Source organism: Paramormyrops kingsleyae, chromosome 20, assembly GCF_048594095.1.
Source record: "Paramormyrops kingsleyae isolate MSU_618 chromosome 20, PKINGS_0.4, whole genome shotgun sequence".
In the NCBI taxonomy this organism is placed as follows: domain Eukaryota; kingdom Metazoa; phylum Chordata; class Actinopteri; order Osteoglossiformes; family Mormyridae; genus Paramormyrops; species Paramormyrops kingsleyae.
This window is the reverse complement of record NC_132816.1, coordinates 23669965-23791372: the sequence shown is the minus strand read 5'-3', so window position 1 is coordinate 23791372 and position 121408 is coordinate 23669965. Positions and strand designations below refer to the sequence as shown.

The 121408-nt window shown below is 42.2% G+C and overlaps 1 protein-coding gene across 27 annotated transcripts; it reads right to left on the bottom strand.

The window, feature by feature from the left end:
• Positions 1–13619: 13619 nt before the first annotated feature.
• On the bottom strand, positions 13620–116958 carry LOC111858153 (neurexin-1a-like). 27 transcript variants are annotated; one of them, XM_023839640.2, is made up of 24 exons: positions 116446–116952; positions 111131–112359; positions 98332–98349; positions 96721–96750; positions 96095–96106; positions 71465–71766; positions 69763–69786; positions 67551–67712; positions 65715–66153; positions 63012–63395; positions 60783–60986; positions 57219–57245; positions 53861–53983; positions 52936–53317; positions 52655–52845; positions 52123–52296; positions 51249–51275; positions 50398–50517; positions 43217–43398; positions 35916–36087; positions 32481–32570; positions 30763–31073; positions 16404–16482; positions 13620–15344 (listed from the first exon to the last, which is right to left on the bottom strand). In XM_023839640.2, exons 2-24 carry the CDS (start codon positions 111837–111839, stop codon positions 15037–15039), a joined length of 4470 nt encoding a protein of 1489 aa, XP_023695408.1. In that variant the 5' UTR covers positions 111840–112359; positions 116446–116952; the 3' UTR covers positions 13620–15036. The 27 variants fall into 27 exon arrangements, with proteins under 27 accessions (XP_023695408.1, XP_072559767.1, XP_023695409.1 ...); XM_072703666.1 differs by lacking the exon at positions 96095–96106 and adding an exon at positions 95885–95929; XM_023839641.2 differs by having other exon boundaries at positions 98332–98346.
• Between the last annotated feature and the right edge of the window lie 4450 nt (positions 116959–121408).

Sequence of the window (121408 nt, the reverse complement as noted above, 5' to 3'; positions counted from 1 at the left end):
AATTGTGCATGCTTTGCTGTTATCCACTCTTCTGTGCTCTTCTCCTGTACATAATTGTGCATGCTTTGCTGTTATCCACTCTTCTGTGCTCTTCTCCTGTACATAATTGTGCATGCTTTGCTGTTATCCACTCTTCTGTGCTCTTCTCCTGTACATAATTGTGCATGCTTTGCTGTTATCCACTCTTCTGTGCTCTTCTCCTGTACATAATTGTGCATGCTTTGCTGTTATCCACTCTTCTGTGCTCTTCTCCTGTACATAATTGTGCATGCTTTGCTGTTATCCACTCTTCTGTGCTCTTCTCCTGTACATAATTATGCATGCTTTGCTGTTATCCACTCTTCTGTGCTCTTCTCCTGTACATAATTGTGCATGCTTTGCTGTTATCCACTCTTCTGTGCTCTTCTCCTGTACATAATTGTGCATGCTTTGCTGTTATCCACTCTTCTGTGCTCATCTCCTGTACATAATTGTGTATGTTTTGCTGTTATCCACTCTTCTGTGCTCTTCTCCTGTACATAATTGTGCATGCTTTGCTGTTATCCAGTCTTCTGTGCTCTTCTGTACATAATTGTGCATGCTTTGCTGTTATCCAGTCTTCTGTGCTCTTCTGTACATAATTGTGCATGCTTTGCTGTTATCCACTCTTCTGTGCTCTTCTTCTGTACATAATTGTGCATGCTTTGCTGTTATCCACTCTTCTGTGCTCTTCTTCTGTACATAATTGTGCATGCTTTGCTGTTAAAGGCATTTGTATAATGTTATAATGATAATTATAACCAATTTTTTGTCTTTTTCTTTATGTCTCGGGCAGATTTCCATCTAACTGACGTTTCTATATTTATTACACGAATATAAAGTAATAATACGGACAGCATTGATATTTACTGAATTTCACCCAGACAGATCTGATCACTATTAGCAGTTTCCACCTTATAGAATAGAATAGAATAGAATAGAATAAGCTTTATTGCCAGGTATGTTGACACATACGAGGAATTTGTTGTAGTGACAGAACTCTACAGTGCAACAGAAAGACAGTGACAAGACAAGACACAGGTAATAAAAAGAGTTATATACAGATATACAAAGATATACAAAGTAGCGTGCAAAATAGCAAGAAGACATTCCAGTATGATTCCATTATGAGTATATATAAAAATTATTTTATTCCTGTTTCTCCATTGCACATTATACACATTATGCACTTTGCATTTGAGGAAACATGATGGTAAGTCCTTCAGACTAGGAACATCAGATTAAATAATTATGAGCTAAATATGAATGCAGTGTAGCTTCCTGTTGACTCAAATGCCTTTCACAGGTCAGGAGCTTTGTGTTGATTTCAATGTTCCTGCAGTGCCTAAGGTCTTCAGTGAGATTATTCATGCTTCTAGCAGAGCTGAGAGTGAATGATTAATGCAGTACAGCACCCAGACTAATTTCAACTGCTGTGATGATTTCAGAGGTGTAATGAAACTGCTTGAGCAAATGTTTGTTTGTGTGTGCGAATCTATTTGCGTTTGTGTGCAGGCCTATATCTGATTGCAGACAAAAAGAAGCTAGGCTGTTCTAACATGGACTTATCTATTAATTTCCCTAGAACTTTAACAATTGAAAAGCTAAGAAACAGTAACTGAGATCTTGTTCAGAATTTGGAAGGCAGTCTGCTTGATTTTTGCAGTGCTTAATCTATTAGAATACCTGAATAAATTAGAGCAGAATTTAAACCTATACTCCCTTGTTCAAAATGCTGCTACACTGCACTGCACCCCATTGCCATTCCATCCATTTTCTGTAACTGCTTGTCCTATTCAGGGTTGTGGAGGTCTGGATCGAGCCTATCCCGGAGGCTATGGATGCAAGGCGGGGAACAACCCAGGACAACCCAACCTATTACAGGGCACACACACCCACCAGTCACACACACACATGGGCAATTTGGGAACTCCAGCTAACCTCAGCATGTCTTTGGATTGTGGGGTGAAACCACAGTACTGGAGAAAAACCCCACGACAACACAGGGAAAACATGCAAACCCTACTATTGCACTCACCAAAGTGTTTGCACTTCCCCAAAAAGCAAGATATTTTGCCTACTCTGCTGCCTGAGACACTTCTATTACCCGCTTGTGACGTCCTTCCTGCCCGCCCCCCTGCCTGTTACGTCCTTCCTGCCCGCCCCCCTGCTTGTGACGTCCTTCCTTCCCGCCCCCCTGCCTGTGACGTCCTTCCTGCCTGCCCCCCTGCCTGTGGTGTCCTTCCTACCTGCCCCCCTGCCTGTGACATCCTTCCCTCTTTGAGTCCGGTTCCTCCCAAGGTTTCTTCTTTCTTGGGAGATTTTCCTTGCCACTGTCATCTCTGGCTTGCTGTCTGGGGGCTTTGGGCAGGGATCATGTAAAGCACTTTAACACAATGTAATGCTTTAAAAATACACTATACAAATAAAACTGAATTGAATTTTAGTGCATAGACTATTGAGACAGACATTTCTGAATTTTATGTTTCCATAGCAACCATCCATGGAACCAGTGTCTCACTACAAGGCTCAATATGTTATGTACAACTGGCATTTTCTGCAAGGCTGAAATTGAATTTCATCATCAAGAATGACAGAATATGACAGAATAAGACTTCTTGCTTGCCAGTGACTCCAGCAGAGACAGCATGCTTTGGAATGAACACGAGAGCCAGGAGCAGAGAGAAAATGAACACAATGCTGGAAGCTGCAAAAATGCTGCTACTCTGGCTAACTGAAGCATTTCCTGGAGTCTTCAGTGTCATGGGCTGTCCTCTGCTGACTTATAGCAATAAAAGCTGATTGATAAAAATATTTGTATGAAAGGTAAATGTATCTATACACAAGAAACCTATACTTGGAGGCATATCTATAACCAGATACTCCGATTTTGAATGAGATCAGGGCATTTTTCCATTTTGTTTATGATTGCTTTTGCCATTTGTTCTTTTACTGTACTAAAACTAATGAATTCTAGAAAAGCATGGTGGCAATAGCTATAAGATGGTTGGGTGAGAGTGCCTTATTACACACAGCACACTGTGTGAAAGCTATGCCACTGCACCTGAGTACTATAGTATATGGCCAATTACAAAATGCAGAGCTAAAGGCCAATAAATTAATCATAATAATGAATTGGGAATGATCCCATGTACCACCTTACACGGACAAGAGTCAGGGCTGGATTCTGTTGCATGTTCAGTCCAACTTTGAATGAAGCTTGGTATAAATGATACTTGGTTGCCATGGAAATGGTTTTCAATGCAACAAAATAGCATCTCTGTGTGGGTGTGTGGATGTTACAGTTTGGTTTAGAGCTATAAACAATATAAGACTGTCAATATAAGACTACATAATGGCTGTAGTAGCTAAATTTCTACACATGCCTTTCCATTTGTTCTAAGCGATAATGAAGTAACATTTATCACATGTAAGTCATTATGTATGTAAGATGTGTTTATAATGAGCTATGGTTTAGAAATTAATCAGAAGTTTGAAATATAAAGTATTAAAATTCTAGAATATGTGACAGCAGAAAGGAATGTGTGGTCATAAAATTTAATTTCTATGTATATTCAGCTGGCTGTTTTTTGTTGATGTACATTGGTTAATCACCACTAGGGCCAGTGTCTCGATGAAGGGTGCATGCACACACTTCACACAGCATTTTAATGACCTGGTGTTGGTTTACCGTGCAATGACAGAGGTTAGCATTGAACTAACAGGGTATGATGCATCATTAAACTAACATCTGAAGTACAACTCAAAAGAATCATACTCTATTAGTACAACAGTACTTTGAACTATGTTGGTTTGAACCACTGTAGTTCAAACTACAATGGTCCCACATATGTTCAGTCTAACTTTCACATAGTGAAGCATGCAAAAACTAACAAACTTCACAATATTATTTCTAAATATGACAGTTGTGATAATATTACATAATTATTATTAAGACAATTCATATTGTAATCATATAACAACAAAAATAATATTTAAAATTCAAAACAATTATTGTGGCCTGGCTTCTGTAAACAGGATAGTCCTAATTGGAGTGGATGCTGAAACATGGCCACTCAGGTACAGTCTTAGACTGGTTCAGATCATACCTAAGTGGCCTTAAATACTGTGTCAGACTTGACACATATGACAGTTGATGTCTCAAAGTATCAAGGTATTTCATGTGGAGTCTCCAAGGCTCAATTTCAGACCCTAAATTATTTAAACCTTGCAATTAACCTATTAACTAACCTACTCTGGTATAGTCTTAGACTGGGTCAGATCATACCTAAGTAGGCACGAACACTGTACATAAGAACATAAGAAATTACAAATGAGAGGAGGCCATTCGGCCCATCAAGCTTGTTTGGGGAAAACTTAACTAATAGCTCAGAGTTGTTAAAATCATTTCTAGGGTTTCCAAAGAATGGTGTGCAAAGGGAAAAACATCCAGTATGCGGCAGTCCTGTGGGCGAAAATGCCTTGTTGATGCTAGAGGTCAGAGGAGAATGGGCCGACTGATTCAAGCTGATAGAAGAGCAACTTTGATTGAAATAACCACTCGTTACAACCGAGGTATGCAGCAAAGCATTTGTGAAGCCACAACACGCACAACCTTGAGGCGGATGGGCTACAACAGCAGAAGACCCCACCGGGTACCACTCATCTCCACTACAAATAGGAAAAAGAGGCTACAATTTGCACGAGCTCACCAAAATTGGACAGTTGAAGACTGGAAAAATGTTGCCTGGTCTGATGAGTCTCGATTTCTGTTGAGACATTCAAATGGTAGAGTCAGAATTTGGCGTAAACAGAATGAGAACATGGATCCATCATGCCTTGTTACCACTGTGCAGGCTGCTGGTGGTGGTGTAATGGTGTGGGGGATGTTTTCTTGGCACACTTCTTTAGGCCCCTTAGTGCCAATTGGGCATCGTTTAAATGCCACGGCCTACCTGAGCATTGTTTCTGACCATGTCCATCCCTTTATGACCACCATGTACCCATCCTCTGATGGCTACTTCCAGCAGGATAATGCACCATGTCACAAAGCTCAAATCATTTCAAATTGGTTTCTTGAACATGACAATGAGTTCACTTTACTACAATGGCCCCAACAGTCACCAGATCTCAACCCAGATAGAAGATCTCAGTTTATCCAGCTTAAATCATTCACTTCACAGCCTTCTCCTGTTGTTACTGGTGTGCCCCAGGGATCTGTCCTGGGGCCCCTTCTCTTCATTATCTACCTTCTTCCTCTTGGTCATATTTTCCGTAAATATAATATTCATTTTCACTGTTATGCCGATGACACCCAGCTTTATTTGTCCACTAAACCAAACTTCACTCTTCCTCCACCTTCCCTTAGCCTCTGTTTAGCTGAACTTAAATCTTGGTTCTCTTCAAACTTTCTCAAACTTAATAGTAATAAAACAGAGTTTCTTCTACTTGGCTCTAAATCAACACTATCCAAAATTGATTATTTTCCTATTACTATAGATAACTCTTTAGTTTCCGCGTCCCCAAATGTGAAAAGTCTTGGTGTCATCCTTGACAGCACTTTATCTTTTAATTCACATCTCAATAATATCACTCGGTCCGCATATTTTCATCTGCGCAACATTAATCGTCTCCGTTCATCACTCACCCCACAAGCCACCGCCATTCTTGTCCATAGCCTTGTCACTTCCCGGATCGATTACTGTAATTCACTTTTATTTGGTCTCCCTAAGAAATCCATCCATAAGCTACAACTTGTCCAGAACTCTGCTGCTCGTATTATCACCAAGACCCCTTCTATCCACCACATCACCCCTGTTTTGCAGCAGCTTCACTGGCTCCCGGTTAAAGATCGCATCAACTTCAAAATCCTTCTGTATACATTTAAGGCCATCCACCGCCTCTCCCCTCCATATTTGTCTGATTTGGTTCAGGTCTCCACTCCATCACGCTGCCTCAGATCCTCTTCCTCTCTTCTTCTCTCTGTCCCTTCTCACCGTCTTGCCACCATGGGGAGCAGAGCTTTCTGCTGCTCTGCTCCCCGCCTCTGGAATTCGCTTCCTCCAGACATTAGAAACATTACTTCTCTTTCTCTTTTTAAATCTAGGCTCAAAACTCACTTGTTTAAATTTGCTTTTCCAACATAACCTTTCTTTTATTCTATCTTTTTAATTTGGATTGTTTTATATAGATTTTGTAAATTGTTTGCTCTTATGTTTGTTTTTTTTATCATTTGTTGTGTACAGTGTCCTTGAGTGTCTTGAAAGGCGCTTTTAAATAAAATGTATTATTATTATTATTATTATTAACCCAATAGAGCATCTTTGGCATGTGGTGGAACGGGAGCTTCGTGCCCTGGATGTGCATCCCACAAATCTCCATCAACTGCAAGATGCTATCCTATCAATATGGGCCAACATTTCTAAGGAATGCTTTCAGCACCTTGTTGAATCAATGCCACGTAGAATTAAGGCAGTTCTGAAGGCGAAAGGGGGTCAAACACCGTATTAGTATGGTGTTCCTAATAATCCTTTAGGTGAGTGTATATGTAGTTGTCCGGCTGTGGTGTCTTTCAGTGTTTGTAATATGTTTCAATGTTTGTTTGTGTGCACTTCACCTTTAATAGCCTAGCTGTCTTGCTTAAAGTCACTAGCGGTGAATGTGCAATTATTAATGAATATGTAAAAAAACACATAATGTTAAAGTTATATGGTGTACATTGTCCCCCATAGTTTAATGCTAAAAGCTCATTTTATAGGACATGTCTGTGTTATTTAGGTTTATCCATGTCGTCACATTGCAACAAATAGCAATGTAATGGAATCACAGAAGTATTGCGAACTTTAATGTCACAACGAAATTATGATCAGGTCAGTTTGGGAAGTACTAATGCACTAATGCAGCACGTTGCCGCCCACACCACACCACACCACCCAGGCAGACACATGGTCCAGTCCCACCCTCAGGAAATGGCCATCCATCTGCCACAGCCAGGTGTTACGTGGGCATCCCCTTGGCCTGGTCCAGCCACTTGGGTCCCCAGCAATGAGGATTCTGCAAGCTAGATCATCATCAGGGAATCGTGCCACATGGCATTACAATGCAGGTAATGTGCCTCATTCAGGACACCTCTAGCAACTGCTTGTTCGACACAAATTCAAACCACATGAATGTTGCTGCCGAGGTCAGTGAATCTCTCTACAAGGTCGACCTCCTCCCCATAGACAGACACACTACTGATTGCTGTGCCTAAGAAGTCATTAAATGCCTGGATCTTGATTTTTATCTGGGACACTCGTAATCCCAAACACTCAGACTCCTTACTCAGTCTCTCAAGAGAGCCTCAATCAGAGCCTCCATTGACTCTGCAAAGAACACAGCATTGTCGGCAAAATCAAGATCAGTAAATCTTTCTTCACCAACAGATGCCCACAACCGCTGGACCCCACGATCCTGCCCAACACCAGGTACATGCAAGCATTGAACAGAGTAGGAGCAAGAACAGATCCCTGGTGGACCCCAGAATCAACTGGAAAGAACGCAGAGGTTCTCCCTTAACTCTGCACAGCACTCACAGTACCAGGGTACAGGCCGGCCATGATGTCCAGCAACTTCAGGGGGATCCTGCGAAGTCTCAGAATGTCCCACAGAGCAACTCAATCAGCTGAGTCAAATGCTTTAAGAAAACCGACAAAGGAACCTCTGCCGATATTTGCACTAGTGCTAGATGAGAACCCTCAGTGCCATGATGCAGTCGATGGTAGCCTTCTTAGGCGTAAAACCAGACTGCTCTGGTCGCTGGCAGGTGAGCAAGTGCTCACGGATCCTGTTAAGGATGACCTTAGCAAGGACCTTACCCAGCACTGAGAGCAGTGTTATCCCCCTGTAGTTGCCGCAATCCAGGCGATCACCCTTCCTTTTCCAGATACAGTAGGGACAACAAGTCCCGTTTTCCAGTCAGTTGGGATGATGCCTGTCTCCCAAATGGAAGTAAAGATTGTTCACAATGCCAGGAAGACAGCCTTACTTAAGTATTGGCAAGAGAATCTGTTGCTCTACCACTGGAAGGTAAAGTGGAAAGGGTGTGTACAGGTCACTTAAGATTCACAGAGGTGATGGTGAAATATTTTGAAAGTGCATCTGAAGAAGGAATAAATACGTGAATATTGGGTGGTAGCCCGAATTATAATAATAAAAAGCTGCTAATGGTGAAACCCAACCAATAATAATCCCTATGCTACATTATAACCTATAACATCCTAAACACAAACAGCATGAGCAGCCTAATTACTAGAATTCATGGACAAAACTATACAATGAGCACTTCTCTCAGGATGCATACCGCTTGTGTTACATTTAAAACTAATCATGAAAATGCAAACTAAACGCTTGCAGCTACTAATTACAAAAGAGGAAAAAATGAAAAGAATTTTGACTGATTAATACAAGCAGAAGGAACATTGGCAAAGAACATATCAATGTTGCAGGACAGTGAATGGTTCGTGCAGCAAATTTAAAAGAAAAAAAAACCAAACACCCAAATAGTCTTTAAAAATTTCAGAAAGTTGTCTGGCTTTCTTTATTTAATTTCTTTCCTCCCTTTTCCCCATTGTGTATTACTCTGTCTAATGATGTTGTAATGTATCATAACACATCCATGCAAGGCGCCTTGTTGTGGAAGGCGCTATATAAAAATAAATTGAAATTGAAAAAAATTCCCTTATGAATTTAAGGTGGGAGTAGCTGACATTACCTAGCTATTTACTAAATTAGCAAACACTCTGCTATGGTAACTAGTATGCCATAGATAAACTATTCATTTATCATACTACCTCTGTCTTTTTCCCATTTTACCTCCTCTTTTCCCACTTTTCTTTTTCCCTGGGTGTCAGGCGGCTTTGGTCTTGACATGACAATATTTTTTAATTTAGCTGCTACTTAGGTTCGTAGTCTCCTGCATATGACGTTTCACGGTCAGTGAATCACAGCATGTCTAACCAAACTAAGCACAATATAACCGCCTACTTAAAAAAGTTTACAAACTCAGAAAACAACAAATGAAGTTAAAAAGAAATACTAATGGATCCGTGGACAAATAAAGAGATCCACATTTTAATTGGAGTCTGGTTGGAAGAACAGTACAAGATCAAGATGGCATGACAATAAATTAAAAAAAAATGATATACTTTGTACTAAGGCAGTATGGTATTGGAAAATGTGATTTTGTTGTAATATTGGGACATTTGTAAAATACAAAAAATTGAGTTCAGCATAAATTTCTCAAAAACCTACCTAGGAGTGATTTAATTAAACAGCAAAGATGAAAATGATTATGATTGTCCCGGTGAAGGCATGCAGCAGAGGTAAACTTTAAAATGATTTTTAAACATATAATAGATAATCTAGAAAAGGAATAATCATTAAATTGCAAAGCTTGCTAAGTTTTTTTTTCATATGAAAGAGTAAAAATGTTTTAGAAAAAATTAAACCCCCTTGCGCTGTAGCATCTGTACAGTATAATAGTATGAAAAAGCCCGATCATGATCTAGCAGACTAGCGATGTAAGAATTGCACGTACATAACATGTGATGTTGATATTAATGTCACAAATCATCCCGCCATATAACATACTACAGCCATTTTTCAAATTCAGTACAAAATACCCCGGTTTATGTTGTGATGTCATTCAGCGCCAGTACCAGTTTTTATGCCAATGCTGTACTTTTGGTACTTTCTTAAGTGCGTGACCAACTTTTCAAAATCATCCATCCATCCATCCATCCATCCATCCATCCATCAATTTCTATCCAACGCAGTATCAAAGCTTCTATGTGGAAGCAGAGTCAGGTACATTGGGGGAGGGGGTCCTGGGGACCCCAGATTGCTGATCCATAGGAAGAGTACTGACAACTACACACTGGCATACAGTAGCATTAAAAAGCAGCCTGCTGCCTGTTTTCTGCAGTCAGTATGGTCTCGATATGCTAGGACTGGCAGACTTGTAAAAAGAGCAGTATAGGCCTATTGGTTGAAGAATATTCATTTGTGAACACATCACACATCGTCAAACCACTGGAAATCCACTGTTATTTGTACTGTATTACCGAATAAAAGAATGCCACTTAGTCGCAAAGATCCTGTAAGTGTAAATGAAAAGTGATGAATGTACATATCCATGTCTATGTGTGTGACTCACTGGATCGTGTCCTTCCTTCTCTGAAACACTGCTCACCTGACAGCCACCCCCGCAAGCACTGAGTCATTACTTCATTATTTAAGTTGCGTGTGTTTCTCTGCATTGGGCTGAAGGTGGCTTGACTGATACACAGCTTGTCATGATCTCATGGTCTGATTTCATCAGCAAGCACAGAAAGAAAAAAGAAATTTCATTGGCTTCAACAAAATGGCTTATTTAAGGTTTATGTACTTTAATCCATCCATCTATCTGTGCTGTGACTGATGTCCTGTAATGTCTGTGCAGACGGTCTGTGCTGTTACTGATGTCCTTCTGTAATTTGTGTAGAGGCGGTCTGTGCTGTTACTGATGTCCTGTAATGTCTGTGCAGACGGTCTGTGCTGTTACTGATGTCCTTCTGTAATTTGTGTAGAGGCGGTCTGTGCTGTTACTGATGTCCTGTAATGTGTGTGGAGACGGTCTGTGCTGTTACTGATGTCCTTCTGTAATTTGTGTAGAGGCGGTCTGTGCTGTTACTGATGTCCTGTAATGTGTGTGGAGACGGTCTGTGCTGTTACTGATGTCCTTCTGTAATGTGTGTAGAAGCGGTCTGTGCTGTTACTGATGTCCTGTAATGTCTGTGCAGACGGTCTGTGCTGTTACTGATGTCCTTCTGTAATTTGTGTAGAGGCGGTCTGTGCTGTTACTGATGTCCTGTAATGTGTGTGGAGACGGTCTGTGCTGTTACTGATGTCCTTCTGTAATGTCTGTGCAAACGGTCTGTGCTGTTACTGATATCTTTCTGTAATGTGTGTGGAGACGGTCTGTGCTGTTACTGATGTCCTTCTGTAATGTGTGTGGAAATGGTCTGTGCTGTTACCGACACATCAGTTTAAAGCTAGTAAGGTGTGAGCATTGTCTATGCCTAGGACTCTCTCTCTTTCTCTCTCAAACACAAACACACACATTTGTATTTATGTCTTTGTGGGGACTGTCTATTCATTTCTATAGGAAAACCCCTACTGCCAACAATGACAACCTTCACCCCTACTCAACCCTAACCTTAACCGTAAGTAACCAAACTGAATACAAGACTTTTGGCATGTTATTTTTTTGATTGCAGTCACAGACTTTTATAAAATTTAATTTCCCCTTGTGTGGACTAAAAAAAATTCCAAATTACGGTCAAATTAAATGCTTTTTTATACACACATACACACAAAAAGGCAAGGACACATACACAAACAGACACACAGGTGTGGACACACATACATTGATGGATGCACTCACATAGGCATGGATACATATATAGATAGATTGTCAAGTAAACATACCAATCACTCATATATCTTTTTGGCACTAATTCTAATGTTAATACAATGTTTCTTAACCCAGTTTTCAAAAAAAGTGTGATTTTGTTATATCCCTCAGGAAAATTATCCAATCATCCATCCATCCATTTTCTGTATCCGCTTGTCCTATGTATGATCATGCATGTCTGGAACCTTTCCTGGAAGTTATGGGTGCAAGATAGGAATAACCGAGGGTGGGGTACCAACTCACCGCAGGGCATTGCGCTTACGTTGCACTGGCTGTGTTAGCAAAGCTGGAGTCGTCTTCTGCTGTACCATGCTGAAGGTGTGGTCAAAGGTAGAGGGTTCTTCTGCTGTATCATGCTGAAAGTGGGATCAAAGGTAGTGTCTTCTTCTGCTATTCCATGATGTAGGTGGAGTCAAAGGTGAAGGCTTCTTCTGATGTACCATGCTGAAGGTGAGGTCAAATGTGGAGGCTTCTGCTCTACCATGCTGAAGGTGGGGTCAAAGGTAGAGGGTTCTTCTGCTGTATCATACTGAAAGTGGGGTCAAAGGTGGTGTCTTCTGCTATTCCATGATGTAGGTGGAGTCAAAGGTGGAGGCTTCTTCTGATGTACCATGCTGAATGTGGGGTCAAAAGTAGAGGCTTCTTCTGCTGTATTATGCTGAAAGTGGGGTCAAAGATGGAGGCTTCTTCTGTTGTAATATGCTGAAGGTGGGGTCAAAGCTGGAGTCGTCTTCTGCTTTAACATGCTGAAGATGGGGTCAAAGGTGGAGGCTTCTTCTGTTGTAATATGCTGAAGGTGGGGTCAAAGGTAGAAGCTTCTTCTGCTGTATCATGCTATAAGTGGGGTCAAAGGTGGTGTCTTCTGCTTTACCATGCTGAAGATGTGGGTCAAAGGTGGAGGGTTCTGCTGCTACACCATGCTGAAGGTGGGGTCTTCTTCTGCTGTACCATGCTGAAGGTGGTGTCAAAACTGGAGTCATCTTCTGCTGCACCATGCTGAAGGTGGGGACAAAGGTGGGGTCTTTTTCTGCTGCAGCATGTTGGAGGTGGGGTCAAAGCAGGAGGCTCCTTATGCTGTACCATGCTGAAGGTGGGGTCAAAGGTAGAGGTTTCTTCTGCTGTATCATGCTGACAGTGGGGTCAAATGTGGTGTCTCCTGCTATACCATGATGTAGGTGGAGTCAAAGGTGGAGGCTTCTTCTGCTCTACCATGCTGAAGGTGGGGTCAAAGGTACAGGGTTCTTCTGCTGTATCTTGCTGAAAGTGGGGTCAAAGGTGGTGTCTTCTGCTATTCCATGATGTAGGTGGAGTCAAAGGTGGAGGCTTCTTCTGATGTACCATGCTGAAGGTGGGGTCAAAAGTAGAGGCTTCTTCTGCTGTAATATGCTGAAGGTGGGGTCAAAAGTGCAGGCTTATTCTGCTGTACCATGCTGAAAGTGGGGTCAAAGCTGGAGTCGTCTTCTGCTTTAACATGCTGAAGATGGGGTCAAAGGTGGAGGGTTCTGCTGCTGCACCATGTTGGAGGTGGGGTCAAAGCTGGAGTCATCTTCTGCTGTACCATGCTGAAGGTGGGGTCAAAGTTGGAGTCGTCTTCTGCTGCACCATGTTGGAGGTGGGGTCAAAGCAGGAGGCTTCTTATGCTGTACCGTGCTGAAGGTGGGATTAAAAATGTAGGTTTCTGCTGTACCGTGCGGAAGGTGGTGTCAATGGTGGGGTCTTCTTCTGCTGCACCATGCTGAAAGTAGAGTCAAAGATGGAGGCTTCTGCTGCTGCACCATGCTGAAAGTGGGGTCAAAGATGGAGGCTTCTTCTGCTGTACCATATTGAAGATGGGGTCAAAGCTGGAGGCTTCTGCTGCTGCACCATGCTGAAAGTGGGGTCAAAGCTGGAGTCATCTTCTGCTGTACCATGTTGGAGGTGGGGTCAAAGATGGAGGTTTCTGCTGCTGTATCGTGCTGAAGGTAGTCAACGCTTATCATGACCCACTTCCCACTTAAAGGGAATCTGGGCTGTGGTGGCAGCATAAAATGTACAATTTATAATAAAAAAATCCCCCATAATAATATCCAAAAATTTTATTCCAATAATTTCACCCTGTAGACTGACGTTCACTTTAGCAATATTTCATTTATTTAATTAAATTTCTCAAAACTGTTTTAAAGATAATTTTTTGCTTTGAGGTTGTTAAAGAATTGTAACAAAAACCAAAGCAAAATACTCTAGAAAATGTACATTTACAAATAAAATTAAAAAGAAAATGTAAAATTACCATCCTTTTATGGAGAATTTTATTCTCTTCATGTATATGGTTTATATTGAATACATGACAGCTGACATCTCACATATGTGTGAAAAAATATCATTGGGAACCTGATACCTCATGTGACTTCCTATGAGTGAGACCCTATGATATGATATATCACCTGACTTCCTGTCACCAAAACTATTTGGTTTCCTTGGTGTGATGAACATGATATACTTTTGTTGATTCCCAGTTAATTTTATCAACAGCTGAATGAGACAAAATATTTAGACATGGGCAGAAATAATTAACAGCTTGATAAAACACATATTTATAAACGCATAAAATGATACGTAACTGAATATTTGAAAGCAAATGCTATCATCAAAAACCAAACTTTTGTCAATACCATGAGTTAACATTTAATTTTTTATCATTTTGACAATTCTTCTCTTTTAATAAAAATTTGTGAAGAGCAGTTATACCGTAGCATCATCTATACAACAGGCTATAAAACACCACCAGCCACAATCCAGAAAGCACACAGAGATGTGTTTTACTGGATAGAAACATATATAATATAATATACTTTGCGTGCAAGGAGTTTTCCCCTCATCCCTGTCAAAAGAAACATAATCCTTAAACTTCACATTAGGATTCAAATTAAGGCTTCCATACTCTTTTTTTTCTAGACAACATTATTTGCTTTGTTTTTAAAACAAGTCTATTTAGTAACTGTTTTGACAGATTAGCTGGTTGGCATACTCTGGTCCTTTTCAGTTGCCTCTTCTGCTAGAAACAAAACAAAAGGGTTGATTCCACATACTTCTGGTTTGTTCCCCCAAACCAGTAATTGTGCACAGTTGCCCCAGAAACCCACAATAATAACACATTGATTAGTTTTTATATATATATATATATATATATATATGTATATATAAAATATCCCAGTAACACAAACAGAAGAAACATTATTGAAAACACTGGCATTTGGTCCCTTCACCCACCCACCACCCCTCACACACAATCACCCCCCTCCCAGATTGGCTGGTTACCCAGCAACAAGAATGGCAAACGGCTCATTTGCCGTGGTTTCTTTCAAGTTGAAAAGTATAGTTTTTTTTCTTTTTGATGTGCTGTTCTTTTTTGGATAGATGTGCTTCTGTATAACATATTAGTTCTTTTTACAGTAAACCAAGTTGAAAACAAAATAAAGAGTAATCTTGAGTTTTATTACTGTACAGAAGACGGCCTCTCCTTTTGGTGCTGAGACAGAGAAGCCTCAGACATAGTACTCCTTGTCCTTGTTCTTCTTGTTCTTGCTGGAGATCTTGATGCCACCTGGTGGTTTCTCCTTGACCACAGCACCATTGGGCTGCGTTGCAGAGTTGCTGATGTAGTTGCGGCTCTCATCCACATGGTAGGAGCCCTCGTCGCGGTTGCGGTATTTGTACATGGCGTAGAGCAGGATGAGGATGCAGAGCGCCGCGGCGGCCACGATGCCCACCACCATGCCTGTGGTGCTGCTGGACTCCCGGATCACTTCAGAGGGGCCTGGGTATCCCTTTGCTCCCGGAACAGTGGGGTTTGCTGTAAATGAGGACATCACAGATGGATTTAAAAAGATCATATCGCTGTCTGTATGGCAAATGATAACCTTAAAATGCAGAATTCAGTCTAAGGGCTATTTTAGCCTTTAAGTTAACAACTCTAGTCAGTCAAAATAACATGCTGTTATATTCAATATGTCTTGAAACAAACTATTGTATTATAGAATTGCTATATAAAATAAGGTTATATTATTAGCATTATATGCTGCAAAATAATAGATCTGTAATTGAATTATATAGCATTTCATAATTGTATATCCTAACATAGAACATATGTTACTTGCACGAAAGTAACAACAGCACATCTACTGGACACTTTTTGTCATTATTCTTAATTTACCAAACAGAATCCTACAAATGGTTTCAGGTGTGCGATAACACTGCAGACACACAAGGCACAGCTTGGTGGTAGCATAAGAACGTAAGACAGTACATCCCTAACCCTAACCCTGATTTATGTTATCAAGACACTGCATGTAAGACCTGCAGTCCATCACTGCTCTGGCTGATTGACAAGGGCTGCACATCTTCAGCAGACTAGGTAGCTGCTACCTGCCAATGTTTGTGCATTCATGTGATCAAACAGGCTGGAACCAACCGGGCCCTTAATTCCACCCACCTGGAGGGCACTAATTACCCCAGATGGTTCCATTCAGGCTCCATCTGATAAAGTAAAAGATTACCATCTAAACCCTAGCCAAAGACACTGATTCTTGAACAGGGCACCCCACTGCTGACTGCTTTAGCTGATTTCAACCTCTGAACTGGTAGAGATAGAGAGTGACTGGTGGGCTCACTGGCTGAAAGGTTCAAATATTTTAATTCCTTTCACACGATACTGGTCTACTATAGGACCATTAAAGCTCTTGTTTCAAAGTACACGTACTATTATGTGCTAATTTAAAGGGCTCACCTTAAGATAGACATTATGTTTGCAGTTCGAATCCTTTTTAAAAATGCATTTTAAACTAAAGGTGCCCTTTTTATTATGATTGTGACTGATGGATGTACTACATGTATTGTGACTAATCTAACCCACCTGAACTTGGCTCACAAGGGTCAATGTCCTCATCATCACTGGGACATTCAGCTGATGCCACCAGCAGATCATCTGTTGGCTGTAGGGAGATAAGGGCAGGAATGGAGAATAAACACAGCTGTGAGCCGAAGACCCATAACAAGACATGTTACACAGACCCACTACTGCAGTCAAGACATGGCAACATCACAAGAAGAGAAATACAATAGCATTATAACAGAGGAAGACCAGTATCAGAACTGAAATCAAAATCAGGCATTTTTAAATGGCACAGTCATTTTGTACAAACCTGGCAAAGACAAGGTACAGACTGGACTTGAGAAGGACGAAAGAAGTAATCCATTTGAGGTCAACAGTAGACTAGTAAAAATTTCATAAAGCTGCTCACAAACACATATACTACATATTATCATCCTGTAATGCTGGTTTCATACACCTATATTAACATCTTGTAAAGCTGATCACGAACACCTATATTTTCATCTTGTAAAGCTGATCATAAACACCTTTCATCTTGTAAAGCAGGTTTTAAACACCTATAATAACACATCTCCAGCACATTAAACATTTTGATGACTGGCATATACAAGTATAACTACAGTCTCTTGAATAGGACTCATACCAAAAAGCTCACTCAGATTGCTAGTTTAACATCTAATATATTTTAATTGCATATACAATTGTCAGGATCAGTGCCCATCTAACCCTGTCCTACGTGTCTTGTCCCCATTTGGCCAGCAAGTGTCGCTGGCTATCCTGTTCCCTCCTCTGTTTTGTAGCCCTTCAGTTCCTAGTGTGTTTCCCTACTCCCCGGGCCCCTGTGTAGCTTAATGGGCTGAGTGGTCAGCCATCATTCTGACTCCATTTTGTTGTGAGCTCGAGGCTCATCAGAGGCCAGCCACAACTAGTTTTGTTTCCTGTGTCTAATATTTGTTTTGTTCTATTGGTTTATTATGGGTATGTATTCCACTTACTCTCCCTTGTGTTTGTTTCCTGTTTTCTGGTTGTATTATGTTCAGTTTTCCTTGTTTTAGTTTCCCTTGCTGTTTTTACCTGCTGTATCAAATAATTGACTTCACCTGCTCCTTGTTGTCCTTAGTTCCTTATGGCCCACTCCTGCCCCTTGTTAGTCCTAGTTATCTGTGTATTTAAGTACATGCCTTTCTTTGATTTTCTCAGTCAATCATTGTAGTTGTTACTGTGTATTTGTAGCTGTGGTTGTTTCCCAGTCTTGCTCTCAGTTTTTGCTCAGTTCCCTAGTGCATTACTTTGTGGTTCTTTTAGTTATTTCTTATTTTTCCTGTTTTGTTCTTGATCCCTTGTGGACACTTTATTTTATGGTTTTCCCCTTTTGTGTTCTGTTTTGGTTAATAAACCCTGTTTTTTTGTGAGCCACTGCATGCATCATCCCTCTTTCCCCTCCTTTGCCATGCCCTGCCATAACAACAATATTGCCAAATGTTTACAATATGTTTGCTGTTATTATTGGTGAAGTGCATGAAATTTGACAGGAAACATTTTTGCAATACAACATTCTGCAAGTGTTGTAAACTGGTCATTATGGGCAGCATATGTGCGATATCCTTGGCTGCGCGCTGAAGGTCCGACCATCGGGATTACATGCCACAGGTATAAGTTATGGCTCACATCAAAGTTCATGAAACTCTATTTTGAGTAAAACAGCTAATCTGATCTACCATTTCCGTAGGCATCAGTGTTTCAGAAGTGAATCTGAAGTGAGAAATCACTCTTATAACACACCTTCCACAATCCTCAAACAGATTCAAAGCTGATGTTCTTCCCAAAAGTGTCAGCTCATGTTTCCAGGTGGCTGATACAGTCTTTGTGTTATAAAGGCCATCAGATCTAAAATGCTACCAGAGACCCTGGATGCTGTTCGGCCTGCCCATTTTCTGCAACTCCACCTATTGGCCAGGAAACTGCCCACAAATCATGACACCACACACTGTCCCCAGCACCTCCCACGCATCATTTCACACCTTCCAAGATATGTGATCAAGTAAAAGTAAAGTGGGAGAGAACAGAAGGGAATCATGATGGAAAGTGTAGAACTGTGAAAAGAGAAAGATGGAGAAAGATGAAGAGAATTACACAAATGAAGGCAAGGAGAGACACTGGCCACTTCTGTTTTAGGAGCACTGTACAAAAAAGCACACGAAACGTGAACTTGGGCCAGTTTCTGAGGTTACCTAATGGTAACCAGGATCTTACACTATTCAGGAACATACAAAGTGTCATTCCCGGCATTCTCTCTGTTCAGCCACGTTATCACCCCACCATATCTGTAAAAGCCTTGGAATAAGCTTGTCAAGCTTCTGAGTATTTGATCTAAGCCTCTGCAAGTAGGACACTGCGGGTGAATAATTCAAGCCTTCCGCAAAGCCTCCTCAGAACACTGCCGGCTCAGAACACCTGGGACGGAATGCAGTGGAATGCAGCTGCCAGTGTTCCAGTTCTGAGTTTGATTTCAAATTGCAAATGGCTCCATTAAAAAGCTATGCTGCCTTGATTACTTTTATTGCAATGAACATTCAGGCTGTGGTCATAAGCTAGACATTGGCTTGTCGGGACTACCCAGTTCTAGGTTACTGATTGCAATTCAAACCCATATGGATTATAATGCTCCAATAAGGTGAATACGAGAAAGAAACCCAACCATAAGAAGCATTCTTCAAGAAAGAAAAAACACAATTTATTTTTTTATTATTCCCAGTAGGTTACAGGAAGATAGTGATACAGCCAATGTGCCACTATACACACTCCTCTCTGTCCATATTATGTATGTGTTCATGTGGTTCAGGCTTTTCGGTGTATAAATGTTGAGCTTGCAGCAGATACATTATGTATACTGAGTTCCAAACTGACTCTGATCCAAAAAGGTCTTGCATCAAAAATGCTTTTTCAACTACGTCATGTAGGATAGTCAGTATATAAATTTTTTATTGAAGGAAGCTCAGTGATAGCAGAATGGTTAATGATTTACATGTTTTACTGGGAACGAAGCCAGCTTCCTCCCTTTCATCATCACTTAGTGCTGGTGGGTAGAAGCTGACTGTTTAATTTATGGAGCACAGTGACTAGGGGAGGGTGGATGGAAGGGCCACCTATGGGGAGGTGAGTGGTGGAGGTGTGCATCATGCCTGAAGCTGCCTGAGAACTCCTCTAGTGCTTAGCCACTGTGCATCTCTCATTGGACCTGCTGGGCTCAGACACAGTTGTTAAGATTCTACATGTCCGTAGTGACCCATGATGAGGAAGCCTCCCCTGGTTTACGCTCAGCTGCTGGCTGACATTCGGCGGGGAGCCTGCACAAGATGTAACTAGGCACATAGTCAGCTTATAAAATTACTAGTTTAAACTCCCCTCAAAATCTGCTTCAGCCCCCTGGTGAGCAAAATCTATGAAACAGGACCCATTGATCGGTGAAATCTATCAACTCAATGTAGGGTAGAGTCACCAGACCCCCCAAGGAATTTATTTTTGGTCACAGGCTGAGGTACACATACACAATCATCCATAACATTAAAACCACTGACAGGTGAGGCAAATATCATCGAATATCATTAAGGGTGCCATTATATATTAGGCTAGGGAATGGTCAGTTTTTAAATTTTATGTGTGGTAAGCAGGAAAAATGGGCTAGCGTAAGGATATGAGCAACTGTGACAAGGGCCAAATCGTGATGCCTAGATAAGTGGGTCAGAGCATCTCCATCCAAGGAAGGCCAACTGGCAAACTGGCAACAGGGTAATGGGTACTCAGTGCTCATTGATGTGCATGGGGAGCAAACGGTAGCCTGTCTGGTCAGATCCCACAGGAGAGCTACTGTAGCAGAAATTGCTGAAAAAAAATTATGTTGACTATGATAGAAAGGTATCAGAGCATACAGTGCAGTTCACTGCGTATAGTCACAGACTGGTCAAAGTGCCCATGCTGAGCCCTGCCCACCACCAAAAGCCTATAATGGACATGTGAGCGTCAGAACTGGACCATGGAGCAATGGAAGAAGGTAGCCTCGTCTGATAAGTCACATTTTCTGCCACATGATATGGACGGCATGTGTGTCTTTTACTGGAATAGAGATGGCACCATGATGCACTATGGGAAGATGGCAAGTCGGTAGAGGTAGTGTGATGCTCTGGGCAATGTTCTGTTGGGAAACCTTGGGTACTGGCATTCATGTGGATGTTTTGACTTGTACCTCCTATCTAAACATTGCTGTAGACCAAGTACACCCATTCAAGGCAATGGTATTTCTCAATGGCAGTGGCCTCTTTCAGCAGGATAATGTACCCTGTCACACTGCAAAAATTGTTCAGGAATGAAAAACAGGTCATGGTGTTGACTTGGCCTTAAATTCCCCAGATCTCAATCCGATCGAGCATCTGCAGAATCTGTTGGACAAACAAATCTGATCCTTTGAGGCCCCACCTCACAACTTGCCCCACACACAGGATGTCATGCATGTTCTTGCGCAGCGTTTGTGAAATGACAGGGACTTTATTACAGGAGCAAACACTCGAACAGAAACATGAACCAAAGGACCACGAGGAGTGAAAACGGGAGGCAGAGTGGACAAGGCAGGAGGGATAAGGACTAACTGAGACAGTGGGAAGATTAAGGGCTAAACACCTACACTGAAGACTGACATAGCTCACAAGAGGGTACTGGCATGCAGCTCAAATAATGGCTGACTCAGGATCATGGTGAAGGTAGCTACTTATTTAGCAAGGGAAGACAATGAGGGTAAACTAGAAGTAGGTATGGGTCACTGACAAAACACTGAACACTAGGAACCATACAAAACAAAAAGCAGGTAAGGATAATGGGAGTCAGAGAGAAGGAAACAGGAAGGCCAAATGGGAAAACAATAGGGCTGATGAAGATAGATCATCACACAGGATTTAAATGATCTGCTGCTAATGTATTGGTGCCAGATACCATGGGACACCTTCAGAGGTCTAGTTGAGTCCATGCCTCGATGGGTCAGAGCTGTTTTGGTGGGTGACAATAGTGTTCATGTTATGGCTGATCTGTGTACATACCCCGATGCATCTTTTTGTGTTTTATCTAATCTGTATCTAATGGTCCAGCAACATTTGATCATGGGTTACATTCTTCATAATTAAATTATTTCACACTTGCCTTTTCCTCCTTTTTATCAAGGCTGAAATTTGGCTAAATTGCTGTTAATCATCTCCAGAAAGAGACAAAGTGAGATTTGAATATCTGAACGACTTGGCTGTGAGGCACTTATCTTATATGTTTCATCTTCTTCTTCACTTTGACATGTTGCTTTATTGTTGCCATGGTGATCAGGATACAGGTTATTAGAAATGAAGAGAAATGCAAACTATAACCAAGTTTCAGTCTGCAACAGTGAGCCTAGCATCTGAGCAGGAATATAAAATCAAAGATACAAGTTGTATTTCACCATATAGTCATTGTATTGTGAATATTCATGAAGGATCTTTGGTGCAGTTACATTGTTCCACAGTGATAAGTTGCATATGAAATACAATACAAAAAGAGGCAGAACAGACTGGTCAAAGTGCCCTGCCTAATCCTCTGTGTATGGTGACTAGACGTGCTAGCTACTCACAAATCGAATCATTTACATACCCATCATTAGTCTGCACTTGTACCAAATTACATCCAAATCAGACCATTACTTCTGGGTGCTTAACTTATTTTGTCACTGAGTGTACATTTCACTTCATTGTCGATCTGGTTTGTATTGGTGTGAGAAGAGCACTGATCACAACTGATACCAGCAGGCGAAGAAGTGAAACTAATGCAAGCTCCTGAAGTTCCTCAATGAAAGCATTGCTTCAGTAAAGTATCCAGCTGCATAGATATACATTCCTGTAATTTCTGTACATAGCTGATACATTGCTTATTTTCATAACTAAAGAAAACTTAAATCCATCCATCCATCTTACATAACCACAAATCCAACACAAGGTCACAAAGACCCTGGATCTCCCTGAATAAGGATAAGTTAGAACGAAATACATGTGTGGACACTCTACCCTCAGTTGAGTTCTCATGGGGAAATTCTGGGCCTAAGGCAGCAGGTGACGGTTTGGTAGTCCCATTCCATAGATATAAATGTGATTCAAACATGACAAGTCCTGCACTAGTGAGTTTACCAGTCATACGGTCTATCTGCCTCAGGTGATGGAGAACCTTGGTGAAATTACCTGCAGTCTGGATCACACACACATCCAGGATAGAGTATCACTTTAAGGTAGCAGGATATTCATTAGTGCAATCTGCTGATCATCAGAATGGCCATCACTGCTGCTGTGGAGTAAAAATCACATCACTGGGTCCCTCTGGGAGCCAGTGTCCCCAATGCCAAGCTAACAAAATACAGCCTCCAGCACACCAAGGCTGGGCCACACTTTCAGTCCAGGGGAATCTGATTAAAACTCCACTAAGAGCCAATAAATTCAGCTCAGGAAATGGGATTATCATAATTTTTATTATCAGGAAAGAATTGAAAGGAAAGGGTCTAATATGGGTTTTGCTTTACAGTTGTTTTATATAACCAGGTACCCTCATAAAATAATTAACATTCCTGGTATTTTACATTTTTTTTGGGGTGGGGGGGGGGGGGGGGGTGGGGGCTGTGCCTCTTAACCAGTAGCTCACCTGTATGTTCCCAGGGACAGAATGAGTACTCAGTACATGTAACCCTGTACTTGGAATTAAACACAGCAAACCACAGAAATGCCATAAAAGGTCTTACTTGACCAGCTTGCCTTTACTGTAACCCAACATTCAGCAGCTGCCGCCCATGACGATGTGATGAGAAACAAAGAAGCTGGACTTGTGCAGATGATCTGAGCTGCATCCAGCCCCCACTTTCAGTATAAACCTGGTGCTGGAGGGATGCACTATTCTATTCACACGAACCGAACCCCCCCAAAAGGGAGGCAAACACAGACCCTCCATCTACTCACATGAACCCCCCACTCCCCCCACACATGGAGGCATGAACAGACCCTCTATGTACTCACACAACACCCCCCCCCCCACACACACGGAGGCATGCACAGACCCTCTATCCACTCACACGAACCCCCACTCCCGACGCCCCCCCACACGCAGAGGCATGCACAGACACTCTATCTACTCACACGAACCCCCACTCCCGACGCCCCCCCACACGCAGAGGCATGCACAGACCCTCTATCTACTCACACTAACCCCACCCCCCCCACACATGGAGGCATGCACAGACACTCTATCTACTCACACTAACCCCCCTCACACACGGAAGCATGCACAGACACTCTATCTACTCACACGAACCCCCACTCCCGACGCCCCCCCACACGCAGAGGCATGCACAGACACTCTATCTACTCACACGAACCCCCACTCCCGACGCCCCCCCACATGCAGAGGCATGCACAGACACTCTATCTACTCACACGAACCCCCACTCCCGACGCCCCCCCACATGCAGAGGCATGCACAGACACTCTATCTACTCACACGAACCCCCCTCACACACGGAGGCATGCACAGACACTCTATCTACTCACACAAACCCCCACTCCCGACGCCCCCCCACACGCAGAGGCATGCACAGACACTCTATCTACTCACACAAACCCCCACTCCCGACGCCCCCCCACATGCAGAGGCATGCACAGACACTCTATCTACTCACACTAACCCCCCACACACACGGAGGCATGCACAGGCACTCTATCTACTCACACGAACCCCCACTCCCGACGCCCCCCCACATGCAGAGGCATGCACAGACCCTCTATCTACTCACACTAACCCCCCCCACACATGGAGGCATGCACAGACCCTCTATCTACTCACACAAACCCCACCCCCCCACACACGGATGCATGCACAGACCTCTATCTACTCACATGAACCCCCCACCCCCACACACATGGAGACATGTACAGACCCTCTATCTACTCACACAAACCCCACCCCCCCCCACACACACACGGAGGCATGCACAGACCCTCCATCTATTCACACGAGCTGCTGAAAAAGCCACAGTAAACCCCCAACCCCCACCACCCCAATGTCCTCCCAGCACGAGGACTCTGCGGTCCAAAAGGAGCACGGGAGGCAGGCTACCTGCGAGGAGAGGCAGTGCCACCTGGCATCCATGGCGCTGGGCTACCAGCCGTGTCTTACACACGCTGCTCTCTGATGCACTGCTGCTGGGCCGCTGGCTCCCTGGGCTACGGGCACATTCACTCCATCCTCAGTAGCGGCTAGCGCTGCTGAGGACGCTCCGCTCTGGGCAGGGACATGAGGAGGATAAACGGTCTGCGTATCAGCAGAGCCTATCAGTGCCTTTGTGCGGCGAGGAGAGAGAGAGCCAGAGCCAGAGCTGCACACTGCCAGCAACTCTGCTCAGATCATGTGACCCACGGCATCCAATAGCAAGCCACTAAGCTCACACTGCCAGCCCAGTGATGGGAGGCTCAGTATGTGTCTGACTGTGGAAGAGAGGCAGGCAATGTATGGAATCCAGGCCAACCAACGATCCGTCACCCAAATCACAGGGCCAGCCAGTGATCCGGCACCCAAATCACAGGGCCAGCCAGCGATCCAGCACCCAAATCACAGGAGCAAATCATAGGAGCACTGAAGAGTGTTGGATGTCAACAAAATCATTCTTACCATGTTTTCTATTCAATGATATGAGGCATCAGAGTAAGAAATGCAGTTTCCATGGTCATCCACAAAAACCTACACCGTCACTGTTCTGTTCCACACAAAGCTGGTTATGAACATCAACGCTGACAATCTAAATGAGCTCTATTCTATAACCGGTGCTTTTCTGTGTTTGCGGAATTTACACCTTCATCTGTACACACAGAGAAATTATACCTGAGAATGGGGAAAATTAATAAATAAATATGCACAATGTGCAAACACATTAGGAATACCACCTCTGACCAGTGTGTAACAATGACACCCTTAAGGCTACTTAGCACACGAACAAAGCTGTGTAATCTCAGTAATTAGCATCTGTGTTGCTGTGTCTCCTTGTTTTTGCGCCCCAGTCATAGACCCAGGCCAGGCATTTAGGACCCTCCTCACCTTCCACAACAGAGCTCTACAGAAATACCATCTTTAGTCTATAGAACACGAGTGTCAGGTTGCCATGGCAATGTGCTGTGTTGGAGAACATTTCAAGGTTCAAGGTATTTTACTGTGTGTGCTTCTTGCAAACAGTAGTTCCAGAAAAAAAACAAGACAATAAATATATAACAAAATACACAATAAGTTCACCAGCTAACAATAAATAATAAATCACAAATAACACAAGATAATACCACCATAGGGTATATATGAACAAAAGAATTGTACAGGAAGCAGTTTCTTGGGAATAGAGTGACATTGTGTTCTGTGGTCATGTGGTAATAATAATAAGTGACACTTCATTGATCTGTCTTTATGCCTCCCCTCAACTTGCTCTATTTTGTAGAGTAAGTTGTCTGTGAAGGGCAGGCACCTGTACCGGTGCCCAAGTGGCTGAGGGTTAAGGGCCTAGGATACTTAAGTTGCGGACACCGTCCACAGCATCCCCAGCAAGGAAAATGGGACTTTGAAGAGCCTTGTGCTTCATGATGACCATCTTCTTAGTCTTGCTGATATTTTGGATATCTCCATTAACTAACTACTTTTTTCACAAGTAGTTGTGTCACGTGGCAAAATGTTACACTGTTTTTTTTCTTTGCAATGACTGGTACTTTCCATTTCCAAGTCTATCATTTCTGATTGGTGTTGAATTCACAGAACGTGTGGGTGGCTACAACGCCCTCGATGTCAATTGTGCAAATGCATCACATCACGCACTAGGCAGCTGAATGCCTGAAATTGGACTTGGAGAAGCAGGCAGGTCAGATATGAACCTTAGCAAAGATAGATATAGGAATCCATGGTTACATTTATGACTTTGAAACTCACAACTAAAACTTACACATTTGAGTGTAAGCTAAGAAAATCAAAACATTCACCCCTTCCAAGACGTCCAACAGCTGATATGGTGATGTACACTGTTTTTCTTTTGCTGCTATACTGCAGTTAATATACCTATGTTAATTCCACTTATATTCTATATATATATATATATATATATATAAAACACACTCTGCTAAGCCGATGGTGAGCATAAAATGCAACGAAATTTCGTTCTGTTGTGCACTATCCCGTGTATTTCTGAATGACAATAAAAGTGGCTATTCTATTCTATTCTAGCAATTTAAGGCTGTACATTCAGGTGAGAAGCTAGTACTGTAGGGACTGTAACGGCACACAAAAGTTTTGGTTTAATACAAACCTTGGTTTTGGTTCCATGGTTCAGTTTAGTTTCGGTACAGCAGGGAAAACTGAAATTATTTTGAAATTATTTATTACTAGGCCTAAGTATGAAGGCCTAAGTATGTGTGTGAATAACAAATCCACTTATTTGCACATTGTAAAAATGAATATGTAAAATAAATTTAAAAAATCAGAAATATAACATCATAACAAACATAATCATAAATCCTGTGTTCTCGACTGCTGAGTATGGTCACATATCGGTAGCGATAAACACCTCTCTAATAATTATGCTTTTAGCCTGGTCTGAATTTACTGGCAAAAGTGCCTTAAATGCCACAGGGAGACTAACTTGCAGAGGTTTCCTTGCTTCAGTCGTACACACTCGGATCACTTGTAGTCTCAAATGAGTTAGCACGTTGGATGTGTTTCATGCAACATATCTTGAAGTCTTCAATATTAATCTACTATGTAGAAAACAATAAAAATAAAGAAAAACCATTGAATGAAAAGGTGTGTCCAAGCTTTTGACTGGTAGTACATGAACCATTATGACTGATTAATGATGAACTAACATGGGATCAGTACATAACTAACACTTAATTAGTTTCACTTATGTGAATAAATGTATTCTTTCATTACATTGTGCGTGCCAAACTGAAAATGATGCACCAAATGGTGCCACACAAATATGTAGACTGTTACAACTTTGGTTGATGTTAATGGTAGATATCTGTTGGCCTATTGTTGGACATTAATTAGCTGACCTAAATGCAGAAAATGTTGACTTGATTGATATCCTTTTTTCACTTTCAGACAAGGGAATTTATGCTTCAATACTGTGGGTGTGGTTGCTACAGAGTTGGAAATTTTTTTGATAGGCAATCAATCTGAGATCTTTTTACTTAATCAAATTGCATGGGAGCACTTTTGTTCTTGCACAGATTTGTATCTGTCATTTTTTATTTTGTCGTAACCCTTCTTTTTCACACTGGAGTCAGTGTGCAGATCTATTCTTGGTTTACAAATAAAGAAAATCTTTTTGAAATTATATTGTGATTGTTATGAAATACATTTCAGAAAAAATATAGATTTTCATATTACTTTCAACATTGTGTTCCACTTGGAGTAGCTTCAGTGTACTCAGCCACATTTTCTCCCGGGCTTGTAGTGTACAGACCTTATTAAAAGAGTAGCTTCAATGCAGTCAGCCACATTTTCTCTGGAGCTTGTAGTGAATTTATGTACCTTATTAAAAGAGTAGCTTCAATGTAGTCAGCCACATTTTCTCTGGAGCTTGTAGTGAATTTATGTACCTTATTAAAAGAGTAGCTTCAATGTACTCCGCTATATTTTCTCTGGAGCTTGTAGTGTATTTATGTACCTTATTAAAAGAGTAGCTTCAATGTACTCCGCTATATTTTCTCTGGACCTTGTAGTGTATTTATGTACCTTTTTAAAAGAGCAGCTTAGCTGTAGCTTAACTACTTTTAAGAGTAGCTTGAAAAGCAACCAGTTTCCCCAAAACTGCAGACAGGTTACTTTACGAACCCAAATGGAAAAGTATTTAAATAGCCTAAGACTAGAGATGGGCGGTATGACCAAAAATTTATATCACGGTATTTTTGAAAATTACATCGGTTTCACAGTATATGACGGTTTTTATGACTGGGCCACTTTTTACAGGACACATTTTTGTTTTACGTTTTTGCATTGTTCCCACATTAACTATATAATTTTAATATTAGCTATTGTGCCTATCCGCTACCTTAATGATATGGCTAGCGTGTTTTTGGCTAATTGCTTATAGATAAGCGGCTAATGTTAAGGTGTGCGCCAGCCAAGTTAACATTTTTGATAAGTGTTTAACAGTTAAGTGTGGCTGGAACGCGAGCTTTACTAACCTTGCGAAATTTCTCATAAAGACCGGGATGTCGGTCTTTAAGATGCTTCGCGAAGTTTGATGTGCTACTTGACTTCGTTGCCACAACTTTGTAGCACTGTTTGCATAGAGGCTTATCGACATCCTTAGCCTTTCCATGCTCGTCTGCAAAATACTTCCAAATGGTATTTTTCTGTTTTTTTTCTTTTCTTTTACTAAAGCAGCTTGCGAAGTGCCTTCACCTGCAGCATATGCCATGTTCGGCCAACTCGGTATGTGTGTGTTAACCAGTGCGAGTGCGTTCAGTGACTATTGAGAGGAGGGAAGGGGCTGCGCGAGTGTGTGTGTGTGCATGTGTGCACATGTGCCTGCACTGTAGTGGTGCTGTGTGAAATGTGGCGAATGAGGCAAAAACCTCACTGTTGGTATCAATAATGGTGAAAATGAGTATCTAATCAGATACTAATTTTAATATCTATTAGAATCCGAGAATCGATTTTTTGACAACCCCAGTGTCTCATTATTTTCAACTCCAGCATCAGCTATATCTTCCGTTTGTGATCCTTCGCAGTACATTTTTATCGGTGCAGCAGTGAAAAAGGTCCCCCCCTAAACAGTTTCCAGCTGCGCCACTTTCTGAATGTTGTGTAGGGTATTTAAACCGGTACTGTGGTATAAGAAAAATTCATATCATAACAATAATTTAAAAAACGGTTTTCGGTATGAACCGGTATACCGCCCAACACTACCCAAGACTCTTGCATGTTTTACCCAGACCATATAAGCTCTTTATATGACACTCAAAAGAAAAGTACAATGCCTAGTATGTCCAGAATTCATGAAAAATATATGTGAAATGCTCACGCCGGAGCTCGCACAGAATGTGACATTTGCACAGAGAGTGACAAGTAAAAACTTTTTCTGTCTCGCATCGATGTCTAACAGAACATGATAAACAGTGTTGGGAGTAACGCATTACAAGAGTAATGAGTTACAGTAATGGATTACATTACTACGTTACAGCAAAAAGTAAGACACTACTTATCAATTTTCAGCAATATTTTACTTGGTACATGTTCAGTAATGCGTGCGTTACTATTCCTTTCCATATCATTTATCCAGTAAAAGGTCCCATTCTAAGTATAGTCCAGACCTACTCTGTTTCAAGATGTTAAATGAGTGGTTAATGCTCATAAATCCTCAAATGTCACAGAATCGAAGCACTTCTGGATTAATGAGTAGGCAAGAATTCCTGAGACTCAATTAGCAATGCAATCAATAACTACAAGAATTACTCCACTGCCGTGATTGCTGATGGGGGTGGCCAGTTTTCCACAGAAGAACATTAGTTATTCTTACATAATATCCATCCATCTATCTTTCATATCTGTTTAACCAGTTCCGGATCATGGCGGGTCTCCTGCCCATTTCAGGAAGCACAAGGCATACAGATGGGGACTTTAGAAGGCATGCTGGACTATTGCAGGTCACACATTCTCACAATTCTACACTTTAAATGATTCACCAAAGCACATGGTTTTGGACTGAGGCTGGAAACTGTGATATAGACCTTCATGAACACATGGTATCTAAAAAACTTAAAATGAAATAGAGGATTTATTTAGAAGTTGTCCATATCCACAGATGACAAGCCTGCACTTACACACTGATATGTTATAATGGTAACCACATAAGACAGGATGAAGCAACCTGGAGAGCCAACCTGACCTGCTGGGGGTCTCTGATGGTCATGAGAAGGTCAGAGGCATGCAGACTGTAAGGAAAGCCAATCTGACCTGCTGGGGGTCTCTGACAGTCAAGAGAAGGTCAGAGGCATGCAGACTGTAAGGAAAGCCAACCTGGAGTGCTGGGGGTCTCTGACGGTCATGAGAAGGTCAGAGGCATGCGGACTATAAGGAGAGCCAACCTGACCTGATGGGGGTCTCTGACGGTCAAGAGAAGGTCAGAGGCATGAAGACATAAGGAGAGCCAACCTGAACTGATGGGGGTCTCTGACGGTCAAGAGAAGGTCAGAGGCATGAGGACCATAAGGAGAGCCAACCTGACCTGCTTGGGGGTCTCTGATGGTCATGAGAAGGTCAGAGGCATGCGGACCGTAAGGAAAGCAAATCTGACCTGCTGAGGGTCTCGCGGGGCAGGCTGGTTTCTCCGGTTGGTGGCGGTCGTTGTGCTCATCCCGGTGAGGGAGGGGTGGCTGTCTGAACGGTTTCCTGCGGCACTGGACTGGGGTGTGTTGGAGGCCGGTGAGTCTCCCACAAGCCGTACACTGCCCTGAACCCTGATGTTGGAGTCTCCCTCAGCTGCCATGCTGAACACCTTGAGGCCATTGTAGTACATGCCTGAAAGCTGGCCCTGGAATGGGCGGTCACGGTCCAGGCCTCCCACCTTTATGGTGCTCTGACTGTTGAAGATGGTGAGTTGTCGCCCTGCAATATATCGCCACATAGAGGTAGGAGGTATGAATTTCAGTTTCAAATGATGGATCTAGAAAAAGTAACATAATCATGGCAGTAGAGGAACTTTTGTTCTTGGTATAATGAGAATGATAAAGTAACCATTGCTGTTGACAACAGTCATTTATCACCTTATTAATGATGAGATGCCTGTGAAATGCTGGCTAATAAATATGGTTTTGCTAAAAGGATAAGCTAAACCTTCACATTATGCAAATATGGGCTTCACCTCTGTGATGCCTACAAGAGTATGTGTACATTTAGATATACCAAAAACAAAATAGGGTTACATTAATTAATTCAATTATTGAAACCTTTTTGAACGGTAGTATAAGCATGGTTTTATTTGAACGTAGTTGTATCTTTCTGAAATTATTTCACTGACTTGCAGTAGAATTTGTTTTAGTTTAAAATGAATATTAATAAAGATTTCACACTGCCCATAAAACTAATCAGCTAAGGCTTTTGGTGGTCTGTGTTGATGACTCCTTAACTTCCTCTAGACTGTGTATATATAAAAATATAATCAAAGTAAAATAATGTGTAAATTCCATAAACTACAACAAACTGTGAAATAATAACAGCAAATTGGTGACATCACACATCACTGTGACATCATACAACACAAGTCCTGTGTTTCTATGGTGATGAATGAAATGGAGTCATGGTGACATAGAACAAAATGGCTGAGTGATGATGCTGCTCATGAACAATCACCTTCATCATGAAACACTGGTCATTCCAGTTCAAAGATTACTTTAGCACACACAGAGAGACATGCACTAATAATATTAATGTGTATGTACTCAAATATGTCTTAACTGTCCTCTTAATTGTCAGTAATTTCCATAATGTATTTAAATTGGTGTTAAAGGGACTTTGTTTCTCTAGTCAATACCGTACATATTTTCCATTCTATATGTGAGTGTTACAAATTTTAAAATGCGTGGTTTTCCACAATTCATAATAAAAAAACAGCACATAAATGCATAAAAGCTGTATGTCAAATTGTGTTCAACAGGATTTTAAAAAAAATTAAGGAAAGAATGCACATATGTATGCATAGATACACACATACACACATATATATGTGTGTGCGTGTGTGTACACATATGTATAGTTGTACTTGCTTTACTTAGGTTTGCATTTACTTACAGTCCCTTTAACCTGAACTTTATATGGAATTATATTTAACATACGGTGCATCATTACAATTTAGCACAACGTTACAACAAAGTGCCAGTATTTCAAACTATATTTTGATTTCCATTTTTATTGTTTAATTTTACTCATAATTTATTTTGGAGGTTTATCGGTGATGCAAACTTTGAGTCTTTTATGTTCAAATTAATTTTATTTGAAATTTTAATGTGTTTTTACCTTTGTCGAGTAGCCATTCGTCAACTACTCGACCGAGTCGATATGGGATTCGCTGTCTAGCAATCGCCAGGCGTTCGTTATCAATGTTGCCTTTAAAGTTTAAAGAGACATTTCATTGGTTAAAATATGTAAGATCAAATGTTAAGTCATAATACTTAAACTATACAATTGCCACATATTGTTTTCTGTTTTGAAAATTTAAAAAATTCCATCTACAACATTTCTCTTATCAAACTTTTCACTCAAACACCTATTTTTAATTATTTTATTAACAAAATTAATCCTATATTAATAGAATATTAGTAAGTTAAACCAATATCTATGTTAATAAACCTGAGGTATAAAACAAAACAAAAACCACCTTAAAAGAAGAAGCGCCTTACAGATAAACTTTCAAGGTATCTTTCTTTTTAAGTTTTTTTTTGGAAAAAACTTTATTCTATTTTGTGTAAATCGCACTTGATATTTATTGTATCTCAAAATGCATTCCACCCTTTTTTGTTTATAATGGGGAAAGCACGTTTCCATTCACAGTCATTCTCACAGGCCATTCATCGTTATGAGAAAAAGGGAGATTCAACTTGTTAGCTGGTTGAAAGAGTAACTCACACAGAAAACACTGAGAGCTATCCTAAGAATTAAAGAGGCTACTTTGGCTTTGACAAAAACTGAAACAAAGAAAATTCAATTTAAACATATATTTGTGAAATATGTAATTTTAATCTGAAACTGATTCTTACAAAGCTCCTGAAGGGAGCTGTGCAAAAAAGTAAAATGCTCTTACTATCACGTGCACACACTAAAGTCTTGTGCGTACAAAGTATCATGTGCACAGATGAAAGTAAGAGCATTTTATTTTTTTGTACAGGTCCCTTCAGGGGCTTCGTAAGAATCAGTTTCAGATTAGAATTACAGCACTGACTCTGTTGACCATCTACATGTGAATACAGAGAAACAGAAAGAGGTGAGAAAGGAAAACCCTTGATTCCATAAATTACTTGGGTGATGCCCAATATAAACAATAAAGAAAAACAAACAGGGCTTTAAAGTAATTTGATTCAAAGACTAATATAGACTAATGAGGAAGAAGTTACTTGCCTGGAAGATCTGAGCTTATCTTTGAAGAAAATTACCTTGAATGATAACAGCTGAAGCTACACTTATATTTTATATTTTTACACTTATATATTTTACATACTGTAGATCTATCCTTTTTGACTAAAAATGTTCCCTGCACACACAAGCTATTCTAGTCTCTGTTTCGATGTTATGTTAGCTTATGTAAACAGCATTGTGGGTGTCCTTCCTTTGATTTGGAGTCAGCGGTGTGTGTGTGTGTGCGTGTGTGTGTGGTATGCTTTTCCTCCGTTATTGAAGTACTGATATATGTCATATGAAGCCACACAAAGAATTATGTGGGTATAATTCAGTTGTCTGAATGTCCATGTAGGCTTATTTAGGTGCAGCTGGATAGTCTAAAAGGCCATGGAGGCTGCAGAATTCATTCATGTGAACAGATAATTTGCACTCTAGCTTCATTCTATTGTTTTTCCCCGCAGTCAGTATTTGAGGAGTTCTCTATATATTGGAGATCATGTGTTATAATTGCAATATAATTATTGATGAATGGGCATCCTGTCCTGGGTGTATCCTGCCTCATTCCCGGCATCCTACCCTGGGTACATCCTGCCTCATTCCCGGCATCCTGTCCTGGGTGTACCCTGCCCCATTCCCAGCATCCTGTCCGGGGTACACGCTGCCTCATTCCTGGCATCCTACCCTGGGTACACCCTGCCTCATTCCCAGCATCCTACACTGGGTACACCCTGCCCCATTCCCAGCATCCTGTCCTGGGTACACCCTGCCTCATTCCTGGCATCCTACCCTGGGTACACGCTGCCTCATTCCTGGCATCCTACCCTGGGTACACCCTGCCTCATTCCCAGCATCCTACACTGGGTACACCCTGCCCCATTCCCAGCATCCTGTCCTGGGTACACCCTGCCTCATTCCTGGCATCCTACCCTGGGTACACCCTGCCTCATTTCCGGTATCCTACACTGGGTGTACCCTGCCCCATTCCCGACATCCTGTTTTATGTGTACCCTGCCCCATTCCCAGCATCCTGTCCTGGGTTCACCCTGCCTCATTTCCAGCATCCTACCCTGGGTATACCCTGCTAATTCCCTATATCCTGTCCTGGGTGTACCCTGCCTTATTCCCAGCATCCAGTCCTGCCTGTACCCTGCCTCATTCCCGGCACCCTGTCCTGGGTCAACCCTGCTTCATTCCCGACATCATGTCCTGGGTGTACACTGCCCTATTCTCAGTATTGTGTCCTGAGTGTACCCTGCCTCATTCCCAGCACCCTGCCCTGGGTCTACCGTGCCCTATTCCCAGAACCCTGTTCTGGGACTATTCTGCCCCATTCCCAGTAGCCTGTCCTGGGAGTACCCTGCCTCAATCCCGACACCCTGTCCTGGGTATACCCTGCCCCATTCCCAAGAGAGGCTCCAGGTTGACTGAGAACTTTTACTAGCTAGAGGAAGACAGAAAGATGGAATTCAAAGTTGGGAGTATTTTTCCTTTCAGAATTACTACAGCCAAAGATAAAAATTCTTCTTCAACCTGTTCAATTTGTCCTCCCTCCTGTCCAGGAATCCTCTAGTATAATCTGCTTTGATCTTCTCCTTTAGGAGAGATTTTATTCATAAATCTGTTTTCAAAATAATGTGCCCCATATACAGAGACTCCTGAAAGGCACAAATAAATGCATGTTTATGAAAACATTTTATTTTAATTTTGATCAAATTTGTATTTTTGTTGAGTTAGTTAATTCAGCAACACTTTACTTGAAGCAGTCTACATAAGGGTGACATGTAACCATCATAAGAATGACGTGACACATGTCATGCACATTAAAGACACATTATTGATGTTTATGACTGTTGTCATAATGTGTTATTCAGTTCCAAAAACCGAATGACACATTATGACAACAGTGATGTTTATGACAACAGTTATAAACATCAATAATGTGTCATTAATGTGCATGACATGTGTCATGTCATTCTTATGATGGTTACATGTCACCGTTATGTAGACTGCTTCAAGTAAAGTGTTACTGTACCATTAATTCTATGAATAAATTTTATTATGAGAGTTGATGGCAAGTGTCAGAGAGCAGCACAAAATGTACTTCTGTATTATTTGCACAGATACTCTTAGCTCTGCCACAAAAATTCCCTGTCTCAAAACAGTTATAACTTTCAAGTGAGTCAAAGCTTTTGTCAAAGCCTTTAAGCCCTTTAAATAGACAAGTAAGCTATTGTCCTGTATGAACGCTTTCACACTTTACAAAAGCACTTCTCAGCAGATAGGTAGCATATTTCCTTGACATTCATTCATGTAGTACTTGTTGGGATGGAGCCTCACCTGTAGGGTAATGCTCCATCACAGGCAGCTCATCTAGCTGCAAGGTGGCATTGCCACCACTCCTGGTAAAGCGCACAATGTGGTACTTCCCGTCGTTCACAAACTTGCTTGTCTCTTTGATAGAGATGTCATCAGTGCCAACATTGAAGATGACACCAATGTTTCCCTTTTCCTGCAAGGCAAAAATGTGAAAAACACTTTTAGAACATTACATATTTAGGCTCTATTTTAATGATCTTAAGTGCAGCCAGTGATCTTAATGGTGTAGCCAACCCACTTTTGCTAGTTTAACAGTGGAAAAATAGTCATAGCATCAGGCACATGGCCAAAAGGGGTTGTACTAAGTCTGATAAATAGTCATGGGTGTGTTTGGGGCATAACATGCTATAAACCAGTCAGAGGGTCATCACCCATTCCCTTCAAAAGCCAGGTGTGCTTGCACTTTGGCGGATTGCTATTATAAAAGCTGAAACCACAGAAAACAGCCAAGCGTCCACGGACCCAATATATAATGTGATTTTCATACAGAGTACTTACATATAGTAAAGTATAATTGATAAATTGTGCACAGATAGACATTACCAAATTTAAATACAGTCAAATAATACAAAATAGTACATTATACATCATTATACAGTACTGTAATCTCTTAAATGAAATGGTCTCTCACTTTTAGCCTAATTCTCAAGAAAAGATATAGCAACGGAAAAGACGCAGCAATGAAAAATATGTTTTTTATACCCCTGAATGGATAAAGTAGAACAATGTCTACTATTCTGGATGTATTGAATGGAGATTTAAAATATCTCATCCTATTGTGAGTGTTTATTGGTTTATAGTACTCTCTTGGCACATGGTTTGAAACTTACAAACTATTTCCGGAATTCTTGAACTGTTTTTTTTTTCGGACCGTGGTAAACTGCAGACATGGGGGTCCCACTGTAATAATTAGCAAATTTCATCCATCATTACGGCAATTAGCTAATTCTGATGAATATTGTAGACTATGTAGGAGCATGTTAGTATCTTGATAATGTGCCCTTAAAATAACTGCCGCATTGACTTCAGACCAGATTTTTCTTCGGCAACAGAGCAGTTGGTTTTCTCTGCCTCAAGACAGACCCTTTGTGTTAGCTTGAGTGTTATGACAAACATCCTCCAGTAGAGGGGCACCCACAGAGAGTAGACACACCCACCGAGTACAGAGGCACCCACAGAGAGTAGACACGCCCACCGAGTAGAGATGCACCCACAGAGAATAGACACACCCACCGAGTAGAGATGCACCCACAGAGAGTAGACACACCCACGGAGTAGAGATACACCCACAGAGAATTGACACACCCACCCAGTAGAGAGGCACCCACAGAGAGTACACACCCACAGAGTAGAGATGCACCCACAGAGAGTAGACACGCCCATAGACTATTATTATTTTTTCTCTTTTCTTTTATTGCACTGAACAGGAGCATCACTCCTACTTTCGTTGTGTACTTAGTATACAATGGCAATAAAGCTTCTATTCTATTCTATTCAATACACTATAGACATGCCCACATTGTAGAAACACACACAGCAGAGGTATGCCAACAGAGACACGTCCACAAAGTAGAGATACACCAACAGAATAGAGACTTGCCCACTGAGTAGAGACTCGCCCACTGAGTAGTGGCACGTCTGCAGAGTAGAGACATGCCACTAAGTAGAGACACACCCACTGAGTAGTGACATGCCCACTGAGTAGTGGCACGCCCACTGAGTAGTGGCACACCGGCAGAGTAGAGACATGCCACTAAGTAGAGACACACCCACTGAGTAGTGACATGCCCACTGAGTAGTGGCACGCCCACAGAGTAGAGACATGCCCACTGAGTAAACACGCCTACTGAGTAGTGGTTAGGGTGACCAGATAATCCATGTCAGGGAGGACACTTTGAGCTACTTCGGATTTTACAAAATACTTTCAAATTGAAAGGCTCCTGTGCTCGGCTAAATAGTTCAGCTCTTCTTTGTGCTTTGACTGGTTTATTTCCTTGACTGAAAGACTCATCCAGCTGTTTCACATTAGCATTAGTGAAACATGCATGATTATAGGAGACTGACCAATCAGCACACAGCAAGAACTTAGTGCTCAAGTGAAATCCAGGTCCGTTTAATTGAAATGGTAATTTACAATTCCTGTCCTAGCTCAGAGTGTCCTCCCTGACATGGATTATCTGGTCACCCTAGTAGTGGTACGCCCGCAGAGTAGACACGCCCAGTGAGTAGAGACTCGCCCACTGAATAGAGACACAACCACTGAGTAGTGGCATGCCCACAGAGTAGTGACACGCCCACTGAATAGAGACATGCTCACCGAGTAGTGGCACGCCCGCAGAATACACAAACACCACAGACACACATATTGAGTTATACTCATACTCTAACGTACATACACCGAAAGGCTAAGCTGAGCTGTTTTTGTAGCCAAAAAATAAAGTTCATATAAGAGATCTGGCACCTCTGTGGTTTAAGAGTCGTTATATTATGTTATTATAAAAATGGAAACAGAGAGAATTCTGCCTCGCCAGCTTTTTCTCTTGTCCCCACTTAAGATGGAAAGAGACTCAAATGGCCATGATGCTTCTCCTCTAAACACAGTCTTATTTTAAAAATTGCCTTTAGCCCTGATACTGGTCTCATGGTATCACATTTACAAAAAACATCCCAATAAACTCTAGGTGGAGAAGGAGGGTCACTTTAGCCTACACAGCAATAACCTTTACAACAGTCCACGAACTCCCAGGGGTACGGTCCATATAAGTCAATACCTCAAGCACAGTTTGAGGCTTGTTCACCCTGTTTTTCTCTAATGCACTAATGAAACGATTACGCTTTTGCAAGCTGGTACAAAAACAACATGGTCATGTGGGCAATTGATCACCAAGATGATGTGTTGTCATTGGTCTCCAGCTGGCTTTACATTTACATACTAACATTAGAAAGGGCCAGCCAAGCTGACAATCAGATGCGAAATGACGTCACTGACAAATGGTCTGCTGATGTTTACGTCCTGATACAGCCAATCAGCCAACCATTAATATTCACTCTATATCTTGGGTTTTTGTGTGATTTTCTGTGATCTTTATGACTTTTTCTGGAAGAGGTTTTGGCAGGTGGCCCCCGACAGTCATGATTGCATGATTGCTATATATGGCAATAATTATTTTTATCACCTAAATTTATATATTTCTTTTATTTTGTTTATGATGATAAAATAAATCACATGGTACAAAGTCACCCATTCATGTTATAATATCTGCTTGAAATCCAGTCTGATATTTCAAGAAGTTAACCCCAATGATTCCACTGGGGTTAATTAACTAGGAGAAAATAAAATGTTCACACTCAAGGCACCACACCTAATTATTTTGCAAAAAAAATTCTAAGAAGCATCAAGCCTAGGTTTAGCCTCTAGCAGATAAGTACTATATATAGAAAGATCTGTTGAAATATAATTAGAGACATGGGAAATACACGAGAAATACTTTCGCTGTTTGTTTGATTATACACATGAAATTCATTCAAAGGGTGACACTTTAATACAAGTTTTCATGGCCATGGGAAATAGGAAAGAAAATTAATTCCTTGATTTGCCAAGAGTTTGGATTCTACTAAGATAAACAGTGTTGATGTCCCTTTCCCATTTGCCAGTCTATAACACACAAAATCTCACGATACACAAATGCAGCTGCACCCAGACACACACACAGATTAGGCATCTATATCATTGCGGAGACTCTCCATGCATTTATTTGGGCATAACCCTAATCCCAACAATGACAACCATAACCCCTACCCAGCCCTAACCTTAACCATAGGTAACCAAACATAATACAACACATTTGGCATTTTAGTTTTTTGATTGGAGTCATAGATTTTCATAAAATTAAGTTTCCCCTTGTGGAGACCGAAAAAAGAAATGACCACACAAGGTCAAAATATTAGCTTTTTATCACATTGTGGGGCCATGTGGTCCCCACAAGGTTATACATATATATGGAAAAAAAATAACAGACCACATAAAAATTTTCAATTTCACTCAATTTTCAATTTATGGATGTGCATCTATGAATAATATATATATATATTTGCAAACTGCAGCCAGGTTCTTCTCTGTTTCTTATGGATGAAGGGTTTCTTCCTTGCTTTATGAGTCTTCAGTCCTGCTTCTAGGAGCCTGTTAATGTCCTAACAGTGCACTTCACACCACTTAATGTATCACATTCTTTTTGAAGGTCACTTGAGGTCATCCTCTGATTTATGAGTCACTGCTGGATAAGTTGATAGTCATCTATGGCATTAGAAAGTTGCTTCTGCCCTCTATCTAGCTGGTTTTGGTTATTGCCAGTTTTTCCTGCTTTACCTTGATCTTTTGTACTGCTGTCTTTGAATCTGAGCCTGGAAGCAGCCTGCTGTGCAGTGTAGCCTTCTGTCAGTGGAGCCAGGATTAAACCACACGTAAAATACAATTTTTTGAGAACTGTAAAGCTCTGACAAAAATCCAGGACCACACAGACATTGGACCACACACTGACTGCACCCAAAATAAAAATAAAAAATCAGCATAACACATGCAAAAAAATCAGCCAGTCATAAATGAATTTTATTCAGGGTTTTCTACCCAAACTCATTTGCACACATATAGAAATTAGGGTGAGGAGGTCCAATCCCCTGCTTGCTGGGCTTTCACAGCGGGACCGATCTGGTAGCTCAGTGGGCGGCACTGTCACATCGCGCATCCAGGTTCGGGAGCTCGGATCCCCTTCCTGCTAGGCTTTTACAGCAGGGACTGGTCTGGTGCCTCAGTGGGCAGCAATGCCATCTCGTGCATTCAGGGTCGGGAGCTCGGATCCCCTTCCTACTGGATTTTTACACTGGGCCTGGTCTGGTGGCTCAGTGGGCAGCACTGCCTTCTCGCGCATTCAGGGTCAGGAGCTCAGATCCCCTTCCTACTGGATTTTTACACTGGGCCTGGACTGGTGGCTCAGCAGGTGGCACTGCTATCTCACGCATTCTGGGTTGGGAGCTCGGATCCCCTTCCTGCTAGGTAGAAAGCTCTACAGCCTTCTAGAATCACCGGCCCACGTGTCACCGAGGCCAGCTCAAGATGCGTGTGAGTTACTGAGGTGGCAGCAGGCATTATTGGCTGTCAGCGCAAGAGTGAACATAGTGCAAATAAGTATTATAGCATAAAGAGGAAGGTATAGTGCCAGAATAAGCTGCACAATAAAAAGGGCAATTGAACATTTGACTGCATTAAATTATATCAAATAGTTCCATGAGTCTCCTGCTATGAAAGATTTCAGGCATCTGGGTCATGGGTCATATCTGGCAGTAATAAATCAAAATCAAATGTACGTGTGGCTGAAGTGTAGTGATATTTTCCATTTATGTAATTTAGTTTATCTCCAAAATGATATAAAAGTAAGAGAGCAGGGTCAGTCAGTTCCTGGAGCAATTGGGCTTAAGAGCCCTACTTCACCTTACATCAAGGGGGGTTTACACTATAGCAGTTGTCTTGCATGATCAAATTATGTCTTTGTATTGGACAGTAAGAGTAAAGGCGTACAATTGGGAGAGTCAGTCAGACTAAATATAGCAGGAAAACAGCAGAATCTGTGAATCAGAAGACAGATGACAGTTGACAAGCTGGTGGACTAAAATTAAATATCTGTCTCATGAATAGGGCCAGCTGGCTCCTTCTGACTTCTCATCACTTGCTACTTCATGTGTTCTACTTTTGAGCCACAGCTTGTAAGGTTTTCTACTTTTTTGACTAATCTAGGCTCCAGGCCCACCACTAACCTGTACTTGATAAAATATTATGGAAAATGCATAGCTTGTGATTAAGTATAACGGCATATACAGAGGAAAGAAAACTGTCTAAATCCTAAAAGCAATCTGAGAATATAACCTGCTCCTTTCATTTTACATTTTTTTCTCTCCTTGGAAGCATAAATCTTTAAAAATGTCCAGAAAGCTTTTTGAAATCACAAAAGGACAATGTTGCAACATTCACTTGTAAAATAAGCTGCAATGAGAGCAGGTTCAGTTTATTCAGAATGTTATTGCCACTGTACATCATGTGTGTCTGTGATGTATAAAGGTTCCAAGTCTAATACTTTAGCTCTGTTGATATGAAAAGTTCACTTATAAATGTAATATCCTACACAAACCCTGGGGGTGTATAAGTTTATAGGGGGCAAGGGGGGTCAGACAGTGAGAACTTACAGACATAGACGATGATATACAGTACAGACATAAAAGACAGGCAATGTGCTTCTGTGGTTTGTGCAGTTGTGTATTTTAGGAGTATGGAGGGAGGCAATGTGTGTGCTTCTGGAGAGTTCTAGGCTAGTAACTAAGCAGAATGCTTTTTTTTATGAGTTGTGCTGTAACAGCTTATCAAAATTCTTTGTTCATTAGAAGCTGGCTGATTAGCAGAGTGGGAACTTCAAAATCTTTTTACGACTACTGATACTGTTACTGCTACTACAACTGGTACTACTGGTTTCCAATTAGATTATCAGTGTATGTAAAGAACAAGGCGTCACAGTATAATGTAGTTAAAATATTTGGTATTTATGATAACTGCTTTTAAACTACCATTATGTGTGATTTATGTGAAGTCTGTGCCAGCTAGTCATTTCACTTTGACCTGGATTTCCAGAGATACTCATACTTTTGTGCAGAATGTTTGCCTGTTGGGGTGTAATTTTGTCATTTGATATTTATTATTAGCTGCCGTACTTTTTAAATGAATTTGGCATTATAGTCCTTAGAAGACACCCAAGTAAGAATTCCATTGTACTTTGTATACATGATCATAAAATACCTTGACTGAACATGTGGTTGTTGTCACCATCCCCATCACCATCCCCATCACCAGCATCATCCCCATCACCATCACCAGCACCATACCCATCACCAGCTCCATGTCCATCCCCAGCACCATGTCCATCCCCATCACCAGCTCCATGTCCATCCCCAGCACCATGTCCATCCCCAGCACCATGTCCATCCCCATCATCAGCACCATGTCTATCCCCATCGCCATCCCCATGTCCATCACCATTACTAGCACCATGTCCATCCCCATCACCAGCACCATCCCCATGTCCATCACCAACACCATGTCCGTCCCCATCATCAGCACCATGTCCATCACCATCACCAACACCATGTCCATCACCATCACCAACACCATGTCCATCCCCAGCACCATGTCTATCCCCATCACCATTTGCGCTCAGACTCACGATGTGCAGTTGCAGGAAGTCCCCCAGGCCTGATGAGCTCTCGACACGCATCAGAACTGCTTCCTTCACCTGCGTGCTGAAGCCCATGGCCAGCCGATCAGAGCGGGTGCTGGGTCGCTCGTTGGGTGGCCAGGTGTACACGATCACCCCACCATCACGTCCAAAAATGTATGTTGTTCCCACTGCAGACAAAAAAGATCAAGCAGAGATTTCTTACGATCTACTCAGAAGGATCCTGAGGGCAGTCCACATGGGTCTCTGTGTGAGAACGAATGTGAGTATGTTTGTAAGTGGGTGTGTGTTTGTTATGTCCTCTATGTGTGCATATTTATAGTGCTCTGTATGAACATTTAAGGGAACTTCATTGCGTACTGGTTTGTGGCCTCCTATTGTAAAATACAATGCAATATATTAACAAATACATTTCTATATATGGGAAACTAGTGCTTATATTTTCCAATATACTGCAATATATATTTGGACCATGTATATATTGATATAAATAAAAAATATATATGCAAAGAAAACATATTTCCCTGTTAAAGTTGGCTACATTAACTGATACTGATAAAAATGACCTGAAAAAGGTAACACTTAAAGCATGCATGTATAATGCATTATACAGTACATACCTTCATAATGCATTATAATGCATTCATAAACTATTATAAACACGGCTATAACTATTTTTAAAAAGGCATAACAAATTATAGTCTCATCTATAATGCACTATAAATACCTTCATAATGCATTAAAATGTCCTATACTGATCATTATAATGCATTATGGAAGTATCTATAGCAAGGTGTGAGTCCAGCATCCCCACAGCATCATCCCGGTTTGTCTGATGACTGATGGCTCTCACTCCCATTTGTATGGACATTTCTGACCTCTCTATGAGAGTCCAGCATCCCCACAGCACCATCCCGGTTTGTCTGATGACTGATGGCTCTCACTCCCATTTGTATGGACATTTCTGAGCTCTCTATGAGAGTCCAGCATCCCCACAGTACCATCCCGTAAAAACATTATGTGTTGTCAAATATAATTCATATAAGAAAAATGTTTGATGGCCTTATATGAACCAAGCAGTTTTTTTCATAAGGAAAGGCATGACGGACTGGTGCGCTGCACAACATTGAAGGGAATGGCAGACGGGGTGAAAACTGACAGATAACAACACTATCAACAAAATGCCTTGAACACTGAAGTGACGTGGGACCATCAGGAGTCTGACTAAAGACTGACTTTAATTAAATGCTTCCAGTCCACTTTTTCTGAAGGTGATATAGTCAGGTGGGCAGGGTAGTATAATATAGGGTAGTAGACAGTTCTGAGCACTATTCCTAGCTTTATTGTCATTATCTGGGTTTGATAATGATACAGATTGTAACTGGACATAACAGGTGGAAGTGCTCTTGTACTCCTCAGCCAGAAACTTGAAATATCCCTATACTTTTTTGTCTAGTTTTAAATCATGATGACTCCTCTGTGGTCAGATCTTCTCTATAGCAAGCCGTCTTCTCAGGATGGCATGTGTCTGAATGTGTCCCCATGTAGGTAGATGATGAAGCAAGAATTCCTTGAATGTCAGGTCTGATGACTCCCGATAACTGAATGTCAGCCCTAATGATTAATGTACTGTTCAGAGCCAAGGGTGTGAAATAACTAATGCTTGTAACACGGCGTGTCCCCAGAGCTGGCCATCTACAGAAAGTCCTAATCTCCTGAGACACACTCCCACAGGTAACTGTCTTTAACATAACTGACTGCCTGCACACACAGCACACTTAAGCAGTCTGTCTCCAGGTCCCTCTCATAGTAAACCACAGCCATGTGCATAATATGGGCCGAATCGGCAAGTGAATTAAATGTGAGAATTTCCGCTTTAATGCCTCCTGGTGTTCTGCTCCGCATTTGGTGAACACTGAGTGAACATTAGGTGAACATTTGGTGAAGATTAGGCAGATGCCTCACCTATCTGCATCATTAGACATGAATACCTTTTAAAAGCTGGAACCAGCATGGATCTTAGATTTTCAGTAGATTTTGCATATGACATACGGCTCTGGAAAAAATTAAGAGCGCAATCATTATTTTTTTCTAAATCTGCATTCTTAATTCCTGGTTTAATCCTGGTTCTTCTGGCAGAAGGCTACACAGCGGGTTGCTTCGAAGGCTCAAAATTTCTAAGACAGCAGTACACAAGAACAAGGTGAAACAAGATGCTGTGAATGATCAAAAACCCATCCTCATTAGAGACTTTCTAATGGCAGAGATGACCATCAACTTATCAACAGTTTCTCATGAATCGGACGATGGCATCAAGTGACCTTCAAAAAGAATGGGAAACATTAAGTGCAGGTGTGGAGTGCGCTGCTAGGACAGGGCAGTTTATATTAGGCTCCTAGATGCAGGACTGAAGTCCCATAAAGGAAGGAAGAAGCCCTTCATTAATGAGAAATAGAGAAGAATCAGGGTGCAGTTTGCAAAAAAATATATATTATTCACAGACACACACCCATAAATTGAGAAATGAGTGAAACAAAAAATTATGCTGTGGTCTCCTCATTTTTTCCAGCGCTGTATTGTAGCACTGCAGTAACTAAATGTATTAGCACTGCAAATTTCAGCATGTTGCCATAGGAACACATAGACATGAATGAGAACACCATGGAAATTGCACTTTTGGATAAAGAATGTAACAGCTAAAATCTTTAACTAGTATAACTAACCTGGCAATTCAACAATTACAATTACTTAAGAAAAAAAAAACAGAGTTGTTTTATAATTGGGATACAAATATGTGTTTCACTGTTGTTGCACCTCAAGTGCATTTTCATCAAGTATACCACTCATCAGTGAATAAGAAAGACCAATAAGTATTGGAAATCATGTTTTCAACAACTTAGGAATCATCTGGATACAAATATTATTGCTTTGATTTTTTTGAAAGAGCTGCTGATTTGAGGTTCAAGATAAACACTATATGTGTATATGTGTGTGTGCATGCGTGTTTATGTTTACAAAGGTACATGTGAATGTATGTATCCATGCATGTTAGCATTTCTGTGTGTGCACCGCTAGGTCTGCTTTTGTACATATGGATGCTCAGCTGTTTGAATAGTTGGTTTTGTGTATGTTTATGTGCACAGAAACATTGGCATAGTTCTAAAAAATCAGAATGCACATGGCCAACTAGACAGAGGGATGCAGGATGACAACACAGGCAACACTAACTGTACTCTCCATGTGCCTTTGTTAGCCCAGTGGAACAGCGGGTGAGTAATTCTAAATGACACTGCTGTGAACTTTTCCTGGAAGAAACATAGTCTTCCCGAATAGTATCACGAAGTCCTGTGATATGACTGTGATGAGTAAATTATAATGAAGAAACTGTTTTGGAGAGTAAGCAATAGTCAATGGTGAGAAATGGTGAGAACTGAATTTCTCAATGATTAATTAAAGTATTGGATGTGATAATGGTGGTAAATGTAGTCTGGGCTAAATGTAAGTAAACAAAGAAAAAGTCCATTTAAACTGGGATACCTTAAATCTGACAAAATATTCAGCTAAGTAAAAAATCCAGCTTCATGATACAGCAGTTCTGTTCTCTGCTTAGTTCAAGGTACCCTAGTTTAAATGGACATTATTTTCATTTACTTACATTTATTCCAGACTACCTTAAACCTGACATGTCTCACGACAGGCAGGAACTGTATGGTTTTAGTGTTTTATGTTTTTGACTATTAAACTTTATTCACTCTTACCAAAGGCAGCTTCTTCCCCCATAAGCATTCTGTTCCTCTGCACCTCAATAGAAAGAGCCCTGTCTCTTATCAAAGGCAGCTTCTTCCCTTATAAGCATCCTGCTGCTCTGCACCTCATTAGAAAGAGCCCCACCTCTTATCAAAGGCAGCTTCTTCCCTTATAAGCATTCTGCTGCTCTGCACCTCATTAGAAAGAGCCCCGCCTCTTATCAAAGGCAGCTTCTTCCCCTATAAGCATCCTGCTGCTCTGCACCTCATTAGAAAGAGCCCCGCCTCTTATCAAAGGCAGCTTCTTCCCTTATAAGCATTCTGTTCCTCTGCACCACAATAGAAAGAGCCCCGCCTCTTATCAAAGGCAGCTTCTTCCCTTATAAGCATCCTGCTGCTCTGCACCTCATTAGAAAGAGCCCCGCCTCTTATCAAAGGCAGCTTCTTCCCTTATAAGCATTCTGTTCCTCTGCACCACAATAGAAAGAGACCCGCCTCTTATCAAAGGCAGCTTCTTCCCCTATAAGCATCCTGCTGCTCTGCACCTCATTAGAAAGAGCCCCCGCCTCTTATCAAAGGCAGCTTCTTCCCTTATAAGCATCCTGCTGCTCTGCACCTCATTAGAAAGAGCCCCGCCTCTTATCAAAGGCAGCTTCTTCCCTTATAAGCATTCTGTTCCTCTGCACCACAATAGAAAGAGCCCCGCCTCTTATCAAAGGCAGCTTCTTCCCTTATAAGCATCCTGCTGCTCTGCACCACAATAGAAAGAGCCCCGCCTCTTATCAAAGGCAGCTTCTTCCCTTATAAGCATCCTGCTGCTCTGCACCTCATTAGAAAGAGCCCCCGCCTCTTATCAAAGGCAGCTTCTTCCCTTATAAGCATCCTGCTGCTCTGCACCTCATTAGAAAGAGCCCCGCCTCTTATCAAAGGCAGCTTCTTCCCTTATAAGCATCCTGCTGCTCTGCACCTCATTAGAAAGAGCCCCGCCTCTTTTCAAAGGCGGCTTCTTCCCTTATAAGCATTCTGCTGCTCTGCACCTCATTAGAAATTCCAGCAGTCTTTTCACATACTTGATGAAGTCATCCTGTCCTATCTAGGTAAAATCCTCTTTTAATCCTCAACTTCATCCTGCTTCTTCATCCTGCCTTTCATTCTGCCTCTTCATCCTAATTCTTCATCCTCCCCTTCATTGTACCTCTTTATCCTGCCCTTCCTCATGCCCTTCATCCTGCCTCTTCACTCTGCTCTTCATCCTCTCATTCGTCCTGCCCCTTCCTCCTGCCCTTCATCTTGCTCTTTATCCTGCCTCTTCATCCTGCTTCTTTATCCTCCCTTTCATCCTCCAACTCATCCTGCTTCTACATCCTGCCTCTTCTTCACCCCCTTCATCCTACTTCTTTATCCTGATTCTTCATCCTCCCCAGACTTTCAGTCCTGCTGGCAACACATGGCTCTAACAGTGCATCTGCATTCCCATCTGTGCACTCCAGCTTATAAATGCTGTGCTACATGAAATCAACTCTGCCAACAGGGAATCAGTAAACTCTGCAGCAGTAAATCTGCAGTCCTGCAAACCACCACCATTAGGCACCATTAAAGAATTAAAGTCTACCAAGTGTATTTGTGCAATTGTGTAACAAGGTCTGTGACTAAGTGCGCATATTTTATGTGATTACATGATGAGGAACCATACAATCAATATTTATGTGGTATTGATATTTGTGCTGAGAGGGAATGTGATTTGGCTGTAATGACTGCCAACAGACTGCACTGAGCACCAACAGCCTCCAATGCGCCTAACTTTTTATTGCGTGCTATATGGGCTCCTCCTAGTGGGAACATTTGGTAGGTGCACATTTCGAGAATACTGTCTGTTGATACATTCAGCTCTCACTGTAAATATCTAAATTCACTGTCATACTGTACCATTTATTTTTCTGCCATATGTTTTATCTTACGAAAGTTCACATTAAAATTGGTATACAAAGCCTCTGAGGTTGTATACTCCCCAAACAATGTTTATTCAAATATCTGAGGAAGATTTATTGATTCTATCTAAGCATTTGACCTTTATGAACTGGGTATGCCCTCCCTGGGGTGTTATTTACTCCTCCCAGTGATAGCTGTCAGTTCACTTGTGCAAAAGGAAAACACTGATTCAAACTCATTCAATAAAATACCAAAGAGCTTATAACACAGCAAGTTAATAAAATATTACATGTAATTCTGTGATCTTTTGTTGTACTAATGAAAATCTAAGAAAGGAAACAGAATTATCTCCGGAACATCAATTTTAATTTAGTATTTGTCATAAGGGAATATCTTGCAGCATAGAGGCAGCAAAGTAGAGGCAATGAGCAAGTGCTGAAGAAACAATAACAGCAAAATAAAAGTAATAAATAGTGTTGAATAGAAGGCAGTGGGACAGCTTATGAGGAGTCAATACGACAGCAATGATGGAGAAGAAAGGTTGGACTACAAAGAGGTTGCTGATGGAACAGAAAGGTGGAGACCAAGAGGATGATGATGGAACAGAGCGGTGGAGACAAAGATGACAATAATGGAACAGAAATGTGGAGACAAAGAGGACGATGATGGAACAGAGCAGTGAAGACAAAGAGGACGACGATGGAAGAGAAAGGTGATGGCACAGAGAGGTGGAGACACAGGACAATGATGTAACTGAGAGGTGAAGACAAAGACTACGATAATGGAACAGAAAGGTGGAGACAAAGAGGACGATGATGGAACAGAGCAGTGAAGACAAAGAGGACGACGATGGAAGAGAAAGGTGATGGCACAGAGAGGTGGAGACACAGGACAATGATGTAACTGAGAGGTGAAGACAAAGACTACGATAATGGAACAGAAAGGTGGAGACAAAGAGGACGATGATGGAACAGAGCAGTGAAGACAAAGAGGACGACGATGGAAGAGAAAGGTGATGGCACAGAGAGGTGGAGACACAGGACAATGATGTAACTGAGAGGTGAAGACAAAGACTACGATAATGGAACAGAAAGGTGGAGACAAAGAGGACGATGATGGAGCAGAGTAATGGACACAAAGAGGTCAATGATGGCACAGAGAGGTGGAAACAAAGAGGACAATAATGGAATAGAGAGGAGACAGATTCTGGAGACAGAATGGACGATGAAGGAATAGAAAGGTGGAGACAAAGAGGATGATTCACGAGATGGAAGGAAGCCATAAGGAGGCTATCAACATCAAGGCAGCATGCTGGTGTCCATCAATGAATCACATCAACAGTCCAGGCAGATATATTTTCACAATAGGGCCGCCTAGGTTAAAAGTTGCTTTGATCTAGTAGATTCTGCATGTGATTGAGCCAGAGGTTCAAGACATAAGAAAGAGCAAAAGGCTGAGGAAATGGGATTAGTGAAGGGGAAGTCCAGAGCTCACCATCATTGCAGAAGGGTCCCCCGAAGGAGGTCATGCTGCAGTCGCAGCTGAAGCCCTCCCACTGCTGCAGACACACGCCCTGGTTGGAGCAGGAGTCCTCCTGGCAGGTGGTGCTTGGGCCTGGCAGGGAAACACAGGGCAGGTTCACTGATAGCGTCACTCAGCCTGACGACTGTTCCTCAGCCCCAAAGCTGCATACTCTGTGCAGGGAGCTTCCATTTGCTCACCTGCTCTCTGACATCCAAAAGCACACATTGCAAAACGTCCTTCAAGACATGGCAACAGATGAAAAAATAAATCATGGAGGATAAGGGCCCTTTTATAATCGTGCTAATACATAGTCCTACAGATCAGCAAGAGATTAACTTCAATTAAAAGTTAGCACTGAAGTACTAGTCTAGTAGTAGTTTGTTGTTATCTACAAGTTAATACTAATATTTATGACAAAATGTTACCTTAAATGTATTGATTAGCAATGTACTGCTCTACTGGACAACTTCAGTCTATGAATAAATGAACCTCGACTTTTCAACAATAACAATGGGCATTCATTTCATGCAATGGTCAAATACAAAGGCAAGTATTCATGATAAAGAAAAAAAACATGCGTTTAAAACGAGAGATGAGAAGGGAGCATGAGCAGAACACAACCTGTGATGTTCAAATAATTAAAGCAGTAGGGCACAGTGAAGCAGAATTTCAGACTGGCAACCCCAGAGCCAGACAGACAAAACGCCTCTCAATCATTTGCTTTGCTGCACAGGGCTTATCCAATCATTATGCAAACATTGTGATTGACAGGAAAACAGGGAGGGGCTTCAGACTTTGGTGAAACAATCAGGTCTATCTACCTTGCAAGTCAGCTTTCATCAATGCAACTGTTGTAGGCCAACACCAAAGAAAAGCAAAATATATAAAATGTTAGTAAGAGCACTGAAATGGCAGTGGAGGAAACACACAGACAGACAAGTACCGCCACTGAAAAGGAGATAAAAGGGATCACATAAACAAATGAATGGGGTGACAGACAGCTTCCAGAAAGTCAGAGTCACGTGATGTGCATGTAATAATACACGTATGAGAATATACTTGTAAAATATCAACAAAATGGTCAGACACACAAAGCTGCTATTTTCCCATTTTCATATAGTATGGACAGGCCACAGTCCCACATTAAGAATGACAGATAACTATCCAGATAAAATGAAAGCCAGTGGATTTGCACAAGGGGCCAAAAGACAGCTGTGGCATATAATTACATTTTATGTTTTGCTTCCGTAGCAGATGCATTATTCACCTTTTGATTTTATTGGCTTACTGAACTGATTAGTTCAGTAAAATAGCTGTTCTCCCTGCTGATTCCAGAATGAAAGTGTTCCAGCTCCTTAATTAAATGACATATTTTACTCTCTGCTAAGTACCTGCATCACTGAACCGATTTTAACAATGAAGGATGTTTTTTATAAGCACAAATGAAAATTTATTTTGAAGAGGACGATGAAATAACTGTAAATTTACGCTTCATGAAAACAGCATTGATGTTAGCCTGTATTGCCCCTCTAGCTGTCTTCCACTCCCAGAGCCTCACTTCATCAAGGTACTGCTCACTGCACGCCCTCTCTGTTGCCCAAGCCAATGCTCATCCCACACACCTACAGCACACCTGCAATTACCCAAACTGCATCACACAGTACCAAGCACGCTACAGATGGTGGCCCATCTCACCTTCACATCCACGCTCCACCTGCCCCATACTGGTCAGGGCATCTGACAGCAGGTCTGGGAGACGCCCGTTCAGGTCCAGTGAGGCCAGGCAGCCCTGGAACCCCTCCCGTGCATGAACCAGCTTGGGGAGGTCCCTGTACATGTCCTTAGCCACACCCCCTACATACAGGTCACCTGAGGGGTGGGGTAGAGTTACAGCAATATCAATCATCATGGCCCTTTTGCTGTGTTTAAAGACGGATCACACCAATCCCACGTACCATTCAACCACATAACATTCAGTTGCTGGATATCAATCATAGTTTGTATTATAATTCTCAAATCTGAAGGAAAAGTGAATAAGATGAACCCAAGAAAACAAATATTTCAGGACTGAAAAACCCAGATCTAAAAAATAAGATGGCTGCTCTTTAGATGCATTCATGCAACATGGTTCTTTGAATCAGTATGAAAATCACATGACTGACAGCAGTGGTGTAAGGCTACACCTACAATGGACAGGTTCCTTGGAGGGTGTGAAGGCCTATCCTACCTTTCAGATCCAAATTCTTGGCACCTGCAGTGGTTTGGGTGGTGACCTTGGTGTCAATTTTAACTGTGTGAAGGTTGTTGGTGTCCCGGGAGATCATCACATTGTGCCACTGGTTATCATTTAATGGCTTGTTGGAATTGCCTTTGATCAGATTGGCCCCATTGCCAAGGTCACACACATAATGCAGATACCTGCAGGCAAGAGTGCGGCAGCATGTCACATTGGCAGGCTTTTGTACATTAAAACCTTCTCCCAAACTTCTCTTCTCATGTATGACCTACCCCTTGACCAGTTCCACCACAATGAAGTCATTGCCATCACCACTGTTGTAGAGAATAAGCCCATCAGGTGAGGTGGTCTTAAACTGGAAGAAAAGGTGCATGGTGTAATATGCCTGCAGCGTGCTGAGCGTGACGAAGCTGGACCGTGACCGGAAGGTCACAGGGTCAGCAATGATGTTCTTAAAGCCAATCATGGCGTTCAACTCGCAGTAGTCAATGTCTCCATTCTTGCAGAGATCGATGTAGGTCATCCCGTTGAAGGAAAGGCCCTGCAGGTGGCCAATAAAATTGGAAGGCACGGCGGAGACAAAGCGCCGTTCCGTCACAATGCCTGTCTCTACATTGTGGAACTCCAGCTGGGTGTGGTCACCAGCCATCTGACCTGGGGAACAAAGAGTTTAAGGGGCATCATCAGGATCTCCCAATGCTTCTTTATTATCATAAATAATCAATAAAAATAATTTGCACATGCTCTGTAGCTTACATGACTATATTCAACAAATGAGCACAACTTTTGCTGTTGAGTGAGGATACAAATCAGGGCCTTGTGATTTTTTTGTTACTCATCTAGTGGTTACACAGCTACAGTTCCAACTGCACATCAAATATATAATCAACCAACCGCAAACAGCTACACTGGAAGTTGCTTAGATATGCTAATAAAAGTCAGATCAACTGGCCAAAGAATGAAACTCTGCAATTGCATAAAAGATGTTGCATTTGCAGAAGTGGGTAGAATATGGATAAATTGTTAATATGTATCATTTAATTGTTCCCAGTCACTTAAAAATATTAAATTGAATATGATCATTACTTTATACCTTTTGTAATGAGCACAATTTCTATATTATAAGCACTTAAAAAGTAATGTGACCATTGTTTGTGCATGAAGGCAGCTGTTAACCACCCCCTGACAGGTAACCACCTTCAGAGGATGGAGACTCATCCACAGTTAGTTTGAGGCTCCGCCCCCTCCTCATCACACGAACTGTGTGCCAGTCATCATCATTGAGGTTGGAACCAGCGAAGATGGTCTCCGGGCCTTTGCCTGAAAGTCCAGACTGTGATTAGCATAAATTCTAGTACACAGTGGTAAGGGGCAGAAAAAGTGCTCTGCTGAAGGAACGAATGAAGCCAGAAGAGCAAGAAAAAGAGACACTACATCCTGTCTGTTGTCACTGTGACACTTTTTATATGCATTATCAGACAGTGTACATGTGAAATAAATACCTCTATATGCTACGCTATCATTTTGTATAGAGCAGGTCATCATATTTTACCACAAGATGGAGGCATAGAGCCACAAAGAGACTTCTGTTTTGGAAGTGTACTATAACTAACCTTGTCTTTCACAATGCATATTTGCAGCTCATGGGCAAATAAAAATCCCTAATTTCAAAATCAAAACATGGTTCTCACTCTATGCACTGTTACAAGGAATTTATTTTTGTTTGGTAGTACAAAGCACATCAGGCAGGAAATGAGGAACTGAGGTTTCTGCATGGTAACTATGTTCACTTTGACTTGTGACCCTCACTATCTTTCAGATCAATAAATAAATGTGGTGAGCAATGAGGTAAAGGAAGCCTGCACTGAAGATCCACTGGAGAAGAGCTCCACTGGTCACCTCTGAACATGTTGAGGACATCCATTCTGAATCAGAAACCAGTACATTTGCAGATGGCAACTCAGGGAAGAGAGACATTGCAGAAGTTTCATTCATTATAAACGAGCCCAGCCAAATCTAATTCCACGATTCAAAGCTCTGCTCTTTAAAAATATGTAATATAGACATGGGTTCTTGAAAAAAACTGAATATAGCAATATTCTTATTTTAATTATTTTTATTTTGCACATACTTTTGTCCAAAATTACCTACAAGTGAGGCAAATAGTGTATTAAAAACATGTGGCTGTCAAGCAGTCAACTAGGCATAACTGAGGCTACAGTAGGTAAACTTCTGATGAACGCCCACTTACAAGTATAATCAATATTGGAGCAACACTTGAATTTCTAGTGTGCAAAATATACCACATAGTGCAGAACATAGTGCCTAGTAATGTGGATGTTTTTGCCTGCTTTTTAACCTAAATTTTACCCCAATACACTGGTTGCTGATTTATGTTATCCTCATATACACCAGAAAATGCTGCTGTATTTAAATATTATTTAGAAATGGTTGTGAGTAAAAGATTCCATATGCATGTATTTCAACAGCTGTACTGAAGTTTACTGCAAAATTCATTTTTCTTTTTTAGTAGAACTCGCATCACTTAAAAACACTACAGAGGAACGTCCCATCGATTCTGAAGTCCATCATAAACCATCTGTAGTGCTGGCTGAAATTCACACGAGCTTCTACTGTGCTGGAGACTCTGTGGAGCTGAGGGAGAATCCTCTCTGTAATTACTTCCCAAAGTTCCCTACTCGAGAGAGATCCCCCCTGCAGAACTGCTGAAGTTGCTCCAGCATCATTCTCTTTAGGGTAGGAGGGACGTTGGGATAGCCATTAGAGAGACATGGGTTCCAGGCCCCAGCAGCTGCAGACGTCAGTGTTGTATGTTGCTGATGTGCTTACAACCTGACATTAAAGCTCAGGTACCCGGGCACAGTGGCAGGGTGACCAGGGGACAGCCAGAGACATGATGGATGCACCATACCACCACATGCTTCTTTATGTGATGCTGGAGTTCCCCTCATTTCAGAGTGAGCTTTGTGTGTCCTAGGGGTTCACTGGGTAGGCCTCAGTATATTTTTATGATTCCCCTAGTAAGGTTGTTCCCAATACCGACAGAAACCCCCACAAACACTGTTCAAATGGGGCTATTTTTCAGCCTAAATAACTAGGCATCATCTATGCATGCATGGCAGATTAGAATGATTTGCTTCTCTTCTTGACAGTGTCCCACCCACATATCAGTACTAGATGCTTCCTGTATGGAGTCAGCTTTCATTCAATTTGTTTTTAAGTGTAACTTTTCCAGAAGCACACAGAAAGATTAAGTATTCAGTGCCTTCTGTTGTTGGGCAGTGGGTGCATTATACAATACATAAACACACAGATATTGCTAAAGAAGCAAACAATTAACATACATCACACATCCTGACATGCACAACGTTCCTTCATAACATCCCAAACTAATAGTGATGACCATTTACAAACTTACAAACATGTAACATCTCACTGGCTTTCTCTCTCTTCTTCTCAGTTCTCTGCTCTGGCATCTTCCCATCTTCATATTACCTTATTAATAAGCATTGTTGCCTTATAACAATGGCTATATGGACTAGCATGGCTACATGTGATTTGGAACAATATGTGACATATTAAAACTAGGTCCAGCTGTATTATGAGACTATCAAACTACCATTGCTTTGGCAAAAGACATAATTGTGTCTGTGTGTAAACATACAGTTTAACAGAAATACCATCAGTAAATTGTTAATTAGCTAAAATGATGTTTATAAGATAGCTTGTTGCTTACTAGGGAAAAGGTAGCTAGTTTTTCTGAACTCTGTCATCTATAAAATGGTAAATGGTAAATGGACTGCATTTATATAGCGCTTTTTACTACTCTTACGAGTACCAAAGCGCTTTACAGTTATGCCTCACATTCACCATCCACACTCACATTCACACACCGGTGGCGGAGGCTGCCATGCAAGGCGCCAACCAGCTCACCGGGAGCAATTTGGGGTTCAGTGTCTTGCTCAAGGACACTTCAATGAAGTCAGGAGGACCCGGGGCTCGAACCTGCAACCCTCCGGTTGCCGAACGGTAGCACTACCTCCTGCACCACCATTATTGTAAATGATCATTTATGTTTTACTGTTGAAAACTGACTGAAAACAGGTCTGAAGGTCTCCCACCACCATGGCATTCTCTAGTTAAGAAGCAATATAACTCAAACAGAACCTGTGGGTGAGGCTTCTTCTTATTGTGGATTCTCCCATCCCTCTTTATTAGGAACAAACAGAATGTGATGCTGGTGCTTTAAATGCCCATTAAGCAGTTCCCTCTGAATTACCGCCTGATCTCTTTCCACTACTGTTGTATTTAATTTCAGTTTTCTGGAAATGTGCTCCTTCTTCAGAACAAGTAACTTTGATGCACTTGGGATTTGCTACACCTGAAACAATAAAAGGCCTACACACCATCTGTGCAGCGCGTCAAAAAAGGCACATTATAATACCAGCAGAATGTTTGTAGGAGGGAAGGGATATCAGACGGGAGGGGGACAGAGATCACAGCACAGTACAGAAGAAATGGAGGACTCACTTACTGGAGGTACAGTTTATCCTGACACAGTCTAGATGGGGAAGAATAGACAAAATGTAAAATCATCCTTCAAGGTTGCACTGCAGACATCCATTAAAAGAGTTTCCACCCCCTGGGGACTGACGTGCGAGCAGGAAACCCAAACAACCTTCCTGGCAAGATGGCACCTGTTCATTTCCTGTTCCCATCAATGCTAAAGTGTTCCAAATGAGATGATACTCTGTCTCTGTGTCTGCATGAATAGTCATAAGCAATCAAGCCGTTAAAGAAGAAATGATTCTGAAATACTGGCAACCATGAAGAAAGACTCCATACACATTTAGACTGATTAATGTCAAAACATAATGAGGAAAGTTCTCTTCTGCTAATGAATATTCATTGACACCTGGAACTCTTCGTTTAGCAATGATAGGATAAAGAATATCAGGCCTGCCAATTGAGTAACTTTCAGCATAGGCATTATGACACTCCAATTGACTAACAGTCCTCCAATGAGTGTCAGACAGAATTGTGATCCATCTGAATGATGAGAAAAGCTTCTGAGAATCTGAAAACAATTATGTCTAATGTGAGGAAATATAAAGGCCATGTTGGAAATGAGACTTTTACATGTCTGTTTTTCATTTTCTGTTTTTGTCATCTGCCATTTATAACATTACGCAGGCAGCTTCAAGGCTGTGTGTGAAGCCCAGTATGGCTAGTCCAGAGAGATTAGTGTAGGATGCTCAGTGAGATTACTGCATGATAGTGAGATTAGTGCATGATGGTCAGTGAGATTAGTGCACAACGATCAGTGCACAATAGCCAGTGAGATTAGTACATGATGGTCCGTGAGATTAGCGTAGGATGCTCAGTGAGATTAGTGCACAATGTTCAGTGAGATTAGTGCATGATGGTCAGTGAGATTAGTGTATGATGTCCAGGGAGATTAGTGTAGGATGCTCAGTGAGATTAGTGCATGATATCAAGTGAGATTAGTGTAGGATGCTCAGTGAGATTAGAGCATGATATCCAGTGAGATTAATGTAGGATGCTCAATGAGATTAGTGCACGACGTTCAGTGAGATTAGTGAATGATGGTCAGTGAGATTGGTGCAAGATGCTCAGTGAGAATAGTACATGATGATCCGTCAGTGTAGGATGCTCATGTGAGATTAGTGCATGATGGTCAGTGAGATTAGTGCATGATACTGAGATTAGTGCACAATGGTCAGTGAGATTAGTACACGATAATCAGTGCACGATAGTCAGTGAGATTCGTGCACAATGGTCAGTGAGATTTGTGCAAGATGGTCAGTGAGATGAGTGCACAATAGTAAGTGAGATTAGGGCATGATGCTCAGTGAGATGAGTGTATCATGATTTGTTAGATGAGTGCATATTAGTCAGATTTGTGCATGATGCTCACTGAGATTAGTGTACAATAACCAATGAGATGAGTGCAGAATGGTCACTGAGATTTGAGCATGATGCTCAGTGAGATTTGTGCATGATGACCAGTGAGATGAGTGCACCGTAGACAGTGAAATTAGTGGATGATGCTCGGTGAGATTAGTGTACAATGCTTAGCGAGATTATTGCAAGGACAATCAGTGAGATGAGTTCACTATGGTCAATGAAATTACTGTACAATGCTCAGTGAGATTAGTGCACGATGCTCATTCAGATTAGTGCACAAGGGTCAGTGAAATTAGTACATAATGGTCAGCGAGATTAATGCACGGTGCTCAGTGAGATAAGTGTACGAAGCTCATTGAGATTAGAGCATGATGCTCAGTGGAATTAGACAGTGATGACCAGTGTGTGTAGTGAGCTGGGGCTCTAACAACAGCACAGCCCTGAGTGAACCAATAACTAACCCCACCCCCCACTCGCACGTTGTCAACCACAGGGGAAAAGTGGTCGCAAACAGCCAGAGATCAATGCAAGTGTATCCCCACAAGGAATGCCATCCTCTCAAAGGTGCATGAAGTGTGAGTGTGTGTCTGTAGCATGCATGTTCATGTATGCATGAGTCAGTGTGTGTGCATGTCTGTGTGAGGAATCAGGCACTCCCAGTAAGGGCACTGCATGCTCATCTGGCAGTGAGCGATGGGCCGCAGGCTCTGCCCACTGAAGGCTCGCACACCCAGGTCCTTTTCAGTGTCTAGCATGGTGCCGGCACTATCATTCAGTACCTAGCATGATGCTGGCTCAGTCATTCAGTATCTAACATAGTCTTGGCACAGTCATTCGGTACCTAGCATAGTGTTGGCACTGTCATTCAGTACCTAACATGGTGTCAGCACAGTCATTTAGTACCTAACATGGTGTCTGCACAGTCATTCAGTATCTAGCAAAGTCTTGGCACAGTCATTCAGTACCTAGCATAGTGTTGGCACAGTCATTCAGTACCTAACATGGTGTCAGCACAGTCATTTAGTACCTAACATGGTGTCGGCACAGTCATTAAGTACCTAGCGTGCTGTCGGCACAGTCATTCAGTACCTAGCATGGTGTTAACATCGTCATTCAGTACCTAGCATGGTGTTAACATGGTCATTCAGTACCTAGCATGGTGTTAACATGGTCATTCAGTACCTAACATGGTCCCAGCACAGTCATTCAGGACCTAGCATGGTGCTGGCACAGTCATTCAGGACCTAACATGGTGTCAGCACGATTATTCAATACATAACACGGTGCTGGCACAATCATTCAGTACCTAACACAGCGTTGGCACAGTCACAATGTTTTCTTTTATGTTTCAGACACAGGAAAGATTCTTTAAGGTGGCTGTTTCATATCTATTATATGAGGAATATCTGTATTAATTCAGTGCAGTCTGTGGACCCAGGAAGACGTGAGCCAGTCATTTCCTACCCCTCTGACTGTCAGTTACCCTGAGTCAGCTATTCCCTACCCCTCTGACAATCAGTTATCCTGAGCCAGCCATTCCCTACTCTTCTGATTATCAGTTACCCTGAGTCAGCTATTCCCTACCCCTCTGACTATCAGTTATCCTGAGCCAGCCATTCCCTACTCCTCTGATTATCAGTTACCCTGAGCCAGCTATTCCCTACCCCTCTGACTATCAGATACCCTGAGCCAGCTATTCTCTACCCCTTTGACTATCAGTTACCCTGAGCCAGCCATTCCCTACCCCTCTGACTGTCAGTTACCCTGAGTCAGCTATTCCCTACTCCTCTGATTATCAGTTACTCTGAGCCAGCCATTCCCTACCCCTCTGACTGTCAGTTACCCTGAGTCAGCTATTCCCTTCCCCTCTGACTGTCAGTTACCCTGAGTCAGCTATTCCCTTCCCCTCTGACTATCAGATACCCTGAGCCAGCTATTCCCTACTCCTCTGACTATCAGATACCCTGAGCCAGCTATTCCCTAACCCTCTGACTCTGTTACCCTAAGCCAGCCATTCCCTAACCCTCTGACTGTCTGTTAGCCTCTCCACTATCATAATCTACAAATCCAACAGAATTTTTGCCATTGAATGGCAACATGTGTTCACAGTCATATTGTATGCATATAAGGTGGGCTGTAGTGTGCCAGCATGACCATGGGAGGGCGGTACCTAGGTTGACCGTAAGGCGAATGCGGCCAGCATCAAGCTCCAGGCGCAGGGTGTCGGCTGAGTTTCGGGATGTGGTAGCAACCAGTAGGCCGTAGGCCCTCTGTGAGCGAAATCGGAGCGATACATCCTCTGCTTCTGTGTGCATGGCCACCGGCAGCTGGATCTTCATAAACTTACTACCATCGTAGCTCAGAATGGTGGCATCTGGGGGAGGGGGCACATAGGAGATATTGAAATCTCTAGGGATGCTCTGCTAGGCTACACTTAGATATGCCCCCCAAATGCTCAAGTAATGTGGACACACACATATTGTACTCAAACAGATAAAGCATGACTATAATGTCCCATTTGTTTCCCTGCATCTCCACACACAGACAGCCACTCTACACTACTATCATGTGTTAGATGTACTTCCTGCCTCAGTGCTGCTCTGTCATCAACATCCTAACTGTAGCCCCCTGCAGCAGTGCTGCTCTGTCATCCACATCCTAACTGTAACCCCCTGCGGCAGTGCTGCTCTGTCATCCACATCCTAACTGTAACCCCCTGCGGCAGTGCTGCTCTGTCATCCACATCCTAACTGTAACCCCCTGCGGCAGTGCTGCTCTGTCATCCACATCCTAACTGTAACCCCCTGCGGCAGTGCTGCTCTGTCATCCACATCCTAACTGTAACCCCCTGCGGCAGTGCTGCTCTGTCATCCACATCCTAACTTTAGCCACCGGCTGCAGTGCTGCTCTGTCATCCACATCCTAACTGTAGCCCCCTGCAGCAGTGCTGCTCTGTCATCCACATCCTAACTGTAACCCCCTGCGGCAGTGCTGCTCTGTCATCCACATCCTAACTTTAGCCACCGGCTGCAGTGTTGCTCTGTCATCAACATCCTAACTGTAGCCCCCTGCAGCAGTGCTGCTCTGTCATCCACATCCTAACTGTAACCCCCTGCGGCAGTGTTGCTCTGTCATCCACATCCTAACTGTAGCCCCCTGCAGCAGTGCTGCTCTGTCATCCACATCCTAACTGTAACCCCCTGCGGCAGTGCTGCTCTGTTATCCACATCCTAACTTTAGCCACCGGCTGCAGTGTTGCTCTGTCATCAACATCCTAACTGTAGCCCCCTGCAGCAGTGCTGCTCTGTCATCCACATCCTAACTGTAACCCCCTGCGGCAGTGTTGCTCTGTCATCATTCAGTTCTCCCAGGTAGTTAGTTTAATAACTACTGATTCTGATTGGTCAGAGGCTTCACACCTGATTGACAGGTAAAGGAAGGCTGGAAAACCAGCAGTGCTCGGACCTTGAGGACCATGATTTGAATAACCCTGACCTAATCCGTGTCAGGGGGGATACTGTGAGCTACAACAGGGTTTATAAACTACAATTTCAATTAAAAGGACCTGGAGTTAACTTAGCACTGGGTTCTTGCTGTGTGATGAATAGTCAGTTTCCTATAATCATGCATGTGTCTCTAATGTTAATGTGAAACAGCTGGATGAGTCTTTCAGTCAAGGAAACAAACCAGCAAAAGCACAAGAATTGAACTAATTATCTAAGCTTGAGAGCTTTTCAGTTTTAAAGTAGTTTGTAAAAGCTGATGTAGCTCATAGTGTCTCCCCTGACATGGATTAGGTGGTTACTCTACTGAGGTTCTCTAAAGCTTCCTTATGCAATAGCTGTTAATCAGGCTACTGCATAGCTACCACAACCTATGTTGTACATTAGTAACATTTTCCAAGTTTAGTTTTTGTCAAGCTGACAAACAGCGTGATGCAACTGATGACATAGTGTCTCTTAGACACAATGTCAACAACTTGTGAACACAGAATGACAACATAACTGACAAACTGCAGATTCAGAAAGCAGAAGGAACACTCATCTGAGGCTCAGATCATTCTTAGAGAGATTCAGATGATGACTTCATGACACATAACTGGTCTAAAAGCCTTGTATTTCAGAATAATTAGACCTGTTTGGGTCTCTATTAACTCATGCAATGCTCAACACAAGCACTCTTCCTGTTTTCACAAGTTACTGATCCCTCCCACCTAAGTGAACAGTATGGGGCTAAATTCACAGTGTGCCAGCTATGGTTTTGTTACGGACAACTCTGCTACAAAACAGAGTATGGGCACATGTTCAGTCCTAGAGCTCTACAACCCAGGCACACCCCCAATGAGTTCCAGTAGAAGGTACATATAGTGATGCAGGCCTTTGAATACTGTGTCACCCACCTCTTTCACAGGACCGGCCCAGGTAGCCGGTTCCAGAACAGTCACACACGTAGCGGTTCCAGCCCTCACGGCACACCCCGCTGTTCTGGCAAGGGTTGCTGATGCACTGCTTGGGAGGCTCTTTGGTGCAGGATGGCTTGACCCCGGCTGCCCTCTGGGCCTCAGCCAGCCTTCTCACATCCTTGCTCTGGCCATCCACAAACAGATCGCGCACGCAGCCCACGTAGCCATAGTTGAGCAGGGCTGTCCATACCTCCGTGGGAAAGATCAAGCCTTGGCGGTTCTCTGGCAGCCCACCAAGGTAAAGGTGCTCATCAAGGTCCAGTACCTCACTGTCACCTGGTGCCGTGTAGCTGGTGCGCAGCGTGTTGACAGAAATGGTACCTGAGCAGGAGTATGGGAGGGAGGTGCAAAGGGTGAGAAGCAGCTTTGCTGTAGGGCTCCATGTTCAATACAACACCAGAAAGAGTTCAGATGATGCTTCCTATACAAGTTTGTATATGTCTAGATGTACTTCTGTGTGCTTATTTCATTGTTTTTATGTGCATTTTCCTGCAAATGTGCGACTCTCAATTTCTGTACATATTTGAGATACAAATAAAGATTGACACACAGGCATGTGAAAAAGGAAGTTTCAGTTCTATGGTTTTAAATATCATGACATAAAAAAAAATCATCTGGTTCTTACCAGGTTCAAAGAGTATTTATATCTAACCTCAGGTGTAAAACAACACACAACAGATTCCACCATGTCATTATTTATTTATCAAAATGAAGCCAAAATGGAGAAGCCAAGAGTGAAAAACTAAGTACACCCCATGATTCAATAACGTGTAGAACCACCTTTAGCAGCAATAATTTTCTGTATGACTTTATCAGCATCTCACATTGCTGTGAAGAAATTTTAGCCCACTCTTCTTTACAGCGCTGCTTCAGTTCATTGAGGTTTACGGGTATTCGTTTATGCATAGTATTCTTAAGGTCCCGCCACAGCAGTTCAATCAGGTTGAGGTCTGGCCTTTGACTGGGCCACTGCAATACCTTGATTCTTTTCTTTTTCAGCCTTTCTGTTGTAGATTTGCTGGGGTTGTATTTACCTAACTTTAAGACCGACTAAGGTACAGATTTTTTTATTATGTCCCAATATGTTAAACCTTAGAACTGAAAGAGGATGTTCTTTCTTTTTCACATACATGTATTAAGTGGAATTTGATATGTGCTATATTAGATATCTGATACAGCTAGTTTCAGGAACCTAGATCATAGCATATTCGGAACAACTGGACACTCTCACCTAATCTGGTGTTTTAAATGGCATTTTTATATTTTATTTAAGTCTTATGTCTTCAATTCCATGTCTATATTATACTGTCATGTCTTATGTTTTATATATGTCATATATTTATACTACTACTACTACTACTACTACTACTACTAATAATAATAATAATAATAATAATTATTATTATTATTATTACTATCATACTTTTAACACTGTGACTAAGAGAAACTGAATTCCATCTTCCTGAGCTGAGACAAAAATAGGGACACTTTGACTTGACTTTGGTCAGGAATCCTATGAAAGGAAAGCATGACCTTAAGTCCCACTGATGCTTTAGCCTGAACCTTTTCCCCAAGGAGGAACAACATTTCAAAAGGAGCTTGCAAGCACTGCATCCACTGTAAGAAAGCCAGAACCCCCAGTGGAGCATGAGAATTTTGTCAAACGATATATTATCTTTATATTGTCCTATAACCTTAGACACAAGGACACCCATTCCTTCGCTATGGAGGACAACTCCTCCCAGTAGGAGGACAGCTCCTTCCAGCTTGAGGACACCCATTCCTCCTCATTGGAGGACACTTCCTTCCAGTATGAGGACACCCATTCCTTCACTATGAAGGGCTCCTCCTTCCAGTATGAGGACACCACCTTCCAGTATGAGGAAACCCATTTCTCCTCTGTGAAGGACTCCTCCTTCTGATATGAGTAAAAACATGGACAGAAATATAGCCGGGGGTATTTTTAACAGTAATTCAGGTCACATATGAAGAATAAACCTTTGAGCACCAGCAGAAGCAGTGTGGCCCTACAGCAGCGCAATGCTAGAAGCACTGTACACATAACCCTGCACACAACTCTGACCGCAGTCTACAAGCCATGCAACGTATCTTTGAGGCACCCTGTCGATGGGAAACAGAGTGCACATGTCAGTAGTGAAGCGCTCTGACAAAAACAGAAAACAGAAGCATGGCATTGAAGGAGAGAACATGAGAGCGATAAAGAGAAAAGAGAGCAAACAAGACGTATCTGCTGCAGCAACAAATATCCTAATCATTTAATATGATTTAATCATGCTGTTACCATCTGATCATTTAGTCTACAGTGACGGCTAGCAGGTGCCCTTCCTCTGTGTGTGTCTGTGTGTTCGGATATCATGATGGGGAGGTAAAACATCATTGCTGTGCAGCCCAGCCAAGCTCTTTGTCCCGTGGGAGAGACTTGCTCAGGTTTCCATAGTAACAGAGAAGCAGCTGGAGGGGTAAGTGGAAGGAAGGTGTGTTTGTGTGTGTGTGCATGAGTGAGAGATCTGTCTAGCTGAGCTGCATCCCAACACCTGCATGAACATGCAATATTCTCCACAGAGAAACACTCCTTTTAGTATCACTGTGTCTGCAGCAGAGCTGGAAACCAGATCCCACCTGATCTCCCATCTCGCTGAAAGTCCACATGGTACCATTCGCCATCATTGACCTTCTTATTCACGGCCCGGGTCTTCGTGGTGCCAGAGCCCATGTCCAGCAGCAGGTACAGGTGGCCGTCCAGCATTTCGATAGCAAAGAAGTCCACCTTGAGGGCCTGGGGCCCACGGGCCTCTTTGCGGGGCTTGGGGCGGCCGTGGCTAAAGAGCAACAGCCCATTGGGTTCTGTGGTGCGGAAATCGAAGGATATGGAACCGGTCCGACGGGCTGCCCAAGAGCTCAGAGCCACAAAAGACTCTGGTGTCTCGAAAGTCACGGGGTCCAGAGTGGCTACGCTCTCGCACTTGAAGGCTACTGTCCCGTGCACCTTCATTTTGGCATCCCCCTGCTGCGCTAACCGAGAAAGTTCCAGCCTGACGTCGTTGTTCTTGTAGACCACCTAGTTCAAAACAGAGGGCCAAGTGCATGGGTGAAGCATAAGGTTATTTGGTCTAAATGGTTATTAATGCACAAGAGCAAAAGGTAAATATCACTCTCCTAATCCCAAAGTTAGCTGTTTGCAGAATATACACAGACATTATGGTGGCCATCCAAGCAGCACACATAAATTAAATGTCCAAACAGGTACAATTGGATAGGTAGTGGAGGCCTAATGGTTAGAGAAAGTGTGCTTATGATCGTAAGCTTGCTGATTTGAATCCCTGACCAGCAAGGTACCACTGAGGTACAGTTAATGTCCTCCACTAAGAGGTGGAGAGTTCACTATAACATTGTGTCCTGCTTTTCAGTTGAACTGCAGAGAAACTATTGGTAAAAATGTTAAAACTCCATTTTCCAACAAGCGTGTGAATAAATAATGTGATGGTTTTTCCCATTACAAAGTCAACCACTCAGCTCAAGGTGAACTGAGATTGCTTACTCCCGTGATATTTTGATGGGTTGAAATTTGTGTTGTGATGTTGGGGAATTTCTGCTGGATAGAGATAATGAGAATGGCTTGAGATATAATGTCTGTTGTATCTGTGATAGCACACAGACACATAAATACATAGATTTATTTATATATATTAACAAAAGCTGTTGCTGCTAATAAACCTCTTACAACCATGCTATATGATATTACAGGGTTATTCAGCACCTTTCTACACACTCTTATCAAGGAGCATTATGCAGTATTCTGGAATCTGGCCCTTGACTACCAATGCACTTTGTGCTAATAGGAACAGCACTCTACAAGGAAAATAATCGTTATGAAATCACCCATCTATCCTACGCCACTCATCCTGTTCAGAGTTGCGGGGGCAGCAATCTAAACAAACATGCCCAGACCTAACCCTAACCCTAATCCGGCCAGCTTCTCTAGGGAATTCCCAGGTCAGCTGAGAGATGTAATCTCCAGAGTGTCCTGGGTCTGCTCTGGGGTCTCTTCCCAGTTGGATATACCCAAAACATCTTACCCAGATTCCTATCAAAATGAAACCAACTGCTATCAAAACACTATCCAATGTGCTGCTATCAGGCATAGTCTGCTGTGTGAAAAGTAGTGTCCTGTAGAGGTCTTTATATTTCATGATTTGTAGCTTTGTGCAAGAAATGTTACATAATGTTACTTTATAATGGACAAAAACTTAATGTAAATGCCTGGTATCCACTGGGTTCTTCCCACTGTCAAAAGGCTACTAATAACTGCTTTATCTCTGCAAATGGAACCTCACTTCCACACGCAACCTAATTCCAATCCCAAATCAAGGTTTAGGAGGGGGCAACACGCAGGTTGGCACACAGCCAATGGTTCAAGTCCACTGTTTGCAAATGCATAAAAGGCAGTTGTTTTACCTCTTTCAAGCAACCCATGAAGTTGTTGCTCACAGGAGATCCGGGCAGGTCTGCTGTGCTGGGGCTGCCTCCGACATAGAAAAAGTCATCGGAGCCCAGCATAGTGTAGTCCTCCTGTGTGTATCCTGTGGTGGTCAGAATGCCATCGACTGATATCGTGACCTAGACGACATGAGAGCACAGGGAAAGGACACACTATGCTAAGAAGGCTATCTGCTGCACGAGCCTTTTCAGCCACCCACAAGGCCAGCACATTTTATCCACTTTCTTTTTATGTAACTATATTTCAAACCCATTTTCATGTCTCTTATTGTGTTTTCTCTTTTTTTGTTTCATTTGATCTGGTAATGGAATCCTATCCACCAACCCTAGTTGGAGAGTGAAATGAATTGAGTAGTTGACGTATTGCCCAGATTATACTTAGTTATTAGTTACCCCTGTTGCAACTCAAAAGCAACTGAGCAGACACAAAAATGGAGTTAGTAGAATGTGTTTGGAAGTATGTCGGCAGGGTACATTTAACTTTGTTCAGCATGTATTTTTATATGAAAATGAAAAGGAAATTAACACAATAATACAGTGTGATGATGGAAGCACAAAGCTGTTCAGGCCACGGCCATGGCGTAGGTTAGTTTAGGTTAGCGAATAAAGAGCGCAAGAGCACAAACATGCCTTATATGTCATTTTCTTGTGGCATATGTGCATGCAACAAAGAAAAATATAAAAATGATAAAAACAAGAAAAAAAAACTAATATTTCAGTAAATGCACGTCATAAAAGGGTAAAAATTCAAGGAATTTATATGAGTGTAACTTGGAAAAAAGGAGTCACAGTATGGGCAGAGGACTCCAGAATACATGCCACGTGGTGTGAATGACAGCACAACTGGCTGAGCCAATAAGCATCGAGTCAGCCTGGTCATATGAGTGGCTGAGCCAATAAGCATTGAGTAAGCCTGGTCATAGGGCTGGCCTACCCAATGGGCATCATTCCAGCCTTGTCATAGGACTGGCTGAGCTAATGGGCATTAAGCGAGCCAGTCAGGAGAATCCCTCCTGTACATCACTGCAGGATGCAACAGGCAGAAAAGGTGCTCCCTAAAAGGTGAGTGAAACATAAAAGAACAGGAACAGGTCAAATGAGAGAAGAAATCTGACAGATGAATAGAGAAAAACAGGAGTTGGGAAGTGGACAGTGAGCAGGATAGGGTACCAACCTTTCTGTTAATCACATCCGGGTCATTCCTACTATGCCGTGCATTTGCTCTCCACATCAAATATGTCTTAATATATCAATAAAATGCTGCATTTTTTAAATGTAAAAGATGGAAAGTTTGATGTAGTTAGTATTAGTTCATTTTCTTTAATCACAAAATCACAAATATATAGACTTGAAGGTCATTTCAGCATTTTGGTTTGAGTACCTGCTGCCTGTTTTGCCAGCATCCTAGGCCTGATATGCACTAACTTCCACAAAATAAAACTGCCAATGTATTATTAAATGCTTAAGGTGTTTCTTCATTTTTTACATGCCCTAATTAACATTTTGTCTTATGATCATTTAGTAGGTAAGAGAGGCTATCATTTCGTCCTCTGTATAACTGTAATGTCATTTTAAATTGACATTAAATTACATTAAAGCCTCTTAATGTAATGGCTTCTTAATAACAGTTTACTCCATGAAGTAACATTATTTATGATGGGAAAACAACAGCACAAAGATCAGTAACTGCTAGCAATTCAAACAGCTGGTCTGTGGATTTAATTTGTTTCATTCTACTACATTCTACCCTGTCAGGTGAAATTATAGAAAACAAAACAATACTGAAATTCTAAAAATTGTAGATTTTTTTGATAAACTTCTCTGCTTTATGCTGACTCCCTTAAGCAATGGCTGACTGAAGCTTTCAGAGTACCTGCTGTTAGATTACATCCTGTGTGGCAGGTTCCTCCAAACCAAAATGGTGAAGCACCTTACAATTAAACCTGAAATCTATATATTTGTGATTTCATGAAAAAGAAAATATATTTTCCATCCTTTAAAATTGAAGAAATTAACATTTTACGTATATATTAAAACATATCTGATGAGGACTGGAAAAGGTACTGCATAGTCAGAATGACCTTTCTACTGTAAAAGGAAGATAGAAAAGAAAAGGCAAACCCAAACTAAGATACAGAATGATATCTACCGGGCAAAGTAGTTTGTTTACCATAGCGTGTCCAATGCCTGCGTGCTTTGTGGAAAAGGGGAAGAAGGGGAATTAAAAACTGTGAACAGAATAACGGTTGTTACTGAAAAAAGATTTGATGGTCTCAGGTTAGTACATTCTGGAACATCCAAAGGTAACGGTTAGTAAAATGACACATTCCATGAATGACAGGTTAGTTGTTTTTTTTCTAAAGCAGATTAGTAATGCAGAAAGAGGAAAACACAATTTACAGAAAAATAAAAAGCAGGACTAGTGAGAATGCTCTGTATGACAAAGAGCAACAAGCCCCCTGCCACAAGTCATCCCCTAACCTCACGCAATATTTTTATTTACAGGGAATCTGGCTGGCTCTTCCCACTGACTTCAGCATCCTTTTATGGTCAGGTTCCTCTCTATAGTTCCTCTCCATGTCCTATGCTTTGATGTGCTTTGAGTCTTACCTCTCAGGTAGATCCTTCCAGGTGTCTTGGGGAGCAAAAGTGTGTAAGCCACATCAAGTAACAACTGGTGTGCCTCAAGGCTCTGTTCCTGGCCCCATCCTCTTTCCGCTATATACCTCCTCTCTAGGTTTTATTATTCGGTTGCCAAATCCCAAGTAGATGGCATCAAACTCTACCTGACCTTGAGTCTACGGGATAGCACAGCCTCAGCCTCTGCACTCCTTCAATCGGAACCTCTAGAAAACTGAGCTTCTTGTCTTAACTCCCAAACCTACTATTCAACAAAAGATTACTGTCCAGCTTAGATAGTTTTATCTCAATAAACCTGCAGGTAATGATCAATGACCAGCTATTACTTTCTAACTACACTGCAGTTATTATGGAAACATGTCTCATACTAGATGTTTTTCATACATGGTTTCTCAATGGTGGAACCTGCTATCCAGCTACATGTTGACTGCAGCATCCCTCATAATCTACAATAAACGTCTTAAAACCCATCTCTTCTGGGAACGCCTGAACAAACTTCATCAAACTTCACTGCCACTTATCCTCCCCAACTTTGTCTTTGTTAGCTGTTCCAATTAAATAGCTCCACTCAGCACTTCTAGATGTTTTCTTTACACTAATTGCTGGTCACCCATTCAAAATATCTATTTAATTTGGCTCCTTAAAAGTAGTATATTTCTGATGTATTATCTGCCTCATTTGTGTGTCATATTGAATAAAAGTACTTGCTGTATCAAAACCATAAATGTAGCCTCCATAGTGACCTTTTGCAAACCATTAGGTGGCTATCAGGTAAAACCCAAAGTCCCAGGCCTTTTCAGTACCTTTTTACTTATTCCCATTTAGTATTCATGAAGAACTTAGCTACACTACACAGTCATCTTCTAAACAGAGTCAGAGCAATTAGTCAAATTGATAAACTTGTATGTAATACATGGACAATAAACTAGCCTTGCCATTATATAATGTAATGTGGACAATAAACTAGCCTTGCCATTATTCCATACATATGGCATATTTGTTCTCCTTGTATGTTTTTGTTTTAGTTACCACTCTAGAAGGCACCACTTCTTAAATAATAGAGAGAAGAGGATGTGACATTAAATGTGACTCCTTACTGGAAAACACATTATTTAGTATTTGTTTAATGTAAAGCATTAATCCCCACATGTTTTTTTGTTGTTGTACAGATAGTCGGTGTGGTTAGGTTGTCAAGGTTCGGCCCTCCTGCCATTGCTGTTTTTGGCTGTTACCTGACGTAAATTCCTGGTTACTTTGACATCGTGCCATTCATTGTCATTAAATTTGCCGTTGACTGGCTCCACCAGGGCCTCAAAGGCTCCAGAGCCCAGGTTGATCACAAGGGAAACAGCACCATTCTTCAGTGCCAGGTTGACGTAGTCGGCCGACTTGCCAGTGTGGAGCATGAGACCATTACGCTGCAGCGTACGAAAGGACAGTGTGATCTCATCACTGCTACTCTGGATTGGATTCAATGACAGGTCGTAACGGAAGAACTCCGATCCTTTGAATGTTGCTACATATTCCTCTTTTCCTGCATGGGAAAGACAAGGAGGAGATAGAAAGGGAGAGAGAAGAAAAATGTGTAAATAAGTTAGACAACAATCCCAATTATCCATTCACTGTTTCTGTCTGCTAATGGAGTCTGAATCTCAATGGATAAATGACCCAGTGTCAATGTGTAACATAAGAGGGGACATTTTGGTGTGAGGAATGACACATCACTGTAGAAATCAGAGATGCCATACTGCTCCTTTCGGTTCAGTCATTCAGAGGTTCTGATCTGTCATACGCGAGTCATGCCAGCTTCTCTGACCACTTGTATTTCTGAATAAGCCTAGAACACAATACACCAGCTTCTTGCAAGATATGAACAATTTGCTGCGAGATTGTATAGAATTTTCAGTAACTTTGTTATACATTTTAGGTCATCACTTTTTACGATTCTTTGTAAAATCAACAAATAAATACAAACACACAAAGCACACAAACTGTTTTAATCACTTAATAAAAAATAGAGGCAGTACTCTGATATACATGATTCATCTGTACTAAGCTCAGCCTGTTAAAAACACATGACTTTTTCACACAGGTCAGAAGTACAGCCATAATGTCAAAGGACCAGATGGCGAGTACAGGTGCCAGAGATTGCCGTAAAATGCAGAGATACTGAGCTAATGAAGGAGGCTTGTTGGATCTCTCCCGTAGTCAGTTTATTTGCTCCTGCACCTCCACTCTGATGACTCATTTGCTGAGTCATATTTGCCCCCCACCCAACTCAGAAGGGACATTTTAATATATTTTTGAATACCACACAAAGTAACGAAGCTCCACAGAAGCACGTAACTAATGTTCAATCAAGATTTAACCTATATTTCCATTCTGTTGGAAATCTGTTTGGACTGATACCAAACAGAAATGTTTTATAATTGCATCTAACTGTCCCTCTGCTTTGTGTGAGGTCATCGTGGAGGCCATAATTTCAAGAAATGAATCAGCTAGTTTCCATCAGCTTCATGTTGCCTTCTGGTGACCATATAGATGGCATTCCTCCAGAAAATAGTCTTCTTTCTGTGTGGGTCTTCAGGCTTCCATTGTGATGACATCCACCTTGTTGCTAGTCATCGTATTTCTCCTTTACCTCCAGCTTTTCAAAGTGTTATGATCTTTTCCAAAGTTATGGGTCTTCTTATAAAATTTTTAAAATAAGATAAATCTGATCATTTGCACTTGAAGCCAAAGGTCAGACTTATATTGCACTTGAAGCCAATGGTTAGACTTAAATGGATTTAAAATCCACTTATTTTTTCTCCTTGCAGTCCATGGTGCTCTGAAAAGTTTTCATCAACATCAAAATTCAAAGGCAACAATATTCCTCATGATCTGTTTATTCATATTTACAACAATTCAGATCTTTGTTCTTGGAGATATGAGCAAGTCAACAATGTATTTCTAGACTGCTGGACCCATTGTTGTTGATAATTGCTCCAAGGACGCAAAAGCTGTCTGTAACCTCTAAGTATTCACCGTTACTAGTAAGGTTAGCTGCCATTCCCAAAGTCACAACCTTTGTTTTCCACACGTTGCATTCTTAGTCATTTCTTATGACTGTCCTCAGATCTTCTTTATTATTTTATATAAATGCTGTGTTTGATGGCCAGATTATTGATGCTTCTTCCACTAATGTCTAGTCTTGCTTTAATTGCTTGTAGGATTTCCATTGGGACATCACATATCCTTGTAGATTTGCTTTTTGCAACTGATCACAGATCCAGCATCTCAAAATCTGATGTTTTCCACTGAGGTAATGGTGGGATCCTCGAGACAAGGTCATTTTAGTTACAGTTTTTAAATTTAGTTTTTATATTAATAGTTTTCCCACCAATTTTGTTTCCTTTTTAATTTTAGTTTCAGCTTATTAATTTTTATTTCATGTTATATTCTTACTGAGCTTCATAATTTAGTTGTAATTTTTGTTTTTAAGATGAAATCTCAAATGAAAACACACAACACAACATGTATTATGAATTATGAATGATGGCGCAGCTTTAATAAACATTGCAATTCCTAGGACATAACTGTAAAAATATATGTTTCTAACACTTCTCCCACATTTTCACTACATGTACTTGAATGTATAAGACAAATAATGAATCTTGAATTGTAGCAGGGCCCATATGTTGAAGGAGCAGACTGATAATTCATTTTGAACTTCAAGGCAAGGATTTTACAGAATGGTATGGAGGTCAGTAATTCATACAACCTCATGTCAAATCAATAAATGTGGGAACCAGAGCAGTCTCCCTCTTTTTATGTCTGACTGACTGAATTGGCCAGAGAGCTCCTTTATGCACAATGCAGTTAGCATTTGTTTTATAGGGACTATACCGTTCAATAACGCTGTCATAATCAACATGTTATTATTTCTCTGATTGCATTAACATGTTAATTTTGATAGCCTGACTGGAGAATAACATGAGGGAGTAAAATTTTCATCACAGCACTGACCCTGAACAAACTCAACAGGAAGGCCAGCTCCATCACAGCACTGACCCTGATCAAACTCATCAGGAAGGTCAGCTCCATCACAGCACTGACCCTGAACAAACACATCAGGAAGGTCAGCTCCATCACAGCACGGACCCTGAACAAACTCATCAGGAAGGTTAGCTCTATCATAGCACTGACCCTGAACAAACTCACCAGGAAGGCCAGCTCCATCACAGCACTGACCCTGAACAAACTCATCAGGAAGGTTAGCTCTATCACAGAACTGACCCTGAACAAACTCATCAGGAAGGCCAGCTCCATCACAGCACTGACCCTGAACAAACTCATCAGGAAGGTTAGCTCTATCACAGCACTGACCCTGAACAAACTCATCAGGAAGTCCAGCTCCATCGCAGCACTGACCCTGAACAAACACATCAGGAAGGTCAGCTCCATCACAGCACTGACCCTGAACAAACTCATCAGGAAGGTTAGCTCTATCACAGAACTGACCCTGAACAAACTCATCAGGAAGGCCAGCTCCATCACAGCACTGACCCTGAACAAACTCATCAGGAAGGCCAGCTCCATCGCAGCACTGACCCTGAACAAACACATCAGGAAGGTCAGCTCCATCACAGCACTGACCCTGAACAAACTCTTCAGGAAGGTTAGCTCTATCACAGCACTGACCCTGAACAAACTCATCAGGAAGGCCAGCTCCATCACAGCACTGACCCTGAACAAACTCAACAGGAAGGCCAGCTCCATCACAGCACTGACCCTGATCAAACTCATCAGGAAGGTCAGCTCCATCACAGCACTGACCCTGAACAAACACATAAGGAAGGTCAGCTCCATCACTGAGCTGACCCTGAACAAACACATAAGGAAGGCCAGCTCTATCATAGAACTGACCCTGGACCCACTGGAGGCAGGAGCAAAGAGATGAAAATATTAGCAAAATTGGACAATAATAAGAACAATTCTGCCCATCTGCTCCAGGGGGTGCTAGCCCCCCTTCTTTCCTTTATCTGTGTCTTGGGTATGACGTTAAACTGCATCTGGCCCTGCAAGCAGTCCTCAAACTTGCAGGAAAACTATTTTTGGGGGTTGGTGGCGGAAGTAGCACTCCAGACACCATATAACAACTCACAACTGCTTGATTTAAACAAGCATGATACTCTTCTGCTCTCAGCGGGAGTAGGTCTGCTGCACGCACCATGAAGGGGATGGGAGAAAGCCTTTGGGAGCTCCATCCCTGGATGAGTTGAAACCATCGGAGAGCTAATAGGGTCAGGTCTGTTGGGGATCAGGGCTGGTGTGGTGCTGACGCGTTGCCTGCTGCATGGCGGCACTTGGGTCCCAGTGTGAGGCGGCCCATCCAGGTAGGCGCGTGGAACATCTTGTCTCTCCGGCAAGATGACCATCTTCCACTGCTGTCAGGGGTGCTTCGTAAACTCCACGTTTCGGTGGGAGCACACTCTGAGCTACACAAACCGGGGAGTGGCCAGATCTCTCTAGGTGGTTATACCTACTTTTGGTCTAGTCTGTCTGATGGCTACCATACTCAGGGAGTAGCTGTTGTTGTAGCGAATCGGCTTCTTCCGATGGTGTCTGATGTCACTCCTTTCAACAAGGAATGCGCTGCATCAGCATGCTTCCCAACCTGACCTGACCAGCCCTGTATACAGTGTACTTTTCAAATCTAATTGCACTTTGTTTGCACCACGTATACTGTCTTTGCACCGTGTCTGTTTTGCACTATATAGTACAACCATGCACAAGACAAGTTGGTACAGAAAACGGATGGTATTGCACATGATTGTATAGACAATTAATTGAGATTTCCCAGAAGCTGACCAGGTACTCGCCTACTTGACTTTTGCTTCCAGGTCCATATTGGTCAACTGTACTTTCCACCTTATTTCTGATATTGGCACTTCATTCTCCAGTCAAGTACAGTTTTATTGTCATCTCAGCCATGTACAGTTCACAGTGAAATGAACTAATGTTCCTCTTGAACTCAGGCTGCAACACTCATGACATGAAACAACATTTCCCTACAATAATTTAAGGGGAGGGGAGACAACTACCTATATTTATTAGTGATACTTTTTAATCCCCCTGAGGAAATCCTCTATACCCTATCTAGCTCTCCATGAGACACTGAGACACATATACTGGTTAAAGCAAGCTTGGAGTCACAGTGAAAGACAACCACCTTGCAGCACCTTGGGAGATGAGGGTTAAGGGCCTCACTCAAGGGCCCACAGACATGAAATAGGGCTCAACCTGATGACCTTCTAATCACAGGCACAGCCTGCTGAACCACACACTGCCCTCAAACAAAAACAACCCAAGCAGTCTAACTTAAACCTAATAAACATTCCCCATTAGACACACAGTGAACAGAAACACTACATTAAAACTGGACAATTAATGCATGGAAGTGTCCATGCTTAAAGAGACTGTGCAGCACATGTAAACAGTATTTTCCAGAAGTTCGGCAGATGTGGGTGGCATGGCTGCCCAGAACTGGATGCTGTGGAACCAGAGAGTTCACTGGAGGGGTGGGGCGGAACCTCCACAATGCACAAGGCTTTACAGATGCAGAGTGTGGAGACACAGGGTAGAGAGATGTGTTTGCTTGTCCTCACCATCCACAACTGACAGGAGCATACAGTATGCTGTTGTACTGAACAGTTCTAATTCAGCCTGGTCACCTTGAAATTTCTACTTCATCTGCAGATGTTGGGAAAATAGTTTGTATAACTGTCATAGTGAAGGGATGTCCACAAAACAGAACTGATATTAGTCAGTCATTCGCAGCAGGGCATTCTCAGTTAACTCCCAATTGTCCCAGGCACTGGCTGACCGTGCTTTCTCAACTGGATATTACTTTGGATAAAAATGTCTCCTAAATAAATCAAATGTAAAGACTTTTCAGCTCAGACGTCCAGCTTCTTGATAGCTACAGCACTTTCTGGGACAAATCGTTCTTTTTCTCTTTCTTTCTGGCACAATCTTTCTCTTAATTTTAATTTTACTATAAACAGAGCAAATAGACAGTCTGCATACAACACAAAGTGTAACTGCTCAGTAGAGTATAACTAATAAATGACAATGATTTTGTTGTATATTCTGACAAAAAGAGGAGTCCTAACTTACCGTGTGGAACTTGATTAAACTGGCAAACTTTGTGATAAGTCTGCAGAGACCATCAATCAATCCATCAATCCATCCATCCATGTTCTGTATCCACTTTTTCTATTCAGGGCCGCAGGGGGCCCGGAGCCTATCACAGAGGCTATGGGCACAAGGCAGGGTATAACTTGGCAGAGACCAGTGAGGGGCAGGTGCTCGAATGGGGTGGGGGTGATTGGGCCTGGCTTAGGGTACATTTAGGGTCCAGACCTGTAATACTCTCATTCGTTCGGACAGCTGAGGCAGTCACACAGGTACCGCCAGCCTTCCCCCAGCATGTTCCTAGCAGAGATGGGTGGTTTTGGGGCCAGTGTTCACATGCTAATCTCCTAATTTAACAAAAGCTCATTACTAAATACATTAGATAAGTGCTTTTCTAATGTAACCTTTGTGGAATCTCTGTAACCTCTGCTGAACACTGGCATCATGTGACCAAACACGTTTATATCTCGTCTGGCTTTGAAGTTACCTTTCTTTGTCAGTATGAATGAGACAATTTCCCAGAGCTTGTTATGTTCACCACAGTATAAGCAAATGGCCTAATGAGCAGAAAGAGGAACTTCCCTGCTCTCTTTGCATATCACTTGGAGGAAAGGTGGTATGGGAAGTGAAAAACAAAGTTGGTGTCAATGAAGCCACTTAGGTTCTTATATCTATCCCCATTTAGTCCATTTACTGTCCTTTTCATTTCCAGAACTCGGCAGAAATGGCAGCATTGCCTTTAAACCTCTCAGCCTATTCCACAGCTGCGCAGCTCTGTAAGAGAATGCAGCCCTTTGTAGCCCTTTGCATTCTGGGAACTAACAGGTATCCTGCCCCTGGAGAGTAAAACAAATGAGTGGGTTGTATGGAGCTAAAATATCGCACAGATAATATGGGGTAAGATCATTCACAGCTTTATGGCTTAAAATCATCATGATATCAATGTCAAACTTAACAGGATGCCAAATGCAATGACTATAAAACAGGACTAACACGAAAAATGCGAGCTACAGCAGGAACCCTGCTTTCCAGAGTTCCATCATATGTGTAGTTGTTGTAGAGAAAGAAATTCTGATTCTCTTGTGGGGGTGAAAAATTCAAATACTTCTTCATTGCTTCTATCTAACATAGAAAAACAAGACAAGCGCTGAGAGCTACAAGTAATAAAGTACTCTCTAATTTAGTCAAATTCCCACAGAAAATGTTATAAAGTCAGTGTTTTTGTTGCAACCTGTGGGTGTAGTGATGCATAATTTCTTGTTAACCTTGACACAGAATCAAATGGGAACCTAATATAATTTTTGTTGTTTTCTATTAGTCTGCAGAGGCAAGCAATACTAGCTGTGACTAGAACTTCTTTGCAAATTAAAAGACTTTTGTTCCATGCAAATTTCAAAGACTATAATTGAGTTAAATGCCACTTGTGCTCTAGTTTGTGTGAAGCTTCTTTAAGTTCACAAGTATGACCATAGTTCAGAGTTCTTATTTTTAAGACTTTTCATAAGCAGACCATCCAGCTCAATATTTACAAATGCCTGTTAAGCAGAGGCTGCATGATGCTGTGGTAGGGTTCTTTTAGACAGAAAGTGACCTAATACTGTGTCGGGTCATATTTCAGGGGGAGCAGCCATGATGGCTGGGGTCGGTGTTGGAGTTTGATTAGAGGTGACCAGGCCTTGGTGAGACATCCCTCTACTCTGAGGTGGATTACGCTTCTCTGAGACCATGGCGAGACAATGGGTGAAATCAAACATGACAAACTTCGCATGAGTTCTTAGCAACAGATGATCAACAAATGTCTCTCTGGATATTTTCAGATGTTCATTGTTACCACAGTTGATATGAGATTATCTGCCTCCTTAACTCTGGATAACCTATTCATCTTCATTGATGACTACTCCTACAACCTGTGCATAATGGCTATGCCAACCAGCCAAAGACGAGACTGGTCTACTGAGACTGAGGGCGAAACAAATGCAACTGTGGTGATTGTACTTCAGTCCACAAACAAACTTTCAATACTGGAATTATTTCAGGCAGAACTCAAAGAGATCTGCCTGAAATAATTAAAATGCACTCCAGAATTCTCACAGTCTCAAATCGAAACCCTTCAAAAAGAAAACATTGAACTTAAAGGATCAGTCAAATGTTTATCAGTGCAAGTCTCTCTTCTCACTGACAAAAATAAAGTGATGAAAGAGACTAAACTGAATCTTCAGTGTCGCAGCATGAGAGATAATCTGATTTTTTTCTGGTATACCCGATACCCAATAACCCAGAATCTGCAGTCAAGCACTTCATGCAAGCTGAAAATACAACTGGACACTGTAAACAAAATAACACTTCGTTGAGTGCACAGAATCGGAGCAAGAAACAAACAGTGGAAGTCCGAAAGCAATCAGCAAAATTTGAACATTATAAACAAAAAGAACTCGTTAAAAACAAACAAAAGGAACCTAAAGGAACTACTTATGGGCTCAATGACCAGTTTCCCAAAGAAATACTGGAACAAAGAAAAAAACTTCTCCCGATCCTGAAGAAATTCCGGGAGATGGGTAGACGAGCTGTACTAACCGTGGATAAACTTTACTGGTACCACAATATCACCACCACCACTTTAGTCCTCCATAACATACAACAATCCATATCTCTCCTGCTTTCCTCTCACTTTTTATTCAGATTTTTCTATACACCCTTTTCATGTCATTTCTGTTTATGTACATGTGTGTGTCTGTGTGTTGAAATCGGACCGATGAATATTAAGGAGGAGAATATATATGGTAATATATTGGAAATAAACATGGTGAAGGCGCTCCATAGTGACGTCAATAATTGTTACTGTTATTGTGCTCATTGCTGCTATTATTATTATTACCACTACCACTACTTATTACTGCATCCATGATTTACTACAATCTTCTCACAGAAATAGCAATGATAACTTAATCACTCCAACATATCAATGAATCCACTAAAATTTGTAACCTGGAACATTCGTGGAGTTAGTTCACAGGCAAAACGAACAAAAATTACTGTATAAACCACCTGATCAAGTTACAAGCAAACATATGCTTGTTACAGGAAATACACTTAACAGAATCCAAAATTCAAAAATTGAAAACCCCACAATTTAGCCAAATATATCCATCAACTTATAATTCTGCAAAACGTGGTGTATCAATTTTGATAAACAACAGAATTACATTAACCCATAACAGTACAATAACAGACAGTGAACAGTGATGTCGTTATAAACACCACAATCAAAAACAAAAACTTTACTATTGCAAACATGTATGGACCCAATTCTGATGACCCCGCTTTCTTCCATACAAATTTTGATAATTTGCACATTTCTACAACTGATGGCATAGTGATTGAAAGGGTGTCTTCATATAAATATTTGGGAATATGGATTGATGAAAAGCTTTCATTCAATATACATATTTCTAATTTAGTTAAGAAACTCAAAATGAAGATTGGTTTTTATTTTAGAAATAAATCGTGTTTTACATTTGCCTCAAAGAAAAGACTAGTGGAAGCTACCTTTTTACCTGTGATAGACTATGGTGATATGCTGTACATGCATGCGGCCTCCTCCACTTTAAGGAGCCTAGATTCAATGTATCATGCCTCTCTACGTTTTATTTTAAATGCAAAATCCCTCACTCATCATTGCATTTTATACGACTTAGCTGGCTGGACGTCATTAACCATCCGTAGAAAACGGCATTGGTACATGTTTGTTTATAAAGCTTTGCTGGGTAAACTCCCAGAATATCTCAGTACCCTACTCTGCATCAGCTCCAATAGCTACCACTTGCATGCCTCCAAGTGGTTGCCTTTATATGTCCCCCAGGTCCTGACAGACCTTGGTAAAACAGCATTTTCTCATTACGCACCATGGTCATGGAACAACCTTCAAAACGTTCTTAAACTGCAAACACTAATATCTTTAAAGGATTTTAAGATCATCATAAATAGTACAGTGACTGAGGAATGTCAATGTTTTGCTTGAGAAGCCACTGTGCAAAAACAATTGTTCTTCTGTTTTACTGTTTAATGTTTTATTGTCATGTACTGTATATGTTTATGTTTTGTATGGCTGCTACCTTGGCTAGGTCTCTCTTGTAAAAGAGATTTTATATCTCAATGGGACTTCCTGGTAAAATAAAGGTAAATAAATAAATAAATTCATTCTGCTCCGTCACACACACAGCAATGAAGTCGTTACCATGGCAACATCAGCCAACAGCTCTGTCAATCATAAGCCTGAGGTCTGAAGGGTTTTCTTCATCACAAATAATCTGTTATGCAGTGAATGTCTGCTAATTGTTGGTCTTTAAACTAATCGAAAGCATAAAAACACCAGAAAATGTTCACATGATTTTCTGCATCAACAGAAAAGTGTATTCATCCATAAAGAATAGAAAAATATATGACAAAAAAACGTATTAAAAGAAGCATTTACTGTTATGTATCCTTCTTAAATGTATGCTTGCAGGTTGAGTCACCACTCGGCTGCAGGTGTGCAAATGGCTGAGGTTGCACTGTGCACATATGCGTCCTGCAGTCTCATGTGGGAGATTGCAGAATTAGCACTGGCCAGTTCAAAGCTGCCCCTCTGCAGGCTAACTGTACAAGGCGGGGACCTCCTGGTAGGGCCCCCTGAGTGGTCACCATCCTCAGGGAGCAAACAGAGGTGGGCCAGTGCTGCAGGTACTATATTGATGTGCCCCTGATGTAATCCATCTATCCCTCTTTCAACCACTTATCCTGGTTAGGCTCAAGGTCATCCTGGAGTTTCTCCTAGGTAGCATGGGGCAGAAGACTGGGGTAAATCCTGCATGAGATGCCTGTCCACTGTAGGGACACTGTTGTCCTAAATGCTTGTCTTTGGACGCAAAAATAAACCCATACAACATTAGCAGAACATGCAAACCACACAGACCCAGCCCTGAAGGTACGAGATAACAGTATTACCCACTGAGTCGATGTACCGCCCTATTTTGTATAGAGTAATCCAGAAAAAATCCCACTGTAAATATTTGTCCATTTTAATGGAAATTTGTTTATTGTGGAACATTTCCTGGGGCATTTTTCTCTGGTGATGAGAAAAAAATATGCACTGGAATCCATGGAGAAAACAGCAGGGCGAAGGACCCTGTCACCGTCCTTGAAAATGGGAAATCTAATAAAACTAATTTTTGCATTTGCCTACAGACAGTGAATGGAAGATTAAGGTTTGGGAGGAGCAAAGTGGGTAAAATTTATATAAGAGCTGTCAAAGTTGCATTATTATTTTTTAATCCTGTTAACGCACACTCCCCCAGCCTAACATAGAGCCCCGTAATGGTCAGGACAATGCATTTCTTGAGTTTTCTGCACCACATTGTTCATCTGCTCCCGTCATGTTTATTGAGCTCTTGCGGTTACCGTAGTCATTTCCGTATATTTCTGACCAGAAGTGTGATCTGGACAACTCATGCGCAAGAACACTCATGATTATGATTGGCCACATACAGTATGCATATCTGGATGCAACATGATATGTGTGTGATCAACGTAAAACAAACAACAGTTGTGTGCATTCTTACAAGACCTTTCCTTATGGGAATATCCACAAAAGTACACACTTCCTATTTACACCACACCAAACTCCACATTAAGCCCCGCCCCCAGGTGAACTCCACCTCACGTCAGACCTCCCCTTAGCAGCCTGGAATATAAGAAGGCCTTCACCAATGAATACCACAAGAATACCACACACAACTCCATATTAAGCCCCGCCCCCAGGTAAGAGGGCCTTCACCAATGAATACCACACAGACCTCTATAGTTCCATGTTACATGACAGGAGCAGCATATCTTTGCTTGTTTTCCAAAATTAGCTTTTAACTTCCTGCTTTAATAACCATGGGAGAAGACTGGCAGTAGTCAGATGATCTGTCATGGTACTCTTTCTCCTGCTGTATCTATAGTCTTTGTGACTCAACCAGGATTTATAGACGACTATCCGATTTCTGGCACACCATCACATTCATTTCAGGTAAAGGGTCACAGGTTTTACGTAAGCAGCCAGCAGGGGATGATCAGTACATGTCATCTATCATCACCAAACTACTTCAGTGTGGTGCAGCTTCTCCTGCCTAACTCAAAATGAGCACACTTTCCACAAAGTTACAAGACAGAGATGCATGGACCATCATGGACCAGTGAATGTCTACTCCAGTCACCCGTCTTCTAACAGCTTATTCTTGTCAGGGTCACAGGGGTTATCATCCATCCATCCATAGCCGTGAGTCTCAGGGGTCTGGAGTATATCCTGAAAGCTACGGTCGCAAGACAGGGAACAGCTTGGCATGGGGCACCAACCCATCACAGGGGGTAATGTCTACTGGCACTTTTTTATGGTATAATACCACTGAGGTTTAGGAATATATTGAATTTACTTGTCTTCCAAAAGCCAATGAAACTCTTCTTTTGAACAGGCCAGGTGTAGCTCCCTGGCAGGTGAGGGTCCCAGGTTCTCCTCAAAGCCACTCTGTCACAGGGAATTTCAATCCCGCAAGCAGGCATTGGTGTGCATTATTTATGCACTTGGCAACACTGGCATCCAACTTGGAGCCCTGCTTACATTATTCATGCTGCATTTACCTGAAAGCAAAGCAAAGACCCCTGTCTAGAACAACAAACATGACACACAGGGCTTGAATATTTGGCTGTTCAAAGACACATTGGTCTGTTATTAACAGTCATGTTGGGTACAAAGTCAATCCTGTCCAAATCCTCTTCAAACCCCCTACAATTCTCTCATGACAGCTTAACAGTTACATGTCATTATGTAAAGTGGACACAAAACATAAGATGTAGTTCATATAATTTACAAGATGAGTTGCGGCATCTTGTCCTGGTGTAGGATGTGATGTCATGAGGTCGGCTGGCTTGGAATTCGTGCATTAGTTCACATTAAATCGCAGCCACTTTTTGTGAAACAAAGTCTGTGATACTATACCCCTTTAAACTAAAGCGTTTCAGTCTCATACTAAGTGATCTAGTATCAAAGCTGTGTGGTATCACTTCCGTTATAATGTTTTATTAGCCATAGTGTGTGACCCCACCGTCTAGCAAGCTGGCGATGTCACGACTTTGCTAACTAAGCAGCAGGCTGCTAGATTCCAAAACTGATGGAAATGTTTTTATCAGCCAGACAGTGGCTGCGAAAATTAACATCAACTTAAATCAGTGCCTTGGAGAAAGCTGATTGAAACGTCAGTATGAATGAAACAAACTTTTTTATTTTTTTATCTTGTTGGAGTTTGCCGAAACGAGTCAGAACCTCGCAGACGACGCGTAAGCCAAAAACAGCTTTCTAACTGCATAACATGATGCTATCTGACAGTGCCACCTAAAGAACCACCAGGCAGCCCTTCTGTATATCATATAAAAGAGCGTAATGCATGAGACACCAATAAAGTCAATGCCAATGATACAGAAAATAGTACTTCTGCTCACACATACAAATAAATACCCCTTATACAAAACAAAATCCATACAGGCAAAACTTCCAGGCCCCAGGTGAGTGTAAAAATACAGTAAATATGCTTGAATGCATGCATAATATATACATAATACTGCTGTGAAGGAGACCATTTGTCCACCAATATATAGTATGAGCACAGTTCATACTGCACACACTGTCGTCTTCCTGATTTAGTGCTTTTACGTGGATCAGGGAATAGGGAACAGTATAATAAGAACAAGTTATCACACCTTCCCGTTCCCAGTGAAGAGGCCGCTTACGTGTGCCTTTGAAAGGTCACACAGAATACGCCACATCACCAGGGATTTGCAAACTAACTTTAATAAGATTATTGTAGTGCACTTAAAGCAAATGGATTGTAAAATTCATGAAAGAAGATCTGAGAATTTGAGCCTCAGGTCACTCTGCTACCCGTGCAGGAGGGTAAGGTCGGGGTTAAAATGTTCCGGTGCCATCTGACAAGAGCAGCAGCCACCCACAGCACAGTCTGCTGACAGGCAGCTACAGTTGCCAGGCAACAGTGTTCTGGAAATCCCTAACAGAGCGAGACAGAGGGGTCTGGCGGCTTCGGCTTCCTCAGCTTCCCAAGGAGCCTCAGATAAAACGCTACAGCGTTCTTATACCACAGGTTCTCCATCTTCATACATAAGCTTATTGGCTCTCTGCTCCATCAACTTTTCAGAAGATGGCTTGCAGGCCTGCAACAGATAGCTATTTTGTTAAATATATACAGGTATGTTCAGTTTCTAGACCAGGAAATTCTGTGAATTAACGCAAGTTCAGTGTAATGACACTTAATATTTTAATCATATTTTTCTCCTTCCACTGAAATACATAAAAAAATTAACTCAGATGACCTCAGATATTGCGTTTTAGAAACGCATTAAAAAATACAAAAATAATATCATTACAATTAAATACGTTTCATTTTAAATTAAATCTTTGTCTCCAATAAATAAGAACACAAGATGTTCTGGAAATTCCCTGGGGCTGCCTATTTGTCAGGCAGGTAAGCTCTGATCATTTTTACTATCTTATCACCAATTTCAATGTTTATGTCAATGTTTATTAAAGCATATTCTGTAACCCAAAAGCCTACTGCTATCACATGAATGAAAGGAAGAGGAATACATTTTGCTGTAAGTGAACTAGGGCTGCAACTAATGATTATTTTGATAATCGATTAATCTGTCGATTACTTTTTCGATTAATCGGGGGGGGCACAATTTGATTTCCAGCAATTTTTAATTACCGAGTCTGTCTTTGTACAAAGGTTGTTTCCAGCAACTCACATAAAAAACAAATGTATGCCACATTAAGAGTACATAATAAAAAAAAAATTGTAGCAGCTGAATCAATGTAATGAAATAGGCCTACACAAAATCTTGTTTTATGAAGTGCAACCAGCATGGTGCTTTAGATAATATATTCAGTACTCCAGTTTTTTAATGTAAAAGCACAGACTACGGCTGCTGCTACTAAGAATGTTATTAGATAATTGTCTAATGTTATTTAATGTTGATACACATATGTGACAGGGGGAGAGAGCACGCAAGCGAGTGTGTCTGCATTTATTACGGACAAAGTAAACATTTATTGCGGAGAAAAAGCCTTTTCCGCATTTTACGCTAAAAATGCGCTGGCTTGCACTCTCGTGAAACGCCATAGACTTTAGTGACTGAGCGATCGACGCAAATAAGACGATTGGTGACGAAAAACCCATGAACGGCAGGCGGCAAATCTCGTTTTAAAACGTGTTTTAAAACGGTTGTTTCAGCATAATACAGTGATGAACTGTATATAAAATAAATAACATAAGGCTATTTAATTTGTTTAATAAAAGGACAAGATATAAACCTGTTCTATAGGAAAGGTAGCCTTAAATGACTTCTGTTGTGATCTTGCGCTATATATAAAATAAAATTAAATGAAATTAACTTGGGGCGCCCCCCTAATAGAATGGTAGGGTAAACACGTTGTGGTACATGTAGCCACATTTGTAGCCACATAATAGCTGATTGTGTTGACAACCACGACTTCCCCTGCGTTCATTTAAACACATGTTTGTGTGTGAAGGGACGGGGCGGGTAACGCGGCTGGGTGTTCTGTCGAAAAATACTACCTATCGAGACGTGCTATCGAGCCTTTCTGCGCATGTGCAGTTCCACCGTTTTGGGATTAGGGTTAGGTTTTAGGGGTTAGGGTTAAGGTAATGGTTTTAGGGGGTTAGGGTTAGGGTAAGAGTTAGGGTTAGGGCTATCTATTAGCACTACGGTAGCATTTTTGACAAGGCAGCATATATCGACAGAACACCGGCAGTAACGCCATTGGTTGCACTTGAAGTTATTAGTTATCTAATCCGACAGTAAACGGCTCATTGATAAGAATAATCTCAGAGTTGTGGTCTCGAAATAAAATCCCGAGTCCATGACAAGAACGAGTACAAATACGGCTGATTCAAAGACAAGATCGAGACCTTCAAAAACTGGTCTTACTACAACATTTGATATTACTATAAATTTCTATCATGAAGAAATGAAGCAGTGGTGTAGTGGTAACAAGAAATTTAAGGTGGGTAAACTGTATGTACAGCAGTAAAAACGGTGGGTAACTACTGTATTTATATCCTTAACATTAGTGATCTCAAAAAAGGTGAATAAACGCGGTTTTGTAAATTTAAAAGGTGCGTAAATGGTGTTTATGTGCATTCACCCTCCACTACACCACTGAATGAAGAATTTGCGTTAAGTAATCTGAATAATTGCATAAAATAATCCAAAAACACCACAACGTCACATAATACATCAGTGTCTCTCCGACCTAATTTCAGCTAATTATCGTCAAATTCTGGCAGAATTAAAACAAGACTCTGTTGTGTCCGCTTCCGCCATTTTTTAAACGTTTTTTTCAGTTCTCCCAGAATTCATCACGAAAGCTACTCAAGGCACGCCATTGGTTCTCGTCACCTTTTTCTTTTTTGGCGGTCGGCATCCAGCTTAATGGTACTCTCCTGCCACCGCGGCTTTGGTTAGCTTACTGCTCCCAAATTAGGAGGTAGCCACTGTGTATACTCATGTGAATAATAACGTAGACCCAACTAATCGATTATTAAATTAGTTGGCAACTATTTTAATAATTGATTTTAATTGATTAAATCGATTAGTTGTTGCAGCCCTAAAGTGAACAGTGTGTCATGCCACAGTGTGGAGGCTATTTATCACAGTACATCTGACTGTGCCAGAAAGCCTTTGGGAAATGAAACTGGCTGATTCCTCCTTCTGGAACGTCTAATAACAGAAGCACAATAAATGTTCCTACTGCAAAAGTACCAAAATGCGCACTTATCACACTATTGTAATTTACACACATTACTGCATTGCAGTTTACTGCAGCCATTACTAGGCCAGTGATGCTTCAATCACTCTCTCCATATGTTCATTCATATTCTGAATTAATATATTCAGTTCCATATATTCATTCACATAATGACATGACTTAAAATAACTATAAAGACATCTGCATAACAAAATGTTGAATCTCCTGTGCCTAGTGTTATAAATTGTCAATTTCTACTGATCAACCAGGATATTCCTTTGATGGAGCTTGGATGTGGCATCATAAATGATGCACAGCTCACAGGAGATTTTATTCTTGTATAAATAATTCAGTCACCCCTCATTGGCTCCCAGGAGGTGGCCCCACCCATACTAGGTAGAAAACTCCGCCCCTTCTCCCCAGTGACCTAAGTCATGTCAACAAGGACATTATGAGGTGCAGTACCTTTTTATTCAGTTTTAATCTGCCAGCATGACAATAAAACATCCTTTATCCATTTTTAACTGTTATTAATGTAACTGAAAGCACAGGTGGGATGATGGGTACACCCTATCCCTAATTCACCTTACAGATCTGGATTGTACAAACACATGCTTTCGCATTTAGAACCAACAGAACCCCACATTAAATATAAACACATAAAAACAGACATATTCCCCACACAGGCGGACTCTCCAGTCAGAGCTGCAGGGCAAACAGCCACAAGCCAGCATGGTATAGAAGCCTCCTACTTTATTTTGGTGACTGGATGTTTTAGCTCCATTCTCTCTCTTCCAACATCCCAATCCAAAACACCTCACAACAAAAATACTGAGTTCAGCAGGAACTTGTGGCTTGAGGCTCTGAAGACAAGAGTTTTTCATTTGGCCTGGGAGACAGAGACGCAGCATAGGTGCACAGCATACCTCCTGGGGCCCACTGCTGCCTTTTAGCCGTCTCTCCTCTCTGCACGAGTCCCCAAACATCTTTCACAAAACACAAAGTGTATGTGGATTTACATTTAACACAGGTATAGAACTGCTTGGAGCTGAATGTGGTTATTAAAGATTAAAACTAAAAACATGACTTTAACAAACACTAAAATATGGATATAGAATGCCATGTAACTCAATACTGAGAGGGAAATGCATATTTATATAACCTAAGCACAGCACAAATACAAAACTAAAGTTATACAAACATAACTGAAAGTAGCTGACTGAAAGCTCTGTGGTTATCACTGTAGCTTCATAGCCTGGGCTCTGCCCAGGCTTTCTGTGTTACTCTGCCTGCCTGCCTGGGTTATGCATGGGCTCTCTGTGCTGTCGGCATGGTCTCCCAGTGTTACTCTGCCTGCCTGGGCTCTCTGTGTTACTGTGGTCTCCTTCCTCCACTTGGCGTTGGTGTATCTAAGTTTATATTTAATTTATTTAGCAGGTGCTTCTATCCAAAGTGACAAGGGCAGCAGGGCCAGCCAGTTCCTGAAGCAACTGGGAGCTAAGGGCCTTGCTGAATGGCTCAATAGTGACATGAATCTGCTGATGCTGGTAATCGACTTGTTGCCGTCTGATTACAGGCCACTAACCAACACACCTCACCCCTCCCCACAGAGTGTGAGTATATATGTGTGTGTGTGTGCCCTCTGATGGACTAGCCCCCTCTCCAAGGTATCTCCTGGAATAGGCTCCAGACTGACATTATACTGAATAAATGATTATGGATGGATGGGGTGATGGATAATCCAAACTCTGGTCATATGCCAGCTAGAGCAGACAAAGATGCAATCATGGTCCAGGAGATTTCTGCCCAAACAAATGAGGCTGAATATTTCATAAATTGTATCAGCTTTGCAAAAGGTTTATGATTCAAATGCAATTTGCTTGCACTACCTCAGTCAATCACAGTCCTGCAGCTAAAAAAATGCCCGAATGAAATGCTCAGGGTCAGCCGCCCACAGTCCTAGAGGATGACCTCATAAAATGTTCTGTGTCAGCTACCCACAGTCCTAGAGGATTGCCTTGTAAAATGGTCTGTATCAGCCACCCACAGTTATGAAGGCTCACCTCATAAAATTCTCAAGGTCAGCCACCCACAGTCCTGGGGGCTCACCTCAAAAAATGCTCGAGGTCAGGCGCCCACAGTCCCAGAGACTCGCCTCATGAAATGTTTGGGGTCAGCTGCCCACAGTCCCAGAGACTTGCCTCATGAAATGTTCAGGGTCAGCCGCCCACAGTCCCAGAGACTCACCTCATGAAATGCTCGAGGTCAGCTGCCCAAAGTCCCAGAGACTCACCTCATGAAATGCTCGAGGTCAGCCGCCCACAGTCCCAGAGACTCACCTCATGAAATGTTCGGGGTCAGCTGCCTACATTCTCAGAGACTCGCCTCATGAAATGTTCGGGGTCAGCCGCCCACAGTCCCAGAGACTCACCTCATGAAATGTTCGGGGTCAGCCGCCCACAGACCCACAGGCTTGTCTCATAAAATGATGTGTTGGCGCCCTCTTGGATTATTCCCTGCCGTCTGATGGGTTGGTGCCTCCTCCTGGCGCCCCCTCCTGGGTCATTCCCTGCCCTCTGATGGATTGGTGCCCCATCCTGGGTTATTCCCCGCCCTGCGTTGGGTTGGCACCCAGCCGTGGGTTATTCCCTGCCCTGAGATGGGTTGGCACCCGGCCCTGGGTTATTCCCTGCCCTGTGATGGGTTGGTACCCCATCCTGGGTCATTCCCTACCTTGCCATGGGTTGGTGGCCCCTCCTTGATTATTCCCTACCCTACGTTGGGTTGGTGCTCCCTTCTGGGTTATTCCCTGCATTGTACTCATTATTTCTCACAAATAAACCCTGTAAGGAGTACAGGGGAATTTTCCATCAGTGTAAAATGAGAAATCATTAGCTGAATCAAGTGTCTTAAGGAAAAGGAATAACAGGTAGAGGTTCATGGTCATTAAACATACAAAACCCCACTTAAACTGACACCCATTTAATTACACTGTGGCCAGAAGCAAAGGGACCATTGCAATCACACGCTTTCACATCTAACTTGGCAATATTGGACAGCGATCATTCAGCCATAATTGCAATACAGATAAGAGAGCAGCAATAAAGATATAAATTATAAAGCTATACGAAGAAAATTAGAAATGTTTTCACAACAATAATGTGCTGAAATGGAGCCCTTCTCCTCAGGTCTCTGGTGACATTTCTGCTCCCATGAATAACAGATGAGAATCATAACCTCGCCTGTAGTTACTCCCTTCTGTGCTCAAACCTGTGCTGTTCCTCTCCGTCAACATCACAGACAAACTGGCTGCAGCTGAGCCACTTGTCAGCTGTCGGGTCACAGTCATGTGACACTGAGCCCGCTGGCCTCTCTGGACTGCCACCAGAGGGCGAGGTATTCACAAAGCACAAAGAAACGGGAGGACCATGGCTAAATGGCGGCTTCTCACTCACCCCCATTTTACACAAACATGTGTGAAATGTATCAGATGAGGGCTGTTAGAAACAGTGAGGGTCACTGCAAAATCCTGACACAGGTGAGTTCACACGCCTGTGTCAGGATTTTGCAGTGAGGGTCACTGCAGAATCCTGACACACGTGAGTTCACACGCCTGCTTCCCATTAGCACCTTTAAAATCCTGACACAGTTGAGTTCACACGCCCGCTTCCCATTAAAACCTTTAAAATCCTGACACAGGTGAGTTCACATGCCCGCTTTCCATTAGCACCTTTAAAATCCTGACACAGGTGAGTTCACACGCCTGCTTCCCATTAGCACATTTAAAATCCTGACACAGGTGAGTTCACACGCCTGCTTCCCATTAGCACATTTAAAATCCTGACACAGGTGAGTTCACACGCCTGTGTCAGGATTTTGCAGTGAGGGTCACTGCAGAATCCTGACACATGTGAGTTCACACGCCCGCTTCCCATTAGCACCTTTAAAATCCTGACACAGGTGAGTTCACACGCCTGCTTCCCATTAGCACCTTTAAAATCCTGACACAGGTGAGTTCACACGCCCGCTTCCCATTAGCACCTTTAAAATCCTGACACACGTGAGTTCACACGCCCGCTTCCCATTAGCACCTTTAAAATCCTGACACAGGTGAGTTCACACGCCCGCTTCCCATTAGCACCTTTAAAATCCTGACACAGGTGAGTTCACACGCCCGCTTCCCATTAGCACCTTTAAAATCCTGACACAGGTGAGTTCACACGCCCGCTTCCCATTAGCACCTTTAAAATCCTGACACAGGTGAGTTCACACGCCTGCTTCCCATTAGCACCTTTAAAATCCTGACACAGGTGAGTTCACACGCCCGCTTCCCATTAGCACCTTTAAAATCCTGACACAGGTGAGTTCACACGCCTGCTTCCCATTAGCACCTTTAAAATCCTGACACAGGTGAGTTCACACGCCTGCTTCCCATTAGCACATTTAAAATCCTGACACAGGTGAGTTCACACGCCTGTGTCAGGATTTTGCAGTGAGGGTCACTGCAGAATCCTGACACAGGTGAGTTCACACGCCCGCTTCCCATTAGCACCTTTAAAATCCTGACACAGGTGAGTTCACACGCCCGCTTCCCATTAGCACCTTTAAAATCCTGACACAGGTGAGTTCACACGCCCGCTTCCCATTAGCACCTTTAAAATCCTGACACACGTGAGTTCACACGCCCGCTTCCCATTAGCACCTTTAAAATCCTGACACAGGTGAGTTCACACGCCCGCTTCCCATTAGCACCTTTAAAATCCTGACACAGGTGAGTTCACACGCCCGCTTCCCATTAGCACCTTTAAAATCCTGACACAGGTGAGTTCACACGCCTGCTTCCCATTAGCACCTTTAAAATCCTGACACAGGTGAGTTCACACGCCTGCTTCCCATTAGCACCTTTAAAATCCTGACACAGGTGAGTTCACACGCCTGCTTCCCATTAGCACCTTTGTTGTACACAACAATGCTGCCCTCACTGGCTGAATGGGCTGAGTACCCCTCCCAAGCACTGTGCATCCCTAGCTGGCATTTAGGGGGCGGCATGTGGCTCAGCAGACTTCGCCTTTGATCTGAAGGTGGCCTGGCAGAAGACATATGTCGATAGAACCTTGAGCAAAGGCCCTTAAAGAGGCAGAGAACGAATGTCATTGACTTGCATTATATTTCAGAAAAGCCCAAAGCCTACAGCCAATACCTCCAAAACTAGACAACTCCCAGCAGAACAACCTATATGGCTAGATATCACTCAAACCTCTCTAAAATGTCTTCGTTCAGTTTTGTGGTGAACTGCCTCTTTAAGCTCCAGCTCCAGGGGTGCTGCACACTGATTAACCCTGCACTGTGACCCTAAGCTTGTCTCCTCACCTGTACATGAGTCTGTGTGCCTCATGGAGAACAAGATGTGGTAGGTGAAAAGAGTTTCAATAATGAATCCTTGTTATGCCTACTAAAGTTACATACTAAGGACGTAGTAATCTCTACTAAGAAACCATTTCAAAACCAATAAAGGGTTGTATGCTTGTCTGGACCAGTTTCATCCTTCCCATCAAAATGTTGGTACAGGCAACAATCAATATCTTTAATCAGTTTTTTTTTTTTTTTACAGATACTGCAGTAAACCCAGTGCAGGGGTATGGAAAGTAGAAATGTGGGTTACACTGCAGTAGCAATAGCTAGAGTACATGAACACATAACCTTTGAAAATATACTAAATCGTTTGTTCAATGATATGGCAGGAAACCGGACAATGTAGTTCCATGATAAAACACATGCAGCCCTGATCTTATTCTGGGACAAAAATAATGAGTATGTTATAGGAAAGCTGGTCAACTATCCAGCATGGAACCATTAAACAAGAGACTGAGTACAAAAATGCCAGGAACCATCACAGCCACAGCTTATCATCATGAATTCCTGAGATTTCTACCAGCATGTACTGGTCTTAGGTAGGTCAAAACTGAGTAGGCTCCTTCAGAAACAGATTTACCCCTGACAGATGAACAGCACCACAAACATGACACTGTGTATATCAGAGTTTAGTTTGCATACTGTGATTCCACATCAACAGGAAAACATCTAACACCTTAGTGCTGCAAGCAAACATCATCAATCTAACCTTAAGGAGTGTTGGTCTTATTGGCTATGTCCATAATTTAACCTGTGGGCACAGTAATTAAACAGCAAGAATAAACAGACCTTTATTTTGTACCACAGAAGCGTTCTCCTACCAGTTCTACTTAAACCAGCAAATCTGTAGTGAAATGGTGACCTTACACACAACAGTCCCTCTCAAACAGGAGATTGAGAGCAACATGTGAGCCAAGTGAAGCTATTCACTTCTTCACAGCTATCTTCTTCTGACCTTCAGACCTGTGTAACAGTCAAAGCCTAATGGCAAGGAAATGGCTCTTACCTGAGACAGAGTCAGCACTGTGACACTTCAGTAAGGACACATAAAACAGTAACTGTGTGTAAATCAGCTGGTCTATGTGCTGATCACAGCCTCCTTACCTGAGAGACAGTCAGCACTGTGACATTAAGGACACCTGAAGCAGTGACTGTGTGTAACTCAGCCGGTTTATGTGCTGAACACAGCCTCCTTACCTGAGAAACAGTCAGCACTGTGACACTAAGGACACCTGAAGCAGTGACTATGTGTAACACAGCCAATCTATGTGCTGAACACAGGCTCCTCACCTGAGACAGTCACCACTGTGACACTAAGGACACATAACAGAGTGACTTTGTGTAGCCTGTCTACAGCAGAAATACTTAAAAAATAAAGTAATTTTGTTATTATTCAAGATTCAGGGAAAAAAGTCTGTTGTTAGAGGATTGCAAAGACCTACTCTAAGGCAACACAAGTCATATGGTGTCTAACCAACAGGAAATTCAGAAATGCTGTATCAACAAATACAATAGGATCACATGACTCCTCTGCTGGGTCTTAATGAGCTTGTTGTTTGGACCAGGATGGGCTTAAAACTTTTCACTTAGAAGGCACTGAAAGGTCACACCTCAGAGCATCCAAGTTGTTTAATGCACACACATCAGATGAAGGATGCAGACCTACATTTAATTCCATAGGCACTTAATACCAAAAACATCTTCAGCTATAAAGTTCCTAGTTTATAGGAGTTTCTGACAGCCAAGGGCAGAGACTTCCCCTTTATCTACAGTAGCTGTTTAAGCTGAGTGTTGCTTACCTTGGATCAGTAGCGCCCCCTACATTTCTGCGCCTGCATACAGCAGCTCAGAGTTCTAGCTCTCTGCACAGAGCACTGGGGACCCAGCTACCTCTCCACCCAGGAGTTCAGGTCTAACAAACTTCTCACTTCAATAAGCTTCGCATTCCTGGCACTTCTTTAGCCCGCTGACCTTGGAATGGGGCCATATAAAAGCTTAAACGAATCTTCACTTCAGAGTCTGAGATAAAAATATTTGACTACACCTCTGATTCTTTCCGAGTGAAAAAGTACCAGAGTAACATTTATAAACAGGCCCCTCCATTGCTGAGAGGTGCAGAGGATCACTTACCCCCAGAGCGTGTAGCCAAAATAACAGGTATCAAACATGGTGGAAAACTGCTTTCGGGAGAAATAATCCTCACCTTGGGTGTATGTTTTGATGCCGTGCATCAAGCCAAAGGCTCCTGCTGTGTGTAACGAGAAAGAAACCCTATCCTTACCTAAAAGTGCCACGAACATACTCAGATACCACCAGGCAAGTTCTGCTTCGTACATTCACTCATAAGAAACACATTAATAAAACTAAGTAGGGACTATTTCACGATGTTGACTAAATAAAACAAAACATATACCTTTGCTTTTACCTATGATATTCCATATATGGGTCCATGAAGAAGGTTGCCAGACAAAGATGGGGAAATAAAGCAGAGGAGAGAGCAAGAATCACAACCATGTTTAAAACACAGTGTGAACATCACAGGGAGGAGAAGGACAGCTGTGCATTCCAGTCCCATTGCATGCTGGGACCTGTGGCCTACAAGGTATCAGGCCAAGCAGAAAGTGGGGATTAATTCAGCAATAGCCAATCAGATTCCACAGAAGAACTTGAACTCTTCGATGTGATAATGTAATGCGTAATTGAATGGAAGGCATGCTTCAAACACCTATAAGTGGGTGAATGAGTAAGATATTTATCAAGCTGGTATATGAATGTGACACTGACTGATCGACTGGGGCACAATAGTGTGATGTGCAGTGCAGAAACAAAGTATGGTTGAAAAAAGCAAAGGAAACCAAAACATACGAAAGAACAAAATACATGTACACAGCATTCCAAAGAATGCACTCCATCCCAAACACACATGTATTAAACACTAAAACATGTTTGAAGCAGCAGGCCTAAGCAATACCAAGGTAGAGGATGATGGGTGGGCATATGGGACATGAAGCAGGTAGCGCAAAAGTAAGGAGCCCGTACCTTGGTCGCCCATCATCAGGTGTGCCAGACCTTAAAGGAAAACAAAGGCAGAGTCAGCAGAGAACAGGGGATTATGGGAAGGCTTTGTCACACTGACACACAGGCACCCCGTTACCTGGGAATGACCCTGACAACGGGGAAGGGGGTGGCATAGAGGAAGGAACAGGGGAGCGTGGGAGGCAGGGGAAGGCAAGGGAACTGGAGGTGGACGAAACGGGGCTGGGTATTTTTAGCGAGCTGGTCACGATCAGAGTTTAGAAACAATAATAATAGTAATAATAATAATAAAATTTGAATCCTTTAATAATAAATAACAAATAATAATAATAAAACCCTTTATTACTAACAATGACGACAACAATAACAACAACAATAAAAAAAAATAATAATAATAAAAACCATTTAAGGCTAAAATGTCGTCAGATCATCATGTTTCTCGAACTCCCCTGAAGGACGTCTTGGCATCGTTCCTGACAGGTTTAAGGTCAGCACTTTCACAACCAGAAAAATTGCTCTTTGCTGAAAGGTGACTGATTATAAGTGGCTGCAATGAATACAGGAAAGCTTTAGGAGCCTGAGCAGCATGCTGGATTCACTTTTTCAGCCTGCCAGTTTCCAGCCCTGGCTGTTATGAAACCAGCATAACACCCAGGACCTGTCTAACAGAGCGAGATGCTCTGTCTGCTGCTCTGTGCACAGAATGATCTCCTGGAGCAGAGGGTTCTGGGGTCCTCACATTGTGTCTGAATGCACACTGCCATTTCACAGAACTGCTGTGGGGAAGGAAGCCACAGGGCTGCCTCGTGACACTGACTAGGGCGCTCTGTACGCAGGAGCCACAGAACTTCGCTATACAGCAGGGGGCTCCAACCTTTACACTGCAAACTTTAGAGGGAGAAGAATCTGGGGAGCTACTGAGTCACCATGCCCCTTGGTGGATTTTACAAAATGGGACAGTTTCCTTGGTTGACTTTTTTTGTGTGATGGGGGGATGCCACAATAGAAGGTGCCGTAATCGACTGGGAATGTCTTAATTAACAATTGACTGGTCGATAGTGATTGACTGGGAATGTCTTAATTAGCAATTGACTGGTCGATAGTGATTGACCAGCTGGCGACAGCTGGTATAGAGGGTGGAGAAAATTTAATTCTTCAGAAGACTGAACACTCTCTAGGAACACTGTCCATAGGGACATCAGTTGGACATCATTGAGGGCATCTATTGCATGGCACCCAATAACACTGATAAAAAATTATAATATCATCATCTGTCGTTCTACTACTTCTAAGTTGTTGCTTCAAATAAAAATTTCACACTAACTGAAAGGTAATTTTAAACTCTTAAGGACTGGATTGCCCCAGTCCATTTATTAAATATAATGAAGGTATTATGTATGTTTTACATGTTTTTATTAAAGCCCAAATTTGACCTGATGAGGGATAGTCTGTCTCCAAAAGCAACGGGTATTACTGCAAAATCACTCACCTTATCACAGGGCCCAAGGCAGCGACAGTCACAGCACAGGTTACACCCATTTTTACACTAAGATTGCTGTAGACACCAACACGGACGTAGTGACCAAAAGCTTACAAGGGAGGAGAGGTACCCACCTGGCATATAGACGTCTTCTGATGGCATAGCCAGGCAGGAAGAGAAAGAGGGAGACATTCATTAAGCTGCATGCAGAATAAAACTGGCTGCTATGTGTGTTTCACCATGCATGGCATGGAAATGCCACATGCAGAGTCAGTAGAGGTCAAATGTCTGGCCAGCAGGGCTTGGTGCTGCCTCAATGCTACATTAACCCCACCTCAGCATTGCCTTACCACCACCTTGACACTGCCTTACCACTGCCCAAGTGCTGTTTTAACCCTGCCTCAACCACGCCTTAATCCCACCTTAATACTGATAGTACCCCACCTCACTGTCACTTTAACCCCACCTCAGTAGTGCCTCAACCCCGCCTCAATCCTGCCTTAACCCCACCTCAATACTGCTTGTACCCCACCTCACTGTCACTTTAACCCTACCTCAGTACTGCCTCAACCCCACCTCAATGCTGCCTTAATCCTGCCTCAAAACTGCTCGCACCCCACCTCACTGCCACTTTACCCCGACTCAGTACTGCCTCAACCCTTCCTCAATGCTGCCTCAACCCCACCTCAATACTGCTTGTACCCCACCTCACTGTCACTTTAACCCCACCTCAGTACTGCCTCAACCCTTCCTCAGTGCTGCCTCAACCCCGCCTCAATCCTGCCTTAATTAATCCCACCTCAATACTGCTTGTACCCCACCTCACTGTCACTTTAACCCCACCTCAGTAGTGCCTCAACCCCGCCTCAATCCTGCCTTAACCCCACCTCAATACTGCTTGTACCCCACCTCACTGTCACTTTAACCCTACCTCAGTACTGCCTCAACCCCACCTCAATGCTGCCTTAATCCTGCCTCAAAACTGCTCGCACCCCACCTCACTGCCACTTTACCCCGACTCAGTACTGCCTCAACCCTTCCTCAATGCTGCCTCAACCCCACCTCAATACTGCTTGTACCCCACCTCACTGTCACTTTAACCCCACCTCAGTACTGCCTCAACCCTTCCTCAGTGCTGCCTCAACCCCGCCTCAATCCTGCCTTAATTAATCCCACCTCAATACTGCTTGTACCCCACCTCACTGTCACTTTAACCCCACCTCAGTACTGCCTCAACCCTTCCTCAATGCTGCCTTAACCGCGTCTCAGTGCTGCTTTTACCCCGCCAATAAAGCTGCTTTGATGCCATTCTAACATTTCCTCAATGCTTCCTCAGTGCTGTTTCAATCATACAAAAAAGCTCTCTTGAGGCTGCCTTAATACTGTATCAACGTTACCCTTATGCTGTTCTGGCACTATTAAAAGGCTGATATGGGATCTGGTTGCCAGGAAGTGCATTTTTAATTTTCTTTTTAATAATATCATATCTGACCTCTTGTAAATTGTGTATTTTCATTAATTTAATTAATTTATGTCTATTCATTTGTTTGCTTGTATAAGTGTTCTTTTCCCTTTTGATAGTTTGTAGACCTGTATCGTCGTGTTATAATTATATATGTAAAATATTTTAGTTATAGATATGTTTGTTTGAATTCACACACCTGCATAGTTATAAGATCTATGCTTAATGTCTCAGCTTGGATCATTAATTGGCTAAGAGTGACTCAGCCAATCACAAGCAGATCAGGACTGGATCACTTGGCCTGGCCATGCAGGCAACATCCCAGAGCTGATATTCCCCTGTACTGCAAACTTTCACTTCTAAACTAGCAAGCTTGTTAAACTCATTAAACATGTTTGCCTCACTAAAATGAACCAGTGCAAATCAACCAGTTTTATCCTGGTATTAATTGTAATTAATTGTGCTTCCTGCTGCATTTGGTGATGGAACTGTCAAACCATGAAGTGCTGTTCTAACCCTAACATGATGCAAATTCCTCTATGCTTACAAATGTCAAGAACCATTTAAATATAAAACTTAAATAGCAAATCTCTGCATTGTACACTTCTTGAGTGAATTCACATTGTCAATAATTGTGTCCAAATACATTTGATATGTCTTATTACTGTCCTTAGCCATTGTTTTATTGTTGTCTGTATGTTATGTAGTTTTGTGCTGACATCGGGGTTGAAAAATTTAAAGTAGTAATGTTCACTGTAAGACAAAACCTCTGCATTTATAAATCAAATGCTACAAGATACAAAAAATTCCCTATATTGATTCACAATCACCATCTACAAAAGTTCATGCCTATATCTGAATCCAGAAAGTGACATCAACGGCAGGTACAGATATTAAGATCACATCATAATGTGATGCAAAGGTGAGACACTTTATTTCCAGGTCATTCATGTAAATAAGAAATTGTTCTTAGTGACTTCCCTAGAAAAATAAAGGTGAAATAAGAAAAAATGAAAATTAAAAACTTCATCTTTGCTGGCAACAATGGGAAACCCATCAGGGTTAGTGTAATTTATGTAAATTTAACAGTGTGAGTTAAATTTTGTGAGTGTGTCTATCCATCCACTTTCCAAACCCCTATCTAATATAGGATTGGGAACCATCCCAGGAAGCACAGAGAGGGGGCAGGGGCGCCCATCTATTATAGGGTTCATACACAAACACACACACACACACACACACACACACACACACACACACACACACACACACACACACACACACATTCGCACACGCAAACACACATACACACACAAACGTACACACATGCATATTCGCACATGCAAACACGCAAACACACATGCACACACACACGCAAACACACACACACGGACATTCACACACGCAAACACACACACGTACACACACTCACACACGCAAACACACATGTACACACATACACGGGCACATGCAAACACACACAGACACACACTCCATGTATTCATATCCTTGTGGGAACTGTCCACTCATTTCTATGGGCATAACTGTAATCCCAAAAATGACAACCTTAACCCAGCCCTTACCATAAATAACCAAACAAAATACTTTTGCCATTTTTTTTGTTTGTCCCACATTGTAATATATACATGACCATACACACTTCCATAATGAGCCCCTTCATGCTTTAGAAAGCATTAAAAGCTGCCCAGTCCTGCTCCTGCAGACCTTATGCGCAGCCCTAATTATACACACCATATACAGATATGACCCTTCTGTGGCATCTCAGTATTAGAGGCAGCTAAATGTTAAGGCTAAACTAGTATGTTATATTAGGGCTGCAGCGAAGCTTTGCAGAGTGGTAGGTGACCAGCAGGCCTGTTATAAGTGTTATAGGAGTGTTATAAGAATGCTCAGCAACAACAACCTTACACTATTGTCATTAGCCACCATCTGTGGATTTGGGAACTTTGTAGTAATAAAGCAAATACTTTCATAAGAGCAACAAATATTTAACTGGAGTCTAGTAATATCTAGTAATAACACCTTTATATCTTACCTTCATAATATTCATACCTTATAATTATAGTTTAATTTATATTATGGGCCTATAAAGTCCACTGTTTATTATTCATGTTCTTTTTTCATGTTTATTTAATAACAGTTTTATTGTTGTCCTTTAAAACGTCCCCATTAAACTTCTCTAGAAAAAGCGATTCTTTCCATTGCTTTCATCATACCTTCTGGGGGTGTTCTCTGGTCTCGTCTCCCTCTCACTCCACCCCACTGGAAAGAGCCCCAACCTTGTCCCAAGAGCAACAGGTTCCTACCTCTTTATCGGGTCTGGCCCAGTAACAGCCCAGGAACTTACCAGCTGAAAACTCCTCTCGTTCCAGTACAGAGAGAACATAGTGGAACCAAACTACCTCAGTACATGTTCCAATGACCAAGAATGAATCAACAGAGGCAAAGAAATGTGATGCATTACAACAAGGCATGGGATACTCACACCACGGGAAGACCAGAGAAGGGGTGTGTGAAAGGGCAAGGCATTGTGGGATTTCCCAACCTGAGTCAGCACTGGAGTGGAGGAGTTTGATGGTATCTATGTCCTGAAGTCACCCACACGGAAAGGATTCACCAATATTTTTGTTTGATATTATACCTTTACTGGTATAATTCTCTGTTTTCTAAGAAATGGAATATTCTGTTCTTCTGTTTTAGGCTTTCCAGCATATAAAATACATTTCTCTATGCTTTTTTGTTAATTTCTCCTTCATTCAGTCACCAGAAGATGAGGTGTCTGAACCCAGTATGTTGTGTGGCCCTCAAGTGTGTCTGCTGCTCATTTTGTGCGAAACCACAGCACAACCCCTATCTCCATTAGAGAAAATGTTTACTAACAATCATTACAAGCACCATAGAAGTTAAGAATATAAGCAGCCATGTTTGTGTCTCAGCTGTCTGGTAGGATGTCATCAGCCAAAAGATGTACAAACTGCCATCAAATCCAAGCATGCTCTCAAACTCGCAAACACACAATCCTGCATTGAGGAGGATAGTGCACATCATACCCAGCATCCCTCAGGGCAGGTACTACCCAGCATCCCTCAGGGCAGGTACTACCCAGCCTCCCACAGGCCAGGTACTACCCAGCATCCCACAGGGCAGGTACTACCCAGCATCCCATAGAGCAGGTACTATTCCAGCACTCTTCTGAACAGGAAATATCCGGAATTAGTAGGGCTGTACTCAACTCAGAATTTTGTCAGTTGAATCGGATTTGGCTGTCTATATGAATATTCAACTGTGCGTGTTTTTTTTTTTCTTTCATATAGACACTCTGGCAATTAGAAAATGCGCTGACATGAGTTTTGGTGATGATTCAGACGACACGCTGCGGTTATCAGGGCAGCTTGAGCGCTACAGAGCACTTGCGCTTTATTCTCTGTGTACGTCATGAATTTGCTGAAATAATGAAACCGGCAGCACACATGTATTTCCATTTAAATAAAGCTCTTATAGCCTAATTCATTTTTGTGAAATGCGGACTGCGTGTGCCCTCCCCAAAGCACACAATAGCACAGGACAATGCACAACCACCAGTTAATTACTCTGAAATGATATCTGTTCTTTTGACGTGTTCAGTTACTGCCATTTTAGGTCTTTTGTCCAATACATGCCATATACAGCACAATTTAAGCATTTGTGGTAGTCAAGCACACGTCTCCATTTAAATAGAACAGCAGTGAAATCCCACCTAATTCTATGGCTGTGAATATCCTGCTGGCTAATTCACAGAGGGTGAATATGAGGTAGATATAACAAATAGATTTCTGTTCATATCTCAGTGACCCATTATCTCCTCTAAGGCTTGAACATGTGCCCTAAATATGCCGTAAATTAAGGACTAGTTCTATTAGGCTGTCTGGTTTTTACAGACGCTGAAGATGGGTAGTAAGGGTGCCAAGAAGGGGTGCTAAGATGCTGAAGATGGGTGGTAAGGGGGCTAAGATACTGTGCTGAGATGCTGAAGATGGGTGGTAAGGGGGTTAAGATGCTGTGCTGAGATGCTGAAGATGGGTGGTAAGGGGGTTAAGATGCTGTGCTGAGATGCTGAAGATGGGTGGTAAGGGGGCTAAGATGCTGTGCTGAGATGCTGAAGGTGGGTGGTAAGGGGGCAAAGATGCTGTGCTGAGATGCTGAAGGTGGGTGGTAAGGGGGCTAAGATGCTGTGCTGAGATGCTGAAGGTGGGTGGTAAGGGGGCTAAGATGCTGTGCTGAGATGCTGAAGATGGGTGGTAAGGGGGCTAAGATGCTGTGCTGAGATGCTGAAGATGGGTGGTAAGGGGGCTAAGGTGCTGTGCTAAGATGCTGAAGATGGGTGGTAAGGGGGCTAAGGTGCTGTGCTAAGATGCTGAAGATGGGTGGTAAGGGGGCTAAGATGCTGTGCTGAGATGCTGAAGGTGGGTGGTAAGGGGGCTAAGATGCTGTGCTGAGATGCTGAAGATGGGTGGTAAGGGGGCTAAGGTGCTGTGCTAAGATGCTGAAGATGGGTGGTAAGGGGGCAAAGATGCTGTGCTGAGATGCTGAAGATGGGTGGTAAGGGGGCTAAGGTGCTGTGCTGAGATGCTGAAGATGGGTGGTAAGGGGGCTAAGATGCTGTGCTGAGATGCTGAAGGTGGGTGGTAAGTGGGCTAAGATGCTGTGCTGAGATGCTGAAGATGGGTGGTAAGGGGGCTAAGATGCTGTGCTGAGATGCTGAAGATGGGTGGTAAGGGGGTTAAGATGCTGTGCTGAGATGCTGAAGATGGGTGGTAAGGGGGCTAAGATGCTGTGCTGAATAGCTTCAGTGCCAATATAAGCTGGTCATTCAATATGCTTCCAATAAATCAATATGAGCATTAGCTTGAGAATGCATTGTTTCTTTATTATTTTACTTCATTTAACTTGCACCCCAAGTTCCAGCAGAATTGAAGTTGAGTGCGGCTGCTCACTGACAGACGGACTACTAATCACAGCCTCACTTTTTGCACTAATTCCTATAACGGAAATCTGGCTGCATGCAACATTTCTGCAAAATATTTATAGCCTAGTTGGAAAACTGCTTTGTCACTGACCCAAACCCGCCCAATGTGATATATCCTGGTAAGCTGACCCGAATCCACCCAACCCATGATATTTTATATGGTAAGCTGACCTGAACCCACCCGACCCGCGATATATCCTGGTAAGCTGACCTGAACCCACCTGACCTGCGGCTCCACCTGAGCATCACTGCTGCCCAGATAAATGCTAATGTGGATATTTTTTAGCAAGTGCCCTGCTCGAATATACAAATATAATCCCCTATTTATAATTCCTCATTAAAATGCCACCCTCTTTCTAAGCATCTATCTGTTTTATCATGTTAACGTTTAAGAAAAACTTTATGAATCACAGTCAAGTCACAGCCTCCGATCGCTGACTTTCAGAAGGCAGCCCTAAAAATTAGACTAACATCCATTGGCCTTCAAACGAGAGACTCAGGCCCAAGCAGTCTGGTCCCAGTTGATACCTTACCTTGCCATGCTTATCCAGTGACAACAAACCAATTATATAGTCAAACACTAACTTCCAGTATTAATCAAGGCACTGTTGGCGGCAAAAGTAAAATAAAGTTGACTCATCATGCTGTTCAAGTGCGCTGGGGTTGTGTGATTTACTGTTGTTCATGTGATATTCCCACATCACTAGTTTTACACATGCTAAAGATATTTTACTACCATTCTTTTGGATTTAAAGGCCAGAATCTATTCCAACATTTCTCCGATATATTGAATTAATGTGTGCATTTCTAGATCAATCACTTCAGTCTACAATAAACAAAATCGACATGGGTTAATTTTTCATGATTCCCAGTCAATAATTATTACTTTCTAACTAGAATTAAACTTTCTGGGATCAAAGTACATTAAAATGAATTTAATGAAAGTATAACAAGCAAGGTCACTGGTTGGAATCTAGTGGCTGAGAGAGCAATCATATCACTGTCACTCTGTGCAAGGCCCTTAATCCCAGAACACTGCTCCAGGGGTACAAGAAAGATGACTGACCCTATGCTCTGATGCCAAGCTTCATCCTCATAGGAGAGCACAATGGCATATACAGAAACCAAAGAATTTATATGCGCTTGCATAAATGGCAGAAAATGTATGATTATCATTAACAAACAAGAACATGTTTTACATATGGTATAAAAACTATGTAAAAACTTTAAAAACCTTAAAAAAAGGAAAGGTCTTGCATCATTAAGAATTCTTTCACTTGACAAAAGAAAAATCAAAATGCTGGTAAACTGCAAAACCAGTAGTAAAAACAGATAACTAATAACTATTCAGAAATGCGGTTACTAGTAAATGTTAGTGGTTGGCTTATCTAATCAATAATTCCTTCAAATTTCCACTGGAATAATTTCATTATCTAATTCCCTTTGCACATTAAAGGAGAGCTTGCAGATCAAAGGGCTTCATAAGACTTCACCTGCAGTTGAATGAGTGTGGACATCAGTCAGTCAGTCAATCTTTATTTATATAGCACTGTTCTAACTACACAGTTTACAAAGGGCTTTATAGACATTTTAAAAGAAGAAAAAGAAAGAAATTAAAGTAAGCACCCAAGAAATTAAAATAGGCACGAAAATAATAAAATGACTTTAACCACTCATGTTCTCCGTTGGGGCCTCTAGCCACTACCTCACAGGGGACTCCGGCCGCTACCTCACAGGGGACTCCGGCCGCTACCTCACAGGGGACTCCGGCCGCTACCTCACAGGGGACTCCTTTACTGGGACAGCGACCCCTGATATTCTCGAAAATAAATGAATACAATAACTGATTTTAGTATGACCGTAAAATGAAATTACAATTATATTTATATGAATTTGTAAAAAAATACATTTTCATCTTAGTTTTAACATACAGTTGCTCTCAGGTTTCCTGGGAGAGAGTTTAGGACCTCAGTGAATAAACTCTGACTCCTCTGCTACATCCTTCACAGGTTTCTCTCCGTTATTTGAACTCACAAATCTTCCTGCATATTCCCTCTTCTTCTGAGATTAAGGATTCAAGCATCAATCAAAGCAAAATAAAAAAAATATGGCATTTAGGTAACCTGGAAAATTTTGCTTGAGCATAACAAAACCTGATTTTACCCTTGATATTTTTTAAAGGTGCTGGCTGTCATACATTTATTAAACAAGAGCAGTCATGGGACTGGCTAATAGTCAACCTTTGTCCAGTGTCAACCTTTGTTAATGTGGTAGTGGTGGTGGGGATAGGGGGCAGAGAGGCTACACTTGCCATCTAAACCATGATAACAATATCATGATAACTTTTGTTGGACTGTATATTTTTCCTGAAACAATTGCGGTAAAATATATTATTGTAATCTTGAAACCATTTTATGCCAGCGATATGCTCCTGAGACCCTACATCCTCATATAAGGACATCATTTTTGTTTAAAACTATTAATTGTTCAAAAAATAATGTTTTTATGACTATGATTATGAGGTCCTACTAATCCCAAATAGCTAAAGTAAATAAAACATGCACACCAAACAAAAGCCTGGGACTCAGGAGGTTAAAATGATAACATACACTACCATTCAAAAGTTTGGGGTCACGTACAAATGTCAAAAGAAAAGCATTTTTTTGTCCATTTAAAATAACATCAAGTTAATCAGAAATACGGTGTGGACACTGTTAATGCTGTAAATGACTATCGTAGCTGGAAATGGCAGATTTTTTATGCAGCATTTACATTGGAGTACAGAGGCCAATTATCAGCAACCATCCGTCCTGTGTTCTGATGGCATATTATGTTTGCTAATTTTATAAGGCAAATTTGATCATTAGATCACACACCCCAGTTAAACTAAACCAAAGCTCAACTCAGTACTACAGTCACAGTGACTAAACTGATTTGTAGGTGATCCATGTGACCGTATACTTTCATTCTCATTCATTCTACTGTTTTAAATTCATACTCATCCAGGCCCTCACTGTGTTGGACTGTGATTACCTGATTAATCGACTGCATGGATGCTTCGGCAGCTGATTGGCTGTCTATACAACTAGCTTTCCTGTTGCCTGATTGTTTGGCAAACCAGCCGATTGCTGATTGGTCAGTAACAAACTGAAGTTAGAATTAATATTCAGTTAACCAATCTCTAAATAAGATGCAGTGTGGCAATGAATTGATCAACATATGGGTATGTTTACCATCTAAGAGCCAAAGAAAAACCAGCCAAAGTCTCCAACATCATAGGATTCTACTAACAATATTCATTAATAATCATGGGTCAGAATTTTGGACAGAATCAGATGCCCCACAGAGTCAGTGGAGTTTCTATATATTCACGCAGTCATTCCTCCCAGCAGTACTCACTACCCACATATCTAGTTGTCTCTTACATATTTACTATGTTCAGATATGACTAAAGGTATTTGTCAATGGTTCATTTAGAGCTGATATCAAAGATCAGAATTGGAGCCGTACTGGCATTTTTTAATTGCTTGCTATGGGCTACCTCAGCCTGATCAAAAGCCCAATCTGTTTAATTTTCCACGTCTGCCTCTTTTACGTCAGTTGAGCAGATTGTAAAGACTCCATCACACACTGCAATAAACCTGAGTCACATGGCTTGAAACAAACTATAAAGATGTTGGCCGTGTGGAAAATCTTTAAACTGAAAACTCAAAGTAGCCCAACAGCTGCCTGCAATGTCTGCAATGACATGCTTTCAAGAGGAAGTAGCAAAAACCTTCTTTAATACAATGAATCTAATTGGGCACTTGCAGAAACAGCATAAGGAAAACGCTGCCAAATCGTGAGCTTTACTCAGACGATGCCTACTGTATAGTCTTTATATATTCAAATATTTATTTAAAGATCAGATCGGGATTGGAATCAGCAGATATAAATATTGAATGGATTAGTTTGGATGAAAGTACCAAAGAAATGGACTGGGACATCTCTAATTTAGAGATGAGTTGTCTTCCCTTGCAGTCAGGTTTACTCAAGCCTTTGCTCAAAGCTTTATGTCTGTATTCATAAATGGCATTATAGAAGTTTTTAAGAAATCCTTTTGGTCTGTGCTACACTAAGGCTCTATTACATGATAGAGTTACACCAAATTAACATGGATGATTACCTTTCTAGAGTGAACATCAACTGTTGTATCACGTACCTTACAGGCTAGTGCGTTAAACCCAGGACTGCTCTGCTCTTGGGAAGAATGAAATCTCCCAAAAGAGGGAGACCATTCATGGCTGTCTTTTACTCTTTAGGTCAGCTCTCCTGCCTTGGGTCACTGGGCCTAAACGTCTGCATTTCAGCCAGCATGACACTGTGATTCATGGTCTCCCAGTCAAGCCCTACCACTCTTTATCCACTTCCTGCTGAGCCTCATTGAAGGGCTTGCAAAATTTATAAATTTATAAAAATTCCACCTGGAAACCTATCCTAAATGCCATTCTTATTATTTCAAGTTAGGCAAATAAGCCACTTCATATGACAGAAACAACATTAACTGGGCACCAGCAGGGAACAGTCCCTTCAGCTAAATGAAAGCTGCACATCCAGGGATAGAATTAATCCATCAGCAGATTGCCTTTAGTCGCTTTCGTCTGTTTCCATGTTACCCATGATCTTTGAAAAACAGTGAGTGGCTCCCAACCATTTTGCTTTCAGTGTGTGTGGATCATATGCAGCGATATCTTCTCCCTCTTCATATGTTTTTATTTATTTTGCTTTTATGTAATGTTTTACATAATGTTGTTATGTAAAAAACTTGTGATTCGGAGGGACAATCTTATTATAATCATAAAGAAACAACTGTATTTTATTCAGCCATTTAACCAAGAGATCGCAATTATCTTAAGAGTAACCAAGAAGTACCAATCCATCATTTCTGTATGTACAATCAATAATTACATTCCAAAGTGATCATTCGTTCAACTTCTTACAGAAATGCTGAAAACATTACTTAAGTATGTAGTCCTCGAACATAAGAATTGTGTATGTGTCATTACCTGCCTGTACGATCCTCCTGTGTGCCACGCCCCCTTATTAACCATGTGTGCAACCCCGATTGTGACCAGCTGTTTTCTGTCAGTTTGATTTGTCCGGTGTATTTAAGTCCACGTCAGAATCTGTAACCCCATGTCTGTCATTGACGTTTTGATGTTACATGTTCCTGTGTCCTGCATTTGGGGTGATTCCAAATAAACCCTTTGATCCTGATTCCTTGCCTCCCCGTTCCTGCTTCCGTGTTCAGTGATCATAACAGTATGCTTATTTTCAGCTAAATTTTTCAATTTTCTACGAAGGCTGGTACTTTTCTGCGAGTAACGACTGTTTTAACAAGACAGGTTCTCCTAAGGTCCACTGTAAGTATATTGTTTTAACATCATACTAAACTTCCTACTAAGTCGTACTGTAATTTCTAATTCTCTACTTTAGCCAATAAATATCCATGTTCCGCTATTGACATTTATGAATCAATCGGTGAAACAGCAGTCCGACAGGCAGCATAGCATAAAGCTTTCTTCCTCCTACGTGGGAATGAAATCTAAAACCTGTCAACATGACACCACACTTTTTTGTCAACTAAGACAGGTGCAGCAAAATGATAAATATATGTCTTAGGAAAGACTAAATAATTTCACTTCCCACTCTCAGGAAAAGGTTTTCCTATGAAGAAAACAACTGGATTGACATACAAATGAGGAATCTTGGCTTGAAATTGAATGTTAGATTAATTATTGATCCAAAAGCACTAAAGAACATCCAGTATAGGAAGGCTTTAAGCAGCCAAGGAGGAACAGTGGAATATGAGATAGCCGTGCATGCTTTACGCCTGGCCCAAAAAAGTTCCTTCTGTATCTGAGATTTACTGTCATACATTTATATTAATTTTCAACTTGATAAGGCAGAACCTTAAAAATCTGCATTTAAAATCAAAAATTACTGTGAAATAACAAATTTAAATAAAAATATAATTATCAATACAAGATAAACATTATGTAATCAGATACTCTAAGCAAATGAGTTGGCCACTAGTGCAAAGCCATAAATAAAAGCATGGAAAAATGCAGCTATAGAAGTAGCCCTTGTGACCTAAAGGTGGCGCTCTAGCTCTCCGAACCCAGAGCTCTAACACAGAACCCACAGACCAGCTATGCCTGTCACTTTCAGCCATCTCAGTTAACTACAATTATTTTTCTGTTTTCTAAGAAATTGTTAAGTTTATTAGCAAATTTCAGTATAAAAAATTTTAATTGTGCTAGTGGTCTAATGCATAAATATCCTCTTAAAAATGAGTATTCAAATGCGCACAGGGCCTCTAAATTCATTTGCACATCCTTCCCCAGAATTATACACCGATTTTAGCAAAATATTAATGAGAGGCAGGTGAATCCATGAATCTTACCTTCGCTGCAGTCCTTTCCCTGGAAGCCAGTCTGCGAGCAGTCACAGGTGGGCTGGTCATCCACTACACTGCAAACCCCTCCATTTAAGCACATGTCCATGGCACAGATATTGTTTCTGACCTCCTCACTGCTGATCAGTATGGGCTCCGAGCTGTTGACCTTCAGGTCAGTTAGCCACCCTTTGAAGGGCACCTGGTCCCTGATGGCTGCCGAGGTCAGCCGGAGCGCCACCGCTCGCAGCTCAGGGGGGATGCCGCCCACAAAGAGGTGACTGAAAACAGTCATGTCCCTCCTTTTTGACTTCACTTCCACCCACTTAATCTCCTTGTCCACAATAAGTGTGGTGTTTTTGAAGTTCCTCCTGATGGCCACCGAGTGCCAAAGGCTGTCATTGACGGCGGTGTCTGATAGCACGGTGGCAGGCTCAGCGCAGAAGATAGAGAAACGTAGGTTCAACTTCCCATTGTGTATCAGCAGCTCCAGGAAGTCACAGAAACCCTCGTCGTCGAAATAGACGAGCAGGCCATGGGAGCTCCTGGTCTTCATGTTGAAACTCATCTCACTCTCGCAGCAGGCGTTCCACACCGGGAACCGGGCCCACTGGCCTTCTGCCCCCGTGAACTCCAAACCCGAGCCGACATCTGCCAGACAGCACAGAACCAGGCTGACCCAAATCAAATAGGCAGCATTCCTCATTGCAACAGCCATGCTGCAAAAACGTGTGAAACTCTCCAGGTTTGGAGGTAACAAGTACAGGGACAATGCGGAGGTGGGGAAACACGAAAAACTGAGCAATCCAGCCTCCCTGCACGACTATGTATAGTGGGCTATTGGCACTGAATTAACTGTCATATGAAATCCTCTCCATATATGCAACAGTCCATCTGCTTGGCTGCAGCCTTCCCATTGCCAAAAAATGTCCCTTGAATTCATGTCTCACGCCATGCTTAAAGTAATAAAGCTTCCCAAAAAACTTTATTTTTTGTATCCTTGTTTAAAACAATCCAGGGGTTAAAAACAATATGTGTAACAGGATAAATCCAAAATGTTCTGTTCTCTATTCCAGGCAAAAAATGAAAAGTCTCCTGCAGTAAATTGCATGCGACGCACAGAGTGGTTTCTGGAACATGTCCACATTAGAACTGTCATATCATGGAAATGCAGGGGTGCAGGGTAACTCTGTAGTGATCAACACAGCCAATATCACCATAAAACACCATGCAGCAATCTGTGGAGAAATAAGAAAAAGATTATTAAAACATGAACTTTAACAAATAACCTTTTTCTACTAGTACTAAACATGTTAAAGAACATGTTAAAGCATGAAACAAAAAACATGATCTCAGCATCTTATTCATGTGTGACTTAATGGAATGTTTTTCTTTCAGGAGATAGGAGAATGACCTAGGAGAATGTGGTTACAGGAGACAACAGCAACAGGAAGAATAGATTTATAGGACATAGGGGGACCCCAACAGAGGAGGATTACAGGAGACAGAGGGACCAGGCAGAGAAGGGTTACAGGAGACAGAGGGACCAGGCAGAGTCGAGTTACAGGAGACAGAGGGACCAGGCAGAGTCGGGTTACAGGAGACAGAGGGACCAGGCAGAGTCGGGTTACAGGAGACAGAGGGACCAGGCAGAGTCGGGTTACAGGAGACAGAGGGACCAGGCAGAGTCGGGTTACAGGAGACAGAGGGACCAGGCAGAGTCGGGATACAGGAGACAGAGGGACCAGGCAGAGTCGGGTTACAGGAGACAGAGGGACCAGGCAGAGTCGGGTTACAGGAGACAGAGGGACCAGGCAGAGTCGGGTTACAGGAGACAGAGGGACCAGGCAGAGTCGGGTTACAGGAGACAGAGGGACCAGGCAGAGTCGGGTTACAGGAGACAGAGGGACCAGGCAGAGTAGGGTTACAGGAGACAGAGGGACCAGACAGAATATGGTTACAGGAGACAGAGGGACCAGACAGAATATGGTTACAGAAGACAGAGGGACCAGGCAGAATATGGTTACAGGAGACAGAGGGACCAGACAGAATATGGTTACAGGAGACAGAGGGACCAGACAGAATATGGTTACAGGAGACAGAGGGACCAGACAGAATATGGTTACAGGAGACAGAGGGACCAGACAGAATATGGTTACAGGAGACGGAGGGACCAGGTAGAGTCGGGTTACAGGAGACAGAGGGAACAGGCAGAGTAGGGTTACAGGAGACAGAGGGAACAGGCAGAGTAGGGTTACAGGAGACGGAGGGACCAGACAGAATATGGTTACAGGAGACGGAGGGACCAAACAGAATATGGTTACAGGAGACGGAGGGACCAGGTAGAGTCCGGTTGCAGGAGACAGAGGGACCAGGCAGTGTAGGGTTACAGGAGACAGAGGGACCAGACAGAATATGGTTACAGGAGACAGAGGGACCAGGCAGAGTAGGGTTACAGGAGACAGAGGGACCAGACAGAATATGGTTACAGGAGACGGAGGGACCAGGTAGAGTAGGGTTACAGGAGACAGAGGGACCAGACAGAATATGGTTACAGAAGACAGAGGGACCAGGCAGAATATGGTTACAGGAGACAGAGGTACCAGACAGAATATGGTTACAGGAGACAGAGGGACCAGGTAGAGTAGGGTTACAGGAGACAGAGGGACCAGACAGAATATGGTTACAGGAGACGGAGGGACCAGGTAGAGAAAGGATACAGGAGACATAGGGACCAGGTAGAGAAAGGATACAGGAGACATAGGGACCAGGCAGAGTCGGGTTACAGGAGACAGAGGGACCAGGCAGAGTAGGGTTACAGGAGACAGAGGGACCAGGTAGAGTAGGGTTACAGGAGACAGAGGGACCAGACAGAATATGGTTACAGAAGACAGAGGGACCAGGCAGAATATGGTTACAGGAGACAGAGGTACCAGACAGAATATGGTTACAGGAGACAGAGGGACCAGACAGAATATGGTTACAGGAGACAGAGGGACCAGACAGAATATGGTTACAGGAGACGGAGGGACCAGGTAGAGAAAGGATACAGGAGACATAGGGACCAGGTAGAGAAAGGATACAGGAGACATAGGGACCAGAGTAGGGTTACAGAAGACAGAGGGACCAGACAGAGTAGGGTTACAGGAGACAGAGGGACCAGACAGAATATGGTTACAGGAGACAGAGGGACCAGGTAGAGTCGGGTTACAGGAGACAGAGGGACCAGGCAGAGTCGGGTTACAGGAGACAGAGGGACCAGGCAGAGTCGGGTTACAGGAGACAGAGGGACCAGGCAGAGTCGGGTTACAGGAGACAGAGGGACCAGGCAGAGTCGGGTTACAGGAGACAGAGGGACCAGGCAGAGTCGGGTTACAGGAGACAGAGGGACCAGGCAGAGTCGGGTTACAGGAGACAGAGGGACCAGGCAGAGTCGGGTTACAGGAGACAGAGGGACCAGGCAGAGTCGGGTTACAGGAGACAGAGGGACCAGGCAGAGTCGGGTTACAGGAGACAGAGGGACCAGGCAGAGTCGGGTTACAGGAGACAGAGGGACCAGGCAGAGTCGGGTTACAGGAGACAGAGGGACCAGGCAGAGTCGGGTTACAGGAGACAGAGGGACCAGGCAGAGTCGGGTTACAGGAGACAGAGGGACCAGGCAGAGTCGGGTTACAGGAGACAGAGGGACCAGGTAGAGAAAGGATACAGGAGACATAGGGACCAGAGTAGGGTTACAGAAGACAGAGGGACCAGACAGAGTAGGGTTACAGGAGACAGAGGGACCAGACAGAATATGGTTACAGGAGATGGAGGGACCGGGCAGAATAGGGTTACAGGAGACAGTGGGACCAGTCAGAGTCAAGATACAGGAGACGGAGGGACCAGGCAGAGTAGGTTAAATGGGGAATTTTGCAGGACCTGGCAGAAGATGCTAGTAACTGCCTGACTTGAATTTTTCTCTGTATGTGCAGCTAATAATGTTTCAACCTCCAAATGTGAATGCTTTTTACTAATCACAAAATTGGAATTTTCTTTACTATTTTCCTCCAGTTAAAGACCTGTGTTCAGTTGTAAAATAAAATAATTAAGTGATGCTGTTTTGCTTACACGTGTTGCGTTTGGTGAAGCATTTTAGACAGATTAAGTCTAATTATAGCAATTCTTTGTTCTAAAGTCCATTATTTTTAAAGCACAGGAAACTTCCGTTTAAATCAAATACCAGAAGTAAAATATCAGTCAATATGGCCAAACGCAGTTACCCATATTTCCATCATTAAAATGAGGTTGAAATAATAACACACGGCAAGCCAAAATCGGGTGATACCGGTCCACATTAAATGCACAGGCAGCGCTTCACATCCTACGAACCACCGCTCCCGTAGCGCGTCTCTTCTACAGAACGCAAATAGCAGCGTCTGATCAATACTGCCTGCCCACGAAAAACACGAACGGCGGGCCGGACCCTGTCCATGAGCTCATCTCGCCAGACAGAAAAAACACGAACCCTGGGCCGGGCCCCGCGCATGGGCATATCCCGCCGCCTACAAAACGCACGAACCCGGGGCCGGACACTGCGGCTTATCCTTCCGGTCACAAAAGATACGAACCCAGAACCCATCCGACGGTCTTATTTTAAGGCGAAATCGCTGCCGTGGGTCCGCCTTGCGCTGCCTGAAGGCGCAGCCATAAGTATCCATCCTTACATGGGCTATGCGCTCTCCATCAGTACACCTACAGGGCACATTTATGACCATAATGGGTATCAAAGGCATTTAGGACGTGTCTGCTTAGTGAAGTGAGGCAGCGATAAAAAGCAAGACATACCGATATAGTATTTTATTACGCATACCTAAACATTAATATAATAGTAATTAATTACATTGATGATGATTACAATAATAATAAATATATGACGGGACTCCGCTGTTATATCATATTTATTTCATTATTTTATTCCATGCCTATTATCACGGCAGCACTTCAATTTATTTTATCTTAACTCACCTTAATTATTTGCAACGATTTGACGCGAATTATTTTGACATCGGTATTATTTTTTAATTATATGATTGCAAAGCTTACATCTTAGGCTGGCAGATTGAGACGGCCCTTCATCGTGTGCCTGTCATCACCTGCCATCTTCTGCTCGCTTAAAGCGCATAGACGGAGCCACCATCACTCAGCACTAAAGCATAAGAAGCAAAAGCTAATCCGAAAGCCACGGTGAGATGATCAGCTATGAAAGCTATCTCCGTGTCGATGAGCGCCGTCTATGCATTCCCCGCATTATAAGCAAATGTATCGGTCAAAGAGAAAGATCTCACCTGCAGGGAGGACCTCGGGATGCATCTATGGCAGCAGATGCTGCCTATCGATAGGGGTGGGGAGAACCATGAAGATCTTACATAAACGCCATGTTACCAAACGCGAAACTTTCACATCCAGAAAGCGGCCAGATCAACGCCCCATTCGCCTCATTAAGAGGGACCGGGGGCGGCTCCATGTAGACGCAGCTGAATCTCTGCACCATTGAATGGGAAGACGGAAAATGCGGAGAAAGCTCCGCCACATAAAATCATCAATAATACTGACGCATATAAATTAAAGATGCCCGTAGTGTTCCTGTCTTACACATCTCTATACGCTCAGTCTTCCGTAGAAATCGACACAATACGCAGGATAAGAATCTTCGTCGATGGTTTTTGCGCCGCATTATCTTTCTTATACCATATAGTCATGATTTATATATTTGTGGAGCAGGAAAAGGTGCGATCTCCTCCCTGTACGCGGTTTGCTGTAAGCAGGGAGACGTGCGCTCGGTGCGGGGGGGGGGAGGGCGGAGCAATGCAGCAGCGCGGACAGCAGTAACGCCGTTCAGAAAGCCCCCGCGAAACGGAGAAGCGCCGCTTTCCGAGCCGCGTGACAGTAAAATCGGTGTGCAAAGGATAAAACAGCTTAGTACAAACCTGAGCATTGGGGCATGCCTCTGTTCTCATCTTCCTGCTGCTTCTCGAGCTTCTGATTAATTTGTGTTTAGCTTTCAGAAGGTATCAACTCAAATGCTGTATCTGCATTCATCAGAACGGTGCCTTTAGAATCTGACAGGGCATTCATAGCTGACACTATGGATAGCTTTATTGACTCATCTCCTCGTGGGCTGTAAGTTTGAATGCAATCTTCGCTGTGTGCAGAGTTTGCACGCTCATTCCATATTTGTGTGGGTTCTATTTTCCACCCACAAAGATGTGGTTCATGTCTCGGCTGTGACCACAGGACTGAAAAGGATTGGCTTATATGTGGTCCGTTATGTGTTGCACCCCAATCTTCCTGGAATGGGCTGCAGCACTTACCAGGATAAGCGGTAATGGAAGCAGGACCCATGGACGAACGTTGTCTTGAGCCATTGTTGAAAGGGAGAGGTAGTGATAAACTAATGACATAGTTTTATGAATGTAAATCAGGTTAATGTCAGGAAATTATAATTCTTTACATACAGCTGGAATATAATGAAAAATGCTACAGAAATGCAATAAGTTGAACAAATCCATACTCATTTTTCTTTGGGGGCTTGAAGGATAATTAATGTGGCTGAATTGTCACAGGACCAGTAGGGAAACAGAAGAGACGGGAGGCTCTATGGTGAGACATAGCTGATGAGCTGTCTCATAACAATGACCAGTTCTGTGTTAGGCAATTTGAAACCAAGAAAAGAATAGAAAGTCAAAAGTAGTCAGTTCTCATGAAGAGGAGTAACAGTTTTTATACCCTGTCTGGAAGTAACAATTAAATAATAAAAAAAACACTTAAAACCTCACCAGAATGTTGTTAGGTGGTTTACTCTGTGTTTCTCACGGTGTGGCACAGACAGGAAAAGAGGGAACAATCCACTTGCAGCTCAAAGACAAAAAAAGAGAAAAAAAACTTTTAAAAAAACTGAATACAAGGGGAAAACAATACCACAAGGGGTCAAAACAAACAGGAAAAATAAAGAACAAACTCAAAGTAACACCATAAAGAAACCAGGTAACACTGAGGAACAATAGCAAGCTGTAATACACAGTAACACAAAACCAATTACTGACTAAGGAGCTGAACACAGACAGGCACTTAATACACAGGGACACCAGGGCAAACAAGGAACAGGTGCAAAGCATAATCAAATCAACAAATCAAAAAGGACCCAGGACAACAAGGAACACGTGGGGCAGATTACAATTTAAAGCACAGAACACTAAGGAACCTTAACATACACCGAAACTAGGAGGCATAACTAAGAGTACACAAGACAAAAACCAAAATCAAACAGGACACAAGCAGGGAAAACCAAACAGGGAAACAAAATAACTACTACTGTCAAACACTAGGAACAACAAAAACCAATAATTAAACAAAATAGCTAAAGCTGGTTCCAAGCTAGCCTCAAATGCACAACCACTAGATTTTCAGTCTGAGCCACACATTCAGCCTATTGAGCCATGCAGCAGGACAGGGAGTTGGGAAGGCACACTGGGGCCAAAGGACAAGACACAAAGTGGAGAACAGGATGGCCAGCAACACCTGCTGGCCAAATGGGGGAGACGCGAAGGGCAAGGTAAGACGGACGCTGACACTTAGTGTTTCTACATTATTTTCGATGCACTCATAGCTATAATGGAGATCTTTAACAGTTTCAATAAATAGTTCCTAATATAATGTCAGGTCGTTATCAAAATGCTCTGCAGACAAGTTGACTGGAGACAACCAAGAAGATGAGTCCCACTGGTCTAGCGGATGTCTCAAAGAGACAGGACTTCATAGAGCAGACCAGCATGAATGGACACCAGCCAGCATGACCTGGGGCTCTACTTACTGTCTACACCTCAAGCTCCTTGCTTGCTTTTTCATGCTCCCTTCACTGGTATGGATCTCGTCTCTCCATCAGAGTTAAACATTTTCACAAACTCACACAAACATTGTAAAAAATACCCCACATTAGCCTTTTACATCAGAACACATGTTCTCAATATAGCTTCTGTGACTTTTTTGAGAGAGCAGGGTCACATGATCCCAGGAGCAATTGGCATGATGTGCTTTGCTCAAGGGCCCAATGGTAAAATCACCAAGCCAACTATGGGATTTGAACCAGCAACTTTCAAATCACAGATATAGCATCCTAACTCACTGAGCCACACACCAACCCAAAGCATTGGTTCAGATTACTTACATATATATTGTTATGAAACTGAGTCAGACACCTTAGTTACACTCATTCTCCTGACCATCACTGCTTGGATTTTGAATTTTCTGTTGCTGTTATTCCCCAATAACAGACCTGTGGGAAAGTATATGGTTCAGGGCATTCAACTCACAGCTGTTACAGGCACGTGCAGAGTTGGGGGGGGGGGGAGGGTGCCGCCCCTTTCCTCCAGGATGCCTCAAGTGCCCTTTTCTTGGGTTTTTTTTTTGTTGTTTTTTTTTTTTTTTTTTATGTGTATGTGCGTATGGAGCCCTGTCTTTGCCCTTCAACAATAAAATGAAACTATTAATCTCAATTTTGTAAAAGGATCTGGCTTGCATCAGTCACATGACTGCCATTAACCAATGCTCGCCCTTGAAGGCAGAGCGCGCTTGTTACGAGCCGGGTACGAGCTCGCAAAGTGCACGCGCATTTTCTGCAGGCTGGGTGGTGCGGAGCTGGAGGAGAAGCAGGCAAATTAATTGGAAGGTGCAGACTGCAACAAAACAGTAAATAGGGTGTACAGCGCACACTAAAGTCTATAACAACAAATGAATTGAAATAAATGAACGTGCTGTTTGTGCAACAGCGCGACAAACATTACCTGTCCTTTTATGAACTGCACAAGTAGTGGTGGTTATTAACTGCTAGCTAACTGGGTAAGGGTGTTACAAGGGGGTCTGTAGCTCTGTCCACCGTTTTAGGGAACATGTTTTGTTTTAAAGTAAGTTACAGGACTTTTCCTTTCTTTTCTGGAGGGCTTTTATTTCACTAAAAACGATCTAATATGGATATCCACATCATTCCATATTAGATTCGTCATAAATGTGAGTTGTTGTTATTCAGCCTGTTCTATCTTTTTTAACTTTGAGCACCCGCCCCTTTAAACGTCTCTGCACGGCCCTGAACTGTTACTGTATGTTATGTTCTGAGCATCATATCCACCCTCTTGTCTCCCCCCTGATGAACCACACCTGTTGCTTATTACCACTTGTTTGTCTTTGTATTTAAGTACCTGTTTGTTTCATCAGCCCCAGTCTGGTCATTGATGTCACTTCTTTTGTCTGCCCTTTCTCTTCCCCATACTAGCCTTCTTGTTTTGACCCCTTGCGGTCCCGTTTGTTTTCCAGCCCCTGTTCAGTTTTTGGTTAAATAAAACCCCCTTTCATTTTCCCAACACATGCCCCGGAGTCCTTTGGTTTTTAGTCATGACATTTTTGAAATCTGCACTCTCCTTTCCCACCACTCATCAACTTGAATAAAATATATAAGCTCTTGATAGACAGCTCAAAGCTCAGGAGCGCTTTTTTCCACCATGCAGTTAATCTTCTATGTATGCATTTATTCATACTGCGGCTTTTGTTAATCTACTTACGTTGTTTTATTTTCTTCAAGTGTCACTCTTAGCAAAACGACTCATGTCCCTGCATGGCTAATCTAGGCCTGACCGATGTTCTGCTGACTGGGCAGAAGCACCACTGGTCCTCTCATCCATCAAACGCAGAACGATGGGGACCCGTGGGGGGTGGAGGCCCCCAGGGCAATTAGCTGGGCGGGGAATGCAATCATGAGTTTTGTGCCTTCATGGTTTGGGCTGAGTGCTATCAGCTTTGGCCTTTTTGTGGTGGATTAATGAAGAAATTACTCCTTCATGCCTCAGTGACAAGGGGCATTAAAAATTGTGGCCCAAAACGTGACAAAGCTTTTTCATATCATGAGGCCTGAACACTTTCGATTGCTAATGCAGCCGTGAAGACCTTTCACTTGTGAGTTTGTTTTACTTTCGTGCTTTTGTCCAAAATGTTAAATGTTCATTCAAACTAAATGGGTTCCAGTTAACATATATGTCATGTGAGGAAACACACAAAAACAAATTTAGAAAATATTTTAAAAATATATACGCGCGTGTGTGTGTCTGTGTGTGTGTGTATTTATATGTACAGCCGTGGAAAAATTAAGAGACCACTCTATATTTTTAAACAAATCTGCATTTTTAAATCATGGTTTAATCCTTGTTCTGCTGGCAGAGGCTACACTGAGCAGCAGGTGGCTTTCAGGTTCAAAATGTCTAA

What these genes read in the sequence shown, in the direction of transcription:
- LOC111858153 (XM_072703666.1), bottom strand. Translation starts at nt 111,839, where the DNA reads ATGGCTGTTGCAATGAGGAATGCTGCCTATTTGATTTGGGTCAGCCTG. An exon ending in CAGGCATTGGACACGCTATG is followed by an intron (nt 67,713 to 69,762) that starts GTAAACAAACTA and finishes CATGTCGTCTAG; the next exon opens with GTCACGATATCAGTCGATGG. An exon ending in CAGGATAAACTGTACCTCCA is followed by an intron (nt 53,984 to 57,218) that starts GTAAGTGAGTCC and finishes CTGGACTTTCAG; the next exon opens with GCAAAGGCCCGGAGACCATC.